We start from the raw sequence: 114,447 nt of genomic DNA, 5'->3' as shown, positions 1-114,447 counted from the left end.
ATCCCTGTGGCTGGAGCCTGCCCCCCGCCACTCCAGGGCTGAAGCCCAACCCCACTGCCCCAGGGAAGGTGGGGAACTCACACCTGCTGCCCGCTCCTCCAGCTTTTGTGTCTCCAGAAGGGGCAGGGCCCAACCACTGCTGGTGGTCCCCCGGGGAGGGTCTGCTGCTTTGCGCCCCCCCATCACTGCCCAGGTGTTTGTGGCCGCAAGAAAAGCCCCTGATTGCTTCATGTAGCCATGATGGCAGCATTTGAGAAATGCTGGTAGACAGCAGTGCTTCTGAAACTCCCTTTTTATAACTGAGAAACGCTTAAGCGCTTGTGTCTGTATTTCAACATGTGGTGGCCAGTGAAAGCTGGTGTGGGACCAATCACAGTGTTTTAACCCAAGCAACAATAGTGCAAACCTTCTCTCCCCCGCCCCAATCATCTTTAAACCATGCTTTCAATCATAAGCACTATGCAAGGAGGAGGAGGATTGGCTAAAGTGTGGCTCTAAGCCTGCAATGTGCATGCCTGGTTCTGGAGCTCACTGCAAAATGACTCAGTCAGGGCCTGTGTTGGTAACTCACACAATTATAACAAAATACAAACAACTCAGCAAGAAGTTGAGTAAGGGCCCTCGTCGAATGACTGAAGAGTCTTGGAGCCTGAATCAGCAGTGCCCTGTGCAAAAAGCCCTCTGTGTGGGTTACCATATTTCAGGTTCCCCAAAAGAGGACACTGCACGTGTGGGGGTACAAGTTGGAAAACTTGGGGTAGGAGAGCTGGGGGAGGTACAGTTGGGGTTGCTGGAAGGGGTACATGAAGTGGGGGCAGGGGTGAAAGTAAAATTGAGCTCTTACATCCCCCACCCAGCCCATCTGCACCGCCTAGCCCGTGCCGCCCGGGTCTCCAGCGATGATTTAAAGGGCCCGGGGCGGTAGTGGCAGCTGGAGCTGTGGGCCCTTTTAAATTGCAGCCCCAGGGCAGCTACATCTTTTGCCTCCCACTCCCCCCCGGTTGGCGGCCGGGGGGGGGTGGGGGGCGGCGCAAAATGGGCAACGACATTAAAGCGCTGCTGCAGCAGAGTCCTTAAAGTCAGCGGTACAGGCTGGTACTGGTGGCTACTTTTTACCAGTACGCCATACTGCCTTACTTTCACCCGGGTGGGGGGTAATCACTGGAGGTGGGGGGCAGTGTCACTCCCTGTCACCGTGACAGGGGAGCTGGCACAAGCTCGGGATGCAGTGATGTCCGTCAGGCAGCCCCTCCCTGCAGGACTCCTTCCCCAGGGCTGGGGGCAGGGATCCAGCAGCTGTGGATGCAGGAGAATAGATCAATCAGCTGTGGATGCAGGGCAGGGACCCACTGGAAGCGGATCAATCCGGGCTCTTTCTGAGGTACAGCATCTGCTCTGCAAGAATCCAAGACATTGCCTGTTATTTGAAAAATCCACCAGGACAGAAGCCGAAGGCTCAAAAAAGAGTCTCTGTCCGGGAAAACAAGATGAGTAGCCCCAGAAACCACCGACCTAGTACTGCCAGCCTCAAGGATTCAAAAATCAAAAGTCAGATTGATTTTCAAATCAGGAGCTGTTGCTAGCTCTTGGATGGGGTTTAATTGCCTTCTGCTGGCTCAGCCTCCCAGGGTGATGCTTTCAAGCGTTTCTCCACCAGGCCTGGAAACGTTTTTGTAAGTAGAGTAAAAGCAGGGACTCCCCCCTGACACCATGACTCCAGGAGCTGGGTCTTTCTGTAACCCCCCACTACTGCAAGCCTTGCAATACAATTGTGCCAGCTGGCAGCGCCCCTGGCCTGAGGCTCGGACCCTGAACGAGGGGGTGGAGTGGTGTCCTACTGCTACACTGGGCACAGCCCCGACTCTCCGCCAGGCTTCAGTCCAACTCTCTACCCTCCCCTCGGCTGGGACGGGAACACCACTATTATGCTCCCCCCTATTTTGGGAGAATGGTACTTGCCACCCCGCCTCAATGCGCACGCGCATTCCGCAGTTCATTCGCGCCTCTCCCCTGAGCCGCGCGCAAGCGCGTTCCTCAAGTCTCCACCCGGAAGTGGTCACGAGGCGGCTCCGGCGGACCACAGCGCGACGTGCGCGCGCAGCCGCAGTGCGAACGGGAGTGAGGCCGTATTGGCCGTATTGGCGAACCGGGAAGTGGGCGGGCTCAGCCGAAGTGAGAGCCTGGAGCCGCGCGCAGCTGCAGTGCCATAAGGAGGCGGGATCTAAATCGTGCGCAACCGCAGTTCGGCCTAGTGTCACGCGCCTGCGCAGTCGCAGCCCCTCCATCGCGGCGGCAGGCCGGTGTCGGTAGTTGCAGTGGAGGCCACCCCGCGCTGCCAAGATGTACGACGCGGACGAAGGTGAGCGCGCCACGGCCGTGCCCTGGGGGCCGGTCCCGTCCCCTCAGCCGGGAGCGCGGGGCCGTGGGGGGGAGGGGAGGCTGTCTCCGCAGCGGGCACCGGGGGGCGGGCACGAGGGCCTGCAAACCCTTGCAGCGCTGCCGTGCCGCGGGGAGGGACCCCGGGCGAGCGAGTCCCTGCGCTTCGCTGCCGGGCAGGCTGTGGGGGGAGCTGGGGGCAGCTGTGCCGGCAGAAACGCGTGTGGGGCGGGGGGGGGCGGCAGGAGCTGGACGCCCCCAAGTCCTTCCGAAGTGTCAGTGCGTATAGCCAGGCGCACAGAGCCCAGGCCTGGCTTACAGACTGGGGGGCTCCGTCCTGGGAAGCAGCGACCCTGAAAAACATTGGGGGGGGGGATGTGGTGAATAATCCGCTGACCAGGTGCTCCCAGTGCCCGACTAAGAGATAATGCGATCCTGGGATGCACAAACAGGGGAAGCTGGAGTAGAGCGGTTATTTCACCTTTCTGTTTGGCATTGGTGTGACTCCTGCTGGACTGTGTCCACGTCTGGCACCCACAGTTCAAGAAGGATGTTGTTAAACTGAAGAGGGTTCAGAGAAGAGCCATCAGAATGATGAAAAGATTGGAAAACGAGCCTAATAGTGAGGGAGCCAAAGAGCTCCCTCTATTGAGCTGAACAAAAGGGTGATTTTTATTGTAGTCTGTAAATACCGACATGGGAACAAATATTTGAAAATGGGTTCTTCAGTCTAGCAGATAAAGGTCTAACATGGTGTAATGGCTGAAAGTTGAGGCTAGGCGAATTCAGATTGGAAATAAAGCATATGGTTTTAACAGTGAGAGTAATTAACCAATGGAACAATTTACCAAGAGTTGTGGTGGATTCTTCATCCCTGGCAATTTTTAACTCAAGATTGTTTATGCTTCTGGAATTATTTCGGGGGAAGTTCTATGACTAGATGATCAGAACGATCCCTTCTGGCCTTGGGATCTGTGAATCTAGTGTAGACTTGGACTTAGGCATTTCAACAAGTGACCTCGTTTTCAAAAGTGCCGAGCACACAGCAGCTCCTCCTGGAATCAAAAGTAGCTGATGGGAAACTGGTGCTTTGAAAAATGGAGGCATGTATTGAGGATCCTAGTATTAGGCTCCTGTTTTTCAAAGTTTCAACCTTTGACCGTATTTAGTATTCAGTATTTTATGTAAACTAAAAAGTGTGAGGGCAAAACTTAAATATCTGCATGAGTGTCCAATGTTCTTGATGCTACAGGTGAAAAATGTGTTTTAGCATAACAAAAAAATTGAAAGATGCTTAGATATTGAAATAGTTTGTCCATGGTTCCTAAATAAACAGGAAACTGAAACGTCTGTTAAGATACAACTGAAAGTTAATTGATCTTTACCAAAGGCATAAAGGGCCTTATCCAAAGCCTACTGACTTCAATAAAAATCTTTCTTTTGACTTTAATGAGCTTTGCATTGAATTCAGACTGATTTATTAATTGGTACTCTAGGATAGCACAAGTTTTGCGTGCTGTCATGCATATTCTGCTGAGTGGTGGTAAAGTGTTAGGAACAGGTACTTAACCTTAGGAAACAAAGTAGACTGAATTGTATTGTTCCCATAAAAAAATGTTTTTATAATAAGCCTTCATAGATTGCCTACTTTTTCTCAAGGACCAGTGGAGTAATAAAACTCTTCCGTGTTCCAGATAATAAATATTGTAACTTATGTGTGTTACCATAGTGCTTAGGAGCCCCAGACATGGACCAGGACTCCACTGTGTTAAGTGCTGAGCAAATACACTAACTCCTCACTTAAAGTCGTCCCAGCTAACGTTGTTACGTTGCTGATCAGTTAGAGAACATGCTCATATAAAGTTGCACAATGCTTCCTTATAATGTTGTTTGGCAGCCGCCTGCTTTGTTCACTGCTTGCAGAAAGAGCAGCCTGTTGGAGCTAGCTGGTGGTGGCTTGGAACCGATGGACCAGCAGCCTCCCTATTAGCTCCCCTAAGTTCCCTGTGCGGCAGCTGCCCAGCAGGCTACCAATTGCTGGCAGTTCAGCTTTCCCTCCCCCCCACTGCTGTGTGCTGCTTCTGCCCTCTGCCTTGGAGCTGCTCCCAGGAGCCTCCTGCTTGCTGTGTGTGGTGGGGGGAGGGAGAGTCCTAATGTCAGGGTGTCCTCCTCCCCATGCTCCTGCCCCACGCTCCAACCGGGGAGGGGAGAGACGACAACATGACAGGGCTCAGAACGGAGGATGGAGGGAACTTGCTGGCAGTTCATCATTTAGCAGTAAGGCATTCCCCACCCTCTGACTCCACCAGCTCAACCAGGCTTCACAATCATCATTGCTGTGTACAGTATTACATTGTTTGTTTAAAACTTATTGTGTGTGTGTGTGTGTGTGTCCATCCATCCACACACACACAGTCTTTTGTCTGGTGAAAAAAATTTCCCTGGAACCTAACCCCCCCATTTACATTAATTCTTATGGGGAAATTGGATTCACTTAACATCGTTTCACTTAAAGTAACATTTTCCAGGAACATAACCACAACGTTAAGCAAGGAGTTACTGTACAGAATGAAAGATGGTCCCTGCCCAAAGAGCTTGCAGTCCAAGTATGACAGGAAAGCTATGAGCACAGCCTACTGTTATCCCTCTTACAGGTTTTATTAAGCCAATGGTTCTCAGACTTTTGTATTGGTGACCCCTTTCACACAGCAAGCCTATGAGTGCGACCCCCTTATAAGTTTAAAAAAAAACACACATTTTTTAATATGTAACACTATTATAAATGCTGGAGGCGAAGCAAGGTTTGGGGTGGAGACTGCAGCTCTCGACCCCCACAAGTTATATCTTGTAATCCCCTGAGGAGTCACGACCCCCAGTTTGAGAACCCCTGTATTAAGCTTACTAGATTGCAGAAAAATAATATATTTGTGTACAGTCGTTGGGTATTTAGAAGCTATATACAGCCAAAAAAACCATGAATGAATAGAAAGACTGATTTGAGTGTTCTGCTTTCTTGGTAGATATGCAATATGATGAAGATGATGATGAAATCACTCCAGATTTATGGCAAGAAGCATGCTGGATAGTTATTAGGTAACTTTATCAAACTTTCTAAGAAATGTTAAGAATAGTGAAGTAATCAGGCAAGTGTACCCTTAGCTAAAACAGCATATAATATTTATTCGTATTAGATAACTTATTGTGATGGAAATTCCAAGATTTCATGTCCAAAATCATAAATCCTTTCTCTTTAAGAATGAAAGAACTGTTACAAAGAGAGAATATAAGATTTTAGACCACTGGTCCTGTGTATAAATGGCCAAAGGTCAATGGTTTTGTAAGTCATTGCCTTCCTAAGCAATCTGAAAGGTTTTTCATAGCAAGTTCAGCACTAACACAATATTTTCCATTATTGCTAAGAATGATGCTAACATAGTGAATTGGTAAGTAAGTTAAGGCTCTGATCCCACAGCTTCTTGCATGTGAGTCAATAGGGAACAAAGTTGCGGGATCTGGGCATAAATATTACTATCTATTTTTTTGAAAGTTTCTTTGGAACAATTGTTTTCTTCCCACGGCACAATGTTGAAATACAAGCAAAGATTTGTTTCATATAGCAATAATATCCTTTGATTAATTACAGTATGTTTATCTTGAATTTTTAAACATTACCTGATAATTAACATAGTTTATGAATATGTAAACTGAGAATTTTCGTTGATTAATTCAATATGCCTTATTTTTTCTAAGCTCCTATTTTGATGAGAAGGGGTTGGTCCGACAACAGCTGGATTCTTTCGATGAGTTCATCCAGATGTCTGTGCAGAGAATTGTAGAAGATGCCCCACCTATTGACCTACAAGCTGAAGCTCAGCATGCCACAGGGGAAGTTGAAGAGCCAGTAAGAGGGATCTTTTCAGAGTTTCATTCTTTTAATCGTACAGATATGAAAATTGTGCTGGGAGTTCTTATTGCAGTTGAACAGCTGAAGGCTGCAGCAGCACATCCAGTCAATTAGTGCATGATATAGCTAAAAAGAAATGCATATGCTACTAATGGGGACTTGGGGAAATGAATGGGTCATTAAAGCAGTTGAAACTCATAACACTTTTGGCAAAAATAGTATGACCATAATGAACTTTATCAAGGGCGAGAAATATCAAATTTTGTAACCTTTATTCATTTCCTGCTAGATTTTCAAAAATTTTCAGCACCCACATCTGGGGCCAGATATTCAAAAGGGCTTAGCTCTCATTATTCTCATTTGGCACGTTACCAAATTGTATTCCTTAACTCCAGAAGCATGATGTGCTACATGTGATCAGAATGCCATTCTCAAACTTCTGGAACTTAATTTCAAAACATTGTTTTCAATCTAGGCCAAGTGAATGTTACACTTCTGGACACAGTTCATATCAAGTTTAAAGAAAAGCTGTCTGGAGCGAAGTGAAGATCTTGATACAAGATCTAGTAACCAAAAAATACTTATCTTCACACAGAGTAACAACTTCTGAAAAATAACTGAATAGATTTCTAGTTAGATTGTAAGCCCGTTGAGGTGGGTAACCATCTCTTAGTTCTGTGTTTGTACAGTGCCTAGTACAATGGGGTCCTGCACCATGACTGGGGTTCCTAGGTGCTGTGGTCGTACAAATACTAAAACTAAAGCAAAACTTCTGAGCCAAGTATGAAACATTTCATCATAAGGTGCAACTTACTTTTTTTCAGTAAGCTATCCATAATAGGGATTGGAATGGAAGTGCCTTTTCAGTCATAAATAAAGTTGCTAATGTTAGGCTATAGTAAACCAACGCAAACAATAAGTATATTAAAAGAATGACCTGAATTCCACTGTTGAACATATTACATTTAACAGAATTAGAAACTGTCAGAACTCATTCATGAAACTGACAATGACAGTGGGAAAACTTGAACAGTTTATGATCTGAAATACAGCTCTTGAAGCAGCTATAATTAGGTTTTCTCCTTTTTATACTATCCATCTCCATTACCAGATCAGCTCAGTGTGCATCTATATCTGGTGGTGCCCTGGACAGCTGAGTAAGGAAACTGATACTTGGGGCATAAGAAGTGGCCATAAGAAGAATGTGCACCCTGCTGAGGTCCAAGTTTTTCTCTCTCCGTTTTCCCCCCGTTCTCTTGCCAAGAGGTCTTTTTATGCCTTACTTCTGGATGAATGGATAGAATTGCTCCCACCAGAGCTTATGCAATGTGGAAATCACCAGATAATCCAGAAAAGCATGATGTTGCACTGACATAAGGCTTTTGTCTGCAATTTTGTGTCATCTTCACACAACTCCTAGTCTTCCCTTTCCACCACCTGCAAGAAGTCACGGAGAGTCAAATTCTCATCTACCACTTGGTAGCACAGTGTAGTGTATTGAGATGCTACAATTATATGCACAATAGAAATATATGTAAATAAAATAGTCTTGGCTTTGTGCCATTGAGCAATTCCAGGACTTTTTTTTCTGTGTACTTCTGATTTAGACTGGTTTGGGAGTAACAAAGTCGTGTATATATTTAATGTCTCTTACAGGATATCTTTTAAAATAAATACTGTGATTTCAAGTTTGAAGTTCTTGTATCTTAGTAGATTTTTAATACCATTATACATTCATATTTACCTATTTCCTTGCTGATGCAGTAAATATTAATGTTGTGAAGGCAAAATAATTTTGTAATGTGATCTGATCTTACTAGACAATAAAACATCTAGCTCACCAAATGTGTGCAAATCCATAAACAAGTATGTGAGAAGGGCAAGACCTGTTAAGCATTTTAATCTGCTTCTCCCACCACCGTTCTCAACCCAAGCCAGTGCAGGATTGTCCCTTAAAATATTTTTTCTCTCCTAATTTGTCTGGTTTGTAAATAAACAATCTGCTTCTATCACTGCTCCTGAGACTAATAGATTTCATTGTCAGAAAACTTTTTTCCTGGTAATCTTTCTAAAACTTGCCTTTCCTTAGTTTTATCACACTCTTGCTAGTGAATAATCCCTTGTAGCATGCTAAATAACTATTCTCCCTCTTTAGTGTTACAAACTCTTCAAACTACTTGGAGACCGTCTTCTGTTTCTCTTTCTTTGCATCCCCTCCTGCCCAATATCTTTAGTCATGGCTAAGAGAATCTGTACATATTTAGGACTTGTGTCGACCTTTCCAGATCTTAATCCTTTGATTTTTTTTTTTTTTTTTCTGAATTCTCTTGAGTTTATCCTACATCTGCGTTAATGAGGCATCCAGTGAAGTGTTGTAAGTGCAGTTTATCTACAGACATATAGAAAGAGATTACCTCTCTAATCTGTGAACTGGGATCTCTGTGTGTGGCATTGTATATGTATTAAACAAGCTCTAAATTCTCTCATGCATATTGTGACTTGCCATTCTGATTATTAAAATTAGTTATTTTGGGTTATTTTCAGCCACGATACCTGTTGAAGTTTGAACAAATCTATCTCTCCAAGCCTACGCATTGGGAAAGAGATGGCGCACCTTCACCCATGATGCCCAATGAAGCCAGACTGAGAAATCTTACGTAAGAAAAAGCTCCTTAGTAGTTGTTGGAGACCATGAAGGAACAAATCTGCAATTTAAATTAATAGGATTTTCTCTAATTTGAATTATCCCCTGTGAAAGGAAGAATTACTTCCCTATATTTAAAACAAACTACTTGAGAAGTACAAAAGATCATTGGCACTTTATTACCAAGTAATATAATTTAACAGTACCAACAATTTCTTGGAATAACTTTCAGTCCTTTATTTTATGCTTTCTCTAGTTTAGAATGCATTATCTTCATATTGTAATGATATTGTCATTGGTGGGTATAAACTGTTCAGGATGGACAGGCAGGGGAGAAAAGGTGGAGGAGTTGCACTGTATGTAAGATAACAGTATGATTGCTCAGACCTCCACTATGAAACTGGAGAAAAGCCTGTTGAGAGTCTTTGGGTTAAGTTTAGAGGTGAGAGCAACCAGGGTGATGTCGTGGTGGGCGTCTGCTATAGACCACCAGACCAGGAGGATGAGGTAGACGAGGCTTTTTTCAGAGAACTAACAGAAGTTTCCAGATCACAGACTCTGGTTCTTAGGGAGGACTTCAAACACCCTGACATCTGCTGGGGGAGCAATACAGCAGTGCGTAGACAATTCAGGAAGTTTTTGGAGAGTGTTGGGGACAACTTACTGGTGCAAGTGCTGGAGGAATCAACTAGGGGCCGTGGTCCTCTTGACCTGCTGCTCACAAACAGGGAAGAATTGGTAGGGGAAGTAGAAGTGTGTGGCAACCTGGGCAGCAGTGACCATAAGATGGTCGAGTTCAGGATCCTGACAAAAGGAAGAAAGGAGAGCAGCAGAATATGGACCCTGGACTTCAGAAAAGCAGACTTTGACTCCCTCAGGGAACTGATGGGCAGGATCCCCTGGGAGGCTAATAAGAGGGGGAAAGGAGTCCAGGAGAGCTGGCTGTATTTTAAAGAAGTCTTATTGAGGGCACAGGAACAAACCATCCCGATGTGCAGAAAGAATAGAAAATATGGCAGGTGACCAGCTTGGCTTACCAGCAAAATCTTTGGTGAGCTTAAACACAAAAAGGAAGCTTACAGGAAGTGGAAATTTGGACAGATAACTAGGGAGGAATATAAAAATATTGCTCGAGCATGCAGGGGTGTAATCACGAAGGCCAAAGCACAATTGGAGTTGCAGCTAGCAAGGGATGTCGAGGGTAACAAGAAGGGTTTCTAACAGCTATGTTAGCAACAAGAAGAAAGTCAGGGAAAGTGTGGGCCCCTTACTGAATGGGGGGGGCAACCTAGTGACAAATGATATGGAAAAAGCTGAAGTACTCACTGCTCTTTTTTTTTTTTTTTGGCCTTGATCTTTACAGACAAGGTCAGCTCCCAGATTACTGCAGTAGGCAGCACAGTATGGGGAGGAGGTGAGCAGCCCTCAGTGGTGAAAGAACAGGTTAAGGACTATTTAGAAAAGCTGGACAGGCACAAGTCCATGGGGCCGGATCTAATGCATCCAAGGGTGCTGAGGGAGTTGGCAGATGTGATTACGGAGCCATTGGCCATTATCTTTGAAAACTCTTGGTGATCGGGGGAGGTCCTGACAATTGGAAAAGGGGAAATGTAGTGCCCATCTTTTAAAAAAGGGAAGAAGGAGCATCCAGGTAACTACAGACCTGTCAGCCTCACCTCAGTCCCTGGAAAATCATGGAGCAGATCCTCAAGGAATCCATTTTGAAGCACTTGGAGGAGAGGAAGGTGATCAGGAACAGTCAACATGGATTCACCAAGGGCAAGTCATGCCTGACCAACCTGATTGCCTTCTATGATGAGATAACTGGCTCTGTGGATATGGGGAAAGTGGTGGATGTGATGTATCTTGACTTTAGCAAAGCTTTTGTTTGATATGGTCTCCCACAGTATTCTTGCCAGCAAGTTTAAAAAGTACGGATTGGATGAATGGACTATAAGGTGGCTATAAAGCTGGCTAGATCGTTAGGCTCAGCGGGTAGTGATCAACGGCTTGATGTCTAGTTGGCGGTTGGTATCAAATGGATTGTCCCAGGCAGCGGTCCTGGGGCGGGTTTTGTTCAACCTCTTCATTAATGATCTGGATGATGGGATGGATTGTACCCCCAGCAAGTCTGCAGAATGACACTAAGCTTGGGGGAGAGGTAGATACTTTGGAGGGTCGGGATAGGGTCCAGAGTGACCTATACAAATTGGAGGATTGGGCCAAAAGAAATCCTTGTTGAACCTCATCAGATAAGTGCAGAGTCTGCACTTAAGACGGAAGTATCCCATACACTGCTACAGGCTGGGGACCAATTGGCTAAGCGGCAGTTCTGCAGAAAAGGACCTGGGGATTATAGTGGACGAGAAGCTGGATATGAGCCAACAGTGTGCCCTTGTTGCCAAGAAGGCTAGTGGCATATTGGACTGCATTAGTAGGAGCATTGCCAGCAGATCGAGGGAAGTGATTCGCCTCTATTGGGAATAGCCCCCCCCACTACAGAAGGGATGTGGACAAATTGGAGAGAGTCCAGCGGAGGGCAACGAAAATGATTAGGGGGCTGGGCCACATGACTTACGAGGTGAGGCTGAGGGAACTGGGGCTTATTTAGTTTGCAGAAGAGAAAAGTGAGGGTGGATTTGATAGTAGCCTTCAACTACCTGAAGGGGGGTTCCAAAGAGGATGGAGCTTGGCTGTTCTCAGGGGTGGCAGATGACAGAACAAGGAGCAATGGTCTCAAGTTGCAGTGGGGGAGGTCTAGGTTAGATATTAGGAAAAACTATTTCACTAGGAGGGTGGTGAAGCACTGGAATGGGTTACCTAGGGAGGTGGTGGAATCTCCATTCTTAGAGGTTTTTAAGGTCAGGCTTGACAAAGCCCTGGCTGGGATGATTTAGTTGGTGTTGGTCCTGCTTTGAGCAGGGGGTTGGACTAGATAACCTCCTGAAGTATCTTCCAACCCTGATATTCTATGATTCTAATGTTATAATAAAGCAGGGGTGGCCAACCTGAGCCTGAGAAGGAGCCAGAATTTTTCAATGTACATTGCCAAAGAGCCACAGTAATACGTCAGAGCCCCCCATCAGCTCCCCCACCCCACTCCAAGCGCATCCCACCCACCTGCAGCCTCACAGATCAGTGCCTCCCGCTCCCTCCCTGCACTTCCGAATCAGCAGTTTCCTGGTGTGCAGGAGGCTTGCGGGGGCGGGGGGGAGTGGGAGGTGAGAGGAGCAAAGGCGTGGCAGGCTCAGGGGAGGGGGCCTGTGGCAGAGCCAGGGGTTGAGCAGTGAGCACCCCCCAGCACATTGGAAAGTTGGTGCTTGTAGCTCCAGCCCTGGAGTCGGTGCCTATACAAGGAGCTGCATATTAACTTCTGAAGAGCTGCATGTGGCTTCGGAGGTTGGCCATCCCTGTAATATAGTCATGTAGTATTTTCTTTTTCATAGATATTCTGCCCCCTTGTATGTGGACATAACTAAAACAGTTATTAAAGAAGGAGAGGACCAGTTACAGACACAGCATCAGAAAACCTTTATAGGAAAAATTCCTATCATGCTCCGTTCAACATACTGCCTGTTGAATGGCTTGACTGATCGTGATCTTTGTGAACTGAATGAATGTCCTCTTGACCCTGGTGGCTATTTCATTATTAATGGATCAGAAAAGGTAAAGAATTAGATTTCACATGAAAAAATGTTTGTTTAACCAATACTGAAAATTCCACATTATACATTGAAATGGCTCTACTATGATACGTGTTCCTCTTTCTACCAATCAGAAAACTGTGGTGTGTTTTTTTTTTTTTTTTAATGGAATACTACTTAAAACATTTTTGATAGTTTTGTTTCCAGTTCCAACACTGTAGTGCTGATCTAACTCTGTAAAGTGGCAGTATAAAAATGGCACCTTCTAACTCAACAAACCTTTTCCTTGTTATTCAGAGTTGTATGTACTTGTTTTAGTGACAAAATAAGTTTTTGCTACTTTTATTCGTATTCAGCAGAACCAGCATGATAAGTAGTAGTAAATTCTGTTCCATCATGTGCCTCATCAATTAAATTGTTAGCCAAGTTCATTTAATGTGCACCTATGTAAATACGTTGAAGGCACTATGACTGCACAGCTGTCAATAAAGGCATAATTTGTTGGTGTGATGAGGAAAAAAAAACCCTAATTTGACTCTCAGGGCTGGCAGATGAAATTTTTTTTTATTTGTGCACTGAGCACATTTGACATGGAAATTAAGACAACAAACATGGAATCAATGTTCTGATGCCATTTTTACAGTTGTTTTTCAGATACAATATGCTAACCCTTAAGGCTTTCTAAGACCTCTACGGAACAGTATCTAAATGCATCACTACTAGAAAATGCAATAAATGTGTTCTAAACCCCTGTGATCTTGGAGTGTCCCTTGTTTCTGGTGTGCTATATTAAGTAATACTGTTACACAGTATTTCCTTAGAACTCTGTTCTTCTAAAGGTAAAAAACACCAGCAAAACAAGCAGCCTTTAACCACATAACAATGTGCATATAGTTATGTGGAGAGCTTAACAAGTACTATTATGCTATTGTACAGCACTGCCAATATGGATAGTACAGTACAAGCTAGATTTTAATAGCTGGGTAAGAACAAGATTGGCAAATGGACAAAAAATAGTAATGGGTTTGAAGTCAATTTAAAAACTAAACATCTTACAGGTATTGCATGTTTATATTTATTTACTGTAAACTTACTCTTATCTGGTTATTAACAATGCTTTTGTTTCCAATATAGGTTCTGATTGCTCAAGAGAAGATGGCTACAAACACAGTGTATGTGTTTGCAAAGAAAGATTCGAAATATGCCTACACAGGAGAATGTAGATCCTGCCTGGAGAATTCCTCTCGACCAACTAGTACTATATGGGTTAGCATGCTGGCCAGAGGAGGGCAGGTATGCATGACAGATAATTTAATAATGGTGGATATTTTATATTTGGCTTATTTTTGGGCTGAAATTTTCTAAGACTTTTTGGTGTTTTTTCTTTATATAGTATCTCATGGTATTTAAGTTTAGGGTTTTTTGGAGAAACTGTGTGTTGGCTTTGAAGAGTGTAATCAAATATATAGTCTATTAAATATGTATTTGTGATTAGATTTTCAAATCTAATGTATGTAATTGTAACCTCTTGAATAAGATGAAAAATGTTATTCAGTAGCTGCTCTGTGGCATTCATAGTTTAAAAACAGATGTATTAGAAATGGGACAGACCTAATCTAATTATATTTATATTTATGGTTTTGTAGATGGTAATTATTTTCAGTTTCAAAAACCATACTTATTCAAGAGAGAGAAGTACTTTATTCAAGCCATTTGAAGTCCAGAAAAAGTTGGTTTGTTTGAAATCAAATGCATTTGAGACTGATCTACCTTGTCCCCCCTCTAGGGTGCAAAGAAGAGCGCTATTGGTCAGCGCATTGTAGCAACTCTGCCGTATATCAAACAAGAAGTGCCCATCATTATTGTTTTCCGTGCATTAGGTTTTGTATCTGACAGAGACATTTTAGAGCACATAATTTATGACTTTGAAGATCCTGAGATGATGGAAATGGTAATGTATATTTAAATAATGGCATGGGTCATGATGTTAAGTGAGCTAAAGTCTGTCTGTCTACTTCTACTATATTCAAAGCATCCTGTCTATATCCCAGTTGTAATTTTAAGACTCATGTACCACTTGAATCTTAAATATGTTGGGTTTTTTTGCATTGGTTAAAGTAATAAAAGTTCTCTGCATAAAACAATTATGGTAAATGTACATTTACCCGAAGTGCTTGTGTGGGAATGGAAGAGCGCTGTTTAGTATCCAGTTACAGGGTCTGATCCGGCTCCCATTGTAATCAGTGGCAAAAATCCCACTGATGTCTGTCTAAACTATCTTTTGGTGCACTGCCTATTGGGCCACACTGATCCACGGTTGTCTTTTACAAAAAGCTGATCTGTATGTACTGTTTTAAAAATAAATAAATAAATAAAAAAATCCCACTACTTAGCTGTGAAGTAGCTTGAAATCATGTTTAATGATACAATCTTGTGAACTTTTAAAGATCCAATCATCATTTGCTGGTTTAGAAGTATTTCTGACTTGGAGGTGCATTGTCTGTGGTGACTGCCATTGTGTTAGCTAATTTGGTATTAATATCATAGTATATGAAGGTTTTATTTAAACTGGCATCACCCACTAAATTTTACTTGTAGATGAAACATGCTTAATTGTAACGTCAGAAAATAATTCTACATGCACTGCCACTTTGTATTCATGTCTTATTCTAGAATATCTGAATAAGTTCCCTGCTGCCTCTTTAAAAAAAAAAAAAAAAAAAAAAATCAGTTATTGCAATATAATGGAGAATTATATTTGGAAAAAAATAACTTTTTTTTGGAATTTGTATGTAAAACGTAATTGATTACTAGAACTTCCTGAAAATAATTTTTATAAACAGCTATGCAACTGAAATCCTGAATCATCCATGGATGTTTTCATCTATTCCCCCCCTTCTGATGCAATGATTTTGCTTCCTTTTGTGCATTAGGTCAAACCTTCCTTGGATGAAGCATTTGTCATCCAGGAACAGAATGTTGCATTAAACTTCATCGGGTCAAGAGGTGCAAAGCCTGGTGTTACCAAAGAGAAAAGAATTAAGTATGCAAAAGAAGTCTTACAAAAGGAAATGCTTCCACATGTTGGTGTCAGTGACTTTTGTGAAACCAAAAAGGCCTATTTTCTGGGGTATGACTGTTTTTTGTCTTAAATGCTGTGTCATATATCTGAAAGGGAAACTATCAACTCAAAATTGATTCAAAATTTAGTTTAGATATTTATGAAATGTAAGACTGGTAGAAATGTTTCCACAATTTTCAAAATAATACTACTGTAGTGTTTGCAACCCAATCCTTGCAGCATTGAAATGGCAGAAATAATGAGAAATTGGATTTTAAGTTGAATGTGGTGTTAGTGACCTAAATAAAGACACTACAATAGAACCTCATAGTTACGAACATCTCGGGAATGGAGGTTGTTCATAACACTGGGGGGTGTTCTTTCAAGAGTTTACAACTGAACATTGACGTAATACAGCTCTGAAACTTTACTATGCAGAAGAAAAATGCTGCTTTTAACCATCTTAATTTAAACGAAACAAGCTCAAAGTTTTTTCTTACCATGTCAAATCTTTCTTTAAACTTTCCCTTTATATTTTTTTTTTTAGTAGTTTACATTTAACACAATACTCTACTATACTTCTTCTTTTTTTTTTTTTTAATCTCTGCTGCTGCCTGATTGCATACTTCCGATTCAAAATGAGGGGTGTGGTTGACCGGTCAGTTTATAACTAGTGCTCATAACTCTGAGGTTCTATTGTGTTGCTAATTTATTGCTTGAGTTGATAGTGTAGTTGTGGTGCAGGCTGATGACTGACTGACTGTAAGGCCATGTAGTTATTCTTGGCCATCTAAAATTATTTGGGTGGTATCACCTTGCTCAGTGCCTAATGATATACAGGCAGGCAGTCCCTGCATCAGGAGCCCAAGGCCCCCATACTCACGCAGAGCCTTGCTGACTTAACTGGGGCCTAAATTCGACAATAGAAGACAGAGAAAAAGCACACTCGTTGGCCAGGTGAAGGTCCAATCCAAAAATGGGGTAGATTGCGTGTAAGTAAGTAAATAAATAAATCTCCTTTAGGGTCTGTATTGATTTAAACAAGGAATGGGTGTTTAGGACTTGTGCTTATTAAAAGAGGTCTGTGTTTAGAAATGCAATAATTTCATTTGATTTAGGATTGACAGTTCATAGGCACCCCTAGTGGATATGACCTGTAAATAGTTGTCCGGTCTTGGTGATGAATGTCTGGTTCTAATTAAAATACGAAGTAAGTTGTCTCTCTTTATCTTATTAGGTACATGGTTCATAGATTACTACTGGCAGCTCTGGGCAGAAGAGAACTCGATGACAGAGATCATTATGGTAACAAAAGACTTGATCTGGCAGGGCCATTGCTTGCATTCTTGTTCAGAGGGTAAGCATGATAAACAAAATTGTAGCCATTGAATGGTATTCAATTGTTAGAGGGTCTGATTTCATGTAGTTGTTGGCAATGTAAAACTGTCATACTAGAACAGACCATTGTTTCAATTCTGATATTCTCTCAGACCTTGGCCAGTTTCAGATTCTTCAGGGGAAGGTACAAGATGTACAATTATGGAATAACCTGACCATAGGAAGAAACTTCTCTGAACTCCAGGCAATTAGTTGCTGGCTTATGCCCTGTAGGATGTGGAGTTTATATGCCTTTATATTTATGCTGCCTAATGTAACCTTGGATGGAATCCTTATCCATATAAAAATGTAATTCTATTTTGACTCCTGTGAAGCATTTCACTTCTATTTTCTGTGTCCTGTTTTCAAGAACTCTCCATAAATCTGTTTGATTAAATTGACCTGCTACAGAATGTTACTACAATTACCCTTCCTGGCTTCTAACAATTACATTTTCTGCTTTCTTTAACAGAATGTTTAAAAATTTGCTCAAAGAAGTGAGAATATACGCACAGAAGTTTATTGACAGAGGGAAAGATTTTAACTTGGAACTGGCAATTAAAACAAGGATTATATCAGATGGTTTGAAGTACTCATTGGCTACTGGAAACTGGGGTGATCAGAAGAAAGCTCATCAGGCCAGAGCAGGAGTATCTCAGGTAACATAGCTAAATAAGTCTTAGACAAGTCATAGGTTTAGTCTTGTCAAAGATTCTATCCACCTACCCAGAATGCTCATATTAAAAATTCTCTTTAAGATTCTGTCACGTCAGAGTTTTTATATTGCCTAGGCAATCACTACAGAGTATATATTAAAGGTGAACAGAGTTCTTTCAGGGTCAGCCCTACTATAGAAGTTGCTGAACGCCCAAATGCACACAGTTAAAAGTTCTGCCACTATAGTCATCTCTGAAGTGGAGACCTAGCTGTGATTCTGGGAGCTCTTCAGCGCCAACTGGCGAAGGGCATACCATACCGTAACGCAGAACACCTGGTGCACTCCTTGCCCCGACACACTGTTGTCATAATCTGTATCTGAAAGGTGTCACGTAAGGTATCCTATCCAAACTGCTAAGACACTGGTCATTAATGTGATTGTGTGGTGTGTGTAAAGAATTAGAGATGTGTGCTGGAAATATGTTCGTAACGTGTTTGGCAAGCAGTGTGTAAGCCCAGTCTGTCCTAGACAAACGAATGTTGTTTTGCCTGCTTGACTGTGTCTCCAATGTAAATTGAGCCAGGTGAGGCCAGAAACCAGGAGAGTACATTTACATATCTGGTAAATGAAGCGCTTAAACTAGCAAGTGGGGGAGATGACCATTTAACGATTATGACAAAGGATGGAGGCTTTAGCCAGAAAGGCTTCCTGGGGATAAACAGACAATGGGCTTTAATGAAATACAAGCAGAAACAGGGATTAATTAATTGAGATACATCGTCTTAGGGACAAAAGAGGCCAGAGTGCTCCAAATCTGGGAGAGTTGGGTCCTTCAGCTAAAGGGGTTGAAGTCTCTGGGAACTGACTGTAGGTGAAAAAACCTGCTCACACAAAGATTGTAACTTGCTAAAGTTCAGTTTTAGTCAGTAGAATGTGGTGTTGTGTTTTGTTTGTTGGCTAACCTTTCATATCTCTTTCACCCTTACTTGAAATCACTTAAGCCTATGTGGGTTGTTAATAAACTCGTTCTTGTTTTATTAGACCATCTCAGTGATTTTATATTCACTTAAGCTAATCTAACAGGCTGTTGTGTGCTCTGCCTCTTTGGAGGCAGCAAACTTAACTTCTGTGAGAGGGACTGGACACTACAGCAGTACATCTCTGGGGAACTTGGGTTCACTGTTACCTGCAAGGGAAGGTTTGGACTGGCAGAGTCCGGAAGAGTTTGCTGGTAAGGCAGACAAGCTGATGTGTCAGCACCCTAACGCAGAGCTTAGCAGCAGCAACGCTATCTTTCGCTGAGGCAGAGCGGTAATCCAGTGGCTCTCAGTTCTGGGTGACCTGGGCAAGACATCACTCTAGTCTAAGATGAGTTGAGGCGAACTGATTTCTGTTTACAACTACTTTGTTGAAAGGCATAACGATAGTTGTCAGGTTAGGTGGTAACTGACTTCCTTCTAGTAGGCATTTTGAAATGGTGTGACATGAAGAATACAGCTTGGGTGTCTAATTTTAAAAACTTACAATTACATGTAGGTGTTAAACCGCCTGACCTTCGCATCCACGCTTTCCCACTTGAGACGCTTGAATTCTCCAATTGGTAGAGATGGCAAACTAGCAAAGCCCAGACAGCTCCACAATACACTGTGGGGAATGGTCTGTCCTGCTGAGACTCCAGAGGTAACACAAGTTGCATTGAAACTAATGTATTCAAAAGCATATTTGCTTGTATTGTAGTATAACATCTGCAGATTTGTTGCAATATGCAGTTGCATTTTAATTTTGGTACTTAATTTCAGATTTAAAGTTAAATTTGCAGTGAAGGCATAAGATGCTTTTTAACTAATAAAGTAATTGTGTCTGAATCCACTATCAATTCTGTGTATGTGTTTTCTTGGAAACTATTTGTCTAGCCTTTTCAAAGGCATATTGATTTGTTGGTTTTTACAACAAAATCTAAATCTGTTTGTTAGGGCCATGCAGTAGGACTTGTGAAGAACTTAGCCTTGATGGCTTACATTTCTGTGGGGTCTCAGCCATCTCCGATTCTGGAATTTTTAGAAGAATGGAGTATGGAAAATCTAGAAGAAATATCTCCAGCAGCCATTGCAGAGTATGTATAAATGAGTTTGTCTCTGAATAATTTTAAACTTTTAATTCAAAACCACTTTTTCAAATAATTCTGGCTTTCCTTTTCATAGTGCAACCAAGATCTTTGTTAATGGCTGCTGGGTAGGGATACACAAAGATCCAGAACAACTGATGAATACACTAAGAAAATTACGTCGTCAGATGGACATCATTGTGTCAGAGGTAAATTTTCTGAATGAACGACCATGTAAATTCTAGCTGCGAAGGATGGAATGTAGTAGGCACAACACACCTTTCTAAGGTATGAGGACATGTGGAAAGCCTTGCAAAGGCTTAGTGACTCAAACCATTTTTAAAGAGAATTTAGCTGAAAACTGCCCTTTTTTGCAATTGGAACCATGTTCAGTGGAGCTCTAATACTCACCGCATACTGCAGATAGTAGCTTAAAGACTCCCACTTTGGGGAACTTCACTTTGTTATTGCTCCTGCTGTGTGTACCATGACTCTTATTCCATGGGTCATACAAAGACTCAAAAGTGTGAACCCATTAATTCTCATTGTTTGCATATTCAGGTCTCCATGATCAGGGATATTAGGGAGCGAGAAATCCGCATCTATACTGATGCTGGCAGAATCTGCAGGCCACTTTTAATTGTGGAAAAACAAAAGCTGCTGTTGAAGAAGAGGCATATTGACCAACTAAAAGAACGAGAGTATAACAACTACAGGTAAGAGATCTCCCCAGAACAGGAAAAATGTCTTGCTCTTTCTTCCAAATGTGGTGTATACTTCTCAGGGTTTGTTTGAAGTCAGCTGAAGCTGCAAGCCACCGTTGTATTTAAAAACTTGTTACTTGACTACTTTGTGTGTGCTACACAGTGTTGCTTATAATCGCCATAGAGCATGATTGTGTCAAATCAAGGCAGTGGTGTATTCCCTAATTTCAAATAAGATAAGTCTTGCTTTTTGACATCGCTAATGAAATCTGTATTAAATGTTACTTTTGAATAGTAAGGCATTGAGACAGTTTGATTGTTTAGTTGGCAGGATCTTGTAGCCAGTGGTGTAGTAGAATACATCGACACACTAGAAGAAGAGACGGTGATGCTGGCAATGACTCCAGATGACTTGCAGGAGAAGGGAGTCGCATACTGTTCAACTTACACGCATTGTGAGATTCACCCATCCATGATCCTAGGAGTATGTGCATCTATTATTCCTTTCCCTGATCACAACCAGGTCAGTAGCCTCTCTTCCTTTCTTATCAACTTTAAAAGAAAGAGAGAGTATAATACAAAAGGAAAATTTAAAAAAGCATGTTTAACATATGTAGACATGTGTATATGCATGAAGAGTTTAATAAATGTTCTGTTGACACTGCTCCTTTTCTTGCCTTCATAGTCTCCTAGGAACACATACCAGTCTGCTATGGGTAAACAGGCTATGGGAGTTTATATTACAAACTTTCACGTTCGTATGGATACACTAGCCCATGTGCTGTATTACCCTCAAAAACCCCTTGTGACTACACGCTCTATGGAGTACTTGCGATTTAGAGAGTTGCCAGCAGGTATGTTGTGGCTTAATAAGCAAACCTAAAATGTATTGCATAAAATGTACACAAATACTAATATTTAAAGACCATTCATTATTGTGAAAAGTAACTAGGATTGTGCTTAGTAACTTCTGGTCATTCACATTATTGTGCCTAGTAATCTAGGCATCACTAGCTATAAGGAGATCTTCTCAGTGTAGCTGCTGAGGCCACAACATGCAGACAGTATATTAAAAAGAATATCTCCCCCCGCACCTCCCCTCACCCCCCCCCCATTAAATGTTGGAAATAGTATATTTTTCATCAGCATTTGTTAGATCTCCGCAAGGGGTCACTGTTGTATTGAAAGTTCTAATCTACGGTATATTCGGATTTTGTATGTATTCAGTACCACATGGCCGTGTGTGTGTGTGTGTGCTCTTTAATAAATGGCCGGGAAGTGTAAATATATGGCATACAGTTCATTTTGAATGAAGAAACCTTGCTTATATGAGCTGTAGGTCCTTTAAACATTTGCTACTATTGCATTACAGGTATCAACTCAATTGTGGCTATTGCGTCATACACTGGTTATAATCAGGAAGACTCTGTCATCATGAACCGTTCTGCTGTCGATAGAGGTTTTTTCAGGTATGGTTTTCCTGAACTTTGAACTGTAGAAAATTGCTCATGTAAATTTTATGGTTGGTTTTACTCATTTGAAGATTAAAATCTTTCCCCGTCTTTATTCAGATGTCTAAAGGACATAACGTGCCTTTTCTAAGCCTCTGGACAAATTTTAACTTTAGCAAATTTTAACTTAGTCAGACATTTTAAAATACTACCCGCAACTGATTATTGCCTATTGTTATTAGTGTGTTAAAATAGTTTGTTTGTTTTTTTAAAAAGTCACTTATAAAAGTTACAACTACCACAGCAAGAAGATGCAAAAGTTGCAGCTCCAGTGAATAACTAGGGCCAAAGTTAAAAACATGACACTTTCCCAACCAACCTTTTTTCTGCTCTTGCTTTAAAGTTGGCTCTTGCTCACTGCACTGAATCATATTTGTATGTAGATTAAATGTAATAGGATTTGGATGTCTTCTCTTTTGAACTGTCAGTTATGTGAGCCCCTTGATGCCAGGCATTTGAGCTTCCCAATATAATCCTATTGTTAGCCAGGGAAGTGGTAAATGCTTGCACAGAGGATTTTTGCAGGTCTTCTAGAATAAGAAACAGTTGCCATTATTGATGCAAATAGTCACTGATGTGACCTTTCACCACTTGGCCGCAGTTACACCTGAATGATATAATGGACACATTGATTGTTGTCTTTTGGCTATCTAGGTCCACAGTCTGTTCCACTTTTGGTTGGCTAGACCTTAGAGGCATGTTCGCGTCTTCGCATCTGTTCACTTTTGTAGCATAAGAAATGAGAAGCTGTGCTGGATTGTTATGGATCTCATGAATAATTATTGCCCAAAGTGAGCATTGGTTATGTTCACTGGCACATTTTAAAAATAAAAAAATTTTAAACTTCAAGTACGGCTGTGGATGCATATGCTAGCCTTTTAAAAAAAAAAAAAAAGAGAGAGAAATTGAAACACCTGAACAAAACCAAAGCACTCTAGTGCAACAGAGGTGTACTTCAGAGTGTGCGGCTTAATGGATGCGGGGGGGGGGGGGGGGGGGTGTTCTTAAATTACTCATCACTGTACACATCATGTTTTAGTATGTGTACAGGGGTGGTGTCATTGTTTACATTAGTATTCAGGTGATGGGGTGCCATCAAAACATGCAAGCTAAAAGGCAGGCAAAGGGAAAAGAGGTGAAACATAGGAGTCAAGTAGTCTGGGTCGTAACACAGGGATAACACAATTCCCTTTTTTGTAAGATGTATAGTAGATCCCAAAGTTGCCACTATCTGCCACTAACCAGCAGTTTATTTGTAGACATCTCTGAGTAAAACTGTGAGAAGTGACTGTCATAATGTCCTTGTAGAGTTCATTGTTTCTCCTTGATTTGCTCTAGAAGTTATACTGTAGTATCCAAGTAAAAACTTCTTGAGTGGGACCTGAGCATTCTTTCAGACTTGTCATTACTAGTAACCCTAACTCAACTGTGCTGTGAGCCAGGGCAGTTTGTTTTCAGTTTTTTTGTTTAAAATGTCCTGGGAATTTCAGTTTATTACAAAAATTAAATTTAAAAGCGGGTGAAAATCAGTGCAAAAACTAACCCCCGTTTTCTAGGTAAATGTCAGGGTTAATATGGGGGAACAAAAGGACAGGAAAAAGCAACAGACAGAAAAATAAGTGTATTATAAGTAAAAGGAGTTAATGCTGTCGCTTATTGCATGAACTGCACATTAACACACTGTACTCATGCACGTCCGTGTTTGTGTGTATATATCTTCCACTACATTGCCTCACACTTACACTTGGACTAATTTATTAACAAACATTAGCTACCTAATCTGTATCTTCATTCACTCAAATGGTCCAAATCTTGTGTGAAAATGTTTTTTTAAAAAAAAATCAGCTTTTGTAAAATCTAGGAATTTTTCTGGACAAATCAATAAAAACAGAGAAAGGGTCTCAGTTGTGATGTAGATGGGGTTATAGCATATGATTTAAAAAAAACACTGATATCTAAACAAGTTTTTCTTTTTAAATTTTCTTTCAGATCTGTGTTCTATCGCTCATATAAAGAACAAGAGTCCAAGAAAGGATTTGACCAAGAAGAAGTTTTTGAAAAACCTACACGTGAAACTTGTCAGGGTAAGAGATGATGGAAGAAACAAAGCCTGCAATTAGCAGACGGGCTTTGCCAGACAGAGTCCTTCATTTTAACCTTACTATATTTGACTGTTTCTATTGCACTGTAAACATGTAAATGATAAATTTGTGCTCTCGGTACAAAGAAACTTGTATGGTCAGTAAAAAAACAAATATTCTCTTTCTGGATACGTTGGCAGCATGTACATTTATAGTAGAATCTGCATTTGCTAATATGTCATGAATTCACAACACTGGAGTGTACTAGCACAGAATGCAAATATGGTGTCTACTATTCTGAGAACATGATCCTTAATGTTTTTGTAGAAATACTTTGAAGGATTTTTGGATCTGAATTCATTTGTCTTTAATCTCAGGTATGAGGCATGCCATCTATGACAAACTAGATGATGATGGTTTGATAGCACCTGGTGTACGTGTGTCAGGAGATGATGTCATCATTGGCAAAACAGTAACTCTGCCTGAGAACGAAGATGAACTGGAAAGCACTAATAGACGATACACAAAGAGGGACTGTAGCACTTTCCTACGAACTAGTGAGACTGGTATTGTAGACCAGGTCATGGTAACCCTTAACCAGGAAGGATACAAGTTTTGCAAAATTAGGGTCAGTACCAGTGTCTATGGCTTCTGGGTTGTTTATACTTATTCCCTTTTTTTTTGGTCACTGATCTAATGTTTTCTGTTCCCTCCAGGTGCGCTCTGTGAGAATCCCACAAATTGGAGATAAATTTGCCAGCAGGCATGGTCAGAAGGGTACCTGTGGTATCCAGTACAGACAAGAGGTAGCAACTTTTTTTTTTTTCTCATACTTGTATATCTCACTGTACAGTGAAACTTGCATATTAATGTGGATTGCCTGCAAAATAAGTTACCTTAATATATTGCTTTAAATTTAACCTCTGTTCAGTTCTTCTTATTTAAAATGTCTTTGAGTCACTTAGTTGAATTGGATTTTTATTTTGTTGGAACTCCCTAGCTTCTCACGAGGCATAATGAGAATCTCTTTCCTGCTTTAGGATATGCCTTTCACCTGTGAAGGCATCACACCTGACATAATCATCAACCCCCATGCCATCCCTTCCCGTATGACAATTGGTCACTTGATTGAATGTCTTCAAGGGAAGGTAAGGAGAACAGTTTGTGTTGTGTAGCTAAAATCTGAGAAGTAAACCGCATTTGTTTTATCTTGTGGAGAAGCTGATCTGCTAGCTTCTGGTATTTGTTAACCCACTAAAGAACGATAATCAAGTTCCTATTTGAGGATCTAGTAACAAAACAAAAGGTATATTAATTTCCTTAGGGAGAAGCCAGAGTGCTATCTTCAGTGGGTCAAACCACAATGTGTTTATAGCAGGATTTCTTTGCTGCTTTTATTGACAGAATTACTATACAAGCAGTCTCCTAATCTATGGAAAAGAAAGGAGTAACAGAGTTAGGCTAGTGTTAAGTGCTTCTGAAAATCCCACCTGTAACTTGTGCGTCTAAGTTTTGTTCAACAGAAAAATATCCATTCCATTAGAAAGTTTAGGTTGGACACAGTCCTGGGCATTGGGTCTGAAATCTTAACAGCGGGAGTAGGTTAGCTGTTTCAAGTTACCTGCATGCTGTCTGACTACTTTCATATAGAATGCACAGCTTGTGTCTATAAAAATTTACAGTATTCAGCAAACCCTTTTTCTCTATAGGTATCCGCAAACAAGGGAGAAATTGGTGATGCTACACCTTTTAATGATGCTGTCAATGTGCAGAAGATTTCCAATCTACTATCAGATTATGGCTATCATCTGAGAGGAAATGAGGTATAGTGCTCAAAATGCCAATCTAGCTAAAGGTTATTGGTCTGTTTTGATCATTTTTGTTATGTCTAGTTTAGGCTTGTGCTTCAGAGATTGTATTCTTTACTTCAGGTTCTCTACAATGGCTTCACTGGACGCAAAATCACATCACAAATCTTCATTGGTCCTACTTACTACCAGAGGTTGAAACATATGGTAGATGACAAAATTCATTCTCGTGCAAGAGGGCCAATTCAGATTCTTAACAGGCAACCGATGGAAGGTAGATCTCGGTAAGAATATTTGTGGATTTTCTTTTTTATGAGTGTCCTTGAAGTCTCACAGTTGGTTTGCTAAAGTAGAGAAGAATTAGCTGCCTCAACTGTGCAGCTGTATCTTAACTGTCTCATCCAATTAGCCACCCATTTGGAGTTGATGGTAGTGTGCTTAGGTTTGGACAGATAAAACATGACTTAGTCATTTGTAGTAGAGTTGGTTGTGGTTTGTCTGTTCAAACACTATATTGTCATCTGTTGTAGAAATTTTCTTAGTCATCCGACTGTTAGTCGGAGCAGCAGTTTTATAATTTGGCTGACTTCTTCCCAATGATCTTATTTTTGGGAGAAGAGATGATGACAACTTGCTGGGTACAGAGGCATCTATTTGTAATACTGCTGATGTATTTGTACAGAATTAGGTCTCCGTAATAGCTGCTGGAGTCATCATTTCTGACTTAATGATAAAATATCCTCCCCCCCCCTTACAGCGATGGTGGCCTTCGTTTTGGAGAAATGGAGCGAGACTGTCAGATTGCTCATGGAGCAGCTCAGTTTTTAAGAGAGAGATTGTTTGAGGCTTCAGACCCATACCAAGTTCACGTTTGCAATCTTTGTGGAATAATGGCAATAGCTAACACAAGGACACACACGTACGAGTGCAGGGGGTGCCGTAATAAAACACAGGTAAGTATGGATTTCCTCTGCAAGTATTTCTACTTGCAGTCAAGAACAAACAATGATTAAAGGAGTATGATGGTGAGTGAGGATGAAGAGAGCAAGTGGTAAAAGAAACACAAAAATTAACCCAATAGTTACTATATAACTACAAGTGTTTTGTTTTTTCTAAGTGTCAGAGTTCATTCATATGTTTCCCTATAATTGCCAGAGTTCTGGCTGTGTCATTTGGCAGGAAATTTCACTTGAGTTCTCTGAAAACCCAGTATTATAAAATACATAAGTGAAAATGAACATGAAATCTTTTAACCTTTGGGGAAAAAACGGATGCTGTAAAAGTCATGGATTGATTTAATGGCTTTGCCACTACTCCAACTGTTCAGAATATTATGTTTTGGTTGAGAGAGGAATAAACTTAAATGTCACATAGTTGAGGTGCTGGGGGAGGGAAATCACAGGTTTTGAATTAATATAGAAGTTTATATTAGAGTATAAACTGTAAAGAGGATTGTTTTTCTCTACCATAACTCAGTTACTCCTTCAACCTCTAAGGAGCTTAATTGTCTGGTAATAGTTAATATGCATAAATAAAATATCTTGACCAATAGGAGCAAAAGAGAGATCTTTTGTCTACAGATTTTGACCACTGAAGGACACGTCTACTGTATTAAAATGATAAATTATAAATAGGTATATCTCCCTATTAAACACTATCTCATAGAACTGGAAGGCATCTTTAAAGGTCATTGAGTCCAGTCCCCTGCCTTCACAGCAGGACCAAGTACGGTCCCTGACAGATTTTTGCCCCAGATCCCTAAATGGCCCCCTCAAGGATTGAACTCAAAACCCTGGGTTTAGCAGGCCAATGCTCAAACCACTGAGTTATCCCAAAACTGATGCTCTAGGTGAGGCTTGAACTCACAACCTCAGCATCACTGCTCTGGAAGTACTGTGCACTAACCTATTGCACGACTGGAGCCCATAAAGCTAAGTGCCTGGACAGGGGCTCAAACCCTGGACCTTCAGATTAAGAGCCTGATGCTCTACCAACTGAGTGTTGTGTTGATCTGGACCTGTAGAGAAACATATCAACACTATTGAGTAAAGTAGTGCCACCCTGGATGGAGTGTGATCAGTCATCACTTCAAGGTGAATTGTAAAGACTTTCCCTAAAAGGCTATCAAAAATATAACTTCATATGAAGCACTAGACCCTCCCAAAAAATAGCCTCATAATTTTGGTACCAAAATGTTACTATTTACTTAGTGAGTAGGGAGAGTGAAATTAATCTTTAAAAAGATACCATGTACTAAATTTTCTTACCTCCTTTTCAGATTTCCTTGGTGCGAATGCCATATGCTTGTAAACTCCTCTTTCAAGAGCTGATGTCCATGAGTATTGCACCTCGTATGATGAGTGTTTAGCCTTTAAAAGGCCCTGTTTTAGTTCTGACTTTACGTATACGCTTGCTCTGGTTCTAGTGTTCCATTTTAAAAGATTTTGAATGCAGACTGTTGCATATGTCATTTACATCAGGTTGTTTTGCATCTGAACACTTTGTTTAAATGATCTTGAGCTTAATTTTTGTAAATAGAAAGAAATAAAGATTTGTAGTCAAATGTGAATTACATTTATTTGTATTTCTGCCAAAAGCATGTGTGCAAAACATTACTAAAAGGAAGAATGAGGAACTTATCAGGCTCTAGCCTAGAAGTCAGTAGTTGCAGCTTTCCAAAATACTAACTTAAACTGCATAAATGATCTAGTCCTCACGTCACAGCTCTGCACCATCATCTGGGGAAAAAAAACAAAAAGGGATGCAGGTTCATAATTACAAGAGGGTAACATTACAGATACTCCAATATCAATGGAGTGAATTTTCTGTTTTGGTCTTCATTGACTTAAATGTGGATAATCAGACCTTTCCTCTTTTTCTTTCTTCTGAGGGAACTGGATAGCTTAGGGTAATGGAATTGGGACCTTTCACTAAGGTCATTGGAACATGTCCATTGTCAGTAGTTCGCTAACTACATAGACATTTAGACTGTACTTATTACTGATGCATCTGAGATGCCATCTGATGACTTCATGCCTGTCACTGCCTGAGAGAGTCAGACAGCAAGTCAGAGCTGGCACGCTGCTTCAGGAGCCCCAGAAGTGACAACTATATGTGGCTGAGAGCTGGAACTGCTGGTGGGAACTGACCAAAGAGCTCCTAACGAGCAGTGGCCTCTAGAAAAAAGGGGCGATTCAGCGTGGTGAAGAGAAGCAGGAGGGGCAGGCACGGAGGAAGGACTGGGAGTGGAATGCTGTCTGAGGGAGAACCCTCTCCATGAAGCGCTGTGGGAGTAGAGAGGTCTAGAGACCGGGGTCCTGAATTGAGAACAGAGTGCTGATGGAGGCTCTTGGATGGGTGACAGGGGAATGGGAAAAACATACTACGTATTTTTATTGCTTTATAACCAGGCTTTTGAGGAACTATGGCACTGGTGTAGATGAATAAATTGAACTCTAAAAAAGAAGAACAGGAGTACTTGTGGCACCTTAGAGACTAACAAATTTATTAGAGCATAAGCTTTCGTGGACTACAGCCCACTTCTTCGGATGCATATAGAATGGAACATATAATGAGGAGATATATATACACACATACAGAGAGCATAAACAGGTGGGAGTTGTCTTACTAACTCTGAGAGACAACTCCCACCTGTTTATGCTCTCTGTATGTGTGTATATATATCTCCTCATTATATGTTCCATTCTATATGCATCCGAAGAAGTGGGCTGTAGTCCACGAAAGCTTATGCTCTAATAAATTTGTTAGTCTCTAAGGTGCCACAAGTACTCCTGTTCTTCTTTTTGCGGATACAGACTAACACGGCTGTTACTCTGAAAATTGAACTCTGACAATGTACAAAAGGTGAGCAAAGGGGAACCAGGCTTGGCACAACTGTCATGCATTGGATGGCACTCGAAGCAGGGTCACCCTATCAGAATGCCCCTTTAACAGCTTTGAGGTACACTCCTTTTATAGACTGTCTGCACCTTCACTTATTGATTAGCTAAAGCATATGTCAAACTTTGATGCAACAATAAATAATTCTGGAGGAAATTGATTTTTGTTGCATCAGCACTTTTAACTCCTTGTCATTTCCTAAAGGTGAGAAGGAGCTGCAATAATTTGTGGCATACTTTTATTTCTCCTCATATGTATTTTTGTGACTATGGTGTACTATCAAGTCTGTGCCATGCTGCATTCTAGTAGTAGCATTGTCATTAACAAACAGCAAAAGCCTATCACTTCCCTGACCTGTTTTTGGACAGTTTTCAGTTGTCCTTTAAAAAGCTAAATCATTAGATGCATGTATCCCCCTGCATTTGTGATGATGGATTTCTAAAAAGAGGTATAATATGACCAAAACCACGCACCTTTAGCAAAGGGCATAGCTTAATTATGTTAGTGTCTGACTTGACCCAATTGACGGTGGGAGTCATTTTATACTCTTGCTTTACTGCTGGACAATATTTGATTTTTTTTAACACATCTTCCAGCTATTGAGATGTGCCATTTAAAAGAGCACAAGTCTAGAACCTAAATGAATGGATTACATACACTAACCTATAAATGTGTGTGATAAAGGTTGCTAGGATGGAAGATGATCAAGGCTATTAAGACTACATATATTGGCAAAATAGTCCTGCTGTTTTTGGAAGTGTTTTTAAAGCCTTTTATACAATTTGAAATTCAGGTTTTTTTCAGATAACATGGTGGCAGGAGAACTAATGAAATCACCACCGTACCCTGAAAGCAGAGCTATTTGGAACAGAAGGGATTTTTAGTCAATGTTTTAACCTTTACCTAGTTAACCTCCAATACCTAACACACATTTTGGAAAAAGCATGTCTTTAATAAAGATGCAACAACCCAATTCTCAACTATGTGTGAGCTCTTACACTAGAGACCTCCATGAGTGCTTCACCAGAACCAGAAAGACTGGGTTTGACATTGGAAATATCAGCACGCTACAGCTAACAGTTTTAAATGCAACTTTTCAGGTTGTTCTCTTATATCCTAAACAACCAAAGGGCATAAACTCCATTTAAAAAAAAAAAAATCTTTGCACATATTACCTACCTTTAGTTATGGGTATTTCATGTAAGTCATTGAGGACAGTAATTCGTGCAGAGGCTGTAGCCTCTCCTTTGGAGTTTGATGCATGACACTCGTACTCTCCAGCATCCGCTTTACTCAAAGGAGAGATCTATGAAAACAAGCAGCATGTATCCTTGTTTACTACAGAGGATTTGTTCTCCAGTTACTTTGTGTCACTGTTGGGTTGTATAACAGCACTAAACAATAGCACTAGTAATAGACTCAATACAGGTAACTGATCGAGTGGGAATTAGCAGTTGGAGACTGCACATGTCCAGAATATTCCCTTGGCCACCAGTATGGAACATGCAATAATTTTGTTTAAAAAAAATTGCATCATAAACTGAACTTTTAAAAAGAATGAGAATTTATTCCCTATTAGCAAAGAGAGCACAAACCTTAACCCTGACTTCTTTCAATGGAGCCAAAGGGCCAGCGGTGGCTTCAGTCAGCCTGACTGGGTCAGAAGTGGTTTGCTCTAGTTCCCAAATCAGATAGGTGGCAGTATCCAACTACACTACAGCAAGCACTCTGGTACCTGTCCTGGAGCTCAGTGAATCAATCCACTCCTCATTTCACTCTGTCTTCCACAGCAGGATTTGCTTTAGCCAGACTTCAACCCTTTTTTGTGTTTGCTTAGGTTTGTGTCTGTGATGTTTTAGAACTGCCTGTTGTCATGGAGAGGGAGGCAGGAAAAAGCGGTAGCCGTAATGCTCCTCTCCGGGAAGGTGCCTCATCATATTTCTGTTGGCTCAGTAACGTATTTGCCCTATTCCAAAGCTTTCTCTGCCCAAGCTTCCACCTCTGTTTTGGCGTAGAGTGTAAGCTAATGCCTTTGAGTTCCATTCCCCAGCCACCACCTCGTTTGGCAGCTGAAGAGATTGCACAGTGTGGTCTGTTATTGCCAAAGCTTATCTACTTGCAAAGCAAATCTGTCACCCCTGCCCTACTGTGCCATCCTCTCTGCTGGCTTCCCTGCGGCTGCTCTTTCCCCTCTCCAACCCATTTCCATGCATTACAGCTCGGGCCCTAGGATGCTGCTCCAGTTGTCACACTCCCACTTGAGTAACTCCCTATATGTGAAGAGTTTAAAAAAAAAAAAAAAAAAAAACATCATTTAACTTCAACTTTTGAATGTCTGGGATGCAGATTCCTGAGAGTTCACATTCCTTGAGGACACAGGTCAGAGATGCTAAGAGCGAGGGTTTTCTGTGAACTCCAGGACAAGACCAGTCCTGCTATGTTCGCATAGCAATCCTCAGTCTGCGCTGTAGGACATGGAATCAAGTGGAAGTAAAGGTCTCTGCCCCTTTCCTCTTAAGTAAATGTCTACGGAGCAGTTCAGAGTTCTTTGAGGAGGGCATCTCATCTGGTCAAGCTTGTAACTATAGGGAACAGTCTCTTGAGCTGTACAGCCTTGATTGGAAAGCGTGCCCCAGCAAGACAGGTACAAAATATAAACCGGTTTCAGAGTAGCAGTGCTTGAGAGAGGTCAGGCTGATTCTGGCTTGGGTTTGTGGGGCTTATATGAAGTTATGAGAGTGACTCTGTCTCTGTGGAGAGGGAGTGGCTAGTGTAGTGCTCCGTCTTGCACTATGCTCCACAAAAGGTAGGACAGTAGTGCCCTGATCTGTGGAGAATTCCACTCCCATGTGACCTTCACTGTAGATAACTGGTCTCCAGTGCTAGCAATCCCTAGCTTAGCTACCTGCTGTGCTGCACCTGTTGATGGCAGTATTTTACAGACAGTGCAGAAGGAGAGGTGGTCTGTCATTTCAGTCTGGTCCTAGTCCTGAAAGCTTTTAAACATCCGGCTCTTCCTCATTGTTTTCGCACACATTTTGCATGGGTGTAAATAACTACAAAAGATAAAAGCAAAGAACTGGGCCAACTGAATGCATTTAATCTTACTCCTTGTCATACATGTCTCTGCTTAATAACTTCAAGCAAGAAAAATACTGCACTTACTCCATTGTAATTTCCCAGTATTATGCATAGAAACTTGGATCTTGCCAAAAAGTTATCAGAATTGTATATGAATGTGCACAAGTACTTACCAATACCCAGCCAGTCACTTCATGTTTCTCAGGGCCGCCACGGGTCTGGATAGCTAAGTTGTCGCGGTCTCCAGGCAGGAGCTCCAGCCTTTGGACACCAGATTGTCCCCTTATTATCTGAGCAGGAATATTAAGAGTCAAGTTGTCAGTAGTTTGATGAGATTTCCATCATAAATACCTACAATACCTAAGCCCTAAACCCCCTAAAGCCTTGTCTACACACAAAAGCTGTCTGGATTTAACTAGGCCCATACAGTTGGTGTGGTTATACTGATTTAAAGATGTTCCGACCACTATGGCTATTCCTATAGGGAAAGAGAATGATCTATACCAGTATCTGCATCCTGATGGGGAGGTTTGTACTGGTATAACACTACTGATAAAACAAAAAAATCACACCTCTAACTGACCATTATACTGGTACAGAATCGGTATGCAAGCCAGGCCTACGACAGACTGTGGCCTGCAGAATACATGTGAAAGTTTTACTGGTGTAACTAGTTTGAGTAAAGTATCAGAGGGGTAGCCGTGTTAGTCTGAATCTGTAAAAAGCAACAGAGGGTCCTGTGGCACCTTTAAGACTAACAGAAGTATTGGGAGCATAAGCTTTCGTGGGTAAGAACCTCACTTCTTGCATCTGAAGAAGTGAGGTTCTTACCCACGAACGCTTATGCTCCCAATACTTCTGTTAGTCTTAAAGGTGCCATAGGATCCTCTGTTGCTTTTTAGTTTGAGTAAGGGTGTGATTTTTTTTTTTTTTAACCAGTAAAAGCCATAGTGTGGATGCATGGCTATACTGTTAAAGCACCTCTATACCAGTATAACTACGTCCCTACCAGTGAGGGAGTCTATAGTAGTTAATGCTGTACAACTTTCTAGCTTAGGGTATGTCTACACTATGAAATTAGGTCGATTTTATAGAAGTCGTATTGCATATGTCCTCACTAAGCCCATTAAGTCGGCAGAGCGGTGTACTGTGGGTAGCTATCCCACAGTTCCCGCAGTCTCCGCCACCCATTGGAATTCTGGGTTAAGCTCCCAATACCTGATGGGGAAAAAACATTGTCATGAGTGGTTTTGGGTACGTCAGTCACCCCTCCCTCCGTGAAAGCAATGGCAGACAATCGTTTCACGCCTTTTTTCCTGGGTTACCCATGCAGACACCATAGCACAGCAAGCATGGAGCCCGCTCAGCTCACCGTCACCTCTGCTGTTGGGGGCAAGTCTACTGTGGGGCCTGCTATGATCCAAGTAGCCAATGCAATCATTGATGTTCTGTTATCAAGGGTAGTGACTCTGGGAAATGTGTGGGCCTTTTTAGATTTTAGGTGCATCATATTCCTGTCCTTTGTCGCTGGTGAAGAGGTCTTGCAGCCGTACATTCCAGTCCAGTCGGCGCTGTAACACCCCATAGCACTTCTGTGGTTGACACATGTAACAGCTCCAGGGCTCTTGCTCTTTTGCCTTGGCCGAGGTATCTTGCCCTACCTGGATCTCCAAGCATTTGACACAGAAGCACCTGCAGCAGCTGGCATTGCTACACAGAGCAGCTCCTTGCCTTCGCAGCAGACAGTGCAATAGGACTGCTAACAGTCCTCGTCGGACATGTAGCTTGGCCGGGGGTTCTGCGAATGTCTTCCCTGCCCAGCTCCTAGCAACCTCCAGGGCATGGTGTACGGCTCCCCTGCTTCCGCTGCAACTCTGCTGTCCTGCAACTCTGCTCTCCTGCTCCCTAGCGACGAGCTAGGAGGATCCGTTCTGGTCCTCCTGGGTGCTGCTGGCAGCAGATGGTGCAGTTGAACTATTAACCGTCCTCGTCCACTGCTTCTGCTGCAACTCTGCTCTGGGGATCCGTTCATGAAGCCTGGACAGTAGTAAGGAGCAGTTCAACTACAGGCTGAGCAAGTGCAGAATGGTGGTAGAATGTGCCTTTGGACGTTTAAAAGCTCACTGGCGCTGTTGGTCAGACCTCAGCACAACCAACATTCCCATTGTTATTGCTGCTTGTTGTGTGCTCCATAATATCCGTGAGAGTAAGGGGGAGACGTTTATGGTGGGGTGGGAGATTGAGGCAAATCACCTGGCATCTGAATATGAGCAGCCAGACACCAGGGCGATTAGAAGAGCACAGCAAGGCACACTGCGCATCAGAGAGGCTTTGAAAACCAGTTTCATGACTGGCCAGGCTTCGGTGTGACAGTTGTGTGTGTTTCTCCTTGATGCAAACCTGCCCTCTTTGTTGATTTTAATTCCCTGTAAGCCAACCACCCTCCCCCCTTCGAAATAAAGTAGCGATTGTTTTGAAACCATGCATTCTTTCTTTAGATAACGGACAAGGTGGGATGGGGGAGGAGGGAAGGACAAGGCCACATTCTTTATTGTAGCCACACTAAAAGTCAAACTGATTGACAAAAACAACAAGGAGTCTGGTGGCACCTTAAAGACTAAGATTTATTTGGGCATAAGCTTTCGTGAGTAAAAACCTCACTTCTTCGGATGCATAGAGTGAAAGTTACAGATGCAGGCATTATATACTGACACATGGAGAGCAGGGAGTTACTTCACAAATGGAGAACCAGTGTTGACAGGGCCAATTCAATCAGGGTGGATGTAGTCCACTCCCAATAATAGATGAGGAGGTGTCAATTCCAGGAGAGGAAAAGCTGCTTCTGTAATGAGCCAGCCACTCCCAGTCCCTATGCAAGCCCAGATTAATGGTGTTGAATTTGCAAATGAATTTTAGTTCTGCTGTTTCTCTTTGAAGTCTGTTTCTGAAGTTTTTTTGTTCAATGATAGTGACTTTGAAATCTGTAATAGAATGACCAGGGAGATTGAAGTGTTCACTTACTGGCTTATGTATGTTACCATTCCTGATGTCCGATTTGTGTCCATTTATTCTTTTGCGGAGGGACTGTCCGGTTTGGCCAATGTACATGGGAGAGGGGCATTGCTGGCACATGATGGCATATATGACATTAGTGGATGTGCAGGTGAATGAGCCCTTGATGGTGTGGCTGATGTGGTTGGGTCCTCTGATGCTGTTGCCAGAGTAGATATGGGGACAGAGTAGGCAACGAGGTTTGCTACAGGGATAGGTTCCTGGGTTGGTGTTTCTGTGGTGTGGTGTGTAGTTGCTGGTGAGTATTTGCTTCAGGTTGGGGGGTTGTCTGTAAGCGAGGACTGGCCTGCCTCCCAAGGTCTGTGAGAGTGAGGGATCATTTTCCAGGATAGGTTGTAGATCGTGGATAATGCGCTGGAGAGGTTTTAGCTGGGGGCTGTATGTGATGGCCAGTGGTGTTCTGTTATTGTCCTTGTTGGGCCTGTCCTGTAGTAGGTGATTTCTGGGTACCCGTCTTGCTCTGTCAATCTGTTTCCTCACTTCCCCAGGTGGGTATTGTAGTTTTACGAATGCTTGATAAAGATCTTGTAGGTGTTTGTCTCTGTCTGAGGGGTTGGAGCAAATTCGGTTGTATCTTAGGGCTTGGCTGTAGACAATGGATCGTGTGATGTGTCTTGGATGGAAGCTGGAGGCATGTAGGTACGTATAGCGGTCAGTAGGTTTCCGGTATAGGGTGGTGTTTACAGTACAAATAAGTGATGGTCACATAGAGTCCAGGAAGTGGATCTCTTGTGTGGACTGGTCCAGGCTGAGGTTGATGGTGGGGTGGAAATTGTTGAAGTCCAGGTGGAATTCTTCAAGGGCCTCCTTTCCGTGGGTCCATATGATGAAGATGTCATCAATGTAGCGCAAGTAGAGGAGGGGCACTAGGGGACAAGAGCTGAGGAAGCGTTGTTCTAAGTCAGCCATAAAAATGTTGGCATACTGTGGGGCCATGCAGGTACCCATAGCAGTGCCACTGACTTGAAGGTATAAGTTGTCCCTAAATCTGAAGTGGTTGTGGGTGAGGACAAAGTCACAAAGCTCAGCCACCAGGCTTGCTGTGGCCTCATCAGGGATACTGTTCCTGACAGCTTGTAGTCCATCCTCACGTGGAATATTGGTGTAAAGTGCTTCTACATCCATGGTGGCCAGGATGGTGTTTTCAGGAAGAACATCAATGCATTGTAGTTTCCTCAGGAAGTCGGTGGTGTCTCGAAGATAGCTGGGAGTGCTGGTAGCGTAGGGTCTGAGGAGAGAGTCCAAATAGCCTGATAATCCTGCTGTCAGAGTGCCAATGCCTGAGATGATGGGGCGTCCAGGGTTTCCAGGTTTATGGATCTTGGGTAGCAGATAGAATGCCCCTGGTCGGGGTTCTGGGGGTGTGTCCATGTAGATTTGTTCCCATACTGTAGCTGGGAATTTCTTGAGTAGATGGTGTAGTTTCTTTTGGACCAGACTCCAAAGAGAAACTGCTGAGCTCCAGTTCATTTGCAATTTTGACACCATCAGATCAGGATTAAACAAAGACTGTGAATGGCTATCCAACTACAGAAACAGTTTCTCCTCCCTTGGTGTTCACACCTCAACTGCTAGCAGAGCACCTCACCCTCCCTGATTGAACTAACCTCGTTATCTCCACACTGATATATACCTGCCTCTGGAGATTTCCATTACTTGCATCTGAAGAAGTGAGGTTGTTACCCACGAAAGCTTATGCTCCCAGTACTTCTGTTAGTCTCAAAGGTGCCACAGGACCCTCTGTTGCTTTTTACAGATTCAGACTAACACGGCTACCCCTCTGATACTAGTTTCTTTTGGTATTCCTCAGTGGGATCAGAGGATAGTGGCCTGTAGAATGTGGTCTGTTGCTTGGGCCATCCTCTGGAGTGGAGTGGCTGGGTGCCCGGAGCCTCCCCCCTGTGTTCTTGGGCGTCTGGGTGAGGAAGCTATGGCACATGGGGAGGAGGGTAGGCGGTTATACAGTAGATGCAGCGGGGGTCTGTGCTCTTGTTGGCTTTCCTGCAGCTCCAACACATGCTTCATCATGTCCGTTAGCTCCCCCAACAGATGCTTCAGCACGTCTGTTTGCTCCCCCATTAGCCTCAGCATCACGTCCTGACTCCGCTCTTCGTGCTCACTTAATTCTTTCCTGGCCTCTGCCACTGAATGCCTCCATGCATGAAGCTGTGCCCTATCAGTGCAGGAGGACTGCATGAGCTCAGAAAACATGTCATCGCGAGTGTGGTTTTTTGCCTTTTAATCTGCGACAATCTCAGGGACGGAGATGATAGGGGAGTGTTTCTACGCTCTACAATTCTGGGGGGACTGCATGGCCACCTGTGCTGCTGAGTTTGCCACGCTGACCAAACAGGAAATGAAATTCAAAAGTTCCTGGGGCTTTTTCTGTGTACCTGGCTAGTGCATCGGAGTTCAAAGTGCTGTCCAGAGCGATCACAATGGAGCACTATGGGATAGCTCCCGGAGGCCAATACCGTCGATTTGCGTCCGCACTACCCCAAATTCGACCCAGCAAAGTCGATTTTAGCGCTACTCCCCTTGTGGGGGAGGATTTTAAGAAGTCGATTTTAAGAGCCCTTTAGGTCAATGGAACGGGGTTGGTTGTGCGGACACAGTCATTTTTAAATCAACCTAACATGGCTAAATTCGACCTAACCTCGTAGTGTAGACCGGCCCTTATTAGGCAACTTTCTAGCACTCAGCATTGCCCCTAACTCTGTTCCCACTGAAGACAGTGGTAAAATGGCCACAGACTACAATGGGAGCAGAGTTGGGCCAGCGCCTAGCACTTCGGAAGAGCCTATCCTAAATGCCTGAAATGGTGCAAGTACTTGTATAAAGATGGGAAAAGGTGGTTCCCTGGGCTGTCCATGGTGGCTGCTGTCTGTTTTTCAGTAGCACCTACAGTCCAAAAGGCCAGAGTTTCAAAGTGTTCAGCGCCCAGCAGCTCCCATTGTCCTCAGTGATAGTTTGGAGTGTGGGGCTGGATTCTCTATTCTCAGTGGAAGCTTCAGGGTGTTGAGCCCTTTTGAAAAAACTTGGCCTTTGGGCTCTGGAGCAGTGGGAAACTAGCACTGCACATGCTGTTACCAGGGCAGGGCCCATGGCACGTGACTTTCCCAAGGAGAATGGTGCACAAAGTAAACCAAAGGCAGCAACCAGAGCGTCTGCTGCCCTAAAACCGATGTTTTCCAGATGGCCATGGGCAAGACTGGCAAAAAAGGCTTGTCACTGTGAAGCTTCTAGCCACTTATGCACAGTGCATAGCCACACTATGACCAGCTTAGCTAAGAGGATCCTTGATAGAAATGTTGCCTGGAAGCAGAAAACCACACCCCTTTGTTGATGTGTAGTTTGTGTTTTTTCAGCCTTTTTGGTGCTGAGGGAGGAGATAACAAAAGATCTGCCTCGTTAATCAGCAGTGAAGCTAATGGTGTACAAGCTACACCTGGCAATGTGCCATACAAAGTTCTACAGTTCAATTGGTAGATGTTATTCCTTTCCATGATTATTTTGTTTACAGAAAACAGCAGCTTAATTCTGCCCTTCCTGCACACTCCTCCCATGCAGTGCTCTAGTAAGTTCCTGAGAGTGCTGGTGAGTGGCATGTTCCGTTTCCTGTGAGAGGAGGTTGTCGTTTCTCTGTGCCAAACTTTCATTGGTGACACTGGAGCACACAGCTAGGTGTGGAGCTTTAAAAGTCCATTGAAGATCTGTCTGACAACGTACACCACGGCTGATTTCACTTACTAACAACAAGGTCTCCTATGTCTGTAGTTGGCCCTATTATTTAGGTGGGTCACTATTTGAACAATTTTCCTTAAAATGTTTTAAATATACATTATTTAAATTGATTGTAAAGGGCTATAAACCATCAGAGGTCCCAAGAACCTGTGGGTTTGAGAAAACTTGAGAAGTGATGGAGTCTGCGCAAGGGCACTTTTGTTTTAATTTTAACCAGCACACTCTGTTTGAAATTTAACACCAAATCAAAGTCTTCTCTCTATCCTATCACTTCCAAAGAGGCAGCAAAGCAGGAGGCGCACATGTGAATGTATGGAACCTGCCTTGCTTTGGGCTTCAGGCTCCTCTGAGGTCCCAATGCCAGATTCCGATGCAGTGTCGGGAGCTGAACATGACTGTGCACCTTCCTTGCTATGAACTAAGGGTGAAAAACAAACCCAGGCCACCAGCGTTATCTAATCACACAGCCCAGGAGCAGCAGCATCTCAAGGCTAACAAAAGAAAACAAAAACACTGCAGGATTACTATGACTCTGACCTGGGCACACAAGGCCAGTGTTTTCAAAGCCACAGGCATGTATGAGCATAAAACAGATCATTGGGAAGCATTCTTTAGCTACTCTTAACACCAGTCTTTAATATGGCAAACCATAATTGTGTTTCTCTTATCAGCATAAACAAAAGTGCAAAAGAAAAAAATATTGGTTTTGGGGGGCAGAAGGAGGAATTCAATAAATCCAGATTGGGGAGTGGGAATGGGAAAAAAAGATGTTCTCTTTTTTTTTTTTTGCATTGACCAGAGAAACTCACTGTAAACACGCCCTTCTGCTGGTGGGTTTGCTGTAGCCTTTGTCTTGCAATTGCTGTCTAACAGGCTTAGCTCTCCTTTTGAAAGTGCTACAGTTCACAGGTGGTGGTGGATTTGGTAATGCATTCGGTATTTTTCTCATCCTTGCACAAATGGGACTGCCCTTCTTTCTTGCCACTTTAAAAGCAGTGCAGAGCTTGCTGTAACTTGCCTTTCTTTTTTACGGACTAGTTCTCTCTGCTCCTCTGCCATCTCCGCCAAGAGGTGAAGAATATTGTACTATAGTAAATAAAAACGGCATAATCCATGCTACCCATGAAAAACAGATCCCGTGCCACTGACCTTATTCCAAGTGAGCACTGGGGTTGGAATGCCCATGACTTCACAACTCAGGTAAATCTTTGCTCCAGTGACATTCCAGGTTTCCTTAGGGGGAGTCACAATGGAAGGCCCTGAAAAGAGAGAAAGCCTTTAAAACAGGTGACTCCAACTTGATGTCTGGTTCCCTGCTTCTTGTTTGTACCCAGTTACATTCAGTAGTTTTTCAGTGCCAGGACTCTAATACTATTATAGGCAGGTTTGGTAGCTCCACCCAATTAAGGTTGCCCAACACTTCCCATTATAAGACTCTGTTTTCAGTTGCTTATGACTTTGCCAAATTTGAACTGTTTGGGCTGAAATTTTCCAGACTGGGTGTCTGCCTCAGGCTGAATTAGTTTGGAAAATTTCAGCCAAAATGGTTCAGCTGCTTCTAACAACAAAAATAGGGGAAAATATGTTGTTTTACCCACATTAAAAAATTCAGGTGACATTTTCATTGAGCTGGTCTAACACCTCTATGCTTTGGAACAGGGGCTTGAAATTTGGCAGGGGAGTGACCTTTGTGTCAGGTATGTGCCTTTTGCCACCCCCATGAAAATTTGGCCAAGTTATAAGCCTTGGAAAAATTACAGTTTTCACATGCTCAGTAGAGACTTGCTAGAGTTTACCATCTAAAACCTTCTTAGATTCTGTCCACACTGAGCATGCTCCAGCCTGGGGACACAGGGGGCTGAGAAGGACTTTCTCTGCAATTGCAGCTTCCAGCTGCTCTGGGCTGTGCAGGGTTCCAAGAACTGGAACTGAGAACAGGGGGCCTGACTCTCCAGGGCTCTCAGTGACCCCTCCACTGGTGCCCAGGTAGTGATTTGAATGGTGACGGAACAAGAGTTGGACTGGGTGTGTGTGATCCGAACAGCATCCCAATGCAAGAGGGCAAGGGGCTCCCTGATAGGGAGTGTCAGCTGGTCTGAGCAGTTCAGTGTACCCCAACTCATTAATGTCATAACCGGTGTCTAAAAGGTATCATGTAAGATACCAATAGAAATCTAATAACATACTGATCATTAATATTATTGCGAAGTGTGAGTATTGAGGTCAAATTCAAAATTACAAACATACTGGGAATTATGTTCTTAAAATATGTCTGCCAGGCAGGGCTGAAAGTACCCCATTCTAGACAAAGGAATGTGGTTCAGCTATCTTGAAGGTACTTCCAAGGTATCACGGGAATCCATTTACATACAAGGAAATAAAACCATCAAGCTAACAAGGGGAGGAGATATTCACTCAGAATCACGGCAGGGGGAGGGGACTGCAGGAACAAATCAATCTGGATTTTAGCAAACACCAGGGAATCGCTTTTCTCACAGCTTGAAAGAACTTTACTAGGGCAGGAGCAGGCGACCTATGGCACGAGCGCCAAAGGCGGCACGTGAGCTGATTTTCAGTGGCACTCTCACTGCCCGGGTCCTGGCCACCGGTCTGGGGGACTCTGCATTTTAATTTAGTTTTAAATGAAGCTTCTTAAACATTTTAAAAACCTTATTTACTGTACATACAACAATAGTTTAGTTCTATATTATAGACTTATAGAAAGAGACCTTCTAAAAACGTTAAAATGTATCACTGGCACGCAAAACCTTAAATCAGAGTGAATAAACGAAGACTCGGCACACCACTGCTGAAAGGTTGCCAACCCCTGCTATAGGGGGTAGTAGGGTTGCCAACTTTCTAACCGCACAAAACTGAACACCCTAGCCCCGCCCCTTCCCTGAGGCCCTACCCCTGCTCACTACATTCCCTCTCCCTTGGGGGCTTGCGCTCCCCCACCCTCACTCACTTTCACTGGGCTGGGGCAGGGGGTTGGGATGCAGGAGGGGGTGAAAGCTCCAGGGTGGGGACAGAAATGAGGGGTTCAGGGTGTGGGACGGGGCTCCGGGCTGGAGCAGGGAGTTGGGGTGAGTGAGGGGGTGAGGGATCTGGAGTGGGGCTGAGGGTCTTGGAGTGCAGGACGGGGCTCCAGGTTGGAGGTGGGGCTGAGGGATTCGGAGTGCGGGAGGGGGCTGCAGGTTGAAGCAGGAGTTGGATGCAGGAGGGGGTGAGAGCTCTGGGCTGGGGATGCAGGCTCTGGGGTAGGGTTAGGGATGAGGGGTTTGGGATGTAAGAGGGGGCTCTGGGTTTTGGGGGGCTCAGGGCTGGGGCAGGGGCGTGGGTGTGGACTTACCTCGGGCAGCTCCCAGTCAGCGGCGCAGCAGGGCTAAGGCAGGCTCTCTGCCTGTCCTGGCTCCGTGCTGCACCCTGGAAGCAGCCAGCAGGTCCAGCTCCTAGGCTGGGGGGGAGAGAAGGGAGCCAGGAGGCTCTGTGCGCAGCTCTCACCCACAGGCACCGCCCCCCCAGCTCCCATTGGCCATGGTTCCTGAACCTGCTGTCTGCTTCTGGGGTGCAGTGTGGTGACAGGACAGGTAGGGACTAGTCTGCCTTAGATCCACAACACTGTCAATCGGACTTTTAACGGCCTGATCGGCAGTGCTGACTGGAGCCGCCAGCGTCCCTTTTCGACCGAGCGTTCTGGTCAAAAACTGGACGCCTGACAGAGCCTTTGGTAGTGGAGTTGGGGCTTGAGGGGAAAGGGAGAGGAAAACTAGGCCTTGGAGTTAGGGGGGGTGGGCTTGGACTGGCTGGGCAAGGAGTCTGGGGCTGGGAGACAGTGGGAGACTGAGAGCCAGGAGGGGGGCAGAGGGGTTCAATGGATGCAAAATGTCCTAGGTATCTCTTCCCCCTCCCCCCCCATGCTCTTAGCAGGCTGTGCGTGTTCTCAGCTCTGCTGCACACTTCCTGTGTGACCCGAGGCAAGTCACTACCTTGCTCTGTGCCCAGCGGCGGCTCCAGGCACCAGTGCAGCAAGCACGTGCCTGGGGCGGCAAGCCGCGGGGGGCGGCAGTCATGTGGCCTTCGGTGGCGTGCCTGCGGGAGGTCTGCCGGTCCCGCGGTTTTGGCGGTAATTCGGCGGCGGGTACGCCAAAGCCACGGGACTGGCAGATCACCCGCAGAAACACCGCCGAATCCACAAGACCGCGGACCTCCTGCAGGTATGCAGCGGAAGGCCGCCTGACTGCCGTGCTTGGGGTGGCAAAAAACATAGAGCCGCCCCTGTCTGTGCCTCACTTTCGACATCTCTAATATGGCGATGATATTTCCCTACATCACAGGTGTCTAGTGAGGATGCAGTCATTAACCCATGCTAGGCCATCAGGCCATTACATAACGAGTATCTCAACCGACGTGTAAAAAAGAAATGGTCTGGTAAATTATCCCGTCAGCAAACTTCCAACTGCTGCCTTTCCCCACAGATCTGGTCCTTTGTTTTGGCCTAAGCTAGCAAATGTGCGTGCACACACATGAGTGAGTGAGAAAGAGAAAGGTGTGTGTGGGGGAACACAGGCCAGTGCGTGTGAGAGCAGGGCATGGGGGGGGGGCAGGGAGGACTAGCTTTCCAGATGAGCTCCCCTCCCATGTAGGCAGTAAACAAAGTGGCCAGACTGTTCTCAATGGGAGCTGCTGGGTGCCTGGGCCCTTTTGAAGATCTGGTCATGTCAGTTACGTGCCTAGATGGGAGCCGTTAAGTACTGAGTTGTTTAGAAAATCTAGCCCTAAATGCTGGCCCTCAGGCTTGGCAGTGTATTAGACACAAGCACTGTTCCAGGAAGGAGAAAAATGGGCTTTGTTTAATCTTTTTTTGTAGGACTGCACTGCAAATGTGCTATGAATTTCTTGAACTAGAAAGCGAAATCCAAATGAATGTGTCACGTTTATTTTCACTCAATTAAAGCTTTCAAGGCTGCATCTCAGAGGGTTATTTGTATCTCTTCCTCAGAAGACAGAGGCACTGTAACTGTAATCTACACAAATCAAATCAAGTTGTTTCTTGTAGGGACATTGGAATTGCCAGGCCCGGATCCATGTAGTCTCATATTCTGTCTCCGACAATGACCAGAGGCTTCTGTAGAAGAAGCCCTAGTGGACAGATATGGGCTAGCCTCTTTCTAGGGAACATTTCCTCCTGGGCTTCATTAGCTGGAGGCTGGTTGATGTCCTTAAGCAGGAGGATTTATAGCTTTTGCTCGTGTTTTTAATATATACTATTCTAACCCTGGATTCCCTTGTTACCCCTTGTGATAGACCCAGGCCAGTTGGGTACAGCAGAGTAGTAGAAGGCAGATATACTGGTCACTGGATAAGCAGTTTTCTGTTCCCTGACTGACTAGAGCAGGAGCTGCTCCAGGCTAGGGTGGACACCTGACTCCAATTAGCCTGCAAAGAGTCAGGTGAGACTGTTAAGCTAATGTGAACACCTGACTTTAAGTAAGGCCCCTCTGACACTATAAAAGGGCTCACTCCAGTCAGGCCCAAGAGAGCCAGGGAGAGAAAGGTTTCAGAGTAGCAGCCGTGGCATTTTAGAGGCGAGAAAGTGTGGCTGAAGGGCTGGGTAACGAAGACACCCTCAAACCACGGGAAAGGGAGCCCTAAGGTAAGGGTGAAGAAGGTGTTAAGAGAGAGAAGCAGGGGAGCTGTGGGGAAGCGGCTGTGACAGTGAAAGGTCAGCTGCCAACAGCTGCTGCCATTAGGATCCCTGGGCTGGAACCCGGAGTAGAGGGCAGGCCCAGATTCCCCCCAACCCGCCACTACAGAAACACCTCCTGGGAGGGGAAGACAGGCCCCTGACATGACAGGAGGCTCAACTGTTCTTGAATAAGCTGTAGGGACAACAGAGCCTGTGGGAGTTCTCTCACCAACCTCCTTGCTGGCTTGTGATTAAAAGGTCTCAGTAGACTGTACCCTGGCCCTACATGGAGGGTCGCAGTGAGCCTCTGAGGTTAGCTCTGGAAGCGCGGGACCCACGGGGACAAGGTCGGAGCTCTGCCACACCCTCTACCCATCTTATCTTCTCTGGCATTCTGCTGTTCTCCTGTCACGATGAACGTGGAGCAGATTTTGGATGTGTTCTTACCAAGTGCATTGGCATTTTCTTCCAACAAAGTATTTTTCTACAGCCCAGTGTCTCCCACCATTCTGCTATTGGCTGTTCTTCCTCTCTGCAGTTTTGGGGGTGGTTCAAAGCAGGTGCTGCCCCTGCAGCTCCCATTGGCTGCAGTTCCCAGCCAATGGGAGCTGCAGAGCCAGTGCTCGGGTCGGGGTGGGGGCAGCTCACAGAGCCCCTGTGGCCGTTCCTCCGCCTAGTAGCAGCAGGGACATGTCACCGCTTTCTGGTAGCCACACGGAGCCAGGTAGGGAGACTGCCAGCCCCACACCAACCAGACTTTTAATGAAGATCAGACATGCTGGTTTCTAGATTTTTCCGGATGGTAAAGTAACACAGCTTTTACTGTAATAAGGACCTGACATTTGTTATTTTAAAAATCTCCTGATTTTTAAGCCAATCTCCTTATTTTCCAGAGCTCTGACTCATGATTTGTGAATGCCTGGGATTGGCCATACTGGTTGTTACATCAATGTAACTGCATTGCAGTTAAGGGAGCCGATCCTCACGTACACAGGTGTCAGAGACTGGAGAATCAGGCCAAATATCCTTCCAACCAGAAGGACAGGGGGCTCCTGTCCCTTCCTAAGTGAGAGCAGAAAGCCATGGGGTCAGTAGAGAAGAGCTGGCCCAGCCTATCACAGAGCATCAGCTTCTTCTAAGGCTTGGATTTGGAGAGAGCAAAGGAGAACACCTGTTTCCTGGCTTGCAATAGCTGCTGGTAGTCTGAGTTACTATCTTCCCTCCTGCGTTTACTGCCTGGAGAGGGCCAGAACAGGCTTTCAAAAGAATCAGCTGGCAGAAGGAGGGAGAGAGAAATCCAGACCAGATGTTGCCCAGAAGAAGACAGGATCTCCTTGATTATACTCTTGGAGAAAGAAATAGTTCTCCCCACTCTCCCCTAAACCTCTGCGATGAAACCCCTGATAACAACACCTGGGCTGTGCTCATAGCATTCAAGCTCAATTGCACTGGGAACGCTGGAGGAAAGACTCGCATACTGCAATGCAGATCATGGTCAGCATTTCGTCTACTTATTTTGTTTTACAAAATAGTGCTGTGATTGCAATTCAGAGTTTAAACATATAATGCAGAAATGGGCTCAGGAATCCACTGCCTTTGGCTGGAAAGCCTAGTTTTGAAATTGAATTTGGAAAGGTTATGACCTTTTGTCTTGATTTACTTGGTCTAGGCCCGAAGCTGGGAAGGGAGTGAGTGTCCCCAAGAGAGGCACAAATGTTATGAGAAGCAGCTCTTCAAAACAGAAGGAACTGATGTCTCTTGGGTCTTTTGCTTGTCAGACTCTAGCATCCAAAACTCATCAGTCAGATGCCCCAAAATCATGATTGGCTTAAAAATCATCAGATTTAAAATAATAACGATGATGATGATGATAATGAACAAAAAGAAGTCAGGATGCTCTCTGATTTTTTTATCCATTAGGGAAAGCTGCTTGGCCCCAATATATGTGAGATCATCATGATTCAACCTTAAACATGCCCAGGAACGCAGAAGGCCCTCTTGTCCATCGATCGGAGGGGTCTCTGCTTATCCTCTCCTATCCCCTGGCTTAACAGCTGCCTCACTCACATTCCCTCTCCATGCTCCCTCACAGTCTGCTCTCCCTGCCTGGAGTCACTTGCCCCACATCATCCTACTCTTCATCCTTCTCCCTCTCTAACCCCTCCATCTCCTCACGCTGCTCCCTCCATCTCCTAATGCCCTCCCCCTGCTCCTCTGTGTCCCATTTATTTCCTCCTGCTCTCCACAGACACACCTACCAAATTCACGGTTCATTTTGGCCAATTTCACAGTCATAGGATTTTAAAAAAGTAAATGTCATTATTTCAGCTATTTAAATCTGAAATTTCACAGTGTTGTAATTGTAGGGGGGCTGACCCAAAAAGGAGTTGTGGGGGGGAGGGTCACAAGGTTGGCGGGGGGGGGGGGGTTTGAAGTACTGCTACCCTTACTTCTGCACTGCTGCTGGCAGCGGTGTTGCCTTCAGAGCTGAGCAGCTGGAGAGCGGCGGCTGCTGGCCGGGAGCCCAACTCTGAAGGCAGAGCCGCCGTCAGCAGCAGCACAGAAGTAAGAATGGCATGGGTATGGTATTGCCACCCTTACTTCTGCACTGCTGCTGGCAGGGCACTGCCTTCAGAGCCGGGCACCTGGCCAACAGCCACTGCTCTCCGGACACACAACTCTGAAGGCAGCGCAGAAGTAAGGGTGGCAATACCGCAACCCCCCTATAATAACCTGGCAACCGCCCTTCAACTCCCTTTTGGTCAGGGCCCCCAATTTGAGAATCTCTGGTCTCCTCTGTGAAATCTGTATAGTATAGGGTAAAAGCACACGAAAGACCAGATTTCACAGTCTGTGATGCGTTTTTCATAGCCGTGAATTTGGTAGGGCCCTAACTATGCTTCTTCCCTCACCCTCCATCTGATTTCCACTTGCACTTGCCCCCCTGAGAAAGTGCAACAGTAAGTTAGGCTCTGATCCTGCAAAGGCTTAAGTATACCTTTACTCTTGTGAATAGCCCCATTGACTTCAACAGGACTACTCACATGAGTAAAGTGACTTACTTTCTTAAGTCTTTGCAGGGCTGGAATCTTGGCTGGGGTCGAGAGCAATCCTGCCCTAGTATAGGGTGAATGGACTGACCTGGGCCCCTTTGCAGCACTGCCATCTAGGATCTTGCAATAGCATCTGAATTCTCTCCTAGAAGCTACACAGCAACATTTCAGAGACCGACTACTCAGGCAAAGAACCAGAGCCACTAATTCTGACCTAGCCAGTAGAATCCAGGAAATCTGCCTTGAGTGTCTATAAACAAGTGAAGTGTGTCATGGTCAGAGGTGAAAGTAAGCCGGTATGGGCCGGTACAGCATACCGGTAAAAAAAGGTGCAGCAGTGTAACGACAAGAAAGTGCAGCATTCAGCACCGGCTTACTTTCACCTCTTTTGGCTGCATAACAGCTTAAACTCAGAGCTAATAAAAGCTTGGAAAGGAAAAACTCACTGTCCCATTTGTTTGTTGTTTCTCTCCCTCTCCTCCTCCAGCCAGGCTGCAGACGCGGCCAGGCTCTGCGCTTTCCCCTGGCCTGGCACTCAGTAGCGGCTGCAGCGGCTCCCCTCTAGCGTGTAGCAGGGGGACTGGCTGTGGGAGAAGCCTGCCCAGGACGCCTGCCGCCTGCATAAGAACAGTTTAAACTCAGCTGTTCCCTCGCGGTTCAGCCTGCAGGATCAGGAGCCGTTTCTGGCATCCTTGTTAATTTCACTCAGAGTTGTTGGGGTGTGTGCGTGTGCGCGTGTGCGTGTGACCAAGGCAGAGGCCGTTCTTTTCTGCCCCCTGGATGAGGAGATCTCCAACAGTATAACACACAAAAAATACAATCAAAATCGGGAACCATTTCCAAGTTCAAATCTATCCCATTCCCTCCCCAGCAGAGGATCATGGTTGTGATGTCCAAATTGCTTGCAGATCCTCCTTGAAATGTTACTGTTAAAAAAACAAACAAAAAAACCATGGAGAACATGGTGGGAAGATGTGTCATGATGATGTGGGGGTTATTTTGGGCAAAGCAATTTTGCTAAAGCAACTGAAGATTTACAGGGAAAGCAAATAGCGTGATAGACAAAACCACAAAGGGATTGGAGCGGAAAACTGAATATTCAGGGAAATTATTGTGCCTCCTTGAAAGAAATAGTAGTTTTCATTCCACCCTCTTTATATGTTGAATTAAACACCTGAAATGTCCTTAGGACATAGGGGCGCGATCTCAGATCTCTTTTAGTTTTGTCAGTGTCCTGCAGAGTGTGGAGGCTGAAATTGACAAAACTTTCTCTAAGTATCTTGTATATTTCATGAAGGCTATTCTAGTTGTCCTTCATTCACCCCTGTCTTCCCCTACTACTAGCCATCCACTGGTGTGTCCCCTGCACCCTTTTATGTGCCTGGAAAGGAGATTAAACAATCCTTGATATCTGACTTGCAAGGAAATAGGGAGGGTCTAGGGAAAGTGGGGCATGGCGCAGCACAGCCCCTTGCCCCCCTGGTCCCCTCCCCCGGCTGGCTGTGGTTTTTGCCTTGGTTACTTACTCCTGGGCAGACCCAGCCCAGCGGCACCTGCCGTCTCTCTGCAGACAGCAGCCCACAGCGGCCGGTTACTGGGGTCACTGCTGGTTGGCAGCAGGCTGCAGCTGCATTGTCCGTGACACATTCATACACATACATACTGTATGGATTACTGTCCTTGTGCAAGCAAGTGGCCACCCACTGCAGCGGCCGGGTGCATTCTCCAGGTGTGCAGCCCATGGAGAGGGGGCTGGTGCCCTTTTGAGGGGTGGGGGGACGGGGGAGACAGTGTTTCTGCGGCTAACACCTCAGGAACTTCTACTTAATGTCAGGGCCGCCCGGGGGGGGGGGGAATGGGGCAATTTGCACCCAGCCCCGCCTTCCCCCATCCCCACGGCGTCTCAGCGCATCACATCAGGAGTGGCCCTGGGTAGCACTGCAGCGATGTGACTCCGGCGGGGCCTGAGCTCCTCCCACTGAGTCAGAGCCGCGTGGTAAGGGGGCGGGGCTGTGAGCTCCGGTCCTGCCGGAACCACGCCACTGCAGCGCTGTCCAGGGGCCAGGGCAGCTCCTGGACGCGGCGCGCTGAGGCTCCGAGAGAGGGGAGAGGCAGCGGTAACCCAGGAGCGGCCCTGGACAGCACTGCTGGGGGGCGGTCAGGGGACGGGGAGCAGGGGGTTGGATCATGGGTGTTCTGGGGGTCTGTCAGGACTCGGCGGGGGGGTGGATGGGGTCAGGGCAGTCAGGGGCCGGGGGGGTTGGTGGGGAGTGGGGTCCCGGGGTGGTGGTTGGGGGGGCGGTGAAGGGACAAGGAGCAGGATGGGTCGGTGATTCTGAGGGGGGCAGTCGGGGGGCAGGAAGTGAGTGGGGGTCAGATAGGGGGCAGGGCCAGGCTGTTTGGGGAGGCACAGCCTTCCCTACCCTAAAGCTCATTCAGCAGTTTGAGGCTTGCAGACAGCTATTTAACACAATGAACCAAGCTGTTCTCTTTTCCCTTAGGGCTACCATCCCTTTCACTTCTCACATGCCAAATTACAGTCTACATTTCATTTCAGTGCCATAGGGAAATTCATGTCAGGGGAGGGGAGCTTCACTGAAAATTAGCCACTTTAGATTAACAGTGATGGAGCCAAGAGAGCCATGGGGGAGGGATCACATGAGAAGAGCAATATCCTACACCACCTACCTCCTTCCCAACCCTACCAAGGGAGACCCCCATCCCCTGCATTCCCCGAGACTCCAGAGGGGTTAATTCAGTGGTTCTCAAATTTTTGTACTGGTGACCCCTTTCACATAGCAAACCTCCGAGTGCGACCCCCCCTTATAAATTAAAAACTTTTTTATATATTTAACACTATTATAAATGCTGGAGGCAAAGCGGGGTTTGAGGTGGAGGCTGACAGCTCGCGACCCCCAATAATAACCCCGTGACCTCCTGAAGGGTCCACCATGATTTCAACAGCTTCCACCCCACCATCAACCTCAGCCTGGACCAATCTACATGGGAGGTCCACTTCCTAGACACCACCGTACAAATAAGCGATGGCCACATTAACACCACCCTATACCGAAAAACCACCGACTGCTACGCCTACCTTCATGCCTCCAGCTTCTACCCCGGTCACACCACACGATCCATTGTCTACAGCCAAGCACTGAGGTACAATCTCATCTGCTCCAACCCCTCAGACAGAGACCAACACCTACAAGATCTTCACCAAGCATTCTCAAAACTACGTTACCCACAAAAGGAAATAAAGAAACAAATCAACAGAGCCAGATGTGTACCCAGAAGCCTCCTGCTACAAGACAGGCCCAGAAGAGAAACCAACAGAACTCCACTGGCCATCACCTACAGTCCTCAGCTCAAACCTCTCCAACGCATCATCAGTGATCTACAACCCATCCTGGACAATGATCCCTCACTTTCACAGACCTTGGGAGGCAGGCCAGTCCTCGCCCACAGACAACCTGCCAACCTTAAGCATATTCTCACCAGCAACCATGCACCGCACCATAACTCTAACTCAGGAACCAACCCATGCAACAAACCTCGATGCCAACTCTGCCCACATATCTTCACCAGCAACACCATCACAGGACCTAACCAGATCAGCTACAACATCACCGGCTCATTCACCTGCACGTCCACCAATGTTATATATGCCATCATGTGCCAGCAATGCCCCTCTGCTATGTACATTGGCCAAACTGGGCAGTCACTACGCAAGAGGATAAATGGACACAAGTCAGATATCAGGAATGGCCATATACAAAAACCTGTAGGAGAACACTTCAACCTCCCTGGCCACACAATAGCAGTTGTAAAGGTAGCCATCTTACAGCAAAAAAACTTCAGGACCAGACTCCAAAGAGAAACTGCTGAGCTCCAGTTCATTTGCAAATTTGACACCATCAGATCAGGATTAAACAAAGGGTACATCTACACTACAGGGGGGGAGTCGATTTAAGATACGCAAATTCAGCTACGTGAATAGCGTAGCTGAATTCGACGTATCGCAGCCGACTTACCCCACTGTGAGGACGGCAGCAAAATCGACTTCTGCGGCTTTCTGTCGACGGCGCTTACTCCCACCTCCGCTGGTGGAGTAAGAGTGTCGATTCGGGGATCGATTGTCGCGTCCCAACGGGACGCGATAAATCAATCCCCGAGAGGTCGATTTCTACCCGCCGATTCAGGCGGGTAGTGTAGACCTAGCCAAAGACTGTGAATGGCTATCCAACTACAGAAGCAGTTTCTCCTCCCTCGGTGTTCACACCTCAGCTGCTAGCAGAGCACCTCACCCTCCCTGATTGAACTAATCTCGTTATCTCCACACTGATTTATTCCTGCCTCTGGAGATTTCCATTACTTGCATCTGAAGAAGTGAGGTTCTTACCCACGAAAGCTTATGCTCCCAATACTTCTGTTAGTCTCCACGGTGCCACAGGACCCTCTGTTGCTTTTTACAGATTCAGACTAACACGCTACCCCTCTGATACTTAACCCCCAGTTTGAGAACCTCTGGGTTAATTTAATTTTAGCACCCTGTGTCCATTTACATGCATGGGCTATTTTGAGAATTTCAGTTTTTACAACATAGGTTCATCCCAGATTCTGGAACAAGCTCAAATGCTCAGTTCGTGGAGAATGTACATAAGCTATACCAAAGACAAACCCACAGTAACCAGTTTGTGAGGGACCCCATGGAGCCAGTCTCTAGGAAACAGATAAATTCATGGAAGTTAAGTCCATTAATGGCTCCTCCGGCCGCGGCTGCGCGGTGCAGGCCGCCCTGCTGTGCTCCCCCCACCCCGGCTCTTCTGGCCGCACTGTGTGGGCCGCCCTGTTGCGCCCCCCCTTCTCCCGCTCCTGAAACCGAGTGCCCCCTCCCCTCTCTCCTCCTCCGCCCCACCCCCTCCCCCGCCGCGGGTGTGCTGAGCCGAGCCGTTCTCAGCAGTGCGGTCGGCAGCACTGAGTCTGAGCCCAGCCAAAACGGAGCCTTTCCCTCCCAAGGCTGCTGCCGAGGTGCTCAGCCTCCTCCCCCCTCGCCACTTCTCTCCCCGGCCGCCGGCCCCCCTATCGCTGGGCAGCATGCGCCCAGCCCAGCCCCGCTGCTGCGCATGCTCCCCCCAGCCCCCACTTCCGCGCGCCACGGCCCGGCTGCTCCGGACCCAAATGGGCCCAGCAGCGCAGGTACGCGCAGCCCGTCCCCGCTCTTTACCTGGCCGCCTGGCATGCTCCTCCGGCCGCGCCAGCCACCCCCCTCTCCATGGCTCCTCCGGCCGTGCTGCCCTTCAGAGAGGAGCAGACCCCACCCGCTGGCGCCATATAAGGTAACCCCTAAGGCGCCACTTTTGAAAAATGTGATTAGGGGAAACAGCTGCTTCCCCTGCACCCCACTAGCTACGCTACTGGGTCTGACCCAGTACGACCATTCTTATGTTCTAACCTAAATGAACCCAAAGTCATGGAGACAGATATGAGTCAAGGAAGCCAGCAGAGTATCAGAAACCTAGAAAAATCTTTGACTGGATGGGCTCAGGCGTTTGGTCACAAGCTGAGGTGGTTCAAAAGTTTTGGATTTTTTTTAAGCAGAATTTTTTTATTGTTTCTTTAAACAGTCAAACACAGCAAGCAGCAAATATTTGGCCACACACTTCTGAAACCCCAAACCATGTTCAGGTTTTGGCAGACTAATTTCAGCTTTTCAATTAAAAAAACCACAACAAATTTGGAAGGAAAGCAGACATTGTCCGTGATTTTTTCTGCTTTTTAAAAACCCCTAGTTTTCGATCCAAAAAAAGTTTTGATGGAAAATATTTGTCCAACCCTTTTAATGAGCTTTAGTGCCTTTTAGCACTAGCTGATGCTGAGAACCAGTGATACCTTGTAAAGGTGACTTGAAAAGAAGTTTTCACAAAACTGGGTTTGTGCCAAGATGTGGAAAGTTTTAAAATGTTTATTTTTCCCAGGGCCGCCGGGGAGGAGAGGCGGGGGGGGGGGGGAAGAAGGGGGCAAATGGGGCAATTTGCCCCGGGGCCGCAAGGGCCCCCATGAGAATATAGTATTCTAAGGTATTGCAACTTTTTTTTATGGAAGGGGCCCCCAAAATTGCTTTGCCCCAGGCCCCCTGATTCCTGTGGGCGGCCCTGCTTAATGTGTGCTGCTTAATGGCTTCCTGCCCCAGGGGGGCTGTTGGTCCGACTCCTGCACTGACCTTGAGGCAAGGGGCTTGGAAATGGTTCCTGATTTTGATTGTATTTTTTGTGTATTATACGATTGGAGATCCCCTCATCCAGGGGGCAGAAAAGAACTGCCCCTGCCTCGGTCACACACACACCCCAACGACTGTGAGTGAAATTAACAAGGATGCCAGAAACGGCTCCTAATCCCAGGGGCTGAACCGCGAGGGTTTAAACTGTTCTTATGCAGGCGGCAGGCGTCCTGGGCAGGCTTCCCCCTCAGCCAGTCCCCCTGCTCCCTGCTGCATGCTGGGGGGAGCCGCTGCAGCCCCTGCTGAGGGCGTGGTGGTGGTGGGTGGGGGGGGAGCGCGGAGCCTAGCCGTGTCCGCAGCCTGCCTGGAGGAGGAGGGAGGACAAGGAGAAAAATGTGACAGTGAGTTTTAACTTTTTCAGGCTTATTCCAATATTAAAGTTTTATTACAGACAGCATTGGTAGTAGTAGCAGCTTTATTTTCTATATCTAAGTCATGCAATAGGAGGGATCCATGAAGCATGTAGGAGAGATGGGTTGCTTGTGATTGGACCGTACCAGTAAGAAATGTAAATTACTTTCACCCCTGGTCATGGCTACTGAAACATGGTCATGTGTGTGAGCGAGGAGTGCCAGTTCAGTACACAGAGAAGCACTGTGAAGAGCACTCTCATTAGGTGCCTTACATTTTTCATTAAACCTTAGGAAATGCTCTAGACTTTAATCAATTAGAGCAGTGACATTTCTACTTCTGATTACAAACACAATTCACAACAACTTCCTTTGGACTGGACAACTGCAGGCTGCACTTCACAATCTTCTGTTCTCATATGACTTACGTTGGTGTGATGATTCAACCATGTTAAATTATGTGTTCACTATGGTTTCTGATCCTCCAAATGTAGGGCACAGCAAGGAAGATAGTCCCATCATGTAACCTGGTTTGATTTACATCTTTTGTGCCTACAGAATATATCCTCTTAGCTGAAATAAAGTCATCATAGCTGAAAGAGGGTTCTCACTAAAACTAGCACTGGATTTTTCACACAACTAATTATTTTTAAAAACAAACAGGTATTACTGGCCTTGGTCGTGGTGATGGAGAGTGGCTAGTTATAGCTCTAGTGATGTCATTCACTCTGGAAGAGAAACCAGGCAGCCTGTAGCTCCGCTTTCTCTTTTTATGGAGCTATTTGTCTACGTTGTGTAAAAATAGAAGTAGCAGATGAAAAAAAAAATAACCTTAATAGGCTATCTCATCTCCCTGCCAAAGCCAACCATTTTCTAGTATGCTGTGGAGTCTAGCTTTAAATATCTCAGGAAAAGGTCCTTCCACCACACCCTTTGGGAGACTGTTTCACAGGCTAATATTCATTTAGATCACAGCAGTCTAGAGACCCCTGCCAACATTTAGGCCCCATTGTGGTAATCACTGTACAAACACACAGAAAGAGACTATCCCTGCCACAAAGAATTTACAGTCCATCCAGACAAAGGGTGGGAGAGGAAGGAGAGAGAGAATGGGACTTGCCCAGTAACAGAACTGGAAACAGAACCAAGGTCTCCTAAGTCCCCACTCTATTCAACCATGCTTCTGCTCTGTACTGTTAGGATTCAATATACAGGTAGGATTTTTCCCTAAGAGTCTCCTAGTTCTATCCTTTGTCCCCTGAGCCAACGTATTGGTGTTTAAACGCTTCAAAACGTGAAATTACTATGTCCATATTTTAGCTGTGGCTTGGCTTAATGTCTTAATGTGATGAAATTTTTAAAAAATGGCTCCAGAGGTGACCCTGGCAACTACAAGTCGTAAGCCTCACTTCAATACCGGGCAAACTGGTTGAAACCAGGGCCGGCCCACAACATTTTGGCACCTGAGGCGGGGAGCTTAAATGATGCCTTCATGTCCCGTCGCTTGGGCCAAAACTTTGAAAGCTCTCAGTTCTGCCTTCTTCCTGTTCTACTCCTCTCATGGCACTGCTACCTACCCCAATAAAGGAGAACTAACAACTTAAAATGCCTTGTTCAAAAATGTTAAATAACACTTAACTTTCAAATGCCTGAACAGCAAATGTAACTTTTCTTGTCTGCATAGTAAACACTGGCATTTTTAGCTGTTTGAATAATCAAAGTAGTGCTTTCCGTGCCTTCTTAGTTGCAAAGATTTGAATTGCTTCCTGAAGGTCCACAGTCTGGGCCAGCTCATGCTCTATTGAGATGGCTGCAAGGCCAACCAGCCTCTCCTGTGTCATTGTGGAGTGTAGATGTGTTTTTATTAACTTCAGCTTGGAGAAGCTGCGTTCTCCACTGGCAACTGTTACAGGAAGTGTTAGAAGTATGCGCAGAGCAACAAAAGCATTTGGAAAGAGGGTGGTCATCTTTTTTGTACACATATATTCCAGAACAGCCTTTGGAGTTGATCCTGCTGAAATGTATCTTGAAAGGGCTTTCAGTTCATCACCTAAATCACTTGCATCAATATTGCACGTCATCATGTGTCAACACTGTCTCTAGTGCCCTGCATTGCTGGTGCAGGTCTTCTTCAGGTATAGTGAGGAGTTTTGGAATATCATACAACATCCCAAATATACTGCTGTATTCCTTGAGCTGCATGAAACGTTCTTCAACTGACTGTATTGGACAATCTAGCACCTGGTTAAATAATTCAACTTTGAATTGTTGTTTGGGGTCTTTTATGGGATTATCCCGTGCCTCATAATCAAAATGTCTTCTTCTTCGGTGACTCTTGTATTCTTGAATGGGTGGGAAAATAGCTTCAGTGTGAAGTTCTTCTGCCAACTTTTGTGCACTCTTCAGAATGTTTTGAAATCCCTCATCTGACCGGTAAGACTATAGGTATAACTTTGCTTTGTCCAGTTGTTCCATTGCTCCAGATATATCAAGGTCAACACCTTGAAGTCTCTTGCTTACAACATTTATTTCAAACAGTATGTCATGCCACAACACTAAGTCACACAGAAATTTGAAGTTATGTATGTTTCTGGTGATTCCATTTCCCTCTGCCACTGTTCTCCCATGAACAGTTCCTGTCATAGCATTATCCTCCATAATGGCAACATCTATCTTCGCAATTTGGTATTTGATAGGCTTTATCGCCTCCACTTGACTTTCCCATCGTGTGGCACTCAGTGGTTTCAGTGTCAGAGAGGATGTTCCCAGATGTTGCTTCAAAATTTGCCATCGATGAGTTGATGGAGTGAAAAATACATAGATGCTTTGAATTACATTAAAAAATTCAGCAGCCTCACTAGAAAGCTGATGCTGCATCACTGATCACCAAGTTCAATCAATGAGAATTGCATGGGACAAAAAAAGCTCGAGGGTTTAACTCTCGGATCCGTGTCTGCACTCCTCTGTTCTTTCCTCTCATGTTGGCACCATTATCATAGCCCTGACCTCTCATGTCGGCTATCGCAATTCTTGTATCTTCCAGCTTTTTAAGAAGCACAGTTGTCATATCAGCTCCTGTAGTATCATCAATGTCAATAAATTCTAGAAAATGCTCTCTGACAGTCACCATTGCAGGGGCATTTTCACTAGGTTCTGTTGTTGTTACAAAACGCACCATTAAAGTCATTTGTTCCATATGGCTGATGTCAGGTGTGCAGTCCAGAATAACAGAGTAATATCTTGCTGACTTCAGATCTGCCACAATCTTCTGTTTGACTTTTGTTGTCAGTAACTGTATGATCTCATTTTGAATTGTTTTTCCAAGGTAGTGGTATGTGTAAATTTCTTGGGTGGTGATTCTTCTTAGATTCTCCTGGAATACAGCATCAACTCAGCCATCAGCTTTTAAGGAAGTTTCCATTGTTTGGCACATACAGCTGATCTGAAGTGCCACACAGTGCTAAGTTTTGGGTAGCAAGGATTCTCACAATGGCAATGAGCCTTTTCAGAACATTTTGCCAGTAAAGAGACTGAGGCTAGGTCTATACTACCCGCCTGAATTGGCAGGTAGAAATCGATCTCTCGGGGATAGAATTATTGCATCTCGTCGGGACGCGACAATCGATCCCCGAATCGACGCTCTTACTCCACCAGTGGAGGTGGGAATAAGCGCCGTCGACGGGGAGCCGCGGAGGTCCATTTTGCCGCCGTCCTCACAGCGGGGTAAGTCGGCTCCGATAGGTCGAATTCAGCTACGCTATTCGCGAAGCTGAATTTGCATATCTTAAATCGACCCCCCCCCGTAGTGAAGACCTGCCCTCTGATGCAATCTTCTCTTGATGCTGATCATCTATGGTGGCCTTTAACCTTAGTCTCATCCACTTTGTCACCATTGGGGATTTCACGCCAGTAATGTGTTGGATGGAAACTTCTATTTTCATTGTCTTTGGGGAACATGAAGTTTTTTACTTGCTGTGGCCCATGCAGCACATTGGCAAACATAATCCTAATTATAGATATACAATTCGTTGTTACCACTCAAGAAAGATCTTGGAGTCATTGTGGATAGTTCTCTGAAATCATTCACTCAATGTGCAGCGGTAGTCAAAAAAGCTAACAGAATGTTGGGAATCAGCAAGAAAGGGATAGATAACAAGACAGAAACTATCATATTGTCGCTATATAAATCCATGGTACACCCACACCTTGAATACTGCATGCAGATGTGGTTGCCTCATCTCAAAAAAGATATATTGGAATTGGAAAAGGTTCAGAAAAGGGCAACAAAAATGATTACGGGTATAGCACAGCTTCCATATGAGGAGAGATTAATAAGACTGGGACTTTTCAGCTTGGAAAAGAGGCGACTAAGGGGGGATATGATAAAGGTCTATAAAATCATGAATGGTATAGAGAAAGTAAATAAGGAAGTGTTATTTATTCCTTCTCATAATACAAGAACAAGGGGCCACCAATTGAAATTAATAGGTAGCAGGTTTAAAACAAACATAAGAAAGTATTTTTTCACGTAAAGCACTGTCAACCTCTGGAACTCCTTGCCAGAGGGTGTTGTGAAATCCAATACTGTAACGGGGTTCAAAAGGGAGCTAGATAGATTCATGGAAGATAGGTCCATCAATGGCTATTAGCCAGGATGGGCAGGAATTGGCATCCCTAGCCTCTGTTTGCCAGAAGCTGGGATTGGGTGACAGGGCATGGATCACTTGATGATAACCTGTCTGTTCATTCCCTTTGTGGCACCTGCCATTGGCCACTGTCAGAGGACAGGATACTGGGCTTGATGGACCTTTGGTCTGACCCAGTATGGCCGTTCTTATGTTCTTAATTTTTCTTCAGCAACTACATGTAGTTATTTCTTAGCAGTGTTTATTGTTTGAACCTTCATCCCTCCCCACCACCAATTGTTAAATTTATACAGAGATTGTAAGAACGTTATCTGCAACATTGGCTCAAGGGCTGACTAAATCCAAAGTTTGAAACTACTGTCAGTATTAACATCACTTAAAGCCAGATGAAAGCAAAGACAAAAATATCAGGAGAGCAGCATCCTACAGAAAGTGCAGCTGGCATAGGTAAAATGCACATGCAAATCTCCTGTATACTGTAGGTACACACAGATATAGAGGGTCAAATCCTGCCCTCATTCACCTGCAGCTGAAGTCAATGGGGCTGCAGGCATGTAGCTGAGTGCAAAATTCATCCTCTGGACTAAATCCATCCTTGATATAACTCAAATGATGCCAGTGGAGTTATATCAGAGATGAATTTGGGTCAATGGGCCTGATTATCTACTGCCTTGTACCCCTTGTGGAATTGTTTCACACCTGTCTGTGAAGGAGTGTGGGTCTCAAACCCAGGTCTGTGGGTCCCCAGGCAGCTGCCATCACCTGGCAGCTCCATATACCAGCAGGAAGTGTGGGCTGGTGGACCCTAGCTCACCAGAGGCACCGCTCATGAAGCACCTGATTGGAAGAGACATCCAGCCTCTCCGACTGGCTCAGATTTGCTATTTAAGCCAGAAGGAGGCACAAGAAGTTGTCTGAGGTGAATTCCTAGCTGGCTGCTATATTGGACCTGCTTTCTTGCCGGACTCCTGAGCCCTGTCTTATTCCTGATTCCTGCCTTCCTGGCTTGTTCCAGATCCCACCTTCTATGCCCCACCCGTGGCTACTGACTCCAGCTCCGACCCTTGGCTTGACTCCTGACTGACCCCCAGCTCCAGTTCCAGGCTCCCAACTCTTGCTCTGACCATCACTGCTCTGACTATGGAGTCTGACCACCTGCATCCCTGTTCATGACCCTCCAAGGTGAGCCTTAAGTGGGGATAAAACACTACCACTTTCATTTGTGTGTGTGTAAATGACTCACTGAGGTGCAAGAGAGTGTAGAACCAGCCCCAGAAAGTTGCAAGAGACCATTCAAGGTGAAGTGGGCAGTTAACACCTCTGAAGCTGTACAATAAAGAAGGATTAGTAGACTGCAGATTGCTGTAATGAGCGATAAATCCAGTGCCTTTATTGATTCCATGATTTTTAGTATCAAGCAAAGTTATTAATCTAAGTTTCCAGGCTCATCTTTTTAAGGTGTTATGCTGGTTTCCTCTGAGAATGAGGACTGAGAGGTCAGATATAGAGTGAAAGCTTTGTGAAAAGCGTACTTTCCAAGGGACGGAACTTCTGCCCCATCAAAGAACCTGATACCGTACTAACATGTGGAGAACTAGAATTTTTTCACCGACTCTAGTCGAAGAATTCTTTCACAACAATGACGACCCCACCCACAATTACCAGGTCCATATCGACAGTCATAAGAAAAAAGAATCATCTGATTGGACACCCCACAATGGATGAAACCACACACTTGATTATTACATTGATTGCTTCAGGAAATATAATAGACTCTGAAATCCTTAACAAACATCACATCCACCACAATCACTCCACTGCCTAGAGGACAGCTATACAGTCACTGAAATCCAACCTCCACATAGTGATGAAAAGGAGCAGACAAAGGGGGCGCCATCATAGTCCTCAACTTTGACTACATCAATGAGGCCGGCCAACAACTCTCAGACACCATCTACTGTAAAAAAGTCAAAGAAGACCCCACACCACAATACACCCAGGAATAATAGGATATAATCAAATCCTTCCCAAATGACTCCAAGAGAAACTCTACAATCTCATCTCCCATGAACCCACCTCATGGACCTTCTACATGCATCTCAAGATACACAAACAAGGGATCCCAGGCAGAATGTCACTTCCTTATACACCAACATCCCTCTCAATGACAGCATAGCTGCCTGCCTCAAATATTTACAAGACTATGGGCAACCATCAGATATCCACCTCAAACACATCAACAACTCATCCGTTTCATCCTCACCCATAACAATTTTACATTCAACAACAAACACTTTGTCCAAACCATGGGAACAGCCAAGGGTACCAGGAAGGCTCCCCTGTATGCCAACCTCTTCATGAACCACCTTGAGGAAGAATTTCTGGACAAATGCACCATGAAACCAATGACAAACCTGAGATACACCAAGGATATTTTCATACTTTGGACAGCCGACCTAAACTACCGCACAGATTTCCACCACAACTTCAACCGCCACCACCGACCCATCAAACTCTCATTGGAACACTCTCACACCAACATCAATTTCCTGGACACCATGATCAGCTTTAACAATGGAACTTTTAGACAACTATGTACAAGAAATTCATAGATTGCCACACTTAGCTTCACAGATCCAGTAACCACCCCAAACAAACCAAGAAATCTGTTCTCTACAGCCATACACCCAGATACCACAGAATATGCTCTGAGGAGAAAGTCCTTCATCAAACAAAGATATTCCACCAAACAAAGATATTCCACCAAAAAAGCAGATCGCACATACAAATATCCCAAGAGAACCTGCTTCAATACAGGAAGCTCCCTCCCACCCCCACCAATCGCACAACCACCCCACACTGGAACCCACATTGAGTATCTTTAAACAATTACAATTCATACTTGATGGGAACCATGTCCTGAAAGAAATCTTTCCCAAACCTCCTCTTCTGGCCTTTAAATAACCCCTCATAACATCACCAAGCTCATCTTCAGAAGCAAGCTCCCTGCAGCTCAAAAAGACACCAGACCCTGCCAGAACAACAGATGCAAAACCTGCAGACATATCTCCACTGCTACAATGATCAATACACCACCACAACACACCTTTCAAGATCCATGGGTCCTACACATGCCCATCACCACATGTACCTCATCCACTGCATCAAATGCCCCAACAACAACTATGTGGATGAAACCAGACAATCACTATGGTTTCCAATGAATTCACACATAAAAATAATAGAAGACAAAAATACCATATCACCCACTGGCAAACACTTTTCACAAAACTATCAGTCCATATCTGACCTTTTAGTCCTCATCCTCAAAACCTGCACAACACCTCCAGAAGACAAGCCTGGCAGATTGAATTCGTAACTTTGCTGGGCACTAAAAATCTTCAATGTCTCAACAGAGACACTGGATTTATGGCTCATTACAACAATCTATAACCCACTAACCCTTCTTTGTCCTATGACTGCAGACGTGTTAATGGACTTGAATGGTCTCTTGCAAGATATAACTCCTTATGCTTAATTTGATCCACCTTGTATTTAGCTGTGACACTCTGAGTACCTTTCCCAGACCTGAAGAAGAGCTGTGTGTAAGCTTGAAAGCTTGTGTCTTTCACTGACCAAAGTTGGTCCAATAAAAGATATTAGTTCACCCACATAGTGTCTCTAATATCCTGTGACCAACATGGCTACAACATTACAAACTTATATATAAGTGGACTCTCAACCTAAAGGAAGTGGAAATCATTTGCCACATGCCCCGAATGCATGAGGAGATTAGCTGCTCTCCAGCCAAGCTTCCAGGGCTCTAAGTAGCGTCAGCTAAAATTAAATCTAGGAACAAAAGCAGGAAGCTGGCAATTCTCTATTTTCATGATGGGTTTTGATTTTATTTTGCACCCAAACACTCACAAAAATCTGCATCTAAAAATAACCTTTCCGTTTTATTTCACAAGCTGCCAAGAAGCCGTTTTCACTTAGAAATGACTTTATATGGAGAAGCAGTCTTTTGTAAACAGCATCTGCCAGTTTTGTTTTCAACACCCTCAACTTGCTCTTTCCAGAGCAAGGCTCAAAAAGGGAAAGGGTCAACTTGAAATCTAGGCAGTTTAAAAAAAGGACTCAAAATAGTCAAACTGTGCTCAGTTGCTCCCCAGAGCTCCACACACCATTCGCACGGAGAGATGGGGTGCAGAGGAGTGAGCAGCGGGTGGGAGGGAGAGGCGTGAGTAGGGGATGAAGCGGGGAGAGGGCAGAGGAGCGAGCGGCAGGCAGGGCCTCGGGGTGGAGCACGGGTGGAGTGGAGCGGGGGACAGGGCCAAAGTCCGGGTGCCGGGGCCCACAAAAGATTAATCCAGCCCTGCTCAGGGTGTGTTCGTAACTTGGGTTCTATAGTAGTGAACACACAGCAATCTGGGGTTTAACTTGGGTCAGCAGAGTGAGTTAAAACCTACAGGGCCGTCTGGAGTTGAACTTGTGCTGCTAACCTAAATTCAAAACCAAATCGCCCAGTCTTCAGTGTTATTTTAATGTGGCCTAGCTAACCTGAGCTAAGAACACACTTTTTTTTTTGCAGTGTAGAGTAGGGTTACCATATTCAAACATTTAAAAAAGAGGACATTCCACGGGGCCCCACCCCCGCCCCAACTCCGCCCCTTCCCCGCCCCCATTCCAACCCCTTCCCCAAAGTCCCTGCCCCAACTCTGCCCCCTCCTCTGAGCACCCCGCATTCCCCCTCCTCCCTCCCGCTCTGATCTTGGTTGGGGGTTGCTAAGTGCTTCCCTGCTCCCCACTCGCCCTGCAGCCCCTGCAGCCTCTGTGCCCCCTGCCCCAGCAGCCTCTATGCCCCTGCCTGCCCTGCTCCTCCTCGCCCTGCAGCCTCTGCACCCCCCCCCGCCTGCCCTGCTCCCCCGCTCCCCCGGCAGAGGGAGAGCTAGGGGTTCCACATGGACCCAAACACTGTTCCACTCTGCTCTGCGGGGAAAGAGGGAGCGGGGGAGGGACTCTGGCTGCTAGAGGCCCCAGTGGCTGCGAGTGGCTTTCAATCAGGCCCAGCCGTCCAATCAGCCGCGCCGCACTCTGCATGAGGGGAAGGGGGAAATCCCGGACATTTCTATTTTATTAGAAATCCCCCCCGGACGGCCATTTAAAGCTGAAAAAGCCGGACATGTCCGGGGAAACCCGGACGGATGATAACCCTAGTGTAGACATACCCTGAGTCACAGTTTGGTTCCTGCCTGGCTCACCCCTTACTCAGCTGGACTGGACGCTTACAATCCAGCCTTACAGTGGGAAAAGAGTGAGTCTGGCTGTACTGATTGATCTAAAATGCACAGGATAACTATGTTGACCACAGGTTCTGTCTCTAATCTTGGTGGGTTCTAGACATAGGCACCAACTCGGTGGGTGCTCTAGGCCTGGAGCACCCACGGAAAAAAAATAGTGGGTGCTCAGCGATCAGCTCCTCCCTCTCCGCCTCCCCCTCCAGTGCCTTCCACCCGCTGGTGATTAGCTGTTCAGTGGCATGCAGGAGGCCCTGGGGAGAGGGGTAGGAGCGGGAGCTGAAAGAGGCAGGAGGAGGTGGAGTGGGGGTGGTGTCTGGGGCGGGGGGTCAAGCACCTCCTGGGCACTCAGAAAGTTCTGCCTGCCTCTGGTTCTAGACACCTGAGGTGTTACCAGCAATGATATCAAACAAGAAATTCAGACAAAGGAGTGCTTTTTAAGCTGACACATCCCTTTTAAAGCTTTCAAGAGCTGAACACTCATCTCCACGTGTTGTTCTGTCTTCTTTGTTCTGCATGGTGAGCTGCCCAGTTCCAAGACACAGTGACAGGCCTCCCAAGAGAGGGGAGCGGCTGCCTGGATGGGGACAGGCAGGATCCTCCCCAGCAGGGATTTCACACATGTCGAGGGAAGTTGAGGGAAAGGGTGGGGTGCCCAGGATCCTGCGCTGAATGTAAAATGACTTTTCCATGATGGACACTAAACCCCTCTTGCCTTCTCCATCCCGTGTCTCTTCATCCTTCCATCTCCTCTCGCCAACCCCCCCGTCATTCATCAGTCCCTAGTCAGGAAAGCACTTAAGTGGGTGCTTAAAGTTAACCAGGTGCTCAAGTGCCTTGCTGAACAGAGATGGAGTTAAGCATATGCTTAATGCTCTGCTGAATTGGGGCCATGAGAGATCAGTTTTCAGGAATGCTCATTTGCATCTCTACCACTTGGACAGATCTGTATTTGTGAGTTTCCTCCAGGAGAGGGGTATACTCTGCCCATGTCACATGTGGAGAATTCCCACCAGTCAATGGATGGTTTGCAGAAAGGCTGAGAGAAGAGCATTGGAGAGTTGCTGTACTCCTCTCTCCAAAGTGCTAGAGCTGTAGCCTAGCTCTCGCTAGAGAACACGTCTGATGCTATGTGCTGTATAGCTGGGCTGTGCGAGGCAAAAGAAGGTTAGGCAAAGTAGTATCGGGCACAGCCGATGGAGATAACAGCACATTAGCAAAGCTCCTGTACAGGATGGGAGGCATTTTCAGAAGAGTGGGAGAAAAGTCAGGTCAGTGCAAGTGCTTCTGAAAAATCCCAGCCCATCTATATCTCCAACACAGCTTGAATCAACTCACAACCTGTATGGCAGTTTGTGGCAATCACTTTCCACAGTCAAATTCGTGGGGGAGATTAGCCCACAGGGCCTAGCACACTTTTGGTGATTTAAGTTATGCAATATTGCTTATTTATATGTGTCCATATTATCCTTACCTGTAGGCAAGGCAGGCTAGACTTCCAAAGTCACTAGGGTTTAGTGACACTCAACATCACCAGGCCTAACTCTTAGGTACCTAGAAAATCACTTGGATTCACAAAGCCTGAGTGCAGCGGCTCGGCTCCCTGTACAATGAATCGGGAGAGATAGGAGCCTCAGAAGGGGGTCCACAAAAGGCAGGACACTGCCTGGGGTTTGGGAGCAGCTCCTGGACTGTGTCTCCGCCCCACGGGCCCCCGCCCAGGGCAGGAGGGTCCGGAACTCCCCACAGCTACTCGCGCGGCTCTTACGTGGCCGGGCTGCAGCCCCCCAGCTGGAGGTGGGTCCAGGTAAGAGTTGTGCGCAGACAGCTGTGGGGAGCTGCGCCATGGACCCTCCACCTGCCCTGGGCAGGGGGCCCGCTGGGTGGGGACACAGGCTGTTCTTGACTCCCCACCCTGGCAGGTGGCGGGTCTGTGGCATGGTGCCCCACAGCTGCCCAGGCTCCTCAGCCAAGTTCCAGCTGCCCGGTCAGGCTTCGGGAGTGGTGGGGGCAGAGGCAGGCATGGCCTCTACCAAGAAGTGGATGGACCAGGCCCATCCACTTTCAAAAAGTGGGAGGGCCATGGCCCCCTGGCCTATCCTATTCCGGAGCCCCGGCCCCCCTCTGCCTGAGGCACAGAAGGGATCTGAACAGGGCACTACCACCTTTTCAGGTGAGTGCTCTAGCCACTGACCTGCAGGACACTGATGTGGGGCTCTGTGACAGAGTGCAGGGAGTGAGTACCTATTGAAGCCCTGGGGTCACAGGGTCAAAAGCAAGGATCCAGAAGGGGGCACCGAGCAGTGAGCCCTGGACAGTGCCCACTGCTCCTCTAAGGTGTCTAGGGAGCCAGCAGACATGGCCCAAAGAAAATCTGCTCAGATGCACGATGGATGGGAGGAATGGAAATAGGCCCCACAGTCGCAGAGCACCTCCTCATCCAGCATCCTCCTCCTGGCGTTATAGATGGCCTCTTTGGCCAGCGCCAGGAGGAGGTCAACGAGGAGGTCTCATGACTTCATGGGGCCACGGACACGGTGTGTGTAGATCAGGAGATGTGGAGAAAAGTGCAGCCAGAACTGAAGGAGAAGGTTCTGGAGGAACCGGAAAAGGGGCTGCAGCCTGGTGCACTCAATGTAAAGGTGTGCCATGGTTTCCCTCACACTGCAAAAAGGACAAGTGTTGGGGAGGGGGGTGAATCGCACCAATGCAGGGAGTGAGTACCTATTGAAGTCTGGGAGGCTGCACCTACCCGCATCTTAAGTCTCCTCCCCCAGACTAAGGGGAGGAGTCCTGGACCCAGGATTCAAATAATGATGGGGGACAACTAATGAAGCGGGGAGTGCATAGGTGAGTCTGCACTCTGATGACTTCGAGGCTAATTAGTGCCAGAGGGGAAGCTGATTGGGGGTAACAATCTAATCAGGATGGTAGGCTGGGTGGGGTATCTTAATTGGCCCAGGACTGATAAAAGAGGCAGCAGAGAGGAAGCCTGAATTCCCCCTCCCTGAGGTCAGGGAGAAGGAAGGGGAAGAGAAGTGTGGTAGGAAGGATTCTAGGGGTGAGAACAGTAAGGTGTTGGAGATGCACTCTGTAACTGCTAACTACTGGGCCCTGGATTGGAATCTGGAGTAGAGGGCAGGCCTGGGTTCCCCTGCCAGCCACTGAGGGGGGCACTATGTGGCAGTGAATGGGAAGACTACCTAGGCCTGCTGACCAAAGACTATGGTACCCTGGAAGGGGGAAACGCTGAGTGACCTGGTCAGAGGGCTGAATCACGAAGAGCAGCAGCAGCTCATTGAGCGAGAGAGGGGCTGCAGATTGGGAGAGAGAGATGGAGTGAAAGAGTGCAACCATGGGAAGGGACAGCAACCTAGCGAGCTATTCCCCAGAGCAGTGGTTCTCAAACTTTTTTTTCCATAGAACACTTGAAAATTGCTGAGGGTCTCGGCAGACCACGTCATGATCTTTCCAAATGTTTGTACCATTAGCTAACTATTGTAAAGTGCTTTGGATAAAAGCGCTATATAAAAAAACCTTAATGATAATTAACTTTTTTTTTGTTCTACAAATAAAAGCACACAATTCATATTTTAAGATCAGTAGTCTTACCTTTCTAATGTGATGGATGTGCCCTCTCTCCCCTGCCGCAGCAGCCCCCGAGCTGGGGCTGGGAAGGAGGGGGATCTCTCCCCAGCAGCCCCCGAGCTGGGGCTGGGAAGGAGGGGGGTCTCTCCCCTGCCACAGCAGCCCCCGAGCTGGGGCTGGGAAGGAGGGGGATCTCTCCCCAGCAGCCCCCGAGCTGGGGCTGGGAAGGAGGGGGGTCTCTCCCCTGCCACAGCAGCCCCCGAGCTGGGGCTGGGAAGGAGGGGGATCTCTCCCCGGCAGCCACAGTCCTGGAGCTGAGGAAAGTCACCTCTTTCTCTGGCTGCCGCAGCCCTGCATGTCTCAAATTCCCCCCACTCCCTCTTCTCATCCCACATAGCCCCTATTCCCCCCAAGGCCACCACCTCACCTTACATGTGTGTCTTCTCCAGGGTCCAGGCACCTAATTAGTGGAGCCACACCTACGCAGCTCTGCTAATTAGGTGGGTGGCCCTTTATTCTCTCCTGTACGGCCGCCCAGGTGCGCGCCTTAGAGGGAACTATCTGCGGACCGCCTGAATGGAGCTCGCGGACCACTGGTAGTCCACGGACCACAGTTGAAGAACCTCTGCCCCAGAGTGATTGGGGGAGGTGCCATCCTAGTGATGAGTGGAGCACCCCATCACAGGCTCCCTCAGTCTCTCCTGTTGAAGCCGTTGCACTCTTGTTAAATAATTAAAAAAATGTCATTGGCACATATGATCCAGGGTCTCACACTGTAGAGGAGCATTTTTAACAACCATCCAGGTGCTCAAGCCGCTGCCAATTAATGGGATGAAATATCCGTTATTTTACTTATTGCCAAGAGTAGCACCTGTAAGGCCTTTGTACCAGTATCACTAAGGCAAAGCTGGGGGGCGGAGACAGCGATCACGAGAAATGAGCTTGATTCTATGTCCTCTCTGAGACACTGGGGTAAGCGTCTATGAAAAACAGACAGCCTATCTATAATTGACTTCCGGGGTGTGTGTGTGTGTGTGTCGGGACCCACGAGACTGCAGACTCTGCAAAAACACAGCTCTAGAACTTAAACAGTGCTTGCTTCATGGTTTGTCTTTGATTGACATGTTGTTGATGCAACTGTATCAGTTATTAACATAAAGGGGTAGATAGGTCTGAGGAATTTGGATTTGACCTTCTGCACATCTCTTGGACTCCCCAGCAACAGGCAGATAGCTGGCCACTTGAACCTTGTCATTTGACCAGTCGAGATCCCTCCAGACTATGGGTAAGTATTGTTTGGGGTTGCTCTATATCATATTGTGTTTGTATGTGCTTGAGATTAAATAAAGCAGAGCCTTTGAGTAAAGGCATTCTGTTGAGAGTACTGGAGACTAATAAAGTGAAGGCTTTAAGTAAACGCACTTGATTTTGTGTGATTTATGCCAACCATATAGCAGACAGAGGTACTGCATCTCCCTTGGTTTATTTCCTGATATCGCCTCGCAGAGAGTAAAATTACCAAGAGCTTTGGGATTAGGGAACCCCGGGTAACAACACCTCCCAGGGGAGTGCTCTAACCACAGGGATACAAAATCATTCCCATGTTTGCTCTCTCCCACAATGACTCTTTTTAATTATTTAATCCAAAATGGAGCAGCTTCAACAGGAGAGACTGAAGGAATTTCCCACCTATATATCACATAGCCCAGTGGTTAGGGCACTCACCTGAGATGTAGCAGATTCCTGTTCAAATTTCTTCCCCCCACAGGTGGAGGGGGGACTTGAACCAGGGGATGTTTCCCACATCTCAGCTAAGTACCTCAACCATGGGGCTAACAGTCCTGAGGGAGGCCCTCCTCCCCTGCAGGCCATATTGTATGAGCTCGTGTGTGGGGCCCGACCTGGTAAGCAGCCTCTGTGCACACCTGCAGCAGACCCCACAGGTGACTGAGGCAGAGGAACACCTATCTTCCCCCAGTTCATGCATCACACTTAGGGTGACCAGATGTCCCGATTTTATAGGGACAGTCACGATTTTTGGGTCTTTTTCTTATATAGGCTCCTATTACCCCCAACCCCCATCCCGATTTTTCACATTTGATGTCTGGTCACCCTAATCACACTGGAGCATAGGCATCTGGATGCCTAGAGTGGAACAACATTGCACGTGCCCAGAAGCAAAAACATAGGCGCCCAGGGTACTTTTACTGCAAAAACTTTGGTGCTGAGTGAGTTTAGGTGCCTAAAATGGCAGGTAGGTACCTAAATCCTATTGTGAATCTAGCCCTTTATGTACAAACAGGAAAACAATGTTGCTGCTCTGAGGAATTTACAATCTAAAGAGACAATGTATAGACTAAGGATGGGATATTTAGACATAAAAAGGAAGTAATTAACCAGAAAGGAACACATTTTCTTATTCTATTCAGGTTCTTGTTCCATTCCTATCACAATAGTCTCTGAGTGCCTTCTTAGCTGCATGGGGTTTTTATTCCACTAGATTTTGCATGACATTCTGGAGAGGGACAGGGGAGAGGAAGTGTTGTGTGCACTCCATTCTGTTAATACCTCTTTGCACAGAGGTCTACGGTTTATAGGCTGCTGGGAAAGGGATGTTTTTTGATGGACTTTAAAGAGAAAGAAGATGGACTAGATCAGGGAGGCACAGGGGGCAGATGGAAAATGGCTTGATGAGAATCACACACCACAGTGGCAAAAGGACATATAGAAGACAGCTAGTTCTCTGACTTGGGCAGAGCTAAGAGGACAAAGAGGGGAAGGGGCATAAGGAGATGGGGCCCAGAGCTACCCACAAATGCATCTTACTCTGCAATGCCATTAATACAAATCTGAAATCAAAATGCTGTTTCAAACGATGAAAACACGCAGTGATGTTTTCACACTCAAAGCACTTCTATTGCTCCATACCACAAATCAATGCAAAATCTTTCCTTATTCTTTTGTGTTGTCAGCTTTTAAATTTCCAGAGGCGGGTAACAAGTCTGGCATCCTGTGCTGGAACTGATTAGAACAACTTGGGCTTGCTTACAGATCTTGATATAACTATTTAAAACTGTGACCCATGGATCCGTGTAGGAGAGCAATCAAATTATATTCAGGAGCAGATGGACTTTCAAAAACCAAAACAAACAAACAAAACAACCCACCAACTAATAAAATATGCTTGCAACAGATAAACAAGAAGAAACATGAATGGCTCCAACTTCTGTGTTTCTGAACAGTCAGAGTGACACTGCAGCCCTTATACAAGCCAGATTCCCAAAGTGAGGCGCTGCAGGCCCAAAAACGTTAACTCCCATTTTGAAATCCAGCAGTGCAATCTACGCACAGACATTACCATCTTGTGGTAAATATCACAAAAAACATCAGCACCACTTTAGGGCTCACAACACGAAACAGTGGGATTTAGGTGGTTCATAGCCATGGTGCAGGCACTCTACATAGGGGGAACATTTTCCCTCTCTGAAGATCTTAACCACCCAATCTATGAGAACCTTCTATTCCCACATTATATTCCTGTTCCGTCCAAAATTCCCATTGATTTGGGTGCACAAGAATTGCAGCCTAATTCCATATTTCACACACATTGCAGAGCTCCAGATACATTTACCCTTTCTGTACACATCATGAATCTCTGAGCTTTATCACCATGTCTAGGGAAAAACTACCACAGCTGACAGGCCTAGCCAAGCCATCACAGGATATTGTACAGCAGTGGCCACCAACCAGTAGATCGCGATCGAAGCCTCTGCCAATCGATCGCAGTCTCCGGCTGCTAAAAGTCCGACGGCGCAGCGGGGCTAAGGCAGGCTCCCTGCCTGCCCTGGCCCTGGCCCCAGCCACTCCTGAAAGTGGCCAGGACATCTCTGTAGCTCCAGGCGAGTGGGGGAACAAGGGATCTCCGCAGGCTGCTCCTGCCTGCAGCACCGCCCCTGCAGCTCCCATTGGCCAGGAATGGGGAACTGCAGCCAAAGGGAGCTGTGGGGACGGTGCCTGCAGGGAAGGTTCTATTGCTGGTTCTGCCACTGACCTACCATGTGACTTAGGGTAAGTCACTTACTCTCTCTCGTCCAGCTCCTCAAAGGTATTTAGGCTCATAGCTTCCACTGATTTTAATGAAAGTTAGGAGCCTTTGAAGACATGGGCCTAAGGGTTCAAAAAAGAACTAGATAAGTTCATGGAGGATAGGTCCATCAACGGCTATTAGCCAGGATAGGCAGGGATGGTGTCCCCAGCCTCTATCTGCCAGAAGCTGGGAATGGGTGACAGGGGCTGGATCACTTGATGATTACCTGGTCTGTTCATTTCCTCTGGGGCACCTGGCATTGGCCACTGTTGGTAGACAGGATACTGGGCTAGATGGACCTTTCGTCTGACCCAGTATGGTTGTTCTTATATTCCCTTCCTACCCTCCATCTGGTCTTATCTATTTAGACTGAGTTCTTTGACTCTTACTCTCTAGGACAGTAAGTGTTTGTACAGAGCCTAGCATAATGGGGCCCCATTTTTGTCTGGCCTTTAGGCACGGATAATCCACATGTAGTTTACACTGCACTTTTGAACTGATGGGCTGATACCACAAGGCCCTGATGTGCAGGACTCACAGTGAAGTCAGTGGGAGGTCTCCCAGCAGAGGGCTTGCAGTAATAACAGGTGTGTTGTGAGCAAGACACGAGAAGTCATTCTTCCGCTCTACTCTGCTCTGGTTAGGCCTCAGCTGGAGTATTGTGTCCAGTTCTGGGCGCCGCATTTTAAAAAAGATGTGGAGAAATTGGAAAGGGTCCAAAGAAGAGCAACAAGAATGATTAAAGGTCTTGAGAACATGACCTATGAAGGAAGGCTGAAAGAACTGGGTTTGTTTAGTTTGGAAAAGAGAAGACTGAGAGGGGACATGATAGCAGTTTTCAGGTATCTAAAAGGGTGTCATAAGGAGGAGGGAGAGAACTTGTTCACCTTAGCCTCTAAGGATAGAACCAGAAACAATGGGTTTAAACTGCAGCAAGGGAGGTCTAGGTTGGACATTAGGAAAAAGTTCCTAACTATCAGGGTGGTTAAACACTGGAATAAATTGCCTAGGGAGGTTGTGGAATCTCCGTCTCTGGAGATATTTAAGAGTAGGTTAGATAAATGTCTATCAGGGATGGTCTAGACAGTATTTGGTCCTGCCATGAGGACAGGGGACTGGACTCGATAACCTCTCGAGGTCCCTTCCAGTCCTATAATCTATGAATCCCTTACCCTGAGGTAAGTGGGGAAATGGGATCCTGGGAGGAAGCACAAGCAGGAGAGCGCAACAGGGGAGGACTCCTGTCTCATGCTGAGAAAGAGGGACGATCGTTGAGTTATCTTAAGTGCCTATACACAAATGCAAGAAGCCTGGGAAACAAGCAGGGAGAACTGGAAGTCCTGGCACAGTCAGGGAACTATGATGTGATTGGAATAACAGAGACTTGGTGGGATAACTCACATGACTGGAGTACTGTCATGGATGGATATAAACTGTTCAGGAAGGACAGGCAGGGCAGAAAAGGTGGGGGAGTTGCGTTGTATGTAAGAGAGGAGTATGACTGCTCAGAGCTCCGGTATGATACTGCAGAAAAACCTGAGAGTCTCTGGATAAAGTTGAGAAGTGTGAGCAACAAGGGTGATGTCGTGGTTGGAGTCTGCTATAGACCACCAGACCAGGGGGACGAGGTGGACGAGGCTTTCTTCTGGCAACTAGCAGAAGTTGCTAGATCACAGGCCCTGGTTCTCATGGGAGACTTTAATCACTCTGATATCTGCTGGGAGAGCAATACAGCGGTGCACAGGCAATCCAGGAAATTTTTGGAAAGTGTAGGGGACAATTTCCTGGTGCAAGTGCTGGAGGAACCAACTAGGGGCAAAGCTTTTCTTGACCTGCTGCTCACAAACAGGGAAGAACTAGTAGGGGAAGCAAAAGTGGATGGGAACCTGGGAGGCAGTGACCATGAGATGGTCGAGTTCAGGATCCTGACACAAGGAAGAAAGGAGAGCAGCAGAATATGGACCCTGGACTTCAGAAAAGCAGACTTTGACTCCCTCAGGGAACAGATGGGCAGGATCCCCTGGGAGAATAACATGAAGGGCAAAGGGGTCCAGGAGAGCTGGCTGTATTTTAAAGAATCCTTATTGAGGTTGCAGGAACAAACCATCCCGATGTGTAGAAAGAATAGTAAATATGGCAGGCGACCAGCTTGGCTAAACAGTGAAATCCTTGCTGATCTTAAACGCAAAAAAGAGGCTTATAAGGAGTGGAAGATTGGACAAATGACCAGGGAGGAGTATAAAAATATTGCTCAGGCGTGCAGGAGTGAAATCAGGAAGGCCAAATCACACTTGGAGTTGCAGTTAGCAAGAGATGTTAAGAGTAACAAGAAGGGTTTCTTCAGGTACGTTAGCAACAAGAAGAAAATCAAGGAAAGTGTGGGCCCCTTACTGAATGAGGGAGGCAACCTAGTGACCGAGGATGTGGAAAAAGCTAATGTACTCAATGATTTTTTTGCCTCTGTCTTCACGCACAAGGTCAGCTCCCAGATTGCTGCACTGGGCAGTACAGCATGGGGAGAAGGTGGCCAACCCTCTGTGGAGAAAGAAGTGGTTCGGGACTATTTAGAAAAACTGGACGTGCACAAGTCCATGGGGCCGGATGCGCTGCATCCGAGGGTGCTAAAGGAGTTGGCGGGTGAGATTGCAGAGCCATTAGCCATTATTTTTGAAAACTCATGGCGATCGGGGGAGGTCCCAGATGACTGGAAAAAGGCTAATGTAGTGCCCATCTTTAAAAAAGGGAAGAAGGAGGATCCGGGGAACTACAGGCCAGTCAGCCTCACCTCAGTCCCTGGAAAAATCATGGAGCAGGTCCTCAAGGAATCAATTATGAAACATTTAGAGGAGAGGAAAGTGATCAGGAACAGTCAGCATGGATTCACGAAGGGGAAGTCGTGCCTGACTAACCTAATTGCCTTCTATGATGAGATAACTGGCTCTGTGGATGAGGGGAAAGCAGTGGATGTGTTATTTCTTGACTTTAGCAAAGCTTTTGATACTGTCTCCCACAGTATTCTTGCCACCAAGTTAAAGAAGTATGGGCTGGATGAATGGACTGTAAGGTGGATAGAAAGCTGGCTAGATCGTCGGGCTCAACGGGTAGTGATCAATGGCTCCATGTCTAGTTGGCAGCCGGTTTCAAGTGGAGTGCCCCAAGGGTCGGTCCTGGGGCCGGTTTTGTTTAATATCTTTATTAATGATCTGGAGGATGGTGTGGACTGCACTCTCAGCAAGTTTGCAGATGACACTAAACTAGGAGGCGTGGTAGATACACTAGAGGGTAGGGATCGGATACAGAGGGACCTAGACAAATTAGAGGATTGGGCAGAAAAAAACCTGATGAGGTTCAACAAGGACAAGTGCAGAGTCCTGCACTTAGGACGGAAGAATCCCATGCACTGCTACAGACTAGGGACCGAATGGCTAGGTAGCAGTTCTGCTGAAAAGGACCTAGGGGTCACAGTGGACGAGAAGCTGGATATGAGTCAACAGTGTGCTCTTGTTGCCAAGAAGGCTAACGGCATTTTGGGCTGTATAAGTAGGGGCATTGCCAGCAGATCGAGGAACGTGATCGTTCCCCTTTATTCGACATTGGTGAGGCCTCATCTGGAATACTGTGTCCAGTTTTGGTCCCCACACTACAAGAAGGATGTGGAAAAATTGGAAAGAGTCCAGCGGAGGGCAACAAAAATGATTAGGGGTCTGGAGCACATGACTTATGAGGAGAGGCTGAGGGAACTGGGATTGTTTAGTCTCCAGAAGAGAAGAATGAGGGGGGATTTGATAGCAGCCTTCAACTACCTGAAGGGGGGTTCCAAAGAGGATGGAGCTCGGCTGTTCTCAGTGGTGGCAGATGACAGAACAAGGAGCAATGGTCTCAAGTTGCAGTGGGGGAGGTCCAGGTTGGATATCAGGAAAAACTATTTCACTAGGAGGGTGGTGAAACACTGGAATGCGTTACCTAGGGAGGTGGTGGAGTCTCCTTCCTTGGAGGTTTTTAAGGCCCGGCTTGACAAAGCCCTGGCTGGGATGATTTAGCTGGGAATTGGTCCTGCTTTGAGCAGGGGGTTGGACTAGATGACCTCTTGAGGTCCCTTCCAACTCTGATATTCTATGATTCTATGATTCTAATCTATGAATCTATGAATCGGCCTCATGTTTTGTGTGCTCTTCCCCAGAGTCTGTTGCACCTTATAGAGCACACAGAATATGAAGTCTGCAGTGCAGGCTGGATACCTCAGCAGAGTAATCTGCAGTATTAGTAGTCAGTGCTATTTTTGCTCTATAAATCAGTGTCATATTGTTGTCTTTAATAGAACAAGACATGCCTGCTGTTTCTAGGCGATAGCCTAATTCCATGAAGCTGGCTAGCTTGATTATCACTTCAAAAGTTTTTTTCTCTTAATTAATTGGCCTCTCGGAGTTGGTAAGACAACTCCCACCTGTTTATGCTCTCTGTATGTGTGTATATATATCTCCTCAATATATGTTCCATTCTATATGCATCCGAAGAAGTGGGCTGTAGTCCACGAAAGCTTATGCTCTAATAAATTTGTTAGTCTCTAAGGTGCCACAAGTACTCCATTTCCATCCTGTTACATTTAGCTAGTATCCTCCTCACGAAAGGCTATACAGTCCCACTATGCTAGCTACACCCAGGCCAATGCTGCAAGCCTGGACCTTAGATAGAGTTTCTGCCTCATTCTAAGCTCAGGGGGGTGGGACTTGCCACCCTCCCACAGAAATGCAGTGGGTAACTCAGGTCCGTCAGGGCCATGCTGCAGCAATGATTCAAACCCCACTGACAGCCCATAACCATGATGCCCCTTCTTCGTGGGGTGAGGGTTTCTGCAGACTAGGGGGAGAATTATGAAAAGGTCAGCATTTATGTACCCTCTACTCTCCTGTGGGGCTTGGAGGGGGAAGGGGGTAAGATGCTGTGGACAGTGGCCTCTGCCTGACCCCAAACCCTGGCCTGCATGCTACGGAGGAGCTTCTGCAGGGCATGTGGGGTAATAGAGACCCAAGATGCTTATGTATGTAAAGACTTGTAAATACCTTTCTCAGGAAGCTGAAGGTTTGCAGATGAAGGTCAAGGATTGTACGTACTTTTGCTGCTACACAGTCCATACACCTGTTGTACATTGAATGAACCACCAGACAGAACAACACTTTGTTAGCAGCCAGATACAATTTACTAGGCAGCCTTTCTCTGTCTCTGACAGCTCTTTTGTGAAAGAGGCCTAAACCTGTAAAGAATTTAGGAAGCCTGCAATTTCAGGGCTGAAAATGTGACGGCGAGGCATGAGATCTGAGCGCATTTATTCATGGTAAAGTGAGCATCGTTTCAGAAACGCATCCTGATTAGAATCATTACTCAGTAATTTAGGATTAGGCAGGAGTCTCAGACAATCTTTTGCCCAACAAAGGATTAGAGAAATTCTTGAACACAGCACAGTCTTCCCAGGGGTGGCAATTACAAGCACTGGGGGAATTAGCTGAAGTAAACTAGAGTTGTTTTTCATTCCATAATAACTATTTTTTTATTCCAGATTCTGAGAAAAAATGTTACAAATAACATGTGGCATTTTGTTAGTCGAGGTCCATAAGCCCTCTACGTACACTAAATTTCTCTGGGCTCTCGGAGTCATGCTGACTAGTGAACTAGAAACATACCAAACTCTGAACGGCCAAGTAATATATTAAACAGCTCCTCTAATAAGATTTGAGCAAAGCGACCATAAAAACCATAAACATACCAAGTGTCAATGAACCTAATCACTGCGAAAATAACTGAACGCCTTTAAGGTGAAATAAGATTTTTTTTTTATAAACAGTGGAAAAATACAAAGCAATAGACCAGCAAATGTGTATCTGCATGATTTCAGTATTTGAAACAATGTTTGGATCAAAGTCATAATCCACTGAAGGTCAGAAAACTAGGGAATATTTTACAGATAGACATTTCAAGGATATTTGATAGAACACCTCAGCCCATGTTGCATGATATTAAAGCAGAGCTTTGAGCTGTTACTAAAATAATACAGCACCATGTGCTTGAAAATGTTATGAAGAAAACAATAATTACTTCATATATCCAGAAGACAATGAATGTAAATGTAAATAAATGAAATCAGAATAATGCCCCTTTGTGGAAAAATTGATTTAGCCCCTATATATCCAGCCAGCACTGGAGTTCAGATTCTGCATGCGGGTACGTATACAAAAAAAAATTAGTCATAATTGCAACTGGCCATGGAAGAATAAATAAGCAAAACTACCAAAGACACACACCCTGCAGAGGGGGAGGGGGAGTCTTCTTAGAACAGGTGGGGAGCAGTATGATTTGACAGGTGGATCAAACTTTTAAATGTAGGCATACATGAGCATGTGAATACTGGAAGTATGCACACAAGTCAATTATACTTGTACAGCTATGGCCAGCTAGATATCTGGCTAGCTGCCTGTTCTAATTTGTGTGCCCATGAGGGTCAAGATTTTCAAAAACTGGAGCCTAAAGTTGGGCTCCTAAGTCTATATTTAGGTAGCTAAAGAAGTGGACTGATTTTCTGAAGACTGAGCAGCCAGCAGCTTCCCTGGAGGACTCCCACCCCCCATGATTTCTCACCTTTCGACAAACCACTGCTCTTTTTTTAAGCATTATGCTAACCCACCCATCATCTGCGTATTGGCATTTATGATATGTTTCTCACTATGGCATCAGAGCACCTAGGCTCATTTCCCCTTGGGAGGTAATGCACAAGGATTTCTGTCATGTTTTGATACCTGCCACACATTGAAGAGGAGCATGTGTCCCTCCCTGCTATTAATGAGACTCTGCAGAGCAAGGGTGGCTGAAACTGCTCCTCCCAAAATTAGTCTACTGAATTGTTGGCATCCTTTCATCTACCAGAGATGGTGGGAATTGCAACCTATGATGTAGATAGTTTGCAATGTCTCATGGGACTGAATAGTCCAATCGGAAATTTGCATGATCTTTAGTAGTTATTGCAAATGTACATATCTTGGTTGGGAGCTCCTTGCTTCCTACAGGCTCTTTTCACTTCAAGGTGTAGGAGCCAGCTCCTGTCATGGACTTTGATACCCTGATGGAGACGATGGTGCCACTTGTTATGATTACTTGCCAAGATTTTCCATTGGTCAGGATCAATTCCAAATTCCTTCATATCTCGCTTGCATGTGTCTTTATAGTGAAGCTTGGGACATCCTATTGTTCCTGTTCCCTCTGATAGCTCCCCGTATAGCATGTCTTTGGGTATGCATCTGTCTTCCAACCTATTCAGATGGCCCAGCCAGCGCAGTCGTCTTTGCTTGAGCAGGGCTGTCACACTTGGTAAATTTGCCCTTTGAAGAACCTCTGTGTTGGTGACTTTATCTTGCCATTTGGTGTTGAAAAAAGAAAAGTGCAGAGAGCAAAACTGACCATTGTACCTTTGTGGACCTAACCATAGCATTCGACAGTCAGCAGAGCAGGTCTATGTGCAATACTAGAAAAGACAGGAAGCCCACCAACCCTGTTATGTCTTATACATTCATTCCACAACAACATGAGAGCAACTGTCCAGTTTGATGGGTTCACTTCGGACAGCTTTGAGATGAAAAGCGGAGTGAAGCAAGCCCCTACACTCTCTGGAATCTTCTTCCTGGTACTCTTGAACTGTGTGTTTAAGGACATGAAAGATGGAGTGTATCTCCACACAAGATTGGATGGGAAACTCTTCAACCTGTCACGACTTAAGTCAAAGACCAAAGTCAAAAAGGTGCTAATCAGGGAACTTCTATTCGCTGCTGCTGCTGCCCTCATAGCCCACGATGAAGATCTACTACAAGAACTCATGGACGGAGTTTGTTTCAAGTGCCTGTCAGGCCTTTGCTCTCCCCATCAGTATTAAGAAAATGGTTGTATTAGGACAGGGTGTTCCACAAGATCCTTCAATCACCTTAAATACAAACCAGCCAAAAGTTCAGCTATTTAGGTTCTACAGTGACAACCAACCTCTCACTGGATGAAGAACTAAACGTTTGCATTGGAAAAGCTGCCACCACCTTTAGCTGTCTAACTAAAAGGGCCTGGAACAACTCAAAGCTTACCATCAAGACCAAAATGCTAGTGTACCAAGCTTGCGTCTTCAGCACTCTCATATATGGTGGGGAAACATGGACATCTTTCCTTACCAGGAGAAAAGGTTAAAGAGTTTTCACCTACGCTGTTTACGCTGCATGCTCAACACCAAAAGTCCACTGAAGGGCTGTATTTATTAATATGTGTACGGCAATAGGGCCTAGGAGCCGTAGTCATGGGCCAGGATCCCATTGTGCCAGGTGCTGTACATACACAGAACAAAATGACAGCCCCAGCCCCAAAGAGGTAACAATCTCCACCTTTGTTCCAACAGTAGAGCTCTCGTTAATAACCACAGGAGATCTGTACACAGAGGTAGAATATTGTCTCATGTCCCTTCCTAATATTTTTTGAAAAGTAAAGATCTGAGACTGTGAGGCAGTAGGGTTTGGGGCATTCAGCCCCCCTGACCCTAATACACTTAAGATCAGGCCCTAATCCTTTATTTTTACCTGGGAGGTGAAAAAGAACAGTCCTAACATGGGAAAAAACTACTGTATTTTTAATCTTCTAGAATTGGGAAAAATGACTAAAGTAATTTTTTTAATTAAAAGAACATGCATCCAGAATGAGAGCCTCTTGCAAGATTCAGTCCAATAAGAACAAAGCCATCTAGAGTTTTAAAGATTAATCAATGTTGGAATTTAGCACAGACATGCCACGAAAGCACTAGCAGGTGCTGTAGTGATAAACAAGCCTACGTTCCCTAGGGACCTTCCCTAGGAATCTCAACTTGTGCTTTGCACAGGAGTGGGTAAAAAAAAAAATCCTTGGCATAGCATTGTCTATAGCTAATTTCGGATGGAATGCTCCAGCAATTATATATTTATGTAGCTCTTATTTATCTTAAACTGACCTACGGGAACTTGAAAAGTTTATCTTTGTTTTCATTCCAGAGCTAGCACGAAGAAATGTGGAAGTGAAGCACTTTGTACCAGCAAAAAAAAAAACCAAAAAAAAAAACAAAAAAACGGCTGACTGGAGTGAAGGGGCTAGGAATTTAAGGGAGTATCAATCCCATGGTATATAGTTCATCTGAACATTAGTCCAGTGAGCCAAGATCCTCCACTAACCAGTGTATCCAATTATTATTTATTAAGGGCTGTCTGTGAGCTCAGCATTGAACACACAAACATAAAAGAGACCAGCTTGCCCCCAGGACTATGAACTGGGCCAAAGATTTCATACATCTATGTGTTATGTGGGCTACATCCACAACATATATACATGTATGGCCCTGAGGATGTCACATGGGCCACAGCTGTATGCCGATTGGGCCACAAGCGGTCTCGTCAATGTACTGTGTAGGAGTACCTTACTGCACTTCTTGCTTTTGTTAGAGCTTCTTTCCCCATCCTGGCTTCACACTACATTTTTCTTTCCTTTAATAGATCATGGTGCATCCAGGAGCGGCGCCAGGGTTTTTGGCGCCCTAGGCGGGGGTCCTTATGCGCTCTCAGTCGTCATCGGCAATTCTGCGGCGGGGGGTGTGTGTCCTTCCGTGCTCCCGGTCTTCGGGGCACTTTGGTGGCAATTCTGCGGCAGGTCCTTCACTCACTCCGGGACCCGCCACCGAAGTGCCCCGAAGACCGGGAGCACGGAAGAACCCCCCCGCCGCTGAATTGCCGCCCCCCCAAATCTTGGTGCCCTAGGCGACCACCTAGGTCGCCTAAATGGAAGTGCCAGCTCTGGGTGCATCTTTTCCAGAGTTGCCACCAGCGTCTGTTTTCTCCATGCTCTCTTGCTCCCTTCACCTCCTTGTATCTCCCATTCTGCGTTCTCTACCTCTTCCCCTATATGGTCTCCTTTCTTCTTCCCATTCTCCCTGCAGCATCTCTCTCACACTGTTCTCTCTTACCTACCTTACCCCAGCACTCTCCCCTTTGTTTACCTCCATCAACCCCCAAACTAAACCTACTAGCTAAAGACCACTATGAAAAGTAGGGGGGCAACAGCCGGGGAGAATCCAGCCACATCCTCCTTGAACTGCTAAGAGAGAGGATGGTGCTGGGATTCTTGGTAGGGTACTGTCCCTGAAATTGTTTGGGGAATCTCTCTTTAGCATCCATCTCTAGCTAGTACTTGAGATGGCTGGTAAACCCCAAGCCTCCCTCCCCATTTCCCTGGGGCTGCTGGGATATGGAGAAGTGACATGAGGATCAGGAAATAATGAAAGCCTAAATGTCTAGGGGAAGAGTTGTGTAGGGCCTTAGAGGGGAGGACAGCTGTGCTAAATGAATGAATGACCTCCTGCCCACCAGAGATTGTCCTCTATTCCTGCGAGGACTTCCAAAGATCCCCACTAGTCTCTTCCTCCCATGAGACCCTGTACTGCAGAAACCTACCTCCTCCTTGCTGTCTTACACCAGTTCTGTCCTGGTATGGATAACAGTGATTAGCCTTGCTCAGAGCAAACAGAATCCCAGTGATGAGGAGTATGGGGAAGCAGTTGTGTGTGGACACATGGTGTGTCACAAGCATGCTAGGGCACTGCAACACCAAGATTTCCTGTTTAGGCATGGCCCGAGGCTGCAAAGAGCCAAAAGCATACAACCTTTACTGCAGGGGCAGGGCATACTTCCTCTGCAGCTCCCTTAGCCTGTATCTAAATGGAATAGCAGAGCACAACTTTCAGGCCTTGAGAAAGCACAGCAGAGTGCTTCCTTTAGCTCAGATTGTAGGCTGCTTTTATTTAACCCATGTCCTACTCAATTTCAATCCTCATGACAAGATCTCTGTTCTCTTACCTCAGGAAAGGCATGTTTTCTACAGAGGAAAGAAGTTTGCTTTTCTATGTATGGATAATCTACATGTAGGAGCCCTGATTCTCATCAGACATAAATCAGGGATGATTCCATTCAGGCGGCATAGTAAAACCAGTGCCAGCCAGATCAGAATCAAGCCCTGTGTGAGGCGGAAACAGCTGTTTAGCTGTATTATTGAACTGTGTCCCCTTCACAGACCCTGCATATTTTCCCTTCATAAAGGAAAACAAATGTAACCTCTGTTTAAATATTTACAAGAAGTGACTTAAATCAGCTCTGAAGTCATTTTCTTTATTAGTCACATCCTTCTTAGTTATGCAGTTTTTGGGCTGAATCCTGCAAGGTGCTGTGCATCTGCTGTGAAGGGCTGAGCCCTGGGAGGTCCCAGAGACAAGAAATAACCTCAATGGGAGCAGAGGGAACTCAGCAGCACAGGGGCTCAGGCACTGTTGTCCATTTCAGAAGAAATATGTGGAGAGATTTTTAAAAGCTTCCTGCTATTTAATGCTTTTTGGAACCACAGGTGCACCTTCTATCTGCTAGCCAGCTAGGGTGGAATTCAGGACTTAGTAAAGGGCTCAGATGGGACCCAAGGACATTGTGTTAGCACTGTACACTGGGGTGGTTACCTGGGATTTTCATTAGTCCAAAATCATTGGAATTGGGAGAACTGAATTTATCAGTATAATGCTCTAATTTTGCTTTACATCATGAGCAAGTCCTCATTCACATTCTGAATACAAACTATTTTTGTGCTTTGAGCCAAAAAGGGCACATTACTTGATAAAAATGTGTTAAAGGATGACAAGAGCAGAAGTCCCAAAGGATTACATATTTCTAGCTGGGTGTTTGGCAAGCATAAATTGGCAAAAAGTCTGTCTGTAACCAAATGAACCCTTGAGAGGTTATCCTTTTTATCTTTCTCCACAGCATTCATAGTTTATTAGAAAGCTGCATATGTTCATTAATGGCAAAACAGAATATTTCTTCTGATGACTGAAAAGAGTTGGTATGTGTTACTCTAGATCTATTTTAAAACGTCAGTGCTTAGTTTTACTAGCTCTTCTATCTTTGGGAGAAAGAGTTTTAACTATAATTAAAGACAAATAACGAAAAAAATGCCTTCCCTTCCCTCCTCAAGTCCAAAACCCTCACACTTTATTCCTATCACAATCTCATGAATTAGTTGTTTGCTTGGCTCTGATCACCACAGAGCCAGAGTATCAGAAGCGCTCAGCTCCCATTTCTACTCAAAGGGAGCTGCTGAGCCCCTTTGGAAAACTGGCCAATAACGTCAGGGTCAATGTACGGGGCAGATTGAGGCAATTCCTATATACAGAGAGCTAATGTCTTGCAACGCCTCACACAGCACCAAGGGTTTGTGTGGTCCCACTGACCTTAAGAGGACACCTTGTGTGATTGATTTAATCAGGCTTTGGCCTTCCCTGAGCAATGATTTACACATGGCTACGGATGGCCAGTCCCCCTTCCAGTGAAATAACCCAGCGGTTCTCAAACTGTGGGTCGGGACCCCAAAGTGGGTCATGACCCCATTTTAATGGGGTCATCAGGACTGGCTTAGACTTGCTGGGGCATGGGGCCGAAGCCTGAGCTCCACCACTTGGGGCGGAAGCCCAAGGGCTTTAGCCCTGGGCACTGGGACTCAGATCACAGGCCCCCTGTCTGGGACTAAAGCCCTTGGGCTTCGACTTTAGCCCCCCACACACACCTGGGGGCAGGGCTCCCTCCTGGAGTCATACAGTAATTGCTGTTGTCAGAAGGGGGTCACGGTGCAATGAAGTTTGAGAACCTCTGAAATAACCAATGGAAGAGCTGTCATGGGATCTGATGGGAACGGGAGCAGGGCCCACCTTTTTGATAAGTATATTTGCACAGTGCCATCCAGCTCTGAGTGAAAACAGCTCCATAAGAGAAACTATGAAAAAGAGTAAAAGCTATTAGTGTTTTCTGACTGTTGATTAGCTGGGAGCTGGACTCTGCTGTCTGGCTCACTGCATGTTACACCAGCCGAACTCAGTGTTACCTGACCTCAAGTGCATTGATAAGAAGGAATTTCTGCTGCCTGCCTACTTCATGTAATTTCAAAGCATGGCGCAGAGGCGAGCATTTATTTTGCTCCAAAATGTGCTCGTGGCTGGGGAGGACTAATACCATGCAGTGGTATGACAGTATATTCTTACAGTATAGTTAGCATCAGGATTCATGAGAGCAGGAATTAGGGCATGATCCTGCACCTATTAAAATAAATGACAAAACTCCCACGGAACTGGGTCCTTCGTTGGATCACATTTGCACTTCCGTCCCATCACAGTTTCAGTCTACGGCCGCTACCATGCGCAGATCGGAATAGCAGGGGGACAGCAGAAGCATGGAGCAGAGGAGACACACAACACAGGGACACGAACCCTCACAGTATCAATTGCAAGATGTCTCAGAGTGCAGCGACAGCAAACACAGCTCTGGCTCTGCTATTCTAGTCAGCCAAGCAGCGAGTGACTTTGAAGCAGGGCACACAAAGCGTTATTCTGATGATGCAAGAGCAGTGTTGAATCCTGGATGGCTAGGCTAGTGAGTGATTTTAGATTATCTTTGTGAATGATGACTCACTGGTCTGTCAGCAGCATTAATACCTAGTGGGGTTCTGTCACACACTTGTGTGTGGACTTCAATGCTGCCATGTCTTTGAGGGAGCTGCGCTGCCATGAGGAGAGGAGAAGCCCAGTGCAATATGAAGGGCCAGGCTCCATGGGATTGGGAGCAGAGTACTTCCTGGCTCCAAAGCTCTAGAAGGTTATGTTCCTCTAAAATTCTTCCAAAAGAGGAAACCTGGGAAGGTGAACCTCTGTTTCCTGAGTTTTGTCCCCCACTCTCGCCTGTTTTATCCCAGGGAGCATGATACTAGCTAGGCTGATGCAGATTCAGTTCTCTGTCCCTGCAGCTGCTTAGCAAGGTTCCAGTGAGGGTTATTTCCATTCTTGTTCCTCACAAACATTTCCAGTTTCATTTGGCTTAAAAGCAGGAAACATCAGTCCCTCTGGAAATAAATTTTCTACACAACTTAGCTGCTTTAGCACAAAGAATACAACTCATCAGACAACTACTGGACATTGTTGCACTACAAACTTCAGATTACAGGATTTTAGAAAACAAGCAACACAGAGACATAGTCCCAAGGACAAGGTCAGGGAAAATTATACAGACTCAAGTGTTGGCTTTTTCCTTTTGTTGTCCAAGAAGTAAGAAATGTCAAAGTACTCCCCAGTTGCTGAAGGGGATCTCACTGTAAGCAAAAGCTTCAATCATAGCTGCCATACACACAACACTGATGAATATGGAAAGCTCAGCTGGGCATGTATTTTGTCAACTTTGTCAACTAGCATTTTAATGAACTTTTAGAAATAAATCCAAAGTGAAAATATGTGCATCTTTAAAAAGTATTTTGCATGTTAAAACTTATGTAACCCTCTCTATAATAAGATCTTTGTTTCCAAGTTATTTTACCAGGTCTGCACGTAATCTCTTGTGAAATCCAGAATAAGTATTCAAGTGCATTGCCCATGCACTTCAAACACTGAATATTCTGATAGATGCTATTGTGAAATTGATCTTTATCACACATACACACAAAAATCCAGCCATGTAGCAAAAATGGAAGTGTGTTTGTGAAATTTTCTTCTGCTGTAGTTATAAAGGGTACTCAGCATCTCCACAGAACAGGAGTATTCAAACGCAAAGATGCAAGAAATTCAAACAGTATTGGCTTGGGCATGTTTGGGGAAGTCATTTAATCTTATCATGCTTGTGTTGTTTTGAGTAAATAAAGGCTGACCCTGCATCAACCAGTACGGCAGGCAGAGGGGAACACAGACCTTTTAAATGCCCACTGGGAAGCACAAAATGCAAACCCTGTTAAATAAGAGCAGGGTCCCAAATCCTGCCACCATTAGCACACATGGCTAGTTCCTGCTCCCCCAGTGCAAGAGGAAAAATGGGGTGTGGTGTGGGTGCAGAGTAGATGAGGGTGAGCTTCCTCATCCTGGAGGCTAAGTATAGTGCACAGGGGGCATTTTATTTAAACTCCATTGGCCCTGCCCACTGGAAGGGGTAACAGGAGATGGGCACCTGAGTGAGTATTGCTGGCACTTGCGCTGGTGGCATCTCTTTCTCTCTCACACATCTCCCCCCAGGACCTAGTTTTTACACAACGCAGGTGGACATTCGCTCAGATTGTATCATTTGTTCTATATGAGTGTTCTCCTGCTGTGGGTGCTGCTCCTCCATTCCCTTCACCTCTATCTCTACCTCCGATTAAAACTCTTCCTTTTCACCTCATGGCTCTACAGAGCTTTTCCCAGCCTGCATCGCCACCTTGGCTTTCCCTGCCTTTGTGCCTACATGTCCTCCTCTAATACCCCATTTTAGTTTTTAAATACTATGTATATTTAAACAAAATAGGAAAAAATAAATCCCAAATTCCATTTAAAAATAAAATCAATCAACATCCACTGTAGAAAACATGTTTTTCTGGACTGCTACTCTCTGAGATTTCCAAGACGTTTTCACTTGCTTATAGCTTTATGAAATATGTGGCATGACTACAACATTTCAGTGAATGAACAAACAAGCAGAAGCAGTGAGACACAATAGCGTTCAGTCTGCCATAATGAAGATGCCTGAACTTTTGCAACACTCCTTCCTGCGGAAAATATACACAGCAACAAGTGCTTAGAAGTTGTCATACAAATAATTTACCATAAAGGGAGTTTGTCTGGCCTAGTTCCTTAGCTGCACAGGATCTCCCACCCAGCTTTATAAGGGTGGGGGTGGGCCCCACCTTTGGCTACTGGGAAATTGGAAAGCAAAAGATTTTGCCCTTTGGTAACCCTCCCCCCCATCACCATTACATCTTGCCTTCTCTCTGCCATTTGAAAAAGAATCAACATCAAATATATATATTTTAAATCAGGAAGAATATATGTCTCCTTTCTTTAGAGAAATGTGAACAATGATGGGCGCTCTCTTCTACAGGCTTGTCAGGACAGGACACACCTCTCTATTGCTCCTCAATATCAGACAGTCATGAGCTTAAGCCCATCACAAACATTCCTTGGAGAGATGCACATCTCACCTCCATGGGAAGACCAGTAATCCATCCAGCAGAAAGGTCTGCCTACTGAGGAAGCACCAAGGAATGGCTATCGCAGCATCACAGTTGAAAGGACAAACTCTCCTCCCATCATCCATGACGACTAATAACACTGGTCTACAATTTTTGAGAAGTCGTCCGCTTCAGAGATAAAGGGCAGCAAAAAAGCCAGAGCCGGCCCTGGGAGTGGGCATGGCCAGGTGCACCCAGTAATTCTGTTCATTGTAGCAGGGGTGCAAGGTAGGGTGGTCCTGAGGTAGCCCCAATGGAGGTGGCACAAACTGCTGCCTTTGTGCTGGTACTAGGTCTGGGGCAGGAATGAATTCAACTCTTCAAGGAAAGGGATCTATGGTAGTCTTTTTGTACAGTTTGTAAAGTACCATTTACAGTGCTATAGAGGTAATATAGAGTACACAGTATAAACGTATGGTGCTCATGCTTCACTCTTCTCTTTTAGTTTCAGAAGCTCCAGAAGCACATTGAGTTTCACAAGATGTTCTTGGCTTGAAATGTGGGAAGCAAGAGGAGGAAGTGGGGGATGATAACCCTAACACACTTTGGTTATGAAAACATCCTTCCAGCAAAATGGGATTAGAGTTTCAGTTCTGTCCTTGAGATGTGTCTAGAACAGTATGCCACTCCATTCCTCCCTGTCAAAAACAGTCCATTGGTTGTGGTACCTGAGGACAGCTGAGAAGCTAGGATTCCTATCAAGGGCACTGCTGCAGAGAGTTTTTCGGATAGCATTTTCTCAAAGCAAAAGCTTCAGCACTGCACATAATTACAGCACTGCTGATCTGGAACACTCTAAAGGGAAAGAGGATATTAAGAATACTGGCACATGCTTCCAGTGGCTAGTGGGAAAGCCATCTTATTAATTAAGCAGGGCTTTAGTTTCTGCGGCTGTTCCTGAGGCCTCTCAAAGCAAACAATCATTTCAGTTAAATGAACCCACTTGTTTAAGCTTAATTCAAACAAGTCGGGACAGAATTTTTGTGGTTTTGACAGCCTTCTATAGCATCTTCATCTAAATAGCTTGGGTATTTGGAAAGCCCCTGTGCAGGAAAGCCCCAGCTTTTGTGAAACCTTGTGTGGGAATGTCGGGCTCAGGGAAGCAGATGGTGGTAGGTGGTTGGGAAAATTCACTCAAGGCATGAAAAGCCAGGTTGGATGGTTCCAAGTCAGCCAGAGCCCAACAGAGAGCAGCTGATGAAAAGCTCGAGTGGCTTCATTTCTGAGGCTGTGTGTATTTCTGTGACATGGCAAGCCTTTCCCCATGTTTCTTGCTCCCTAGTCAGGAGATTCTATGTGTCTCATAGTGTCCTAAAAACCCACTTAAGGTGGTCTGAGGTCCATTTTGCTTTTTAATTAATGTCCCAATGAACCAGATTTTCAATATTTATGAGACCAGCTTTACACATCTTGGGCGTGATTTTTAAAAACGTGCACCAGTGGGTGCTCAGCCCTTCTAAAAGTAAAGTTGGACACCCCAAAATGTAAGCACCCAAAATTACAGGTCATATTTTTAAAATGTTGGCCCTAACATGCAACATGCTTTACCCTCTTGTTAACAAGTTACATGGCTAAAGCTTTTTGCATTCATTTGAGAATATACCTCAAATTGCTGACATTGGACCAGATCCAAAGTCTGCTGACATGCACCAACTTCGCTAGGCTTTGGATAAGACCCATAAGGTACGCTAATATAGGAAATATCAACTGACGTTTTCAATGCTACAATCGGCTCTTAAGTTCTGTGGAATAAGACTGTTTCAAACTACATTTGCCACTATCCTTTTGGCTCTTGCTATATGTAACTATGATTCCAGAATGATTTCCCCTTTTTATATTGTGTATATTGAAGTGCTCAACACACAATTTATTTTCATAAAATTACCAAGAGAAATTAGACAACATCCACGGAGTACATAATTCATACAACAACATGATTTTTTCAATTTTCTCTGCTGATCTTTGGATTTTGATTGGGATCATTAAATCCTTTATAGATGATCAACATCAGGTTTCTTAAGCAAAACAACTAAAAATATTCTTCTGAAACACGTTATCAGCAACATTAGCATATGTTCTGCAGTTGATACTATATTACCCAGTTAAATACATATCACATTTAAAAGCAACAAATTCCCTTGAAAAAGAGTTTATTGCTTTAGCTTTTCTCCCCTAAGCTTGTAACTAAACTATGAATGATCTGATATTAGCTTTCCACTTAAAATCATTGTAATAATTCAGAAAAATACTACTTGTAGTGTTAGTTTAGTTGACTTATTTTGATTATTTGCATTCTTGGGATTTTTGAAGATCCTGCTGTAAAATAGGTAATAATTCATCTAGTTTACATTGACAGTTAGCTGGGAAGAAGGAACAGAGAAGAGGTGAGCTAATTGCAATTTTGTCCCTCCCATTTGCACCCCATACCAGGTGCTACAGGATAGTTTTAGTACAAAAGATTAGGAAGCGGACAATCAAATTACTGTATTAGATTCCATAATATACATTAACAAAAAGAATGAATGGCTTAGTCTTATCTGAATTTGTGGACTGAGAACAGTCCACAGACGGAATCATGTAGGCTACTGGGGAAAAACCCAAAAACAAACAAACAAAAACAAAAAACCATGAAAACAAAACAAAACCAAACCCTGCTAAGAAACCGTAGAAAAGCTACTATATCGTGCCAAACTGAGCTTGCTTTGGGGAGCAGCATCCCATTGTTTGTACTGATGGTTGGTTCATTTTTAAAAATAACTACTATACAGATCGGTAACTTGGGGGTGGGGGTTGGGAATGATGAAAATGTATGCCCAGGAATGAATGTAGGTGAAATGAAATCTCTTGGACTCTGGTGCTACACAGGACATTTGAATCCCCATCTTTCTCTGACTAGGACTTTCATGAATAATTCCCCTCTTCACTACTCTTCCCTTAACCCACCACCTACATGCACCCAAGATCTCCAATACAGAGATTCCATTGTACACCATCGTAGGACAAGTTCGCTGATGTCCAGGGGAGGGCACAGGGCATTAATCCAACTCCAAGTAGTTCTTGTCTGTCTACTGGCAAAAACAGGGTCCCTTGGGCAGCGCCGCCATTGGTAGTAACAGCAGAAGCAATGGTGAAGGCAGGTATCTGGTGGGTTTGGGCAGGTTTAGACAACACTTGAGCCCTCTCTATGCTACTACTGGTGGAGCTACAGTGGGGGTGAATTAAGTATTCTATTTTTGCCACCGCATACATCTGTGTTAGATTAGATCTTGTCTGAGAAGATTTTGGGATCTCTCCCACCATTGCTCTAACTAGTGTACACACCGCCAGAGATCCAGCACTAAGTTAATGCCTGAGGAATATGCATTGAAAACCATCCCAAGACACAGCTCCTGGGAAATGTCCTGGGAAGGCCTGGCATTGATGCATCAATAACACTTGCCCTGAAGTGCAAACCGGCCTCACCACTGCACCAGGAGCCCAACGCTGGGATCCCAGCTGAGCTTTTCAGCTCAGCAAGCTTGCTAAAGATGTTCAGAATGTGTCTCCTCATGCACCCCTCTGCCCCAGGCCGGTCCACAATCCCTGGCAGCCCCTTATGCCTGGGTCAACATCCTCCTACCGGAACCACTGAGAAACTCAGCCCTTCATAGCCCCAAACATCAGTCTTCCATGATCCTACGCAACTCAGCTCCTAGTGACCCTGCACAGCGCCCCTTGCTCCTGCCGTGACCCCACAGAGCGCCCCCACCCCCGCCATGACCCCACACACAGCCCCCTGCCCCCACACAGCGCCCCCTGCCAACTCAGCTCATAGTGACCCTGCACAGCGCCCCCTGCCCCCGCCGTGACCCCGCACAGCGCCCCCTGCCCCCGCCGTGACCCCGCACAGCGCCCCCTGCCCCCGCCAACTCAGCTCCTAGTGACCCCGCACAGCGCCCCATGCTCCCGCCGTGATCCTATACAGTGCCCCCTGCTCCCGCCATGACCCCGCACAGCGCCCCCTGCCCCCGCCAACTCAGCTCCTAGAGACCCCGCACAGCGCCCCCTGCTCCTGCACAGCGCCCCCTGCCCCCGCCGTGACCCCGCACAGCGCCCCCTGCCCCCGCCGTGACCCAGCACAGCGCCCCCTGCCCCCGCCGTGACCCCGCACAGCGCCCCCTGCCCCCGCCGTGACCCCGCACAGCGCCCCCTGCCCCCACCGTGACCCCGCCCTGCCCCCTGCCCCCACCGTGACCCCGCCCTGCCCCCTGCCCCCTGCCCCCACCGTGACCCCGCCCGGCCCGCACCTTGCTCGCAGGCCCCCTTGCGGCGCTGGCTGGGCCCGCGCTGGCCGCGGCGCTGGGCGCTGAGGGCGGCGGCGCGCAGGCGGCAGGCGCTGGGGTAGGTGACGCCGTCGCTGCCGCAGACGGGGTAGCGGCTCTTGCAGACGCACAGGGCGGGCGGCCCGGCGCGGCCCGGGCGGGGGCCGCACTCCAGCCCCGCGGCGCAGCGCGCGCCCGGCCCGCACGCCTCGCCCTCGCCGCGCGCGCACCGCCAGCAGCAGCCGCAGGCGTCCCGCGCGCGGCCCAGCGCGCAGCCCCGCACGGGCAGCGCCGGGCACAGCGCCGGCAGGCAGGGCCCGCAGGAGGCGCCCGCAGGCTCCGCGGCCGGGCGCGCCCCGAGCAGCAGCAGACAGGCGCCGAGCAGCCGTAGCATGGCGCGGGATGGACCGGACTGGAGCCGCCCGGCCGGGGCTCCCTCCGCAAACCCCTCCCTCCGCCCGCAGACCCCCCCGACAGCCGCCCGGGCACCGCCCCTCGCCCCCCGGCCGGGGCTCCCTCCGCAAACCCCTCCCTCCGCCCGCAGACCCCCCCGACAGCCGCCCGGGCACCGCCCCTCGCCCCCCGGCCGGGGCTCCCTCCGCCCGCAGACCCCCCCGACAGCCGCCCGGGCACCGCCCCTCGCCCCCCGGCCGGGGCTCCCTCCGCAAACCCCTCCCTCCGCCCGCAGACCCCCCCGAGAGCCGCCCGGGCACCGCCCCTCGCCCCCCGGCCGCGGCTCCCTTCGCAAACCCCTCCCTCCGCCCGCAGACCCCCCCGACAGCCGCCCGGGCATCGCCCCCCGGCCGGGGCTCCCTCCGCCCGCAGACCCCCCCCCCGAGAGCCGCCCGGGCACCGCCCCTCGCCCCCGCCCGGCCGGGGCTCCCTCCGCAAACCCCTCCCTCCGCCCGCAGACCCCCCCGACAGCCGCCCGGGCACCGCCCCTCGCCCCCCGGCCGGGGCTCCCTCCGCAAACCCCTCCCTCCGCCCGCAGACCCCCCCGAGAGCCGCCCGGGCACCGCCCCTCGCCCCCCGGCCGCGGCTCCCTCCGCAAACCCCTCCCTCCGCCCGCAGACCCCCCCGACAGCCGCCCGGGCATCGCCCCCCGGCCGGGGCTCCCTCCGCCCGCAGACCCCCCCCCCGAGAGCCGCCCGGGCACCGCCCCTCGCCCCCCGGCCGGGGCTCCCTCCGCAAACCCCTCCCTCCGCCCGCAGACCCCCCCGACAGCCGCCCGGGCACCGCCCCTCGCCCCCCGGCCGGGGCTCCCTCCGCAAACCCCTCCCTCCGCCCGCAGACCCCCCCCCCGAGAGCCGCCCGGGCACCGCCCCTCGCCCCCCGGCCGGGGCTCCCTCCGCAAACCCCTCCCTCCGCCCGCAGACCCCCCCGACAGCCGCCCGGGCACCGCCCCTCGCCCCCCGGCCGGGGCTCCCTCCGCAAACCCCTCCCTCCGCCCGCAGACCCCCCCGACAGCCGCCCGGGCACCGCCCCTCGCCCCCCGGCCGGGGCTCCCTCCGCCCGCAGACCCCCCCGACAGCCGCCCGGGCACCGCCCCTCGCCCCCCGGCCGGGGCTCCCTCCGCAAACCCCTCCCTCCGCCCGCAGACCCCCCCGAGAGCCGCCCGGGCACCGCCCCTCGCCCCCCGGCCGCGGCTCCCTTCGCAAACCCCTCCCTCCGCCCGCAGACCCCCCCGACAGCCGCCCGGGCATCGCCCCCCGGCCGGGGCTCCCTCCGCCCGCAGACCCCCCCCCCGAGAGCCGCCCGGGCACCGCCCCTCGCCCCCGCCCGGCCGGGGCTCCCTCCGCAAACCCCTCCCTCCGCCCGCAGACCCCCCCGACAGCCGCCCGGGCACCGCCCCTCGCCCCCCGGCCGGGGCTCCCTCCGCAAACCCCTCCCTCCGCCCGCAGACCCCCCCGAGAGCCGCCCGGGCACCGCCCCTCGCCCCCCGGCCGCGGCTCCCTCCGCAAACCCCTCCCTCCGCCCGCAGACCCCCCCGACAGCCGCCCGGGCATCGCCCCCCGGCCGGGGCTCCCTCCGCCCGCAGACCCCCCCCCCGAGAGCCGCCCGGGCACCGCCCCTCGCCCCCCGGCCGGGGCTCCCTCCGCAAACCCCTCCCTCCGCCCGCAGACCCCCCCGACAGCCGCCCGGGCACCGCCCCTCGCCCCCCGGCCGGGGCTCCCTCCGCAAACCCCTCCCTCCGCCCGCAGACCCCCCCCCCGAGAGCCGCCCGGGCACCGCCCCTCGCCCCCCGGCCGGGGCTCCCTCCGCAAACCCCTCCCTCCGCCCGCAGACCCCCCCGACAGCCGCCCGGGCACCGCCCCTCGCCCCCCGGCCGGGGCTCCCTCCGCAAACCCCTCCCTCCGCCCGCAGACCCCCCCGACAGCCGCCCGGGCACCGCCCCTCGCCCCCCGGCCGGGGCTCCCTCCGCAAACCCCTCCCTCCGCCCGCAGACCCCCCCGAGAGCCGCCCGGGCACCGCCCCTCGCCCCCCGCCCGGCCGGGGCTCCCTCCGCAAACCCCTCCCTCCGCCCGCAGACCCCCCCGAGAGCCGCCCGGGCACCGCCCCTCGCCCCCCGGCCGGGGCTCCCTCCGCCCGCAGACCCCCCCGACAGCCGCCCGGGCACCGCCCCTCGCCCCCGCAGTCCGAGCCCCGGGTAGGGCTGCCCCCCAGCAGCGTCCCCACGGGCAGCTTTTGCGTGTCAGCAGGGGAGGGGGACCCCGGGCGCAGGTGCGAGGCGCTGATGGCTTTGATCGGACCAGCTTCTGCTGGTGTAACGCCAAGGCGTGTCTTTCTCACCAGCAGAAGTTGGTCCAGTAAAAGATAACCAACTCCCTCGCCTTGTCCGTGTAATGCCCTGGGCCCGCAGGGCTGCACCACCGCCCCTGCATATAGCAGACAAGGCAGGCATTTACATCCATCCCAACCCCCGGGGCCAGCCCTGGCTGCTCATCTGAATGAGGAAGCGTGCCCCTCTCCCAGGGGAAAGATCAGCGTGAGAGCATCACTGGCTGCCTTAGCGTGGGAACAACCCAGCAGCTGCACATAACTCCGGGGCGGTCACCTGCTCTTCATTAAACTTCATTGGCTTCACAACAGAAACCAGTGAGCGCTTTCCACCACCGAAGAAACATGGAAAGAACATCTACAAATTGGATCTAGAGCTGTCTCCCCCTATTTCACCTTGTTTGTTTTTTTAAAATTAGTGGCAAGTTTTAAAATATGGTGACAGTGTAAAAGATTCACTGCAAACGGTGTATTGACTGTCTTCTGCGTTCCATGTGTTTGGGGGTGGGTAGGGAGGAAACAAGGGCTTGTAATAAACAATGTTATTGAACTTTTTGAAAATTACCACATTCATATGCTGATAAAGAAGCACAGAGTCCAAATAAGTGTTCAGAGTCTCATGGAAGCCCAGAAATCAGAAATGGAAAAGTCTTGTTCCTGGGGCCAGCACAAGATTGTTATCTACACTATATTTTCCAAAACATCCTCTAGTCTCGTTTTAAATGTCTCAAGTAATGTGGCTTCTACCACTTCCCTTAAGAGACTATTCCGGTCTTGTAGCACTAATCATTTCAGGAAATTTCCCTGATAACCAGGTTCTAAGCTTTCCTTACTTAATCTTATCATTTCTTTTTAATTGTTATATTGTTGTTGTTTTGTTTTTCCTGGCCCATGAGCCCCATTCAGCAGTCAGTAGGAGCTGTAATGGGTGTGGGATCAAGCACCACATGCATAGACATGAAAGGCATCATTTAGCACTAGTTAATAGTCACTGCTGTTTATATGTCCTATCTCTGCAATACCTAACATGGCTAAGCAATTGTGTTGTGTACTTCAGTTGTGCTGAATTGTGCCTGGGGGATTTATAATGGTCACAAAAGTTGCAGCAACATAGTTTCATAGGTGATTTAAAATAGGATATGAAAAATACCTTAATTTACTCATCTGCCATCACTACATACTGTGAGAGCATCCTGTGTGCGTGGCTTTTGTGTGATTTTACTCATATGATCTGCCTTGCAATGAATATCTGTGCATTGTGTCACTGCACATCATCAAAACAAGTCCAGTTACAAAAAATTATGCTCTCTCACTTGAAAAAGGAAACGTTTGGGCCTGAAAGTCTGTATGCTAAAGTTCATGTGTTGGGCAAACATAAAATATAGGTGGTGTGCCTTGTTCACCAACCAACTTTCCTCTGTACTTTCCTAACGTTTATTAAAATAGATTTTCTTTTTGGTACGGTCTTTCAGTATAACCCACCAAACACTGAATATACATTTAAAAGTAATTCATCAGGTTTGTTCATCAGCGTATGTAACTTGTGTGTTCCCATGTGTATGTATTATATGTATGTATGGTAATATCCAGTGATGAGCTGCCAAAATCTTAGGAACCGGTTCCCTACTAAGTCTTCGGCTGCACGGCTCCGGCGGATGAAGGACCCGCTGCCGAAGACCCAGTAGGGAACCGCTCGGTGAGTACACTCCCCCCATCTGACCCCCACCCATGTCCTGCCCCCGACTGCCCCCCTCAGAAACCGCAACCCATCAACCCCCTCCACTCCTTGTCCCCTGACCACTCCTTCCCGAGACCCCTAACCCTAACTGCCCTCTAGGACCCCACCCCCTACCCAACTCGCTCTGCTTCCTGTTCCCTGACTGCTCCGACCCCATCCACCACCACCCCGACAGACCCCCAGAACTCCCACACGGCGCCTACCCAACCCCTCCTTCCCCATCCCCTGACCGCCTGCCCAAGAACCTCTGCCCCATCCAACCCCCCCCCCGCTCCCTGTCCTTGCCTTATCCAACCCCCCCGGCCCCATCCTCTTACCATGCTGCTTACCCCCACTGGAGCTGGGGCCGGGGCCGGGCAGGAGCTGCGCTGCCCGGAGCTGGGCCGAGGCCGGGCCTTGGGGTCAGAGCTGGGCTGGGCCACGCGGCACCTGGAGCCTTCCTCGCGCCCCCCCTGCCCCAGCTCACCTGCAGGCAGCCACTGCTTCCCGCAAACAGCTGATTCGCAGGAAGCAGGGGAGGGGGAGGAGAAGCTGGGGGGAACATCAGGAGGAGGTGGAGCAAGGTGAGCTGGGGCAGGGCAGGGAGCTTTTGTTAAATTTAAAAGCCCTTTTAGAACCGGTTGTCCCCGGACAACCAGTTCTAAAAGGGCTTCTAAATTTAACAACCGGTTCCCGCGAACCGGTGGGAACCGGCTCCAGCTCACCACTGGTAATATCTCTGGATTGGATTGTGTCTAGCTAGATTGACTCCTTGGAGCAGGGACCATAGCCCAGAGCATATGGGTTTTAATGAAAGGTTTAATTAAAATGAAAGGTTTTATGCACCTAACTCTGATTTCAATGGGAGTTAGGCACTTACGTACCTTTGGGAATCTGAGCCCGTATCGTTTTCTATGCTTTGTACACTGTTGAGCACATTCTCAGTGCTGATTGCTGGTCTTTGCTCACAAGGACCTGGGATATGGGAAGTTTCCCAAACTCAACAATCTGTCTGGGAATGGTGGATCTTCCCATGCTACCGCTGTTGACAGTGTGGGAGTTTCACAGCAAGGATCCTTCTGCAGTGTTTTTTCTCCTCTGCCTCTGACCCCTGGTCCCATTCGGAGGTCAGAGCCGCAATCATGAGTCAATCCTAGTGGTGGAACAGTGGTCGTCTGGCCTGGCTGCCACCACACCAACCACACGGCCAGATGACCATTGCTCCGACCACTAGGCTTGCCCCTCCATGTCTTGGTGTCTGACCACGTGAATCCCTGTGATGCCAATGAGAACAGCATCCTTCTCTCATGCAGGTTATTGTGGCTTCCAGCTGGAGCAATCTGTTGAAGAGCCATTGCTAATGAGAGGGTAAGTGCAAATGAATGCTGTTGTTGCAGCAATATGCAGGCCTGCTTTGAAGACTTTTCTGCATGGGTCAGACTCTGCCCCATAAGCAACCATTTGATTTTATAAGATACATGTTGAAATCACTTTGCACAGTGCCCCCCTCTCTCTCTCTCATCCCCCCACAGTTCCATGCCAATACTCAACCTTCCCTCTCAGAGTTGATGAGATCCTTACATTTCTTCAGCAGGCATTCAGCTGGGATATCCTTTCTCCTTATATTCCTTGGGTAGCAAACCCCAATATATTTTATCAATCAGCAGTGGCTTTGTCAGGGTTCTGAACTCTGGGATACAGATGTGGGGACCTGCATGAAAGACCCCCTAAGTATATATTCTACCATCTTAGGTTAAAAACTTCCCCAAGGCACAAATTCCTTTCCTTGTCCTTGGACAGTATTGCTGCCACCACCAAGTGATTTACACAAACATTCATGGGAGGGTCACTGGAATCCCTATCCCCCCAAAATATCCTCCCAAGCCCCTTCATCTCCTTTCCTGGGGAGGCTTGAGAATAATCTACCAACTAATTGCTTTAGCAATGTGAGTACAGACCAGACCCTTTATCTTTAGGACACTAAAATCAATCAGGTTCTTAAAAGAAGAACTTTATTATAAAGAAAAAAGTAAAAGAATCACACCTGCAAAATCAAGTTGGAAGGTAACTTTACAGGGTAATAAAAAGATTTAAAACACAGAGGACTCCCCTCTGGACTCAGCTTCACAGTTACAAAAACAGGAATAAAACTACCTTTGCAGCATAGGAAAATTCACAAGCCAAAACAAAAGATAACCTAACACATTTCCTTGCCCTGCTTAGAATTTTTGTAATTTTAGATGGATCATTTCAGGTATATTTTCAGGAAATGATGTACCTTCCTGGTTTCTTTCTCCAACCAGAGAGGGAACAAACAAAGAGAGCCACAAACAAATCCCTCCCCCCCATTTGAAAGTATCTTCTTTCCTCATTGGTCCTTCTGGTAAGGTGCCAACTAGGTTATTTGAGCTTCTTAACCCCTTACAGGTAAAGCGATTCAGTACAGCTTCCCAGGAGGGATTTTATGATACCCTTATCTCTATATTTATGACAGGCTTACTAAACTGAATCCTGCTGACGGAATTTAATACTGGTGCAACACAGTAATCCAAACAGCATGTTTCTGATTGTATTTGGATTGGGGGAGGAGGGGGGGGGGGTTGAACATGATACAGTTCCAAGCTCAGACATGGGGAATGACATCAATGAGCTTCCTGTTTTTCCTTCCACCTAAAAGTCTCTTCATTTTCATATTAAATAGGATGCAAATGCACTTCAGTCCTGACAGCACTCTGCTCCCACATGGACAATACACTACAGTATGGCTTTGGGAGGAGGACCCCTAGTGTCTTGTCAGATTTCCTTGTTTGGTTCTAGTTTCCTGTTTCTCTTAGTAATATGTATCTTGAACATACTTCCAAACCAATTTAATTTGGCAGTCAGTGTAAAAATACTATTTATAGTACACTTTTAATGAAAACACTATTGAAATGTACATTATACTTGCATGTTGTAGGCAGACAAGCTATCATCTCAAATGTTTGTATAAACATGTGAGTCCAACCCTGTAAGGCCTTCCTCAGAAGTACAGTGCTTACTTGTGTGTTTCCACTGAAGGTAATGCATCTACTTGCATGAATCTGAATTACTAATGTGGGCAAGGGGAATGGCAGGTTTGAGCCCTTACATTGCAAATGTTATGTAGGGCACTGTATTCTACTTATCTTCTACCCATTACTGAATTATCTGAGCACCTCACCTTTAATATGTTTATTCCCACTTTCAGGTGAGGAACAGGTAGATTAAGTGACTTGCCCAAGGTCACAAATGCAGTCTGTGGCAAAGTAGTGGGGACTTACACTCAGATCTCTCAAGTACTAGCGAGTTCCCTGACCACTGGACCATCCTTCCTCCTTCATTTAATTAGCATAAAATGAAGAAGTGAAGCAAATACAAAATGGCATTATTGAGTTATTTGGGAGGAGGACAGAAACACTGGGGAAAACCAGTATTACACAGACGATCACAAAAGACATACTGTATATACTCATTCATAAGCCGAATATTTTTAGTAAAAAAGTGATGCATCAAAGAGAGGGGGTTGGCTTATAAACAGGTCTACACCAAAATTTGATGATTTTAAACTCTATGGAACCATTGAATTGAATATCTAATACATTGTCGTTTTGTTTACCTGGAGCGGCTGCAGGGAGCTTACCCTGCCGGCCGGAAGCCAAAACTTGCCAACCCCTGAAATATAGGGTCAGCTTATGAAAGGGTCATACAGTTTTTGCTATTTACCTAACCATCTTGAGGGGTCGGCTTATAAATGAAAGGGGTAATGAACGAGTATATACGGTATTTAATTCATTAGTTGTTTTGTCTGAAATATAAAAATCCTCCCCCGCATTTAGATATTTCATATTCTCAGTATGAACATGCTCAAAGTTCCTAGGTGCTGATTCTGCCCCCTGCTGTAAAAGAACCGCAAGTGGCTGAGGGAAAATCACTGCAGTGTGGGAGTTTCCTATGGTTAATTTACAGGTCCCATCATGGCCTCCTATTTAAATGGCTGGATGGGGTTTGTAGGGACAAGGAGAGAGAGTAACATAGTACTGAGACATACAGGGGATTCTGGGTTGCTCTGCAGCCCATAGGAAGTCCTGGAGAAGCCTCTGTAAGTTAGACCAGAGGTTCTCAACCTTTTTCTTTCTGAGCCCTCGTCCCTGCCCCAACATGCTATAAAAATTCCATGGCCCACCAGTGCCACAACAACTGTTTTTCTGCATATCAAGTTGATTAAAAGACAGGGCCGGAATTAGGGGATAGCAAGCAGGGCAATGGCTCAGAGCCTGATGCTACAGATGGCCCTGTGAAGCTAAGTTGCTCAGGCTTTGGCTTCAACTCTGGGCAGCTGGGCTCAGGCTTCAACTTTCTGCCTGGGCCCCAGCGAGTCTAACACTGGCCCTGCTCTCTGGTTTATTTTGGCAGAGCTCCTGAAAACTGCTTGTGGCCCCCCAGGGGGCCCAGATCCCTGGTTGAGAGCCACGGAGTTAGCTCACTTAGATCTCAGGGGTAGCTTATATGTATTTATTATGCTAAGTTGTATAACCATGAACGTTACTCCCAGAATGCCTTATACTCATGCTAAGCTTTATAGTGGAAATTTACTAGTGGCTAAACTTTGCATAACTTCTGTTCTTTGTATGTGTAGAATCTGTCAAACAAGATGTATGTTCGACTGAGGGTTGCCAAATATAAACCGTGTGTGCTAGGCATGGCTGGTGCAATATGCTAGGGATGGTTGATATAGTCATCTATGTACCGTGAACAATTGATATGAAACTAGATAAGAAAATGGGAGTAAGGTATGTAATAATACAGTGGAATTTGTGCAAGTTCCTATCTGTTGTAAACAAGGGGAATAGAAATGAGTAGAAGTGATCTCATACTTTGGAACAGAGTGAAGATGTAACTGCTGAAAACCTGTTCCCCGGATTGGTAATGTATGTTTGTGCTGATTTATATATGTTTAATAAACTGATTGAGGTGGGTTATCTAATGTCTCGTTAATCGATAACCGGAACCCAACCACTAACATCAGTGATATGCCGTGGCAGCAAGTGCCCCAGGACAGCTATATGGTACATTACAAAAGTATTTCCTTTTGTTACAGGTGGTATAGGTCACGACGCCTATAGTTCAGGTTGCATGACACTTCCCACTATGAGACTCTATTTTCAGTTCCATATAACTGCCAAACTTTGAACATTCAGGCTGAAGTTTTCCATGTCTCAGGCTGATTTTTTTTGTCACTTTCAAAAGTTGAAACGCAATATGGTTTCATGTGATGAAATGTCTGTTTTTTCAGTTTGTATTTTCCTAATTAAAAACAACAACAACCGCCCCGCCCCACCTATGAGAAGACTATTAAGGTTGCAAAGTCAAGCACCCAAAAGTTAGGAAATACCAGCATTAAGGTAGCCCATGCATGATGTAAACTTTAATTACACGATCACATACTGTTTTTCCCATAGGACCCCTCCCTCATTCAGTGCACATGATGGACAGTGCACAGGGAATGAATCAGGGCTGTATAGTAAAGGAGGTTGTTGTTGCCAAAGTTGGAAGTTGTGTAGTGAATGAAGCAGGAGACTGCAGGAAGTAAAATATGGTCTCATAGTTCAGGTAGTTGAATGCTTCCCTGGAGAAGTGGATTCTATCCCTGCCTCTGCCACAGAGTTCCTGAGTGATACTAGGCAAGTCACTTTTAACTTAAATGTTTCATGGGCGGCTGCTGCGCTTTCCTCATTTTCTGGATGCCCAACTTGAGACACCTGGGATTGTATTTTTAGAAATCCGGAGTGCCCACAGCTGCAATTGAAGTAGATGGGGGCTGTGCTGTGAACATAGTGCTGTACAAATTCTAAGAGAGACAAGGTGGGTGAAGTAATAGCTTTTATTGGATCAACTTCTGCTGGTGAGAGAGACAAGCTTTTGAGCTGCACAGAGCTCTTCTTCAGGTCTGGATTTGGCTGTCTGAAAAGCTCTGTGTAGCTCAAAAGCTCGTCTCTCTCACCAACAGAAGCTGGTGTCTAATATCCTGGGACTGACATGGCTACAACTGCACTGCATATAAAAATGCTAAGTAATTGGAAAAATCAGAGACTAGGTGTCTCAAATGTTAGTGGACACTTGACAATTTTTGCCTTAATCTCTCTGTGCCTCGGTTCCACAGATATAAAATGGGGCTAATAATACCATGTACTCTCACAGGGGAGTTGTGGAGATAGATTCATGAATGTTTATGAAACTCTCAGATACTATAGTGATGTGCTCCATAGAAATGGCCAGGAGGAAATAAATTCAGCATTCATGCAAGGTTAGGATGGCGTGTGGTAAATAAGGCTGAGGGCCCCGCCCACTGAATGAGGATAAAAAGAAATATTGAGTAGCTGTCCATTCTGTTATACCAATAGAATAAAAACCAGCAGGATCTTATTAAGAGGGATAAGGCAAAGATGACACATTTATTGTAAATATAATGATAAAGCAAAAGATAAAAGTAAACAAAGTTGTTTGACTACTTATTCCTATCACTACTTATTCCTTACACACACACACACACACACACACACACACACACACATATTCATTCACACAATAATTCATTCAAGTGCTGTATAGGTGTTATAGTTACCCAGCCTAGAAGTTGCTCATGCCAAGTTACTGGCCAGGTATCTTGATCATGAGGATGGAGCTGAGTCTGTGTCAGATGCACCTGATGCTCCTGGAGGTTGGCAGCAGAACCAGAGACTCAAAGTCATCAGTCTTTAGAGTCCATTCTTATAGGAATTAGTTCCTATGTTAGTCTATGGGAGCTGTTTCATCCTGCTGTTGCTGACTCAATCAGCAGATGGCACATTCCTGTCCAAAGTGGCACATTCCTGGTGGCTCCACACTGTCCAAAGTTTGTGTTTCTCATCCTTCCAGGTGATGGGGTGGATCCCAGTTTACCCTCAGGGGGTGTTTGGTGGTCCTACTTGACACATTCTTCGGCCGATGGATACTCCCTTTCTAGGCTGGCACCTCCCTAACCATTCATGTACATCGAGCATTCATCAACATACATTCCATATCTTAACCATATTTTAATTTACTGTCTCCACCACTTTTGGGGTGTGTGCTAATTCCTTTGAGACTCCCGGCCCTTTAATCACAGAGGGTGGGGGTCTGTCCTAGGAGCCGTTGCTGTTACAATGAAATGAAAGTCACTTAACGGCTTATAGTGTTTGTTTACATTGTATCAATTACTTCAAGAACAAAGTTAATTAACTTGTTTGTAAGTTTTACATAGTGATAAAATATCTTTCACAGGATAGATATAATCTATGGTTTCTACAGACAGCAGCTTACAAGTTTTAACAGAAGACCCAAGAGATTTTTGTACTTGGTGAAACTGCTGGATTTTAAAATGTGGGGGACAAATTATGAGGGGATCACTGTTAGTACCTTCTTTAATATCCCTACAATTCACGAATGAGGCAGGATCCTATGTGGGAAAAAATAGTATGTGATTATGTAATTACAGACTGCATCATACAGCATGCAGACTCGGGGGGTGGGGTGGGGAACATTGCAAAGGTGACCTTAATTCTGGCATTCCTAATTTTGAGTGCTTGACTTTGCAACTGCAGTAACATTCCTGGAATGGAGTTATTTTGGATGTAATATGAATTAGAGGTAATTAGGCAGAACTGTGCAGGGGAGGCACGAGGATGATGTCGATGTCATCAGTATCTAACTGGTTCTTACGATGCCGCTCTCGCTCTGGACTTTCATCCCCATGTGCTGACTGGACGTTTTGCTCCAGCTTCCCCCGCCCCTCTCTCCCAGTTCCGTCACCTCAGCCCGACTTGCCCTGCCCTCCATGTTTTAAAAAACGGAGCTACACCGCCCAGCTCTCTCTTCCCCCCCAAAGCATAGCACTATTATGCTATTTACAGCCCATCAGACTGCTTTAGTATCCCTGCCTGCCAACCCTATGTCCATCTGGACGATTCCGAGTGTAAGCTGCTCAGGGCAGAGACTGTCTCCTATCCCATAGGCTTTGCATAGGCTCCAGCACCACAGGGATCCCTAGGTGCTGCCGCAATACTAATGAATGACAGGAATCCAAAAGCAAGCCCCAGTGTAACTATTCCCCAAGTGCAATGTAATTACACTGTCATTGCAATACCCTTGATTATGAAGTGTGATCTGTGGGCCTTTCAGTCAACCTATATCCACTTGTGCTTCATAGCTGAACCTGAAACCACGAGTTTTGTCTGGTTTCAGATTTCACGCCACAAAGTCTTGTGCAGCTCCAGTTACATGCAGAGATAAACTGTAGCTAATTTTCATGGGTCAAAAAGAGGGGGAAGAATTACAAATGTGTCAGTTCATACAGAGGCAGCACAAAAAATTCCATTCTTCAAAGTTGCAAGGCATTTATTCTGCAGAAAGAGATTGACAATTATTTCATTAAAGCATTCCCAAGAATTTGATTGAGCTGTTATGAAGGAAGTTTTAATTCTGAACATCGGGTGTTGTTTTCAATTAAATAATACTCTGATTACAAAAGTCGCTTTAAGATTTTTAATGCTATTTCTTTAGAAACCGCTAAATGCAAACAAAAATGTCACTAATTTAAATTCCTTTCCCCCCTCTTTGTTTTACCATATTCTCACTAATGACTATTGAAAGTTTTTTGATGTAGCACATTTAGATATATAAATATGACTATAACTGCAACATTTCTGTGCTTTTCTCTTTGTACTAGTGATACCTCATTTTCTTTTTATGTTTTAATTAAATTGAATATATTTTATGTTTTGCTGTGTTTTAAAATGGCCGGGTACATAATTGGTACTGTTTTACCTCTGCTTGAAAGTGCCAAGCTGCATTAAACATCCTCTGAAGATCCCCTATTTTTTACCTTTAATATGCTGTACAATGAAGGCAAAGATATGATGAACTATATTTCTTAGATAGGTAAATCATTTCCCCCCTCAAAACAGCCTAACAGCTGATTAAGTACAAACCAACACCTAACTGAAATCTTAACTGTTAGTGTAACTCCTTCTAATTGTATGTATATACACACATATGTATAAATCTGCGACTGGGAGTATTCTTTATCTAGGTGAGTGGTTATTTAGATGATGACCTGAAGCTGCTTCCTGTTTATGAGGTAATAATAATTGTGTCCATCTCGATATCTAGATAAGCCAAGGTGTTTATTTAGCCCAGTTATTTGCAAATTAACAGGAAGCGCCATGAAGCATCATTATGGTTAAGGGCAAGATTTTGCCACCATTTGATGAAGGATCTGGCCCTAAATGTTGGGATGAATTAAAATGGTAGATTCGGGGTATGACCAAGGTCAAGCTGCCCTTGATTTCACTGGGAGTTTTGCAGGAGTAAGAATTGCAGAATAGGGCCTAGAAAAGGATAGATTAAATAATGAAATGTAATGCTGAGTTGGATCTTTTTGTTATAGGGAATATGGATGGGGAGTTTGAACGGCAGCGAATCAGAACAGGGTGTTATGGAAAACAACTGTTCACTTGAGAGTCAGTAACCGTATAGCATCCCTGAGATCTGCTTTTCAGTACAGTAAGCAGTATCAGTTGAGATGACTTACTAATAGGCTTGTCAAAATTAAAATTGCTCCCCACAGGGGGTGAACTATTACCATGCGTTTTCTGCAGGAGAGAGAGACTTTTGGGACAGCTTGAAAAGTGATCTTAAGATACAAAAAGCAATTATTTCAAAGAACTCAAACCTGTGTTTCATGGTTCAGTGTCATGTAATACCTATGGCAGATGACAATGCCACTGGGATAGAGATCAATTTATTTTTCTAAATATGAAATTACCCTAGGCCTACAAAAATGGAGTAGCCTGCTTTTGAAATATGTAAGGTGGTTTCATTATTTCCATTTCAGAGCCATAGAGAAACGTTCAATGCTGGTCTCCTTTATTTATTTAAAAGAACCTAGTTCTTGTGAAAGGATCCAGACTGACAACTCTGATACCCTTGTGTATGTCCCTACATTATGAGATTATGGGGTAATTTATATTTAAAACAAATTACTTACTCCTGTTTTACTTTGCATTTATGTATTTATTCCTAATATTATTATCGTATATACTTGTTCATTAGCCTGTTCGTTTATAAGCCGACCCCCCCCAAGATGGTTAGGTAAAAATAGCAAAAACTGTATGAGCCTTTCATAAGCCGACCCTATATTTCAGGGGTTGGCAAACTTTGGCTCTTGGCCTGTTAGGGTAAGCCGCTAGCAGGCCTGGACGTTTTGTTTATCTGGAGCGTTCACAGGCACGGAGCCCCTCAGCTCCGAGTGTCTGCGGTTTGCCGTTCCCAGCCAATGGGAGCTGCGGGAATTAGGCCTGAGTAAAGACTGGGAATGGCTGGGTCTCTACAAGAAATAATCTCCCATCAACTGTTGAGTATGGGCCATCCACCCTGATGGAATTGGCATCATTAGCACTGCAAAAAGTAATTTTTACTCTGCTGACATTCACACCTTCTTGTCAACTGTTGGGAATGGGACACATCCACCCTGATTGAATCATTGACCCTCTACTTGGTAAGGCAACTCCCATCTTTTCTTGTGCTGTATATTTATACCTGCCTACTGTAATTTTCACTCCATAGATCTGAAGAAGTGGGTCATAGCCCACGAAAGCTTATGCTCTAATAAATTTGTTACTCTTTAAGGTGCCACAAGACTCCTCATTGTTTTTGTTGAAACAGACTAACATGCAGGAGCGCCGCCAGCTTTTCTGCCACCCTAGGCGGTGGAAGATCCCACCCCGAAATGCCGCCCCCCACAGAGGCAGCGGAAGGTCCCACCGCTGAAATACCGCTGCGGTTGCCGCCCCCCAAATTGTAGTGCCCTAGGTGACCGCCTAGGTCGCCTAATGGGTTGCGCCGGCCCTGCTAACACGGCTACCCCTCGGAAACAGTGCACCATTAGTAGCACTTACACACTGTTTACTAATACTTTTTTTAAAAAGTACATGCTTTCCTTTAACATATCAAAACTGGTGCTCAGATAAAAGAGAACAACACCTCTTTTAATCCACGACATGTGCAAGGCCTGATTTTCTAAATTGTTTTATATAAATAGGGCCCTATCAAATTCACAGCCATGAAAAACGCATGATGGACCGTGAAATCTGGCCTCCCCCCATGAAATCTGGTCTTGTGTGCTTTTACCCTATACATTGCAGATTTCATGGAGAAGACCAGCATTGCCCAAGTTAGGGGTCCTGACCTAAAAGGGAGTTGCAAGGGTGTGTGATGGTGTACGCTCACCCCCCACTGGATGGGGAAGAGTTAACCCTACATTGTGGGCGGAGGAAGCCACGCCCCCTCAACTCTACTGGGCATGCTCCAAATGCACCAGTATAAGAGGGAGCTGACCGCTGGAGAGAAAGGGTGCATACCTCTGGCTCCAGCCAAGGATCCGCTGAAGCCTGAGACCACGGGAGCTGGAGACGCTGCAACCCAGGCAGATGCCAGGCTACCCACGGAGGCCCCGCAGAGCCCAGAGTTGCTGGGGACAGCGCAGACTGGGGAATCCGGAGACCGTGGAGATGCCCAGACCGCAGCAACAAGAACCACAGTGGGAAGCAACAAATACAAGGAAGACCACACTTGACATTCCTACCGTAAAAATCAAGCAGAATAAAATGTAAACAACACAATAAACAACCAACCAACCTTCTGTACCTCCTTCTATCAAAAATAACACAAAAAGCAGACAAACACATTAAAAAAAACCACCTTTGCAGGTCACCTTTAAAAAAGAATGGTCTAAGATTTTGGCTGGCTGGTTTTACATCGGACTGGTTCTTGACTGGATGGCTTGGAATATTGTTAGTAAGGTAAAGAGTTTTCTTTGGTTGGAAGTATCACGGGGTCACTCACCACATTGGCCCCTCCTGCTGGCTGTTTCGAGGATTGGCTCTGGTCAGTGGCTGTGCCCTCCGGTGGTGGTGGCTCTCCTGTCCTCGTCTCCGCCTGCAGGCCCACCGCAGATCCAGTCTCACTGACTCTGCTTCGTGGCACAGTCCTCCAGCCGTATCACAATCCAGGTTCCCCCCTTCCGGGAGACTCCTTCCGCAACACTCTAGCTGCTCCTCACAGTGGCTTGGCAGTCCACAGCCTGGCTGCCTCTTGAACGGCGAGTCAGGGAGGGGGGGGACGGACCTAGGCTCACTCACTACTCCTGGCCCCAGCCCAAGGATCCTGTAAACAACAGCTTCCTGCTGCCCCTCCTTTCTCCACCAGTCTGTCTCAATTCCCTGGGCCACTTTCCCACAGCCCCAGCACCTTCAGCTCTTGCCTCTGGCTCCTTCACCTTCTTCCCAGGGCCTTGGGACTGCAAGCCCTGGCAGCCCTGTTCACGGTGCTAGTCTGCAACCCCCTGTCAAGGCTGCTTCCCCGCTCTGAACTTTAGGGTACAAATGTGGGGGCCTGCATGAAAACTTCTAAGCTTAACTACCAGCTTAGATCTGGTCCGCTGCCACCATTTCCCAAGTGGATTCCCTTCCCTGGGAAGCCTTGAGAAACCTTTCACCAATTCCCTGGTGAATACAGATCCAAACCCCTTGGATCTTAAAACAAGGAGAAATTAACCATTAATCAAACTTAAAGAGCTCAGAGGACTCCCCTCTAGTTTTACGTTCAAAGTACAGCAAACAAAGATAAACACTCTAGCAAAAGGTACATTTACAAGTTGAGAAAACAAAGTAAAACTAAGACACCTTGCCTGGCTGTTTACTTACAAGTTTGAAATATGAGAGACTTGTTTAGAAAGATGTGGAGAACCTGGATTGATGTCTGGTCCCTCTCAGTCCCAAGAGCGAACGAACTCCCAAACAAAGAGCACAAACAAAAGCCTTCCCCCCGCCCCCCGCAAGATTTGAAAGTATCTTGTCCCCTTATTGGTCCTTTGGGTCAGATGCCAGCCAGGTTACCTGAGCTTCTTAACCCTTTACAAGTACAAGGATTTTGGAGTCTCTGGCCAGGAGGGATTTTATAGTACTGTACACAGGACAGCTGTTACCCTTCCCTTTATAGATATGACACCCCCTAGGAAGCCAGTCCCCTCCCTTGGGCTTCCTGCAGTAGATTGTCTTGCTCTGGCCTGCAGCTTTCTTTTATATGGGCCAGCTGGGCCCTCATTGGCTGGTCCAGCTGCCACTCTAATTGGCTGCAGCCACTGCCCTCACTGGCTGTTTCCTTGCAGCCCTCCAGACTGGGTTTTAACCCTAGCAGGACCAGTGCAGGGCAGACACCCCGTCACACACCCTCCGCCTCAGGCCTACTGCCCTTGGGGTTTCTCATGCCTCCGGCCCAGCATCTGCCGCAGCTGGGCCCGAAGTTAGTCCCTCTCTTCCTCTGCCCCTTTTAAGAGGACGCAGACGCCCCGCCAGAGGAAGTTATATCTGACATATGTCTGTGTTCTAAAAGAAATAAAATAGTAGCCCCAGTCCAGTGCGTAGCTGTATATCTATATCTATCTACCTTACAAGACCTGCAATTCCTGTTATTGATGGTCCATCCTGTGACGGTTCAGAGGTTTGAATAAGCATCTAAAAGTGTCACAAGTGGCCTGAACTTATTCAAACTTCTCTGAGCTCAGAACTTTTGAACATAAGGCCACTTGAGCCACCTCTAAAACATGGATTTAGGAGCCTCACATTTTTGAAAACATTGGCCTGTATTATTCATCTTGAGATCAATGTGAAGCGCTGACTTATTTTAAAAAGCTGATTCTGTCTGGTTAACAATAGTAAGAGGAATTTTATTGTTTAAACCAAATTTTGCTCTCTGTAAATATGGAATCATTCCATTGGCGCTAGATTTATACTCATGTAAATACACGAGTACAGTGCAAACAGGTAACTGTGCCTGCCAATAGTATACAGACAGTAACTCCTCGCTTAACGTTGTGGTTATGTTCCTGAAAAATGTGACTTTAAGCAAAATGATGTTAAGCGAATCCAATTTCCCCATAAGAATTAATGTGAATGGGGGGGTTAGGTTCCAGGGAAATTTTTTTCACCAGACAAAAAACTATATTATATGATATAGATATACACACAGTATATGTTTTAAACAAACAATGTAATACTGTTCACCGCTATGATGATTGTGAAGCCTGGTTGAGGTGGTGAAGTTAGAGGGTGGAAGAGGGTGGGATATTTCCCAGGGAATGACTTACTGCTAAATGATGAACTAGCACTCGCTGAGCCCTCAAGGGTTAACACATTGTTGTTAATGTAGCCTCTCACACGCTACAAGGCAGCAGGAATGGAGGGGAGGGGAGACAGCATAGCAGACAGAGACAGACACACATCAGAGATGTTGTGACGTTGTGCAGTCTATATGGTTTTATAAAAACTTGATAATAAGTCAATATAATGTAACTGAGATAGTTTTAGAGAAAATATGGTAATAAGTGAATGTAACGTAACTGGGATATGCCTCATGCAAAAGGTCTCTTGTAAGGTATCATTACAAAGCTTATAATCTACTGAGTATGATCATCTGATTTGTATAAATGTACCACTCTTGTATCTAAAACTAGAAATATAAAATGTAACTCTGAGGGCCTATTGTAATTGTGTAAAGTGTGGACCATTAATGATGGTTTGGAATCTTGATGACTCCCATTGTCTGCAGATGGCTGTATTTACCTGTGAATTTTCCTGTATATGTGTGTGCTGGCAAGTGAGTAATGAAGTCTTGCAGTGACATGTGATCATGTCACCTGAACTGGAATCCATCTTTAACCTGGTGCTTTTCCAGTGAGGGGGGGGGGTGGAAAACCAGAGAGACAAAGAGTTCCTGCCTTATGCAAAAGATATATAAAGGGGGGAAGAGAACAGAGAGGGAGAGGAGCCATCATGAAGAATCCCCTAGCTACCACCTGAGCTGCAACAAGAGCTGTACCAGGGGAAAGAATTGTGCCCAGGCCTGGAAGATGTCCAGTCTGAGAAAAACTTACTGAAGCATCTCTGAGGGTGAGATTATCTGTATTTAGTTTGATTAGGCATAGATTTGCACATTTTATTTTATTTTGCTTGGTGACTTACTTTGTTCTGTCTGTTACTACTTTGAACCACTTAAATCCTACTGTCTGTATTTAATAAAATCACTTTCTATTTAGTAATTCACTCAGAGTATGTATTAATACCTGGGGGAGCAAACAGCTGTGCATATCTCTCTATCAGTGTTATAGAGGGCGAACAATTTATGAGTTTGCCCTGCATAAGCTTTATGCAGGGTAAAACGGATTTATCTGGGTTTAGACCCCATTGGAAGTTGGGCATCTGAGTGCTAAAGACAAGCACACTACTGTGAGCTGTTTTCAGGTAAACTTGCAGCTTTGGGACAAGTGATTCAGACCCTGGGTCTGTGTCTGGAGCCAGACGGGAGTGTCTGGCTCAGCAAGACAGGGTGCTGGAGTCCTGAGCTGGCAGGGAAAACAGGAGCAGGGGTAGTCTTTGCACATCGGGTGGCAGCTCCCAAGGGGGTTTCTGTGATCCAACCCGTCACAGATGAATATTACCCCTTTAAGTAAGCTGACCCACTCTTAAGTGCATTGTCTTTTTAAGTGGATCAGGAAGTTGACAGCAGCTCCTGCCCCAAGCTCTCTCTGTTTCTCTCTGTCTGTGTCCCCTCCCTGCTCTATATGGAGAAGGGGTAAGCAGGGTGCAGGAGCAGGGGGACACCCTGACATTAGCCCCCCTTTCACTCCCCCGCACAGCAAGCAGGAGTCTCTGGGAGCAGCTCCAAGGCAGAGGGCAGGAGTAGCACATGGCAGTGGGGGGAGGGACAGCTGAACTGCCGGCAATTGCTAGCCTGCTGGGCGGCTGCAGCACACAGGACTTAGGGGAGCGGGGAGCTGATAGGGGGGCTGCCAGTCCACCCTAGTTACAAGCCCCCACCAGTTAGCTGCAACGGGCTGCTCTTCCTGCAAGCGGTGGACAAAGCAGGCAGCTGCCAAACGACATTAGAAGGGAGCATTGCGCAACTTTAAACGAGCATGTTCCCCAATTGATCAGCAACGTAACAATGAAACAATGTTAACCAGGACAACTTTAAGTGAGGAGTTACTGTATTTGCAAATACAAATGACCGACTGGATGAACAAGAGGGTATATTTGTGTGCAAACACACCTCTCTCTGTGTGAAGGCATGTGTGAGATCACCTGTTTGCAAGGCACACTCATTTTTTGCAGGTGCAATTTAAGTACCTAGCATTGAATTTTCAAAAGTGCCTATGAGAGTTAGGTGCCCAACTCCCACTGAAAACCAACAGCACCTAACTCCTTTTTGAAAACTCCACTTTTTTCTGGTTTTTAGACTAATATTAATGCATCAGAGAAATAAATGCATGCTGGGTGCTTGCACTTCTGGAATCACTTTTTGGCAAGATGGTGGACATCAGGAACAGGAAAACAATTACTGATCTCAGTAAGAAATTTCATTTTCCATTACACTTTACCATTCCTACCTGGCAAGAAACTCTTCTTCCCATGGGAACATTGAGAACTTTATGACAAAATGTTACTAGATTCTTTCCAATGAAATATTTACCTATCTACAACTACCATCTTTGCAACTGCAAATTATATCAGGCTCTTCAACTTTCAGAAAAATAGGTGTTAGCCGGACATATAAGAGACACATTTATTCAAACAACTTCTGTCTTTCTAAATATAAGTTCGGAAAGATATGGGAATAGATTGCAAGTGCTTTGGAAAGTCATCAATATCTTTCATTTGAATACCGTTGTCTAGGCTGAACATTACGGTAGTGCTTTCTCTGCAATGTATTCCTGATAATTATGATCTTGCACACAGGCCCCTGGGCACTGCCT

The 114,447-nt window shown here is 46.2% G+C and overlaps 2 protein-coding genes across 2 annotated transcripts; one reads left to right on the top strand and one right to left on the bottom strand.

Annotated features, from left to right (window-relative positions):
- Positions 1-2,251: 2,251 nt before the first annotated feature.
- POLR2B (RNA polymerase II subunit B) lies at positions 2,252-28,441 on the top strand. Its single transcript, XM_054029213.1, has 25 exons — positions 2,252-2,359; positions 5,397-5,469; positions 6,127-6,277; positions 8,825-8,937; positions 12,371-12,590; positions 13,703-13,861; positions 14,355-14,519; positions 15,502-15,698; positions 16,867-16,986; positions 17,479-17,665; positions 19,201-19,344; positions 19,638-19,777; positions 19,866-19,977; positions 20,330-20,484; positions 20,797-20,995; positions 21,158-21,326; positions 21,845-21,941; positions 23,973-24,067; positions 24,442-24,692; positions 24,781-24,870; positions 25,105-25,212; positions 25,774-25,887; positions 25,996-26,156; positions 26,630-26,825; positions 28,151-28,441. Exons 1-25 carry the CDS (start codon positions 2,341-2,343, stop codon positions 28,238-28,240), a joined length of 3,525 nt encoding a protein of 1,174 aa, XP_053885188.1. The 5' UTR covers positions 2,252-2,340; the 3' UTR covers positions 28,241-28,441.
- Positions 28,431-93,458, bottom strand: IGFBP7 (insulin like growth factor binding protein 7). The gene is made up of 5 exons (XM_054029215.1): positions 93,035-93,458; positions 40,819-40,928; positions 33,027-33,143; positions 30,952-31,078; positions 28,431-28,610 (listed from the first exon to the last, which is right to left on the bottom strand). Exons 1-5 carry the CDS (start codon positions 93,441-93,443, stop codon positions 28,591-28,593), a joined length of 783 nt encoding a protein of 260 aa, XP_053885190.1. The 5' UTR covers positions 93,444-93,458; the 3' UTR covers positions 28,431-28,590.
- Positions 93,459-114,447: the final 20,989 nt, after the last annotated feature.

The sequence above is a fragment of the Malaclemys terrapin genome, chromosome 5, assembly GCF_027887155.1.
Source record: "Malaclemys terrapin pileata isolate rMalTer1 chromosome 5, rMalTer1.hap1, whole genome shotgun sequence".
NCBI classification, from domain to species: Eukaryota; Metazoa; Chordata; order Testudines; family Emydidae; genus Malaclemys; species Malaclemys terrapin.
Note: the sequence above shows the minus strand (reverse complement) of the source record. Positions and strands in the feature narration are given on the sequence as shown.

Coding starts and splice junctions, on each gene's coding strand:
- IGFBP7 (XM_054029215.1), bottom strand. CDS start 93,443: ATGCTACGGCTGCTCGGCGCCTGTCTGCTGCTGCTCGGGGCGCGCCCG. Junction 33,144..40,818: donor CAGTGCTCACTTGGAATAAG/GTCAGTGGCACG, acceptor ATTCCTGCTCAG/ATAATAAGGGGACAATCTGG. Junction 31,079..33,026: donor AAGTGACTGGCTGGGTATTG/GTAAGTACTTGT, acceptor TTGTTTTCATAG/ATCTCTCCTTTGAGTAAAGC.
- POLR2B (XM_054029213.1), top strand. Junction 8,938..12,370: donor GCCAGACTGAGAAATCTTAC/GTAAGAAAAAGC, acceptor TCTTTTTCATAG/ATATTCTGCCCCCTTGTATG. Junction 20,485..20,796: donor CGAGAGTATAACAACTACAG/GTAAGAGATCTC, acceptor TTGATTGTTTAG/TTGGCAGGATCTTGTAGCCA.